The sequence below is a fragment of the Chiloscyllium punctatum genome, chromosome 19 (genome assembly GCF_047496795.1).
Source record: "Chiloscyllium punctatum isolate Juve2018m chromosome 19, sChiPun1.3, whole genome shotgun sequence".
In the NCBI taxonomy this organism is placed as follows: domain Eukaryota; kingdom Metazoa; phylum Chordata; class Chondrichthyes; order Orectolobiformes; family Hemiscylliidae; genus Chiloscyllium; species Chiloscyllium punctatum.
The window spans coordinates 92,083,393-92,227,571 of record NC_092757.1 but is presented as its reverse complement, the minus strand read 5'-3'; the positions used below and the strand labels follow the sequence as shown (position 1 = coordinate 92,227,571).

At 49.0% G+C, this 144,179-nt stretch overlaps 3 protein-coding genes across 10 annotated transcripts in view; all 3 read right to left on the bottom strand.

Moving 5' to 3' along the window:
- Positions 1-19,850, bottom strand: part of LOC140491617 (transient receptor potential cation channel subfamily V member 3-like) — a 92,634-nt gene extending 72,784 nt beyond the window's left edge. Inside the window, exons 1-2 of one of the 4 annotated variants that reach the window (XM_072590064.1) lie at positions 19,639-19,850; positions 6,568-6,708 (exon numbers count right to left, since the gene is read on the bottom strand). The gene's annotated coding sequence lies outside the window, so the exon portion shown is untranslated. Of the gene's footprint in view, positions 1-6,567; positions 6,709-6,899; positions 7,175-19,638 lie in introns of those variants that run through there. The other 3 variants (XM_072590062.1, XM_072590063.1, XM_072590067.1) reach the window with 3 other exon arrangements.
- Positions 19,851-25,215: 5,365 nt separating this feature from the next.
- On the bottom strand, positions 25,216-89,202 carry LOC140491616 (transient receptor potential cation channel subfamily V member 3-like). Of its 5 annotated transcripts, none has more exons than XM_072590060.1 (20): positions 88,940-89,202; positions 76,193-76,354; positions 71,116-71,211; positions 69,164-69,256; positions 66,568-66,645; positions 64,028-64,108; positions 62,882-62,929; positions 61,590-61,723; positions 59,892-60,071; positions 59,643-59,786; positions 55,609-55,898; positions 51,754-51,930; positions 46,079-46,279; positions 40,357-40,446; positions 38,452-38,525; positions 37,151-37,316; positions 34,665-34,731; positions 33,301-33,569; positions 28,258-28,394; positions 25,216-27,293 (listed from the first exon to the last, which is right to left on the bottom strand). In XM_072590060.1, the coding sequence occupies exons 2-20, from the start codon at positions 76,306-76,308 to the stop codon at positions 27,221-27,223; spliced, it is 2,514 nt and encodes an 837-aa protein (XP_072446161.1). In that variant the 5' UTR covers positions 76,309-76,354; positions 88,940-89,202; the 3' UTR covers positions 25,216-27,220. The 5 variants fall into 5 exon arrangements, with proteins under 5 accessions (XP_072446161.1, XP_072446158.1, XP_072446160.1 ...); XM_072590057.1 differs by lacking the exon at positions 88,940-89,202 and adding an exon at positions 80,314-80,406; XM_072590059.1 differs by lacking the exon at positions 88,940-89,202 and adding an exon at positions 80,237-80,344.
- A 9,617-nt stretch (positions 89,203-98,819) lies between these two features.
- Positions 98,820-143,516, bottom strand: LOC140491251 (transient receptor potential cation channel subfamily V member 1-like). The gene is made up of 15 exons (XM_072589215.1): positions 143,206-143,516; positions 135,808-135,977; positions 130,624-130,776; positions 128,890-129,030; positions 126,016-126,314; positions 122,669-122,845; positions 121,748-121,906; positions 117,994-118,089; positions 116,854-116,927; positions 112,884-113,049; positions 111,987-112,053; positions 104,951-105,240; positions 104,051-104,178; positions 100,518-100,636; positions 98,820-98,965 (listed from the first exon to the last, which is right to left on the bottom strand). Exons 1-15 carry the CDS (start codon positions 143,514-143,516, stop codon positions 98,820-98,822), a joined length of 2,496 nt encoding a protein of 831 aa, XP_072445316.1.
- Positions 143,517-144,179: the final 663 nt, after the last annotated feature.

Genomic DNA, 144,179 nt, shown 5'->3' with positions numbered 1-144,179 from the left:
AGATCCATCTTGCCTTTATTTACAGTGGACCCTTGATTCAGTGCCTTCTCAGAAATGTGGGATCTGTGAGAACGTGCAGCAGGTCCTGGACAATATTTCAGCCCTGGGCCATGATGTTCCTGCCGCACAGACACCTAGCAAGAGGATGTCGAACCACATCTCCACCAGCCAGTGGCACTACTGGATGTGTGGGAACATTCAAACACACGTGCTTCCTGCACTAAGGAGGGAACTGGAGTGGTACCATAGAGTCATAGCGAGGTACAGCACGGAAACAGACCCTTCAGTCCAACCCGTCCATTCCGACCAGATATCCCAACCCAATCTAGTCCCACCTGCCAGCACCCGGCCCATATCCCTCCAAACCCTTCCTATTCATAGACCCATCCAAATGCCTGCAATTGTACCAGCCTCCACCACATTCTCTGGCAGCTCATTCCATACACCTACCACCCTCTGTGTGAAAAAGTTGCCCCTTAGGTCTCTTTTATATCTTTCCCCTCTCACCCTAAACCTATGCCCTCTAGTTCTGGACTCCCTGACCCCAAGGAAAAGACTTTATCTATTTATCCTATCCATGCCCCTCATAATTTTGTAAACCTCTATAAGGTCACTCCTCAGCCTCCGATGCTCCAGGGAAAACAGCCCCAGCCTGTTCAGCCTCTCCCTGCAGCTCAGATCCTCCAACCCTGGCAACATCCTTGTAAATCTTTTCTGAACTCTTTCAGGTTTCACAACATCTTTCCAATAGGAAGGAGACCAGAATTGCACACAATATTCCAACAGTGGCCTAACCAATGTCCTGTACAGCCGCAACATGACCCCCCCCCAACTCCTGTACTCAATACTCTGACCAATAAAGGAAAGCTTGCCTAACTCCTTCTTCACTATCCTATCTACCTGCGACTCCACTTTCAAGGAGCTATGAACCTGCACTCCAAGGTCTCTTTGTTCAGCAATATTCCCTAGGACCTTACCATTAAGTGTATAAGTCCTGCTAAGATTTGCTTTCCCAAAATGCAGCACCTCACATTTATCTGAATTAAACTCCATGTGCCATTTCTCAGCCCATTGGCCCATCTGGTCCAGATCCTGTTGTAATCTGAGGTAACCTTCTTCGCTGTCCACTACACCTCCAATTTTGGTGTCATCTACAAACTTACTAACTGTATCTCTTATGCTCGTATCCAAATCATTTATGTAAATGACAAAAAGTAGTGGATCCAGCACCGATCCTTGTGGCATCACATTTGGCATTCCCGAACCTCCCGGAATCCCTGGAAATTCAAGATATTCTCAACCATTCTGTTATTGTTGAATCAGCTGACGAACGGAATGGGAGAATGAGTTGGAAAGTCAATCCCATCCAACAGTGTGAGGGAATATTTTCCCAAGAGCTTTAATCTGAATATTTTGTGTTATTTAGTGAGTATTCCGCGGATGAGGCCGATGTCAGTCAAAGTGAGCTGTAGTGAAACTGTTGGTTGTTATTAAAAACTCTTCTGGGGGGAGAAAGCGTTCCTTCTTGAGCTATTGTATGATCTGGTCCCTGCACCAAAGTGGGCTCTCCTCTGTACTAGCTGAATGAGGCAATGTATTGTATCAAATCTGTAAACATGGCTCAGGAAGGCAGCTCCCCACATTCCCTGGATAGCAAGCGATGACTACAAGTCCAAACACAGGGTAGCACGGTGGCTCAGTGGTTAGCACTGCTGCTTCACAGCGCCAGGGACTCAGGTTCGATTCCACCCTCGGGTGACTGACTGTGGAGTTTGCACATCCTCCCCGTGTCTGCGTGGGTTTCCTCCAGGTGCTCCAGTTTCTTCCCACAACCCAAGAATCTGAAGATTACGATGGATTGGCCATGGGAAATTGCCCATCGTGCTCAGGGGTGTGTAGATTAGATTACCTACAGTGCGGAAACAGGCCCTTCAACCCTACAAGTCCACAACCACCCACCCACCCAGACCCATTTCCCTCTGACTAATGTACCTAACATTAGAGGACAATTTAACATGGCCAATCCACCCTAACCTGCACACCTTTGGATTGTGGGAGGGAACTGGAGCACCCGGAGGAAACCCACACAGACAGTCACTCGAAACTGGAATCGAACCTGGGTTCCTGGTGCAGTAAGGCAGCAGTGCTAACCACTGAGCCACTGTGCCACCATGCCACATACGGTGTAGGTTAACCATGGGAAATGTAGGGTTGTAGGGATGGGTTTTGGTGGGATGCTCTTCAGAGGGTCAGTGTGGACTGAATGGGCCAAATGGCCTGCTTCCCGTCTGTAGGGATTCTATGATACCTTGAAAATGACTGAAATAAATGGTTCCAGACACGTACATTTGTAAATCTGTAAAAGTGATTCAATAAAATAATTGAAGTTAGCAATACACTCAAGTTTGGGGCCTGTTGTGGCACAGTGGTAGTGTTCCTACCTCTGACCAAGTGGGGCCCAAGTTCAAGTCCTACCTGCTCCAGATGTTTGTCATAACATCCCTGAACAGTTTGAGTCAAAGCACCTACTACAGTCTCTGCCACTGAACACAACTGACCAACAGTTTCCATCCTTGACCTGGTCCTCCCCCAGCTGGGCAAGCAGCTGCTAACTGTTCCTGGTCAAACTGTAAAATGGGGAAATACAAACTGGAAATGTAGTAAACTGTGTTGAAAGTGTTTACATCACCTACAAAGTGGTTGCATGCGAATGGAAAGATTCAGAACATTTTAACAAATAAAGTTTGGTCACACACAAACCAACTGTCAGGGACTTTCTGTTGACCTGCTCCTGAAACATATGTAGATGAATCTCGATTTCTGTTCTCACTACAAATCATGGGAAGTACTGGATGTGATGTCCATTCAATGTCAGATAGCACTCACCCTCATCCTGAAGGCTGCGCAGTCTGCAGAGTTAAAAATCGCACAACACTAGGCTCTAGGCCAACGGGTTTATTTGGAAGCACTAGCTTTCGAAGCACTGCTCCTTCATCAGGTGGTTGAAGCAGGATCATAAGACACAGAATTTATAGCAAAAAATCTCAGTGTTATGCAATTGAAATTATATATTGAACAAACCTAGATGTACTTTGGGAGGATTAACAATCTAGTTTTGCTCAATATATCATTTCAGTTGCATGACACTGTCAACATTTGCTCTAAATTCTGTCTCTTATGATCCATTCTCATTGTTACTCTCTCCATAGCTGCTGTTAAACCTGCAGCAGCACTTAGAGTCATGGAGCTATACACAGCACAGAGACAGACCTTTCCATTCAACTTGTCCAGACCAACCGAATATTCTAAACTAATCCATTCCTATTTTCCAACACTTGGCCCATATCCCTCCAAACCCTTCCTATTCATATACCCATCCAAATGCCTCTTAAATGTTGTAATTGTACCAGCCTCAACCACATCCTCTGGCAGCTCATTCCATACACCTACCACCCTCCGCATAAATAGTTGCCCCTTAGGTCTCTTTTATATCTTTTCCCTCTCACCCTAAACCTATGCCCTCTAGTTCTGGACTCCCCCATTCCAGGGAAAAGACTTTGCCTATTTATCCTATCCATGCCCCTCATAATTTTGTAAACCTCTATAAGGTCACCCCTCAGCCTCCGACACTCCAGGGAAAACAGCCCCAGCCTGTTCAGCCTCTCCCTGTAGCTCAAATCCTCCAACCCTGGCAACATCCTTGTCAATCTTTTCTGAACACTTTCAAGTTTCACAACATCTTTCCGATAGGAAGGAGACCAGAATTGCACACAATATTCCAACAGTGGCCTAACCAATGTCCTGTACAGCCGCAACATGACCTTCCAACCCCTGTACTCAATACTCTGACCAATAAAGGAAACCATACCAAACGCCGCCTTCACTATCCTATCTACCTGTGACTCCACAATGAACTATGAACCTGCACTCCAAGGTCTCTTTGTTCAGCAACACTTTCTGTTTTTATTTCTGACCCCCAGCATTGTCTGTATTTTCCCTCAGTTTGAGCAGATTAATGGATTGCTGCTGGTCTGTGCTCTCAGGCTTTTATTGGGCAAAGACTGAAGTAGGATCAGGCAAATGGGAACTCACTCATTATCCCCTCCCTACAACTCCACTGAGGATCGGGCTGGGCTGGGCTGAGCTGGGTTGGGCTGGGCTGGGCTGGCCTGGGCTGGGCTGGGCTGGGCTGGACTGGGCTGAGCTGGGCTGAATTGGACTGGGCTGGGCTGGGCTGGCCTGGGCTGGGCTGGGCTGGCCTTGGCTGGGCTGAGCTGAGCTGGGCTGGGCTGGGCTGGGCTGGCCTGGGCTGGGCTGGGCTGGGCTGGCCTGGGCTGGGCTGGGCTGGACTGAGTTGGGCTGAGCTGGACTGGGCTGAGCTGGGCTGAATTGGACTGGGCTGGGCTGGGCTGGCCTGGGCTGGGCTGGGCTGGCCTTGGCTGGGCTGAGCTGAGCTGGGCTGGGCTGAGTTGGGCTGAGCTGGACTGAGCTGGGCTGGGCTGGGCTGAGCTGAGCTGAGCTGGGCTGGGCTGAGCTGGACTGGGCTGAGCTGGGCTGAATTGGACTGGGCTGGGCTGGGCTGAGCTGAGCTGGGCTGGGCTGAGCTGGACTGGGCTGAGCTGGGCTGAGCTGGGCTGGGTTGAGCTGGGCTGGGCTGGACTGAACTGAGCTGGGCTGAATTGGACTGGGCTGGGCTGGGCTGGCCTGGGCTGGCCTGGGCTGGGCTGAGCTGAGCTGGGCTGGGCTGGGCTGGGCTGGGCTGAGCTGAGCTGGGCTGGGCTGAGTTGGGCTGAGCTGGACTGAGCTGGGCTGGGCTGAGTTGGGCTGAGCTGGACTGGGCTGGGCTGAGCTGAGCTGAGCTGGGCTGGGCTGAGCTGGACTGGGCTGAGCTGGGCTGAATTGGACTGGGCTGGGCTGGGCTGAGCTGAGCTGGGCTGGACTGAGCTGGACTGGGTTGAGCTGGACTGAGCTGAGCTGGGCTGGGCTGAGCTGGACTGGGCTGAGCTGGGCTGAGCTGAGCTGGGCTGAGCTGGGCTGGGTTGAGCTGGACTGGGCTGGACTGAACTGAGCTGGGCTGAATTGGACTGGGCTGGGCTGGGCTGAGCTGAGGTTAGCTGGGCTGTGCTGAGCTGAGCTGGGCTTGGCTGGGATGGGCTGAGCTGGTCTGGGCTGAGCTGGACTGGGCTGAGCTGGGCTGAGCTGAGCTGGGCTGGGCTGGGATGGGCTGAGCTGGTCTGGGCTGAGCTGGACTGGGCTGGACTGAGCTGAGCTGGGCTGGACTGGGCTGAGCTGGACTGGGCTGGACTGAGCTGAGCTGGGCTGGGCTGAGCTGGACTGGGCTGAGCTGGACTGGGCTGAGCCGAGCTGGGCTGAGCTGGGCTGTGCTGGACTGAGCTGTGAAATGCTGGGCTGAGCTGAGCTGAGCTGGACTGGGCTGGGCTGAGCTGGGCTGAGCTGGGCTGGGCTGGGCTGAGCTGGGCTGAGCTGAGCTGGGCTGGGCTGGACAGGGCTGAGCTGGGCTGAGCTGGGCTGGACTGGGCTGAGCTGGGCTGGACTGGGCTGAGCTGGACTGAGCTGAGCTGGGCTGGGCTGGACTGGGCTGAGCTGGGCTGAGCTGGGCTGGACTGGGCTGAGCTGGGCTGAACTGGGCTGAGCTGGGCTGGACTGGGCTGAGCTGGACTGAGCTGGGCTGGACTGAGCTGAGCTGGGCTGTGCTGGGCTGGGCTGGACTGAGCTGGGCTGGACTGAGCTGGGCTGGACTGGGCTGAGCTGGGCTGAGCTAGACTTAGCTGAGCTGTTTCTGGTTTCTGGTCTAGATTTCCAGTTGTTGCAGAGTGTTACCATTTGCCTAGCCGTCGCTCTCGTCGAGCAGATTGAGTTCTGACAAACCACAAAGTCCCGGAGGAAGCCCTGAGGGTTTGATTTAAGAAGCAGGAATTGATTTGCTCAGTTCGTCTTGTGAAATACCAAGTATTTTCACAGCCTGCCTTTCCACGCTCCATCCAGACTTCCTGTAACCGGAGGCAACGAGAGTACTTCTGTTTTCTTAAACAAGATGTGGAGGGGCCGGTGTTGGACTGGGGTGAACAAAGTTAAAAATCACACAACACCAGGTTATAGTCCAACAGGTTTAATTGGAAGCACACTAGCTTTCAGGTAATGAGTGGGGCAAGGTCATTAGGCACAGAATTTATAGCAAGAGATCACAGTATCATACAATTGAAATTATATATTGAATAAACCTGTATCATTTTAATTGCATGACACTGTGATCTTTTGCTATAAATTCTGTGTCCTATGCTCCTGCCCCAGTAGCTGCCTGATGAAGGAGTGACGCTCCGAAAGCTAGTGCTTCCAATTAAACCTGTTGGACTATAACCTGGTGCTGTGTGATTTTTAACTTGTATAATGTAGGATGTTCAGCTGCCAGTGTATAATCACAGACAGCTCCCACACACAGCACTGTGGTAGCCTGTGGGTAAACAGGGTCTTGGTTTGATGCCTTGGCTGAACAACAGTCACTTGGACAGGGTGGCACTCCCTCGGTGTACTGCAGGCAGTGTTTACCTGGGTTCTGGTCACGTCTCTGTCGGCGCTGAGGTGGGAAGGTTCAGACCACTGTGCCTTTAGTTGGGTGGAGGAATTGGACCAGACCGGGACAGCACAGATGAGAAATCTTTGTAAACTGTTCCAGTGCTAAACGGTGACCTAAGATCAAAGAAAGAGCATCTGATCAAACCAAAAGTCAACAGGAATATTTGCACAGCTCCTTTAAACAGAGTTACACAGGGGAGTGTAACAAAGTAAAAATTGGGATTAAGCCCAGGTGATGAAATAATAGAAATTGCTGGAGAAGCTCAGCAGATCTGGCAGCATCTGTGGAGAGAAATCAGAGTTACCTTTTCAGGTCCGGTGACTGTACCCCAGAACGCAATTCCTCAATTCTGAAGAAGGGTTACTGGATCCGAAACATTAACTCTGATTTCTCTCCACAGATGCTGTCAGACCTACTGAGCTTCTCCAGCAACTTCTGTTTGTGTTTTTTAGGTGTTTATGATGAAAGAAAAATGCAGTTTACCAATCGCTCAGCGAGAGTTTGAAGGGATGGGAAGTAGCAGCACACTCTGAAAGGAATGCGTTCAAGCCTTCTGGTGTTTTTAACAAATCAAATGTTTTGGGGGGGCAATTGCTGTCATTTCCTCCAAGGCGATAGCTCAGGAAATCGTAGTGAGCTCCCGAATCAAACAGCACCTTTCCTGTGGGCTGTGAACTTGTCATCGTGTGAAATTTCGCAATTTCCCATTTGTCCGAATGACAGAATGTTCCAGCAAAAGGTGGCGTTTTCAAACCTGTCAAGTTGTTGTTATTGATGACGTTTATCAGAACTTGATTCAAATGTTAACTTGTGTTAACAACAGAAAGTTGTGAGGAGACTTTACACAATCTTCCTGGGAGTAAACCGTCTGAAGATGGGCTGAAGGTAAAACGGGGGGTGAGGGTGAGGGAACGGGGTGGGGGGGGGGGGGCTGAGGGTGAGAGTGGGGGTGAGGGGTGAGTGTGCGATGAGGGCGGGGGTGGGGGGGCTGAGGGTGAGAGTGGGGGTGAGGGGTGAGTGTGGGATGAGGGCGGGGGTGGGGGGGCTGAGGGTGAGAGTGGGGGTGAGGGGTGAGTGTGGGATGAGGGCGGGGGTGGGGGGGCTGAGGGTGAGAGTGGGGGTGAGGGGTGAGTGTGCGATGAGGGCAGGGGTGGGGGGGCTAAGGGTGAGAGTGGGGGTGAGGGGTGAGTGTCAGGGTGAGGGGCGAGAGTCAGGGTGAGGGATGAGAGTGGGGGTGAGAGTGGGGGGTGAGAGTGGGGGTGAGGGTGAGGGATGAGAGTCGGGGTGAGGGATGAGAGAGGGGCTGATGGTGGAGGTGGGGGGGGCGAGGGTGGGGGGGCGTGAGGGGTGAGTGTCGGGGTCAGGGGCGAGAGTCGGGGTGAGGGATGAGAGTGGGGGTGAGATTCGGGGGTGAGAGTGGGGGTGAGGGTGAGGGGTGAGAGTCGGGGTGAGGGATGAGAGAGGGGGTGATGGTGGAGGTGGGGGGGCGAGGGTGGGGGGGTGAGGGTGGGGGTGGGGGGGGCGAGGGTGGGGGGCTGAGGGTGAGAATGGGGGGGAGGGCTGAGTGTCGGGGTGAGGGGCGAGAGTTGGGGTGAGGGATGAGAGTGGGGGTGAGAGTGGGGGTGAGGGATGAGAGTGGGGGTGAGGGTGGAGGTGGGGGGGCGAGGGTGGGGGGATGAGGGTGGGGCTGGGGGGGCGAGGGTGGGGGGGCTGTGGGTGAGAGTGGGGGTGAGGGGTGAGTGTCGGGGTGAGGGGCGAGAGTCGGGGTGAGGGATGAGAGTGGGGGTGAGAGTGGGGGTGAGGGATGAGAGTGGGGGTGAGGGTGAGGTTGAGAGTGAGAGTGGGGGTGAGGTGAGGGGGGAGAGTGGGGGGGAGAGTGGGAGGTGAGGGGGGAGAGTGGGGGGTGAGAGTGGGGGTGAGGGATGAGAGTGGGGGTGAGGATGAGGGGGAGAGTGGGGGGAGAGTGGGGGTGAGAGTGGGGGGGGAGAGTGGGGGGAGAGTGGGGGGGGAGAGTGGGGAGGGAGAGTGGGGAGGGTGAGTGGGGGTGAGAGTGGGGGTGAGAGTGGGGGGAGAGTGGGGGGGGAGAGTGGGGGGGGAGAGTGGGGGTGAGAGTGGGGGGAGAGAGTGGGGAGGGAGAGTGGGGGTGAGAGTGGGGGGAGAGTGGGGGGAGAGTGGGGGGGGAGAGTGGGGAGGGAGAGTTGGGGTGAGAGTGGGGGGAGAGTGGGGGGGAGAGTGGGGGTGAGAGTGGGGGGAGAGTGGGGGGAGAGTGGGGAGGAGAGTGGGGGGATAGTGGGGTGTGAGAGTGGGGAGGAGAGTGGGGGGTGACAGTGAGGGTGATGGTGGGGGGTGAGAGTGGGAGGGGCAGAGTGGGGGATGAGTGTGGGGTTGAGGGTGGGGGTGAGAGTGGGGGTGAGGGATGAGAGTGGGGGTGAGGATGAGGGGGAGAGTGGGGGGAGAGTGGGGGGAGAGTGGGGGAGAGTAGGGATGAGAGTGGGGCTGAGGGTGAGGGGTGAGAGTGGGGGTGAGGGGGAGAATGGGGGAAGAGTAGGGGGTGAGAGTGGGGGGAAGAGTGGGGAGTGACAGTGGGGCTGAGGGTGGGGGGTGAGAGTGGGGTGGAGAGTGGGGGGTGACAGTGAGGGTGATGGTGGGGGGTGAGAGTGGGGGGGGGCAGAGTGGGGGGTGAGTGTGGGGTTGAGGGTGGGGGTGAGAGTGGGGGGTAGAGTGGGGGATGAGGGTGAGGGGTGAGAGTGGGGGGTGAGAGTGGGGGTGAGGGTGAGGGGTGAGAGTGGGGGAGAGAGTGGTGGGGAGAGTGGGGATGAGAGTGGGGCTGAGGGTGGGGGGTGAGAGTGGGGAGGGAGAGTGGGGGTGAGAGTGAGGGGAGAGTGGGGGGAGAGTGGGGTGTGAGTGGGGGGGAGAGTGGGGGGTGAGAGTGCGGCTGAGGGTGAGGGGTGAGAGTGGGGGGTGAAATTGGGGGTGAGGGTGGGGGGTGAGAGTGGGGGGTAGAGTGGGGGGTGAGGGTGAGGGGTGAGAGTGGGAGTGAGAATGGGGATGGGAGTGGGGGTGAGAGTAGGGGGTGAGGGTTGGGGTGAGAGCGGGGGGGAGAGTGGGGGGTGAGAGTGGGGGTGAGAGTGGGGGTGAGAATGGGGTCGAGAGTGGGGGTGAGAGTGGGGGGTGAGGGTCAGGGTGAGAGTGGGGATGAGTGGGTGGGAGAGTGGGGGTGAGAATGGGGGTGAGAGTGGTGGTGAGAGTGGGGGTGAGAGTGAGGGGTGAGAGTGGACGTGAGGGTTTGGGTGAGGGTGTGAGTGAGGGTGGGGGGGTGAGAGTGAGGGGTGAGAGTGGGGGGAGAGTGGGGGGTGAGAGTGGGGGGGAGAGTGGGGGTTGAGGGTGGGGGTGAGAGTGGGGGTTGAGGGTGGGGGTGAGAGTGGGGGTGAGAGTGAGGGGTGAGAGTGGGGGGGAGAGTGGGGGTTGAGGGTGGGGGTGAGAGTGGGGGTGAGAGTGGGGGGTGAGGGTGGGGGTGAGAGTGGGGGTGAGAGTGAGGGGTGAGAGTGGGGGTGAGGGTTTGGGTGAGGGTGTAAGTGAGGGTGGGGGGGTGAGAGTGAGGGGTGAGAGTGGGGGGGGAGAGTGGGGGGTGAGAGTGGGGGGGAGAGTGGGGGTTGAGGGTGGGGGTGAGGGTGGGGGTGATTACCCAAAGGAAAGACAGTTGTCCCCATCCAATGGGTTATGAGGAACTGTAGCCAGCAGCAGCAGGCTGGGACTGAAGGGGTTAACCTGACGCGGTTCTGGGGAGTATATGAGGTTTTAACACTTACCAGACAAGTTAGGCAACTAGCATCTGTCTTTTGTCACAGTATCAGTCTTTCCAAACATAAACTTGTAAGAATAGGTCAACCCAGAATAGTTACTAATGGATTCCCTAACACAGTATGTAACAACAAACTGCATTTATGTAGCACCTAATATCATGAAGCAATGCAAGCGTCTTCACAGGAGAGGTACTTTAAGAGAGTTGTCACTGGTCCATCCAAGGAGGCTTTTAAAGGGCATTTTAAATGCAGCGAGAGAGACAGAGACAGAGAGATTATGGTTTAAGGACTGAATTATACTGCCCTTGGAGTAGAAGGTGTGGCTGCTGCTGACGGAGTGATTAAAGTCGGGAATGTGTGAGAGAGGTCAGACCTGAGGAGGGTAGAGATTTCAGAACTCGTGTACCTCAACCTGGGACTCACTCCCGACAGAATATTCTACACCTTCCACATGTGGTGGTTAACCCTGGGACCAAGCAGACAGCTAACAGGAGTAACGAGAAAGATTACAGAAAGTAAAAAGGACAGTATAACGGTGGCTGAAAGAACTTTTGTTGAGGACTTGTCTACTGAGGTGGTGTGGGCTGAGGTTAGAAACTGGAGAGGAGAGGTCACACTGCTCGGAACTTTCTCTAGGCCTCCGCAGAGTTCCAGGGATGTGGAGGAGAGGATCGGCAAATCGATTCTAGGCAGGAGTGAAAGGAACAGTGTGGTCATCGTGGGGGACTTTAACTTCCCCAACACGGACTGGAAATGCTATAACTCTAGTACGTCGGATGGATCAGGTTTTGTCCAATGTGTACAGGAGGGTTTCCTGACACAGTATGTCGAAGGGCCGACAAGAGGGGAGGCCACACTGGATCTGGTGCTCGGTAATGAACCAGGCCAGGGGTTTGATTTAGTTGTAGGCGAGCACCTTGGAGAGAGTGACCATAATTCAGTTACGGGGTAAAAACAATGACTGCAGATGCTGGAAACCAGATTCTGGATTAGTGGTGCTGGAAGAGCACAGCAGTTCAGGCAGCATCCGAGGAGCAGCTGCTGCCTGAACTGCTGTGCTCTTCCAGCACCACTAATCCAGAATCATAATTCAGTTACGTTTAGTTAGTGATGGAAAGGGATAGGTACATGCCACAGGGCAAGGGCAATTATAATGTGATTAGGCAAGACTTAGGAGGCAAAGAATGGGGTAGCAAAATGCAGGGAATGGGGGCGATCAAAATGTGGAGCTGGTTTACAGAATAGATATTGTGTGTCCTTGATAGGTATGTCCCTGTCGGGCAGGGAGGAGGGGATAAGGGAAGGGAACCGTGGTTTACGACAGAAATTGCATCTCTTAGTAAGTGGAAGAGGGAGACTTATGTGATGTTGAGGCAAGATGGTTCCGATGAGGTGATAGAGAGTTACAGATTAGCTAGGAAGGATTTAAAGAGAGAGTTAAGAAGAGCAAGGAGAGGACATGAACAGTCTTTAGCAGGTAGAATAAAGGAGAACCCTAAACCTTCTATAGGTATGTGAGGGATAAAAGGATGACTAGGGTAGGAATAGGGCCAGTCAAAGGCAGATGTGGAAAGTGGTGTGTGGACCCTGCGGAGATCGGAGAGGTGTTAAATGAATATTTTTCATCTGCCTTCACTCAGGAAAAGGAGAATATTGTAGAGAAGAAGAACAAGATACAGGATATTAGACTTGAAAGGATTGAGGTTAGTATGGAGGATGTGTTAGCAATTCTAGAGGAGTGAAAATAGATATGTCTCCTGGGCCAGATGGGATTTATCTGAGGATTCGCTGGGAAGCTAGGGAGGAGATAGTGGAGTCTGTGACTTTGATATTTGAGTCATCATTGTCTACAGGTTTAGTGCCAGAGGACTGGAGGATTGTAAATGTTGTGCCCTTGTTCAAGAACGGCAGTAGAGATGACCCAGGTAATTCTAGACCAGTGAGCCTTACTTCTGTTGTAGGAAAGGTTTTGGAAAGGATTATGAGAAGATTATCTAGCAAGCAACAATTTGACTTCAAATAGTCAACATGGTTTCGTCAAGGGCAGGTCGTGTCTCACAAACCTCATTGAGTTTTTTGAGAAGGTGACCAAGCATGTAGATGAGAGTAGGGCAGTTGACGTGGTGTACATGGACTTCAGTAAAGCCTTTGATAAGGTTCCACATGGTAGGCTGTTGAAGAAAATGCAGAGGCATGGGATTGAGGGTGATTTAGCAGTTTGGATTAGAAACTTTCTTTCTGAAAGAAGGCAGCGAGTGGTGGTTGATGGAAAATATTCAGCCTGCAGTCCGGTTAATGGTAGTGTGCCCCAAGGATCTGTTTTGGGATCACTGCTGTTTGTCATTTTTATAAATGATTTGGATGCAGGCATCGGTGGATGGATTAGTAAATTTGCAGATGACTCTAAAGTCGGTGGAGTAGTGGACATTTTGGAAGAATATTACAGGTGGCAGAGGGACTTGGATAAACTGCAGAATTGGGCTGAGAGGTGGCAAATGGAGTTCAATGCAGATAAATGTGAGGTGATTCACTTTGGGAAGAATAACAGGAAGGCAGAGTACTGGGTCAATGGAAAGATTCTTGGTAGTGTGGATGTGCAGGGGGATCTTGATGTCCATGTACATACATCCCTTAAAGTTGCCACCCAGGTTGATAGTGCTGTTAAGAAGGCATACAGTGTGTTAGGTTTTATTGGTAGAGGGATTGAGGTCCGGAGCAGTGATGTCATGCTGCAACTATACAAAACATTAGTGCGGCCGCACTTGAAATATTGTATACAGTTCTGGTCACCCCATTACAGGAAGGATGTGGAAGCATTGGAAAAGGTGCAGAGGAGATTTACCAGGATGTTGCCTGGTCTAGAGGGAAGGTCTTATGAGGAAAGGCTGAGAGACTTGTTCTCATTGGAAAGATGAAGGCTAAGGGGGGAATTTGATAGAAACATACAAGATGATCAGAGGATTAGACAGGGTAGACAGAGAGTCTTTTTCCTAGGATGATGACGTCAGCTTGTATGAGGGGGCATAACTACAAATTGAGGGGTGATAGATTTAAGACAGATGTCAGAGGCAGGGTCTTTACGCAGAGAGTGGTAAGGGTGTGGAATACCCTACCTGCTGATGTAGTTAACTCAGCCACATTAAGGAGACTTCAACAATCCTTGGATAAGCACATGGATGGTAAAGGGATAGTGTAGGGGGATGGGCTTAGATTAGCTCACAGCTTGGTGTAACACCGAGGGCCGAAGGGCCTGTTCCGCGCTGTACTGTCCTATGTTCTAAAGGCTCATCAGTCACACACACACTGCATGCACACGCTCTCTCTCGCACACACACACACATTCTCTCTCTCTCTCTATGTTCCTGGCACTCCATGGTGTTGTTGCTGTCCCGCAGTGAGAGTGGTGCAGAGTCTGAATATCCTGCAGCACTCCTTTACTGTGCAGATGGTCACCCACTGACTGCCCTGAGCTCTAACCAGCTCCTGAACCAAACAATTGAAGGAATTTCCATCCAAACAGCAGTCTCAACCAACCATCCCCCGTCAAGGTTTATGTTCACTGCTAAAGGAAAAACAACTACATTTGAGAAATAAATTTATTATTAAAATTCACCTTCATTCCCCACACGCTTTTCCAAGTTTTACATTCTGTAGAACATTGAACTGAATTCTATGTATTTGCAAAATCCACCTGTATATATAAAATTAATTAAACAATCTGAGAGCTGAGACAATCTCTGCTGACAGTTCTTCCCAAGTTCAAATGTGTGGCTGCCACTAGGCAGCAAGTTGTTTGGCCTTGCTTTGGGGGAGCAGGCTGTTGGACCTTACAATAACCTGGGTCAAATATACAATAACCTGAGACAAATATACAATAACCTGGGTCAAATATACAATAACCGGTATCAAATATACATTAACCTGAAACAAATATACAATAACCTGGTCAAATATACAATAACCTGAGACAAATATACAATAACCTGAGTCAAGTATACAATAACCTGTATCAAATACACAATAACCTGAGACAAATATACAATAACCTGAGACAAATGTACAATAACCTGGGTCAAATATACAATAACCTGGGTTAAATATACAATAACCTGAGACAAATGTACAATAACCTGGGTCAAATATACAATAACCTGAGACAAATATACAATAACCTGAGACAAATATACAATAACCTGGGTTAAATATACAATAACCTGAGACAAATGTACAATAACCTGGGTCAAATATACAATAACCTGAGACAAATGTACAATAACCTGTATCAAATACACAATAACCTGAGACAAAGTACTTTCTCCCCACCCCCACCCTCCTCTAGCTTATCTCTCCACCCTTCAGGCTCACTGCCTTTATTCCTGATGAAGGGCTTTTGCCCGAAACGTCGATTTCGAAGCTACTTGGATGCTGCCTGAACTGCTGTGCTCTTCCAGCACCACTAATCCAGAATCTGGTTTCCAGCATCTGCAGTCATTGTTTTTACCTCAAATATACAATAACCTGTATCAAATATACAATAACCTGAGACAAATATACAATAACCTGGGTCAAATATACAATAACCTGGGTTAAATATACAATAACCTGAGTCAAATATACAATAACCTGGGTCAAACATACAATTACCTGGGTCAAATATACAATAACCTGAGACAAATATACAATAACCTGGGTCAAATATACAATAACCTGGGTTAAATATACAGTAACCTGAAACAAATATACAATAACCTGGGTCATATATACAATAACCTGGGTTAAATATACAATAACCTGAGACAAATATACAATAATCTGGGTCAAATATACAATAACCTGGGTCAAATATACAGTAACCTGCATCAAATATACAATAACCTGGGTCAAATATACAATAACCTAGGTTAAATATACAATAATCTGGGTCAAATATACAATAACCTGGGTTAAATATACAGTAACCTGAAACAAATATACAATAACCTGGGACAAATATACAATAACCTTGATCAAATATACAATAACCTGAGACAAATATACAATAACCTGGGTCAAATATACAATAACCTGGATCAAATATACAATAACCTGAGACAAATATACAATAATCTGGGTCAAATATACAGTAACCTGAAACAAATATACAATAACCTGGGGCATATATACAATAACCTGGGTTAAATATACAATAACCTGAGACAAATATACAATAATCTGGGTCAAATATACAATAACCTGAGTCAAATATACAATAACCTGGGTTAAATATACAATAACCTGAGACAAATATACAATAACCTGGGTCAAATATACAATAACCTGGGTTAAATATACAGTTACCTGAAATAAATATACAATAACCTGGGTCATATATACAATAACCTGGGTTAAATATACAATAACCTGAGACAAATATACAATAATCTGGGTCAAATATACAATAACCTGAGACAAATATACAATAACCTGGGTCAAATATACAATAACCTGAGACAAATATACAATAATCTGGGTCAAATATACAATAACCTGGGTCAAATATTCAATAACCTGAGTTAAATATACAGTAACCTGAAACATGTATACAATAACCTGGGTCATATATACAATAACCTGGGTTAAATATACAATAACCTGAGACAAATATACAATAATCTGGGTCAAATATACAATAACCTGAGACAACTATACAATAACCTGCATCAAATATACAATAACCTGGGGTAAATATACAATAACCTGAGACAAATATACAATAACCTGGGTCAAATATACAATAACCTGGGTTAAATATACAGTAACCTGAAACAAATATACAATAACCTGGGTCATATATACAATAACCTGGGTTAGATATACAATAACCTGAAACAAATATACAATAATCTGGGTCAAATATACAATAACCTGGGTCAAACATACAATAACCTGAATCAAATATACAATAACCTGAGACAAATATACAATAATCTGGGTCAAATATACAATAACCTGGGTCAAATATACAGTAACCTGCATCAAATATACAATAACCTGGGTCAAATATACAATAACCTGGGTTAAATATACAATAACCTGAGACAAATATACAATAACCTGGGTTAAATATACAGTAACCTGAAACAAATATACAATAACCTGGGTCAAATATACAATAACCTTGATCAAATATACAATAACCTGAGACCAATATACAATAACCTGGTCAAATATACAATAACCTGGATCAAATATACAATAACCTGAGACAAATATACAATAATCTGGGTCAAATATACAATAACCTGGGTCAAATATACAATAACCTGGGTTAAATATACAGTAACCTGAAACAAATATACAATAACCTGGGTCATATATACAATAACCTGGGTTAAATATACAATAACCTGAGACAAATATACAATAATCTGGGTCAAATATACAATAACCTGAGACAAATATACAATAACCTGGGTCAAATATACAATAACCTGGGTTAAATATACAATAACCTGAGACAAATATACAATAACCTGGGTCAAATATACAATAACCTGGGTCAAATATACAATAACCTGAGACAAATATACAATAACCAGGGTCAAATATACAATAACCTGGGTTAAATATACAATAACCTGAGACAAATATACAATAATCTGGGTCAAATATACAATAACCTGGGTCAAATATTCAATAACCTGAGTTAAATATACAGTAACCTGAAACAAATATACAATAACCTGGGTCATATATACAATAATCTGGGTCAAATATACAATAACCTGAGACAAGTATACAATAATCTGGGTCAAATATACAATAACCTGAGACAAATATACAATAATCTGGGTCAAATATACAATAACCTGGGTTAAATATACAATAACCTGAGACAAATATACAATAACCTGGGTCAAATATACAATAACCTGGGTTAAATATACAGTAACCTGAAACAAATATACAATAACCTGGGTCATATATACAATAACCTGGGTTAAATATTCAATAACCTGAGACAAATATACAATAATCTGGGTCAAATATACAATAACCTGGGTCAAATATACAATAATCTGGGTCAAATATACAATAACCTGGGTTAAATATACAGTAACCTGAAACAAATATACAATAATCTGGGTCAAATATACAATAACCTGCTAGGAGAAAGTGAGGACTGCAGATGCTGGAGATCAGAGCTGAAAATGTGTTTCTGGAAAAGCGCAGCAGGTCAGGCAGCATCCAAGGAGCAGGAGAATCGACGTTTCTGAAGAAGCGCTTATGCCAGAAACGTCGATTCTCCTGCTCCTTGGATGCTGCCTGACCTGCTGCGCTTTTCCAGAAACACATTTTCAGATACAATAACCTGGGTCAAATATACAATAATCTGGGTCAAAGTTGAACTTCACCAGATTCATTTCAAATCATTATTCTTCACTCAGTAAACATCTTCAGTTTAATATCTTTGAAAGTGGATTGGAGCAATCAAAACCTCTATTGCCCAGAATCACTACAGCGTGGAAATGGGACATTAAGTCCACCCCAGTCCTCTGAGGAAATATCACACCCAGACCCAGCACCTACATTTCCCATGGCCAATCCACCCTAACCTACACATCCCTGGGCACCACGGGGACAATTTTGTATGGGCAATCCACCCTGACCTGCACATCCCTGGGCACCATGGGCAATTTCCAATGGCCAATCCACTCAAACCTGCACATCCCTGGGCACCATGGGCAATTTCCCATGGCCAATCCACCCTGAGCTGCACATCCCTGGGCAGCATGGGCAATTTCCCATGGCCAATCCACCCTGAGCTGCACATCCCTGGGCACCATGGGCAATTTCCCATGGCCAATCCACCCTGAGCTGCACATCCCTGGGCAGCATGGGCAATTTCCCATGGCCAATCCACCCTGAGCTGCACATCCCTGGGCAGCATGGGCAATTTCCCATGGCCAATCCACCCTGAGCTGCACATCCCTGGGCACCATGGGCAATTTCCTTTGGCCAATCTACCCTGAGCTGCACATCCCCGGGCACCATGGGCAATATCCCATGGCCAATCTACCCTACCCTACACATCTTTAGATTGTGGGAGGAAACCAGAGCACCCGAGGAAACCCACCCATACACGGGGAGAATGCGCAAGCTCCACACAGACAGTCATAGAGTAATCCAGCATGGAGACAGTCTGTTCGGCCCGAACTGACCATAGTGCCCACTCAGCTAGTTACAATTGTCTGCAATTTGTCCATATCCCTCTGTGCCCTTCCCACCCATGTACTTATCCAAGTGGTTTTTAAATATTGCTATTGTATCTGCTTCAACCACTTTCTCTGGCAGCCCATTCCCTACATGCACCCCACTCTCAGTGTGAAGAGTTATTCTGATGAATTGGTTGTTCAGTTTCTTGTGGAAGGTTACACTGAAGCCGGGACAGTCTCTGCTCACCTATTACACCACATTCTGAGGACCACTTCCTGATATCACTGAGAGACATTCTCGATCTTATGTTTTATCTTTACCAGAGGCCCCAGTTGTGAAACCAAGTTTAACAGCAAAATCCCGAGCAGAAGATATTTATCTGATGGTGAATCCAGAGTGAAACCACAGTGCTGCAAATTCTCGCACCTGAACTGCTGACACAGTGAGTGAGAGGACCCTACAATGCTTTGTGTCCTATCCACCTCACTGACAGCACAGCTGTGTACCTGCTGCATTTCCAAAGACAAATGCTTCTGTATTGCAGAATTACATCCAAACTCCAGCACAGAGACACCTCTTATCATACCAACGGAAGGGGCTGGAGACACTCAGCTGCAGGCTCACACTGGGTGTGAAATGTTAGCTCTGTCTCTCTGTCTTTCTCTGTCTCTCTCTGTCTCTGTCTCTCTCACTGTCTGTCTCTCTGTCTCTCTCTCTCTTTCTGTCTCTCTGTCTCTCTCTGTCTGTCTCTCTGTCTCCGTCTCTCTGTCTCTCTCTCTCTCTTTCTGTCTGTCTGTCTCTCTCTCTGTCTGTCTCTCTGTCTCTGTCTCTCTCTGTTTCTCTTTCTCTCTCTCTGTCACGCTCTCTCCACAGATGCTGCCAAACCTGCTGAGTTTCTCTGGTTTTATTTCAGATCTGCAGCATCAGCAGTATTTTGCCTTTAGTTGCTCTCTGCTTGTGTTAATGTTCCCTCCGACCAACCGACCTAACCAGCTCATCCCAGTCAGTTTCCCCTCCAGCCCCTCGGATCTATACCGAGCCTACCTTCAGCTCTCTCTGCTCCAGCGGGTGGGTGTGGGCATTCCACATTCTCAATGCAGCATGAAATTCCTTCTAATCCCTTACTTTGATCTGTCCGTGACTCTGTCACTTCACCTGAACTCACGCAAAGTTTAAAATGCTTTATTCTAAACCTTTGTGAATCTCTTTGTGATTTTGTTTACCAGATTCATTCAGATCTCTTTGAGGAGCAGGAGACGATGTTTTGAGCATTCTTCAGGAATGTGGGGGGAAGCCCAAGGGGGCTGAGAGATAAATGGGGTGGGGGGTGGTGCTGGGGGGGAAGGTAGCTGAGAGTGTGATTGGTGGATGAAGGTGATAGGTCGGAGAGAAGGGTGGAGTGGATAGGTGGGAAGGAAGATGGACAGGTAGGATAGTTCAAGAGGGCGGTGTCGAGTTGGAGGGTTGGATCTTGGGAGGGAGGGGAGACGAGGAAACTGATGAAATCCACATTGATCCTGTGTGGGTGCCTGGCCTGCTGTGCTTTTCCAGCACCACACTCTTCGACTCCATCATCTGCAGGCCTCACTCTTTCCCCATTCAGATCTCTTCTCCAGTGAAGACAGCTGCGGTCTGTTCTGGTAGTTACATCCTGGCACTGCTGGACCTCAGCGCGTCATGACATCATAATGTGGCGATGATCATTTTGGAATCTAGTCTCACCCAAGGTTCAATAGAAATGTAACATTTCCTCCCAGTCTGGAACTCAATCTCCTCTCTACGTTTCTCAACTTTATCTTTACGCAACTGGATTCCCAGATTCTTTGTCCCTCTACACCTTTTGAAGACAGTGGTCTGTGTCAATCAACTGAGATTCTGGGAAATAATTCATGAATCATTGCCTTGGAATTGTGTTTCTTTGACTTTGGGACAATGACGAGCTTCTGAAACATCACGGCTGATCTCATCCTGTGATAGTGATCAGATTGTAAAGTATTTCCAAAACAGAAGCAGGTCATTCAGCTCAACTAGTCCATGTCAGGGAGTGTGCAAACCTTCAAATCCTCCTCTGGTTTCACTGAATCAAATAAACATTTTGTTGAAACTTTTTATCTCCTCTTCGTCCAGACAATTCGCCATCAATACGAAAGTAAACAGAAATGAACATTTGTATTTAGTGAGAGGAGAGCGTCGTTTGGTTGGCAAGTGGACTGATTGGCAGAGGCATTTCCGTGGTTAATGCACCAGTTTAAGGATGACTGACAGTTAACTGCCAAACTCTGGGGAGGCTGTCTCTGGTCAAGACACTGCCCTGAAAAATGAACCAGGGAACAGCTGTGACCTACTTTGTTTCATTGAATTGGGTATAGTATAGTGGATACGTTCTCTCTGTCTATAAAGGACTGAACATTGTACACAAACCTCCTGGTGACATGTACCACACTGTGAGTCTGATTGACAAGCTGAAATTGGCTGCCAGTGTTACCGTTTGCAAACTCAGGATTATATGGTAAATGTTGTCCCATTGCAGAATCACATCTAATATTGGAGACTGTTGTGAGTTCTGTGGCTGGCTATAGTCAGTACCTTATACTTTGTGAACATCTAAAGGGAATAATGTTTAATACAATCCGCCAACATTATGGGTGGCTCAGTGGTTAGCACTGCTGCCTCACAGCACCAGGGACCCAGGTTCAATTCCACCCTTGGGCGATTCTCTGTGTGGAGTTTGCACATTCTCCCCGTGTCTGCGTGGGTTTCCTCCGGGTGCTCCGGTTTCCTCCTACAATCCAGGTTAGGGTGGATTGGCCATGGGAAATTGCCCATAGTGCCCAGGAATGTGCAGACTAGGTGTGGTTAGCCATGGGAAGTGCAGGATGAGAGGGTGTGGGGGTAGAATGGATAGAATGCTCTTTGGAGGGTTGGTTTGGACTTGACGGGCTGAACGGCCCACTCCTACACTGTAGCGATCCTATTAAGCCTATACATCTGGCATACAGCAGCATTGAAATGTAACAAACACATTACTCTCTCACATGATAGGCTTGTCACCAGCACTGTTAGCCCACTCGAGTTCCTACTGTCTACTGGCAATAGGAGACAACTGGCCTCATTTATTATTCAAGGTTTGCAACTGACAGAACATGAATGAACTGAGAGTTAAAAAAAACCCTTTACCTGAAAGCCAAGAAGAGACAGTTGAAACTGTGTGAACAGGACAATCCTGAGCTGCTGGGTGATATATACAACAGGGATCAGCCTCACAGCTCATACGCAGCCTCCCAACACACTCTGTGATGTCCTATAACCATCTGCCCTACATGGCCTGCTTAACGGTTCAGCAAATTGCTAAAGCCAGTTTTGGTAAGTTTTCCAGATAATTGCTGTAGGATTCCCTTACACTTGCAAAGATCACTTGTGTATCGATAGCAATGAGGTGCCTGTGTGGTTGTTTAACATTGTTAACTCATTCATCCCCATGCCACTAACCTGCCCCACAGCACAGTGAGCCAGTTCTGTCACCAGCACGTGACTCAGTACTCACTGAAATTGATTCATTCAGTAACCAGTGCAGTTGAGTTTCTGGATGTAAGTTTGCTCGCTGAGCTGGAGTCTCAGTGAGAAGCCAATATCCAGAACCCCAACCTGAGCTACAAATCCTCTCAAAACTCGCAAGCAGTTGAGTTTCATTTTAATGACATTATGTACGCCTAAATGGATGGTGCTTCCATGGGATCCCCAACAGACCCAACATTAGCAAACATTTCCATTGGATTCCATGAGAAATAAGTCTTTGTTCCATTGACAAGTAACCTCCTGGGCCTTGCAAAATTCTGATTGGTAGATGAAAGATTTACTAACGTTGAATTCACAGCTGCCTGTTAGAATTTCCTTCCATTTCTTAATGGGCTCCATCCTTTACTTGACTTCATCTTTGAAATGAACCAGCTAAGCCCTCATCAATGTCCCCCTCCTCTGGAAGGGTAAGACGTCTCAGATGTTGGAGCACCAGTTGAAGCTCACTGCCTTACACTACTGCTGTGCAGCAGCAACACCAGAGCAGTTCACCACCAACAGGAGGCTGTCGTCAACTCACATAGACACTCTGAGGAGGAAGTGGTATCTGAGTTTCAGTGCCAGTGTGATGCCAGGTACATAGCATATTGCTCTAAAAGACAGTGACATCATTGCAGCAAGGAAGGTACTCCTCATACCCAACCAGGTCACATCTGTTAGACCCCAACATGACTTGTTGTGAAATACCAAAGGACATTTTCTTCTGTAGCTTTGCCCTGCCCAGGTAGTTTTATAGTTATTTAGGCATTAAGCGTTCTTTTTATTCATTCACAGGATGACGATGTCAGTGACTAGGCCCAGCATTTATTGCCCATCCCTAATGACCCTGAGGGCAGTTAAGATTCAACCACATTGCTGTGGGTGTGGACTCAAATACAGGCCAGACCAGGTGAGGATGGCAGTTTACTTTCCTAAAGGACATGAGTGGGTTTTTCCAACAATTGACAACGAATCCATGGTCATCATGTGACTCTTAATTTCAGATTTTTATTGAATTCAAATTCCACCCTGTGCTGTGTGGCGGGGATTTGAACCTGGGTCCCCAGGACACTATCTGGGGCTCTTTATTAACAATTCAGTGATAACTGAGCCTCCCCTTCTGAATTCCTCCCTCCCCCTCCCCTCCTGTACACATTCCCTCTGCAGTCAGATTCCCATTTACCCCACTCTCTGGGATAAGATATTTCTCCTGAATTCCCGACTGGGAAATGTGTGATGGTCTCCAGTCCAAGGTCCTGGCTCTGCGCCTGACCACTGGTGGAACCAGTTCTGTCAGTGCCCTTCAGTAAGTTACAAAGCCCACCTCAGGTCACCACTCAACCTCGACGCTGTTGAAGAAAACACGCCCGCACATTCTTGACATTGATTTCACCCTCGGCCCTATATTCTCTTTCCAACATCTTTGCCAGTGCTTCTGTTTCCTTTTCTGAATATTATTCACAGATGAACCCTAGATTTGATTCCTTGTTCTTTGCGGGATTTTTTTATTGGTGAAGCCAAAGTTAATAAGGCCGAGAGCATAGTCTGCTAAAATTCCTGCCGAGTGAGAAAGTTAGACGCCCCCTCCCCCCACCCCCCCCCCCCCCCCCACCCCCACTGTAATCCCCTGCCCATCCCTCTGCCATCCCAGTACACCATTGCCCCTATCACAATCCCAACACCAATCTCCATCGCGGGGTCGGGGGATGTTTCATTGATCTTTCTGTAGTACCCTCTTCAAAGAGAGCAATCCACCCATCCCAACTCCCTGCATCACACTGAGACTCAGGGATTCCCAGGAGAGTGATTTTGCTTCGTGGTCCCTGGAGCAAGAGTCAAACCCTCTTTCGGATGTGGAGGTGAAATGGGACCCAGAGACAAATGCCGCACTGTCAGAGGGTCACAGCCGAGCGAGTGCCGCACCTGTCGGAGGGTCAGTACTGAGGGAGTGCTGCACTGTCGGAGGGTCAGTGCTGAGGGAGCGCCGCACTGTCGGAGGGTCAGTGCTGAGGGAGTGCCGCACTGTCGGAGGGTCAGTGCTGAGGGAGCGCCGCACTGTCGGAGGGTCAGTGCTGAGGGAGTGCCGCACTGTCAGAGGGTCAGTGCTGAGGGAGTGCCGCACTGTCGGAGGGTCAGCGCTGAGGGAGTGCCTCACTGTCAGAGGGTCAGTGCTGAGGGAGTGCTGCACTGTCAGAGGGTCAGTGCTGAGGGAGCGCTGCACTGTCAGAGGGTCAGGGCTGAGGGAATGCCGCACTGTCGGAGGGTCAGCGCTGAGGGAGCGCTGCACTGTCGGATCTGCTGTTCTTTGAATGAAGGATTCAGTTGTGAATAAGTTTGCCGTCTCTGGTGAACATATCCTTCTTCAATGTAGAAGAGCAACTCCTGAATAAAAACGGGAAATTAGATTACTTACAGTGTGGAAACAGGCCCTTTGGCCCAACAAGTCCACACCACCCTGCTGAAGCGCAACCCACCCATACCCCTTACCTAACACTATGGGCAATTTAGCATAGCCAGTTCACCTGACCTGCACATCTTTGGACTGTGGGAGGAAACCGGAGCACCCGGAGGGAACCCACACAGACACAGGGAGAACGTGCAAACTCCACACAGACAGTTGCCTGATGCGGGAATTGAACCCGGGTCTCAGGCGCTGTGAGGCAGCAGTGCTAACCACTGTGCCACCGTGCCGCCCACCAATGTTGGAGTCATTTTCACCTGATTGAGTAAACCGCTCCAAATCAATCCTATCCTCAATGTTATATTGTTAACCGGGTCCGAGTACCTGATTGGTGGTGGGTGGTGGTGGGACAGGGAGAGGGGGGTCAGGAGGTGGGAGGAGAGGTGCCACTAAATGGGGAGAGGATTGGGAGAGAATGATATTTGGGGGAATGAGGTGGGAAATACCCACCGCAGTGAGGACAGAAATGACTGGAGAATAGGTGAAGAGGGTGGAGTGGTTTCCCCATGAAACACCTCCCCTCGGAACTGAGAATAATGGCTTAGAATTAAATGCTATTATTGCTAATTATTCTTTTAAAAAATCATCGTAATACAAAACTCAAAACATACAAATTGATGGATCTTCCAGTTTAATAACAGACTGAGAGAGTGGGCGCAAACACCTTTGCAAAAGATCTTGTAATATTCAAACAAAGAGAATTGACAGCATATTAAATAAGTATTCTAATTCACAATTAGATTCTGTTAAATTACAAAAAAACCCACATCAGATGGAAAACACCAAGACATGAAATGTGTCTTTGAAAGGAACAGCAGATAGCAAATAGCTGCTTCCAGCCTTTCAGTCGATTGAACTATTAATTCGCAAGATATCAGTGTCACTGACTGGGTCCAGTATTTATTGTCCGTCCCTAGTTGCCCCTTGAGAAGGTGGAGGTGAGCTGCCTTCTTGAACCGCTGCAGTCCATGTGCTGTAGGTTGACCCACAATGTCCCTTAGGGAGGGAATTCCAGGATTCTGACCCAGTGACATTGAAGGAATGGGAACATAATTCCAAGTCAGGATGGGGAGGGGCTCGGAGGGGAACTTGTAGGGGGTGGTGTTCCCATGTATTTGCTGCCCCTTGTCCTTCCAGAGGGAAGTGGTCGTGGGTTTGGAAGGTGCTGTCTGAGGAGCCTTGGATCTTTGTCTGGATGCTCCACACAGCTGCTCACAAGTGTCGGTGGTGGAGGGAGTGGGTGTTGAAGACGGATTGGTGCTGATCACACTGTTTATGTTCTCCTGGATGGTGTCAAGCTTCTTGAATGCTCTTGGAGCTGCCCCCATCCAGACAAGTGGGGAATATTCCATAACACACCTGACCTATGCCTTGTAGATGTTGGACAGGCTTTGTACTGAGGGAGCACCGCACTGTGGGAGGGTTAGTGCTGAGGGAGCATCGCACTGTCGGAGGGTCAGTGCTGAGGGAGTGGGCACTGTCAGAGGGTCAGTGCTGAGGGAGTGCCGCACTGTCGGAGGGTCAGTGCCGAGGGAGTGCCGCACTGTCGGAGGGTCAGTGCTGAGGGAGTGCCGCATTGTCAGAGGGTCAGTGCTGAGGGAGTGCCGCACTGTCAGAGGGTCAGTGCTGAGGGAGTGCCGCACTGTCAGAGGGTCAGTGCTGAGGGAATGCCGCACTGTCAGAGGGTCAGTGCTGAGGGAGTGCCGCACTGTCAGAGGGTCAGTGCTGAGCGAGCGCCGTACTGTTAGAGGATCAGTGCTGAGGGTGTGCCGCAGTGTCGGAGGGTCAGTGCTGAGGGAGTGCTGCACTGTCGGAGGGTCAGTGCTGAGGGAGAGCCACACTGTCAGAGGGTCAGTGCTGAGCGAGCGCCGTACTGTTAGAGGATCAGTGCTGAGGGTGTGCCGCAGTGTCGGACGGTCAGTGCTGAGGGAGTGCTGCACTGTCAGAGGGTCAGTGCTGAGGGAGTGCCGCACTGTCGGAGGGTCAGTGCTGAGGGAGAGCCACACTGTCAGAGGGTCAGTGCTGAGGGAGTGCCGCACTGTCGGAGGGTCAGTGCTGAGGGTGTGCCGCACTGTCGGAGGGTCAGTGCTGAGGGTGTGCCGCACTGTCAGAGGGTCAATGCTGAGGGAGTGCTGCACTGTCAGAGGGTCAATGCTGAGGGAGTGCCGCACTGTCAGAGGGTCAGTGCTGAGGGAGTGCCGCACTGTCGGAGGGTCAGTACTGAGGGAGTGCTGCACTGTCAGAGGGTCAGTGCTGAGGGAGTGCCGCACTGTCAGGGTCAATGCTGAGGGAGTGCTGCACTGTCAGAGGGTCAGTGCTGAGGGAGTGCAAATTAGTTTGCCCTCTCTGGTGAATACAAAAGATGCCAGTTTCCTCCCTTGAAGACAAGCAGATAGTTAGCGGGGCAATGGATCTGCTGGTGATTATTAATTCCTTGCGCAATGTGTCCAAGAAGCTGATTACTACCTGCTTGATACTGTGGGTAGACAGCAAGGGCTTCACGCCCGAAACACTGTGCTCTCTGTAAAACAGCGTTGTGTGAAAGCCACGATAGAAATGCAAGTCTATTAGCTTTCCTGTGTCACTGCTGGCAGTGAGTGTCCCTGTGTGTCACTCCTCTTCCTGCGATTCCGTCACCGTGCCGATGAGAGTGTCCCATTCGTTCCAGTTGACCTCGTTTAACCTGGGGAGAAGGTGACAATGTCAGTGGGCTGGACTCCGGCAGTGTTGCTCGGAGGTGCTCAGTCATGACTGGGCCTTGGGCCCCTTGCTCAGGTTACAGTGCCCCGTGTCCCAGGGGCTCTTCGACTGTGGAAGTCATCTTAGCCATTCAGGGAGGGTTGCCCTTCGGTCCCTCTGTCACCTGCTGTTATTCAGCTCGCTGCTTGCCATCACCTTGTGGATGTCACCCCTTTCACACTGACCACCCACGCCCCCACGGTGAAATTTGGTGTAGGTTTGCCCTGAGATACAACTCGAGGGCACAGCTTTTTTCAAAGTGTGGATGGAGCATTGAGCAGGAGAAGAGAGAGCTCAACCGTGCTCACTGACATGAAAACTAACCCCAAACACCTCGAAGGGAGGGCCCCAGGTGGTAGTGTCCCACCAGCCCCCATTACTACCTTAGGGCTGTGGGACCCTCATCTCATTCAGTGACCCCCTCCCTCCATTGGGGGTCATGGCCCACAGTTTGGGATCCCATGGCTCACTTCGTCAACTCTCATGCATCCATCCCTCACCCCCACACTCCCCCCCCTCCAAAACAGGAACCCATCCTGATCCCGGTGTGAACAGGCTGGAATGACAGAGCAGGGACACTGACAGATCGGAATCTTTCCCAGACCAGGGCATGAAACTCTCTGAGCCCACCCCCTCCTGACCTTCCCCTGGAGTTGGGAGTGGTGGATGGTGAGGGTCACTGAGCATGGTGACCTTGGTCTGAATATTCAGTAACGGGCTGTAGTTCATGTGCCGATTGGACCAAACTCCAGGCCATCAGGGTACTACAAGCAGAAGAAGGCCACTCAGCCCATCAAGTCGACCCCACCAGTCAGTGAGCTCATCGCCAACACAGCTTGGATTGAAAGCAAAATTCCCCCACCAACGATGCTATGTTATTTCCAAAACTTCTTGGACACAGCAATTACCTGAGACACCACCGTTTGTCCTCCTTCCCTTCAGGTGTGAGTCCAACAGTAATCTCCGTAAAGCTGTGGCCATTCTTACATCTGGTCCGTAGCCATTTCGGCAGCGACCTCTCAAAGTGCAGAGTGGTCTCAGCTCTCTGGAGGAGTTAGAACAAGTTACATTGAGCCTAAAACACAGAAATAGACTATTCAGCCCAACTGGTGATTACGTAGGTGTGACCTGAGCTCCTCCCACTCCATGTGCCCTCACCATATCCACACATCCTCCTATTCTCGTCCCCATCATTCCCTTCCCTAACTTCCTAACACTAATCTCAGCTCTTCCATCTGGCATTGAGTACCACATTCCCACCGCTCCCTTGGGAAAGAGCTTTCTCCTGAATTCCCTACTGGATTTACCTTCTGACTGTCTAATAACAATCTCGCACAAGTGGACACAGTTCCTCTCTTTGACTCTACCAAACCCCTTCTTTATTTGAAAGATCCCTTTCGGTTCGCCCAGAGGAAAGGGGCTGTGGTCTCTCCAGCCTTTTCTCATCTTTTCACGGGTCCCAGATGCTGCTGGCTGGGCTAGTATTGGCCATCCGTAATAGCCCTTGTGATGAGCCCCTGCATTCTGTCTGGTGTAGGTGTCCTTCGGGAGGGAGGGAGTCCCAGGATTTTGACCCAGTGACACGAGGAATAAGGTGATCCATTTCCAAGTCTGGGTGGTGGGTGGCCTGGAGGGGAACATGCTGTTGAAAGAGCTTTAGTGAATTTCTGCAGTGCGTCTTGTAGATAGTGTACACCACTGCTACTGAGCGTTGGTGCTGGAGGGAGGGGATGTTTATGGATGTGTTGCCAATCAAGCAGGGGCTGCTTTGCCCTGGATGGTGTCGAGCTTCCTGAATGTTGTTGGAGCTGCCCCCATCCAGGGCAAGTGGGGAATATTCCATCACACTCCTGACTTGTGCCTTGTAGATGGTGGGAGTCTGGTGGGGAGTTACTGCAGTAGTCCTAGTCTCTGACCAGATGTGTTCATGTGATGAGTCCAGTTGAGTATGTAGTCAATGGTAACCCCCATCAATGTTGATGTCTCAGGGGATTCAGTGATGGTAACACCATTGAATATTGAGGGACAGTAGATTCTCCTTTGTTGGTGATGGTCATTGCCTGGCATTTGTGTGGCGTGAATATTACTTGCCGGTTGTCAGCCCAAGCCTGGATATTGTCCAGATTTTGAACATGGGCTGCTTCAGTATCTGAGGAGTGGTGAATGGTGCTGAACATTATGTAATCATCGTTGAACATCCCCACTTCTGACCTTGTGATAGAGGGAAGGTCATTGATGAAGCAGCTGAAGGTGGTTGGGTCTAGGACAGTACCGTGAGGAACTCCTGCAGAGATGTCCTGGAGCTGAGATAACTGACCACCAACAAGCACAGACTCCAGCCAGCAGCGAGTTTACCCCTGGAACCCCCCTGATGATATAAGGCCAATGTTTATTGCCCACCTCTTTTTACCCTTGGGAAACATGCTGGATCGCAACCATCTTGTGATAAAGGGTGACTGGACTCAAAACGTTAACTCTGCTTTCTCTCCACAGATGCTGCCAGACGTGCTGAGTTTCTCCAGCAATTTCCATTTTTGTTTGTTGCAGGTAGATCACCAGGGTCAGCAGTTTTTTGTTTTATTTTCTGAAGGTTAGTTAGACATGTGTCACAAATGCTGGCCTCGTCAGTTGTATTCACATTACTACTGGAGTGCTGCGTCCCGCGCTGGTCGCTCAGTTATAGGAAGGATATTGTGAAGCTGGAGAGGGTTCCAAAGGAGTTTCCCAGGATGTTGCCAGGTATGGGAGGTTTGAGTTAGTTCACTGGAGCATAGGAGGTTAAGAGGCAACGTGACAGAATTTTATATAATAACGAGGGGTATTGAGTTAGTGGTGGTTATCTTTTAGGTAAAATCAATGACTGCAGATGCTGGAAACCAGATTCTGGATTAGTGGTGCTGGAGGAGCACAGCAGGTCAGGCAGCATCCGAGGAGCAGGAAAATCAACGTTTCGGGCAAAAGCCCTTCATCAGGTGGTTATCTTTTCCCTAGGGATGAGGAATTTCAAGACTAGGGGGCACCTTTTTAAGGAGACGGGAGACAGATTTTAAAAAGACATAAGAGGCAATTTATTTTACACAGAGGGTGATTCGCATGTGGAATGTACTTCCTGCGGAAGTGGTGGGTGTGGGAATAATTACAACGTTTAAATAACATTTGGATAAGTTCATGGGTAGGAAAGGTTTGGGTGGATATGGGCCAGGAGCAGGCAGGTGGGACTAGTTTAGTTTGGGGTTATGTTTGACATGGACTGGTTGGAGTGAAGGGTCTGTTTCCGTGCTGTATGACTCGTGAACAAATATCCTCTCTGTTCTGCTATTAATCTTGACCTTCCTTTACACCTTCCTCAATTCATCTAGATCCCTTTTTTTAAAATAGAGACCAGAAATACAGTGTTCCAAATGTGGTTGAACAGCTTCAATGCAAGTGGGAACAAGTGTTTCTGCTTTTTAATCCTTTTTGACAGGAAGTAGACCCAGTTTTTGCTAACTTGAAGGGACTTGTTAAATGATGCTGTTGTTACAGTGAGGCGGGTAGCTGCAATCCTGAACTGGGTTTGCTGTTTCTGGTTGGAAGATTTCCCCCTGTAACAGCCCCACTTTCCCACCATCACTGTCAAAGTTAACCAAAAACACATATTGTCTTCCAAATGCCCTCAAAGCATTTTCTCCTCAGGTTCTTTCAAGATTCATCCTTAATCCTGGGGAATTCCAGGGCGCTCCATAAGGGTCGGCGATCCAGCTGATCATCCGGGACAGAGGACCATCAATCAGCCTGTGTCTATCACAGGCAGGGAGTGACCTTGGGATGTACTGTCATTCACTGCTCATGTTTACTGCTGGCTGTGTTTGTGGCCAATACCATTCAGGGTAGATATACACACACGCACATACAGCACATGCACATGCACCACACACACATACACATACTCACACACAGACACACATACACACACACATGCACACAAACACACGCACACACATACACACACATGCACATACACACACACACACACATACACACGTGCACACACAGACACACGCACGCACACGGACACACACGCACATACACACAGAAATACACACACACATACAAACACAGATACACATGGAGACACATGGACACAGAGACACACACACAAACACATACACACATACTCATTTGCAAAATCCCTGGATGTATTATGGAGCAACTCTGCAGGATATGGACTGGAAAGTAGTGATTGATCACGCAGACAAATGCATGCCAGTAACTTGGAGCTGATTGCTGTCTCAATGCTTGCACATAACTTGATTAGAAATGGGAGGTGTCAAAGGGTCCATTGCACAAATTCCAAGGTAACACACAATGAGTTGAAATCTGCTGCTTTTGAGAGAGTTAAATCTTGTTGCTGGACAGCTCACTCCCCCTGTGCAGGCTTGTTCACCTGGAGGCTGCTTGTCTCCTCAGATACAGACACCACGGGCCATAGACCGTGAGAACCCATGAAATCACACACACGCACACTCACACACACACACACTCACACATAAACACACACTCACACATACACACACACACACTCACACACATACACACACACACACACTCACACACACACACTCACACACACACACAGACACTCACACACACACACACAGACACTCACACACACTCACACACACTCACACACACACACACAAACACACAGACACTCACACACACACACAGACACTCACACACACTCACACACACTCACACACACACTCACACACACACACACACACACACACTCACACACACACTCACACACACACACACAGACACACACACACACACAGACACTCACACACACTCACACACACTCACACACACACGCACACAGACACTCACACACACTCACACACACACACACAGACACTCACACACACTCACACACACACACACTCACACACTCACACACACTCACACACACACAGACACACACACACACACAGACACTCACACACACTCACACACACACACACACACTCACACACACTCACACACACACACAGACACTCACACACACTCACACACAGACACTCACACACACACACACACTCTCACACACACTCTCACACACTCACACACACTCACACACACACTCACACTCACACACACACACACACACACACACACACTCACACACACACACATTGGCTCTGAAAGGACCAGCTGGAATACATTGGGAACAAACATGCCATTTGCTGCTGACTAACAATGGGTTCCTGCAGATGTTTCTCAATCCTGAAGAGAGCTGTTCTAACCTCATAATGAGTCTATTGTGGAGATGCTGGTACCAGACTGGGTTGGACAAAGTCAGGAATCACACGACGCCAGGTTATAGTCCAACAGGTTGACCTGAAATCACAAGCTTTTGGAGCACTGCCCCTTCATTGGGTGAAGTCAACTGATGAGAGTTCAGCACTCATAAAGGTTGTGCTTTCAAGTAAACCTGTTGGACTATAATGTGGTGTCATGTGACTTCTGGCCTGAGTCTTTTGAGAGAGAGAGAATACAGAGAATTTTGAATGTGGTTGGCAATCAAAGGGGCACAGATTGATGAACCCTGTCAGAGGAACCCTAGAGGAGATCAGGGCTTCATTTCTCTTACACTGTTGTTGTTAAATGTGCTGCTTGAAAGGACTGTGGCAGTAGATTCAACAGGACCTTTCAAAAGGGAGCTGGAATAATGCATCAAAATGCTAGTACAGGGACAATGGGCCAAGTGGCCTCTTTCCATACTCTATCATAGGATTCAAAACAATTGCTAAACTCAGAAAAGGCAGCTGATACTTGCTGGCCTTTTACAGAGCGGGGTGAATCTTAGCCACATCTATTGAATCCTGCTTTGGAGAGGGTAACCCTTTCCTCTCTGGCTCAGGGTAGCCTGTGAGGCAGATATGAAGAGGCTAGAACTCTGGACTGACCTGCAGTTTCCAGATCTTCTCACTGTCGCTGGAAATCTTTGTCACGGTCTCTCCCATCAGAGCGATCAGCATGTTCAGGAGAAGGACAAAGGTCAGGATGACATACAGTACCAGGAGCATGTGGAAGAAGATGGGAAACCTGGAGTGTTTCTGGATTCCCAGGTCTCCCAAGCCAATAGTGAGCTTAAAGAGCTCCAGGATAGCGGAACTGAATCCATTGTACAGACAGTCGCTGTCTGTGGGACATTCCTCAATCAAGGAGGCCAGAGCTGTGGGTAAAAGCATTAACATCTCATGGATTGTAAGAAACAGGAGGAAAAGAGAATAAGAACAATTATATTTCTGTAAAGAATTGAACAAAGTGCCTTTTAAAACCGCAGGTTACCCCAAAGCTCTTCATGTGAACCATGTTTGATGTGTCCTCATTGTTGTGGATGTAGGAAAATGCAACAGCCAATCATGCACAGGGAGATCCCACAAACAAAAACTGTTACCATGACCCATTAACCCATTTTGTGATGGTGATTGAGGACAGAGGGAGAACTGGCCTGTTCTTCTCCAGATATTGGCTACATGGCCTTTTACAACAGCCCCAATAGGACAGACAGGGTCTTGGTTTAATAACTCAGCTGAAGGATGACACTGTGACAGTACAGTGCTCCCTCAGTGCTGCACTGCGGGATGGGATAGGCAGCGGACATTCTGGGCTCAAGTCTCTCAAGTGGAAATTGAACTGAGGGCTTGTGCCTCTTGATGAAAGTTGCTACCCTCTGGGCGACAGGAGAGTGGGCATTATACCCTCCATACTGGTGTTTCTCTTCAAAATGCCTAAAACTATTAGATTGGTAAGGCCTGGATGGCAGGGCAGATACACCTTAAACCGGTGACAATTTTACTAATATTTATTCATGGAATGTGGGCGTGACTGGTTGTGCCAATATTTATTGCCCGTCCCTAATTGCCCAGAGGGCAGTTTACATTTAACCACATTGCTGTGGGTCTGGAGTCACGTGTAGGCCAGACCAGGTAAGATTGGCAGATGTCCTTCCCCTGAGGAAATACCAAGGCTCAAACCTGCCAGCGCATCATGACTGAGCATTTTCACCCTCCCTACGCCCTGTTTCCCCACTCCACCCCCTCCCCCAGCCACCCACCCCAAATTCCCACAGCTGGGAAAAGCAAACCGAGGGGCCTCTGGAATCCTGGAGTGATAAGGGGATGTGGATTAATCTGGGGACAAACCCCTCACTGAGTTCTCCAGCCTCAGGGTGGACACAATGCAGGGAACTGGTCTCACAAACTGTGCACTCTCCATCGAGACAGCGACTGGGCAAGAACAGAAATATTTCCCCATCCAGCCTTACCTGCTGCAAATCCCACAATGAAAACTGCGTAGACCAGGAGGAATCGCAGGATATCCTGCAGAATAATCTGTCGAAAGATATTGAGAAAGATTACTCTTGAACACTGATGGTGGTACAGTTAATATATACCTTTCAGGCACACCACCATCACAGCCAGCAGGAGGCGGTGTGGTACAGTCCCCTCACAGGCGGTTGTCATGTCAATGTTACACTTTTAGAAGCTGCATGTTCCTGAGTGAGGGATGGTGAGGATGGTGGCTCCAATGTGCTTCCAGGCTTGAAGGGAATTTCTTACTCTGTCCCCATTTGTTGCTATCCAGAATCGGAGGCCGAACCTCTCCTGGAACCTCTGGCTCAGAGATTGGATGGCCACCCTTTGGCATCATCAGACTTCAGGGGTGCCTAGATGTATCCGGTGAGAATCTCATTCAGCCCAATTGTTCCTTGGCATGTTCTTGGAGCGACCTTCGCAACCTTATTGAGCTTCAAAATGAACTTGCTGCTAAATGTGTACACAGCAAGATTCCACAGACCAAAGCTAAGGACTTTCATTGCCATAGCACCTTCCATGGACTGAAAGGCACCCAGGGCTTTGTCCTGCCAATGACGTACGTTTTGAAGTGTGTTTCTTGCTGAACTGTAGGAAATGTACGAGCCAATTTGTTCACAGCTCCCTCCCACCAACGGCAATGGCCAGACCATTCAGCCCTTTAGTGGTGCTGGTGGAGGAAGGAAGGCTGACCCAAACGCTGGGGAGATCTCCCTGATCATCATGGATTAGTGCCTGGAGATCTACTACATCTGCCAGATCCATTGGAACACAATGTGTGACCCATAAAATCCAACCCCAATTCTGTGGGACATGGGAAAACGAGCAGGCCATTCAGCCCCTCAAGTCTATTCTGCTGACCAATGATGTCATCGGTCATCCATGACCTACCTCCAGCAATGCACTTGGTCGGACGTCTATTTATCTCTTAATAATATCTTTGACTCCCAAACATTCTATTGGTTTTGGATATAGATTATATCATTAATAGAGCCCCAGCATCCACTAACAGATTCACAAAATTCAACTGACCTTGTTTGGACAAGTGCCTCCCAACTTCCCTCCAAGGTCAGAGGTCACACGACACCAGGTTAGAGTCCAACAGGGTTATTTGAAATCACAAGCTTTCAGAGCGCTGCCCCTTTGTCAGGTATAGTGAGGGAGTAGTGCTCCAAGAGCTTGTGATTTCAATTAACCCTGTTGAACTCTAACCTGGTGCCATGTGACGTCTGACTTTGTCCATCCCAGTCCAACGCTGGCACCTCCACATCATTCCTCCAAGCTGGCCTGGGTCTGATTTGCAGGTCATATCCCCTTTGAGCACCCCAGCGAAAAATGTTTCTCTGTCTGTGTCTTGTCATTGACCTTCAACGTTCCAAAAGCCACACCAAATATAATTCTGGGATGAGGAATACTGAGGAAATCAAGGGATATGGAGAGAAAGTGGACGTGGATGGTGGATGCCCGAAACGTCGGCTCTCCTGCTCCTCGGATGCTGCCTGACCTGCTGTGCTTTTCCAGCACCACAATCCCGACTCTGATCTCCAGCATCTGCAGTCCTCACTTTCTCCATGGATAGAGGATGTGTAACTATTTAACAGCAGAGATTCTCACTCTTACTACTCCTGTCATAAAGGGTAGAGGAGGTAATGTTTTGTTCATCTGTTTGTGAACAACATATCACAAAAACAAATGGACTGACTGACTGACTCAATGAAACGTGGTACAGAGTTAGGATATGGCCATGGAGGGACAGATTCATTTATGGTACCCATCTGGATCTGGATCCTGGAATTCTTCAAAAGATCCATTAACATTGGGAAATAGGACACACTGTTGTTTTGGATATTATGGGGGATTTGGTTTGACTTTGAGCAGTTGTGATTGCCTGAGAACGTTATGGGACTGCGACAGTTACCATGGTGATTTGTCACTGCTATCAAAATGTGTGAACAGAGTTTTCAGAGCAGGTTGGTTGATGAGGATTGGTCGGAAACTTCCTCAGTGAGATAGAAGCTGTGAATAAAAATATTTCTTTATTTCAGTTTTGTAGTTATGGAACATCAAGCAGGCAGGGAAAACCTCAGGGAGAACTATGTAATTGCAGTAGAGTATTGGTGGAGTTATGTATTGAGCAAGGTCCCTATTCAATTGTTTGTGTTACCCCTTGGATCATGCTTTAGTATTCTGCAATCTGCACTGAATATAAGGATAGTTTATGTAATCTTACCTCAAAGTATAATCTATTGTATCTGCACTGCAGTCTCTCCAGTATGTTCTTTTGAGGTTGCAGTGCCCCGAACTGTGCACTGAACTCAAGATGTGGTCTAACCAGGGCCCTGTACAAACTGTTACACTGTCCCCCTCCCCTGTACAGGATGAATCCCCACTCACATGACCCTATCACATGACCCTATCACAGGACTGGGAGCATTACCTTTTTTATCATCACACAGTAAATGCCAGTTAGTTTGAAACCTCGTGTGTAATACAGGACATTGAACCAGCCCAGGGCCAGTGCGATTACAAGCAGTATTCTGGAACCTTCCACTTCTGCCCAGCACAAGGAGTTGAAGATGATCACCAGGATGGCCTGGAGGAAACTGATGAGAAAAAGCAACTTGTGAGTGTTTCTGACCCACTTCCCATGAATGAATAAAAAAAAGACAACTTGGACACAACGCACTCATGACCTTGTGACTCTCTCTCTCTCTCTCTCTCTGCCCAAGCAGGAAAGGTGCCAATCTAACAGAGTATGGTCTGACCCTGAAACAGTCGGTAAAGTTCCCTGAGGGGAGGTGCACATTTTTACCTGGTGAGTTTGGGTGATCTCGGACGTGCTGCCTGAGGGGATGACAATTAGGTTCAAGAAGAACTTTCAAAAAGGAACTGAATAAATACTTCAAGTGGGAACACCCTCGGGTGACTGTCTGTGTGGAGTTTGCACATTCTCCCCGTGTCTGCGTGGGTTTCCTCTGGGTGCTCCGATTTCCTCCCACAGGCCAAAGATGTGCAGGTCAGGGTGGATTGGCCATGGGGAGTGCAGGGTTACAGGGATGGGGTAAGGGGCTGGGTTTGGGTAGAATGCTCTTCAGAGGGTCAGTGTGGACTTGATGGGCTGAACGGCCTGCTTCCACACTGTAGTGGGGGGGGGGGGTTATGATTCTATGATTTACCAGACTATGACGGAAGGGTGGGGAATGCTAGGATTAATTGTCTTGACAACTCATCTGGTTCACTAAGGTCCTTTAGGGAAGGAAATCTGCCCAGCCTTACCTGGTCTGGCCTACACGTGACTCCAGGCCCACAGTGAACTGCCCTCTGAAATACCCCAAGGTGCCACACAGTTCAAGAGCAATTAAGGATAGGTAATGAACACTGACCTTGCCAGCGTTACCCACACTCCACTGCAAAATCACTTGTTTTAAAGATGGGCTCGCTGTTCCAAAGAGCCAGTACAATAAGATGGGCTGAATGGTCCCTCCCGCTCTGTCATGTATTGCCCTTTGCTAAGCTAATGATGAGCTGTCTATCCTCTTTGCTTAAATGTTCCCCATTTCCCTCCCGTACACTCATGGGGTAATAGTCCCACGCCTGCCCATTATATAATCCTCAGTGACCCTCTCCCCTCCCCTCCCTCAACAGGAGTCTGTCCCACACTCAGTCCGAGTCACACTCAGCCTCAGGGTCACCCTGACATTCACACACCCGACGAAGCTAACTGACAAGAAAACTTACTACAGCACGTGAAAGAATCCATCCACCAGCACAGAGTGCAGATTGGAGCGCCTCAGATACACCATCTGTGATGCCTGAAAGAAACAGAGAGTGGGCTGTTTCTCACCACTCACTAGGGATCACCCTGTTTCTGATAGCTGTCCCTAACCCCGTGCTGTCCCAGTCCTGGGAGGGTTTGATGTAGAGGAAGCTTTACTCTGTCCCTAACCCCGTGCTGTTCCAGAACTGGGAGGGTTTGATGTAGAGGTAGCTTTACTCTGTATCTAACCCCGTGCTGTCCCTGTCCAGGGAGGGTTTGATGGGGGACAGTGTAGAGGGAGCTTTACTCTGTATCTAACCCTGTGCTGTCCCTGTCCAGGGAGGGTTTGATGGGGGACAGTGTAGAGGGAGCTTTACTCTGTATCTATGCCCAGTCCTGGGAGTGTTTGATGGGGGACAGTGTAGAGGGAGCTTTACTCTGTATCTATGCCCAGTCCTGGTTGTGTTTGATGGGGGACAGTGTAGAGGGAGCTTTACTCTGTATCTATGCCCAGTCCTGGGAGTGTTTGATGGGGGACAGTGTAGAGGGAGCTTTACTCTGTATCTATGCCCAGTCCTGGTTGTGTTTGATGGGGGACAGTGTAGAGGGAGCTTTACTCTGTATCTATGCCCAGTCCTGGGAGTGTTTGATGGGGGTGTCAGTGTGGAGGCTGGGAATACAGCCGCTATGTGACTGTATTCTACAGTGAAGGCTAGATCTCAGTTCCAGTTGATACTGTCAGCTACACTCTGAAAGCAGTGGCTTTGATCTTTCACAGTGTAGCAGTCAGAACTAATGAAAGTTTATAATATGTTTCAGAATTAACACTGTAGTAATAGAGGTCATTTCGCCCCTGATGGCTGGGCCAGCATTTTGTAAGAGCTCCCTTCCCTTTAGCTTGACGTATTTTCCCGTTCCTGAGAATGGTGCAGTGACCTTTGGAACATAAGTGCATCTGCTGGACTTTCCATCAGAATAGTCAGTCTCAGTGCGTCAAAAACCCTCCTTGGTGTTTCCTTCAGCACATTATCCGATGGACATTGACCTGCCGAGCTGTCCAGGTAGCTCTTACTCTGTATCTAACCCCGTGCTGTCCCTGTCCTGGGAGTGTTTGATGGGGTGAACAGTGTAGAGGGAGCTTTACTCTGTATCTAACCCCGTGCTGTCCCTGTCCTGGGAGTGTTTGATGGGGACAGTGTAGAGGGAGCTTTACTCTGTATCTAACCCCGTGCTGTCCCTGTCCTGGGAGTGTTTGATGGGGACAGTGTAGAGGGAGCTTTACTCTGTATCTAACCCCGTGCTGTCCCTGTCCTGGGAGTGTTTGATGGGGACAGTGTAGAGGGAGCTTTACTCTGTATCTCACCCCATGCTGTCCCTGTGCTGGGAGTGTTTGATGGGGACAGTGTAGAGGGAACTTTACTCTGTATCTCACCCCATGCTGTCCCTGTCCTGTGAATTTTAAAAAGCATTGTGACTAAGGGAGGGAGGGAGGGAGAGGGAGAGGACAGAGAGGGTCTTGGAAGGAATTCCCGAGTTTGGGATTGATCCAGTGAAGGGACAGATGCAAAAGCTGAAGCAAATAAGTTCAACGGTGTTCATGAGGAATGGGTAGATCAGAGAGATTTCAAGAAGCACAAAATGAATAAAGGGTGCAGTAGTTTCTAACACAGACCTACAAACCTAGAGGGGGGGACCCTGCGTGTTATTAGTGTAGAAGGTGAATTATGGATAGTGAACGAGGATTGAGTCTGCTTCAGCTACGGTCCCCTAGGATTGAGAATTTCTGAATTGACCTTGAGTAAAAAAGCCCGGAGTTGGAGGGAATGCTGTGAACTGCTCTCTGTTACACGTTAAAAGCGAAGCATACACATTACCAACAAACCCACCTCTTTAACAGAGAGATACACAGCCATTAAAAATAGATAAATCTGTGCCTGGAAGAGCTTGGGTAGATAACTCAACGCAGATATTGGGATCTGTGCAAAAACAAAAGACAGAATAATTAACTAACATCGTTACAAGAAGCAAAGACTATCTCAACAAGGTGGCTCCATACCATATTGATAGTGGATGGTATTGTATTGCTGTTAGTGGGACCTTGCTGTGCACACATTTGCTGCATCGCTCGAACATTAACACTCTTTCAAAAACCTAATCCAATCCGCTGTCAAACAGAGAGGGTGGGCTTTTACCAACTGGGGTTTGGGGTACAAGACTCAAAGGCAGCAATGACCCACACACCATTCAGACTGAATTATTATAGCACCAACCCCATCCCCTGCACAGACCCCTCACCCCCCCCATCCCCCACACAGACCCCTCACCCTCTCATCCCCCACATAGCCCCCTCACCCCCATCCCCCACACAGACCCCTCACCCCTATCCCCCACACAGACCCCTCACCCCCATCCTCCACACAGACCCCTTACCCCCCTATCCCCCACACAGACCCCTTACCCCCCCATCCCGCACACAGACCCCTCACCCCCATCCCTCACACAGATCCCTCACCCCCCATCCCCCACACAGACCCCTCAAACCCATCCCCCACACAGACCCCTCACCCCCCATCCCCCACACAGTCCCCTCACCCACCCAATCCCCCACACAGACCCCTGACCCCCACATCCCCCACACAGACCCCTCACCCCCCATCCCCCCCACACACTCCTCACCCCACATCCCCCACACAGACCCTCACCCCCCATCCCCCACACAGACCTCTCAGCTCCCACCCCCCACACAGACACCTCAACCCCCAGCCCCCAGATAGACCCCTCACCCCCCATCCCCCACACATACCCCTTACGCCCCCATCCCCCACACCGATCCCTCACCCCCCCTCCCCCACACAGACCCCTCACCCCCATCCCCCACACAGGCCCCTCACCCTCCAACCCCCATATAGACCCTGACCCCCCATTCCCCCATACAGACCCCTGATCCCCCCCATCCCCCACACAGGCCCCTCACCCTCCAACCCCCATATAGACCCTGACCCCCCATTCCCCCATACAGACCCCTGACCCCCCCATCCCCCACACAGACCCTGACCCCCTACCCTCACACAGACCCCTGACCCCCCATTCCCCCATACAGACCCCTGACCCCCCCATCCCTCACACAGACCCCTGATCCCCCATCCCCCATACAGACCACTCTCCCTCCCCACCCCCCCACCCCCACAGGGTCCATTCCCCTCTAGCACAGGGCTCCCAGCACAGAACCCTAACCTAGATACTCCTTGCACACACAGACCTCCCCCCACCCACACACATCCCCACACTGACACACACTCCCCCCACCCTCCCAGATCGGCCCCCTCATCCCGATCCTGCACTGTCAGTTCTCATGAGGAGGTGAGGGCATTTCTCACCTTCGGAATGGGGTTTGGGAATCACTGGTGGGGAAGGATGAGTACGTGGTGTTGGGACGTGCACAAGACAATAATTTTTATTACGGCTTTAGTACGCCACAACCCTGTTGATTCATTACGTCATTCGTTCAGGGTAGGAGCTGTAACTATAATCCATTTCTACCTGTCACTGAGAGGTTGGAAAGGAATCAATCTTCACAAAACATTGTTGTGAGTCTGGAGATGTGAGGTGACCAGACTGGGTGAGGACGGCCGATTCCTGAACCAGAGTGTGTTTTATTCAGCAGTTTAATAGTCACAAACTTTTTTATTCTGAATTTCATTTAGTTACTACTTATAGTCAAAGACAGTAATCTAGTGAGTCAAAACACTGTCATTTTGGAAGTGAATTATTATCAATGATAATTATGACAATATGGTTACTAAATCTGTGAATATCTCCATGATGCTGTAATCCTGATTGTTTTTGTGATTGTCCAGGCCGAGTTCACCACTCTCTGTAACCATCTCTGATCTTGAATGGTACAGTTGCCATACCAGGTAGTGATACATCCAGAAGAATACTCTTGATGGCGCATCTATAAAAGTTGTCAAGGGTATTCGCTGTCATGCCAAATGTCCTCAGCTGCTTGAGGAAGAAGGGACATTGTTGGGCCTTTGTAGCCAGTGCGTCCACATGAAGAGCATGATGACCATATCTGTTCACCTCATATGACCCTCATGATTTTATAAACCTCTGAGGTCACTCCTCAATGCTGCAGTGACCACTCCCAGGACCTTGTGAATCCTGGTTAGATCACACTGAGAACAGCAGTCACTTCTGGTCACTTTATTATTGAAAGGTTCTCGGGGCAGTGCAGAGGGCATGGGTAACAATGGTGAGGGCATGTTGGGGCAGAGGCTGACACCTGGGGTCTCCTCTCTCTCCTGGTGGGTGGGCTGTTGGTGGGGAACTGAGTAAATGGTAAAAACAATGACCGCAGATGCTGGAAACCAAATACTGGATTAGTGGTGCTGGAAGAGCACAGCAGTTCAGGCAGCATCCAACGAGCAGCGAAATCAACGTTTTGGGGAAAAGCAAGGGCTTTTGCCCGAAACGTCGATTTTGCTGCTCGTTGGATGCTGCCTGAACTGCTGTGCTCTTCCAGCACCACTAATCCAGTAACTGAGTAAATGGTGCCAGGCTTGGATGGAATGAACTCAAAGCGAATGTTTTCTCTGGTGGGGGAAGAACACAGCTATAGACTGTCAATATAAAGTCATCAACAAGGAGTTCAGTTGAAAATTCAGAAGAAGCCTCCTGACTCAGAGTGGTGCAAATGTGAAACTTACTCCCACAACTTAAGACCATGAGACATCGGAGCAAAAGTAGACCATCCAGCCCATTCGCAGCTACTCCACCATTCAATGGCATCATAGATCATCCTCAACTTGACTTTCCTGTCTTTTCTGCATAACCCTTGATTCCCTGAATCTGTCGATCCCAGCCTTGGATACATTTGATGTGAAGGTGCCAGTGTTGGACTGAGGTGGACAAGGTCAGAAGTTACATGACACCAGGTTATAGTCCAGCAGGTTTATTTGAAATCACAAGCTTTTGGAACACTGCCCCTTTGTCAGGTCCCTGCAAACACTTGTTATTCAGCCTGACGACACTCTACTCATACTATTTGTACTTGGAACATCCCTTTGTACTCCCTTGAACATCTTGACACCAAGAACAGCTACGTGAGAATCCTACTCACTGACTACAGTTCAGCCTTCAACACTATTATCCCCAGACTCTGATAAATAACTTAGTGATCTCAGACTCTCTGCAACTAGATCCTCAGTTTCCTGACCCACAGGCCACAATCAGTGAAGATTGGGAACAATATTTCATCTTCACTAACACTCAACACTGGAGCCCCCCAGGGGTGCGTCCTCAAGCCCCTAACTGTACTTGCTGTATACCCATGACTGTGTCGCCAAATACCAGACAAATGCCATTTACCAGTTCGCTGATGACACCTCCATAGTCGGTCGAATCTCAGATGGTGATGAAACAGACTACAGATGGCAGGTGGACGACCTGGAAAAATGGTGCACTGAGAACAACCTAGCTCTCAATACCGGCAAAACCAAGGAACTCGGTATTGACTTTCAGCAGGACTTACTCATGCCCCCCTACACATTAACAGCACAGAGGTGGAATGAGTGGACAGTGTCAAGCTCCTGGGAGTGGTCAACCACAACAAGCTTTCTTGGACTCCTCATGTGGACGCACTGGTTACAAAGGCCCAACAATGTCCCTTCTTCCTCAGGCAGCTGAGGGAATTTGGTATGACGGCGAATACCCTTGACAACAACTTTTATAGGTGCACCATCGAGAGCATTCTATCTGGATGTATCACTACCTGGTATGGCAACTGTACCATTCAAGATCAGAGATGGTTACAGAGAGTGGTGAACTCGGCTCGGACAATCACGAAGGCCAACCTCCCACCTATAGAATCCATCTACCAGGACCAGTTTGGAAGGAAAGGCCGCCAGCGTTCTCAAAGATCCATCCCACCCTGGCAATGTTTTTCTACAACCTCTGCCATCTGGGAGAAGGTACAGAAGCCTGAACACTCACCAGCCGGTTTCATAACAGTTTCTATCCGACTGTGCCTCGGTACACATGACAATAAGTTCAATTCAATTCAACTTACCTGTTGACGCTCTTAATTACCTGGAATTACATTGCCATTATCTCTCTGCCTCTACATTCTGTGCCTGTGCACCTCCCTCCACTTCACCTGATGAAGGAGCAGCGCTCCAAAAGCTTGTGATTTCAAATAAACCTGTTGGACTATAACCTGGTGTTGTGTGACTTTTGACTTTGGATATCCTTAAGAACCCAGCCTCGACAGCCCTCCGTGGTCAAGGATTCGATAGAGTCACTCCCCTCTGAGGGAAGAAACACCTCCTCAAGTCTGTCTTGTGGAGGCCCTTCACTCTAAGATAATGCCATCTGGTCCCAGACTCTCCCACAAGGGGAAATAACCACTCCACACCTACCCTTAAAATTATGACCCCTTGTACCAGTCAATCCTGCCCTGGGGAAAAGTCTCTAGCTATTGACTCCATCTATTCCTCTCATTACCTCGATCAGGTCTCCTTCTCTCCAGAGAGAAAAGTCCGAGCTTATTCAACCTTTCTTCATAAGGCAAGCCCTCCAGTCCAGGCAGTATCCTGGTAAACCTTCTTTATACCCTCTCCAAAGCCTCTGTATCTTTCCTATAGTAGGGCGACCAGAACTGGACACAATATTCCAAGTATGGTCTCACCAGGGACTTGTAGAGCCACAGCAAAACCTCGCGGCTCTTAAACTCAATCCCTCTATTAATGAAAGCCAAAACACCATACACTTTCTTAACAACCCTATCCACTTGGGTGGCAACTTTGAGGGATCTATGTACTTGGACACCCAGATCCCTCTGTTCCTCCACACTGCCAAGAATCCTGTCTTTAATCCTATTTTCAGCATTCGAGTTCGACCTTCCAAAGTGCATCATTTTGCATTTATCCAGGTTGAACTCCATCTACCATTTCTCAGCCCAGCTCTGCATCCTGTCTATGTCACGCTGCAGCCTGAAACAGCCCTCTATACTATCAACGACAACTCCAACCTTTGAGTCATCTGCAAATTTACTAACCCACCCCTCGACATCCTCATCCAAGTCATTTATAAAAACTACAAACAGCAGAGGCCCAAGAACATAGTCCCTGTGGGACCCCACTCGACACTGTCCTCCAGGCAGAGTACTTTCCATCTACAACCACACTCTGCCTTCTGTCAGCCAGCCAATTCTGGATCCAGATAGCCAAATCTCCCTGTATCCCATACCTCCTAACTTTATGAATGAGCCTTCCATGGGGAACCCTATCAAATGCCTTGCTTCCACCCTGGGAACAGCAGAGTGAACCCTCTCTGGACTACCCCCAATATTTATTTTCTTAGGTAAGGGGTCAAAACGGTTCACAACATTCTGATGTAGTCAGACTGGAGCACCTTGTGCAGCTTTAGTGAGACTTGAGCAAGTGGTTAAAGCAAGCAGGATAGATGCATCTCAGGGGAAACAAGACAACAGCATGAGGGAGAAGGGAACAACATCCCACAATTATAGATTTAGGACCGAAAGAAAGGGTTACAGTGAAGCATAAGCACCAGTATGAACTGGTTGGGCCGAATGGCCTATTTCCATACCAAGAATCCAATGTGATGGGAGCACTGCTCTTGGTCAAGGGAATTGTTTCTCCCTTGTCTGTTCGAGGCTACGATGGTCAATGTGATGATGTAGGTCAGGTAGAATATGAAACTGCCGATGAACAGGTACACCCCGAAATCCTCCCACTTCTTCTGCAGCAGCTCATTCATGGGTTCCACACTCAGCATCTCATGACGGTTCTGAAATCAGGAGATCTCCTTCATTCATGGGCTCGCATTCCTGCTCACTAGACATCCCATTACCCACTAAATCCTTCCTCCCCTCCCAGCTCGCTGAGTGGAGTCAATCTGCCGACAGCCCTTAGACTGTCGCTCGTGATCGAATCCACACAACAGGCGATCCAACAACATGAGGCATCACAACCCCAACCAGTGAACAATAACCAAAGACTATCTCAAGGTGCAGGCCTTAACTGCGAGGAGGGAGGAGGGGAACGGGATAGGAGAGAAGAGGGAGGGGAGGGGAGAGATTGGACTGTGGAGGGGAGGAGGAGGAGGGCAGGCATGCTGGGGGAAACAGTGTGTGTGGGGGTGTATGTGGGGATGTGTGTGGGTGTGTGTGTGGGGGGGTGTTTGGGGGTGTGGGGGTGGGATGTGGGCGTGTGGGTGTGTGTGTGGGGTGGGGGTGTGTGTGGGTGTAGGTGGGTGTGTGTAGGGGTGTGAGTGTGGGGTGGGGTTGTGTGTGGGTGTGTGTGGGTGTGGGGTGGGGATGTGTGTGGGTGTCTATGTGGGTGTGTGTAGGGGTATGGGTGTGGGGTGGAGGTGTGTGTGGGTGTGTGGGTGTGTGTGGGAGTGTGTGGATGTGTGTGTGGGGGTGTGTGTGTGTGCATGGGGGTGTGTGTGGGTGTGTGTGGGTGTGCATGTGGGTGTATGTGTGTGTGGGGGTGTGTGTGGGTTTGTGTGCGTAGGGGTGTGTGTGGATAGGCGTATGTGTGGGTGTGTGTGTGTGCGTGGGGTGTGTGTGGGTGTGTGTATGTGGGCCTGTGTGTGTATGTGGGGTGGGGTGGGGTGTATGTGGGTTGTGTGGGTGTGGGTGTGGGTTTGGGTAGATGTGTGTGGGTGTGCGTGTGTGGGTGTGTGTGTGGGTGTGGGGTGAGGGTGTTGTGTGGGTGTGTGTGTGTGTGTGTGGAGGTGTCTGTAGGGGTGTGGGTGTGTGGTGGGGGTGTGTGTGGGTGTGGGTGTGGGTGTGTGGGTGTGTGTGTGAGTGTGGGATGGGTGTGTGGGGGTGTGTGTGGGTGTGTGTGTGGGGGTGTGGGATGGGGGTGTGTGGGAGTGTGGGTGTGGGATGAGAGGCGTGTGGGAGTGTGAGAGTGTGTGTGTGGGTGTGGGATGGGGGTGTGTGTGTGTGTGTGGGTGTGTGGAGGTGTGGGTGTGGGATGGGGGTGTGGGGGTGTGTGGAGGTGTGGGTGTGGGATGGGGGTGTGGGGGTGTGTGTGGGTGTGTGTGGGGGGGTGTGGGATGGGGGTGTGTGGGAGTGTGGGTGTGGGATGTGAGGCGTATGGGAGTGTGAGAGTGTGTGTGGGTGTGGGATGTGGGTGTGTGTGTGTGTGGGATTGGTGTGTGGGGGTGTGGGTTTGGGATGGGGGTGTGTATGGGAGTGTGTATGGGGGTGTGGGTGTGGGATGGGGGTGTGTGGGGTTGTGGGATGTGGGTGTGTGTGTGTGTGGGATGGGTGTGTGGGGGTGTGGGTTTGGGATGGGGGGGTGTATGGGAGTGTGTATGGGGGTGTGGGTGTGGGATGGGGGTGTGTGGGGTTGTGGGATGTGGGTGTGTGTGTGTGTGGGATGGGTGTGTGGGGGTGTGGGTGTGGGATGGGGGTGTGGGGGAGTGTGGATGTGTGTGTGGGCGTGTGTGGAGGTGTGGGATTTGGGTGTGTGTGTGGGGGTGTGTGTGGGTGTGCGTTTGGGGGTGGGTGGGGGTGTTTGGTTGTGCAGGGGTGTGGGTGTGTGTGGGGGGATGTGGGTGTGTGTGGGGGTGTGTGGTGTGTGTGGGTGTGGGTGTGGGATGAGAGGTGTGTGGGTGTGTGGGGGCGGTGTCTGTAGGGGTGTGGGTGTGGGGTGGTGGTGTGTGTGGGTGTGTGTGGGTGTGGGTGTGGATGTGTGTGTGGGGGTGTGGGGGTGGGATGTGGGGGTGTGTGGGGGAGTGTGTGTGGGGTTGTGTGTGGGGGTGTGGGTGGGGTGTGTGTGGGTGTGTGTGGGTGTGTGTGGAGGTGTGGGTGTGGGATGTGGGTGTGTGTGTGGGGGCGTGCGTGGGGGTGTGTGTGGGGGTGTTTGTAGGGGTGTGGGTGTGGGGTGGGTGTGGTTGTGGGTGTGTGTGTGGGGGTGTGTTGGGATGTGGGTGTGGGGTGGGGGTGTGTGTGTTGGTGTGCGTGTCTGGGTGGGGGCGTGGGTGTGTATGTGGGGGTGTGTGTGGAGGTGCGGGAGTGGGATGAGGGTGTGTGGGGTGTGGGATGTGGATATGTGTGTGGGGGGTGTGTGTGGGGTGTGTGGGGGTGTGTGGGATGTGGGTGCGTGTGTATATGGGAGCTTGTGTGGGGTTGTGTGGGGGGGTGTGGGTGGGGCATGTTTGTGGAGGTGGGGATGTGGGTGTGTGTGGGGGTCTGAAGGGGTATGGGTGGGGGGGTGTGTGTGGGGGTGGGGGTGTGGGTGTGTGTGGGGGTTTGTGTGGGAGTGTGTGTGGAGGTGTGGGTGTGGGGTGAGGGTGTGTGGGGCTGTGGGATGTGGGTGTGTGTGTGATTGGTGGTGTGTGTGAGGGTGTGTGTGGGGGTGTGGGTGAGGGTGTGTGTTTGGGGGTATGTGTGGGGGTGTGTGTGGGATGGGTGTGTGTGGGTGTGTGTGGGGGTGTGTGTGGGGGTGTGGGTGTGGGATGGGGGTGTGGAATGGGGGTGTGAGATGTGGGTGTGTGTGGGTGTGTGTGTGGGATGTGGGTGGGTGTGTGTGGTGTGTGTGTGTGTTGCGGGGGTGTCTGTAGGGGTATGGGTGTGGGGTGGGGGTTTGTGTGGGTGTGGGTGTGTGTGTGGGGGTGTGTGTGGGTGTGTTTGTGGGGGTGTGTGTGTGGTTGTGTGTGTGGGGGGGTGTGGGTGTGGGTGTGGGTGTGTGTGTGTGATGGTTGTATGTGGGTGTGTGTGGGGGTGTGGGTGTGGGATGGGGGTGTGTGTGGGGGTGGGTTTGCGTGTGGGTGTGTGTGTGTGTTGGGGTGTGTATGCGGGTGTGTGTGGGGGTGTGGGTGTGGGATGGGGTGTGTGTGGGGGTGTGTGTGAGGGGTGTGTGGGGGTGTGTATGCAGGTGTGTGTGGGGGTGTGGGTGTGGGGTGGGGTGTGTGTGGGGGTGTGTGTGAGGGGTGTGTGGGGGTGTGTATGCAGGTGTGTGTGGGGGTGTGGGTGTGGGATGGGGGTGTGTGTGAGTGGTGTGTGTGTGTGGGTGTGGGTGTGTGTGGGGGTTGTATGCGGGTGTGTGTGGGGGTGTGGGTGTGGGATGGGGGTGTGTGTGGGGGTGTGTGTGAGGGGTGTGCGGGGCTGTGTGTGAGGGTGTGTGTGTGTGGGTGTGTGCGTGTGTGTGAGGGGGTGTGGGTGTGGGATGGGGGTGTGTGTGGGGGTGTGTGTGAGGGTGTGTGTGTGTGTGGGGGTGTGTATGCGGGTGTGTGTGGGGGTGTGGGTGTGTTTGTGGGGGTGTGTGTGTGGTTGTGTGTGTGGGGGTGTGTGTGGGGGTGTGTGTGTGGGTGTGGGTGTGTGTGTGGGTGTGGGTGTGTGTGTGTGTGGGGGTGTGTATGTGGGTGTGTGTGGGGGTGTGGGTGTGGGATGGGGGGTATGTGTGGGTGGTGTGTGTGTGTGTGTGTGTGGGTGTGTGTGTGGGTGTGTGTGTGGGTGTGGGTGTGTGTGTGGGGGTGTTGTATGCGGGTGTGTGTGGGGGTGTGAGTGTGGGATGGGGGTGTGTGTGAGGGGTGTGTGGGGGTGTGTGTGAGGGTGGGTGTGTGTGTGGGTGTGGGTGTGCGTGTGTGTGGGGGTGTGTGCGTGTGTGTGTGGGGGTGTGGGTGTGGGATGGGGGTGTGTGTGAGGGGTGTGTGGGGGTGTGTGTGAGGGTGTGGGTGTGCGTGTGTGTGGGTGGGGGTGTGTGTGAGGGGTGTGTGGGGGTGTGTGTGAGGGTGGGTGTGTGTGTGGGTGTGGGTGTGTGTGTGTGTGGGGGTGTGTATGCGGGTGTGTGTGGGGGTGTGGGTGTGGGATGGGGGTATGTGTGGGTGGTGTGTGTGTGTGTGTGGGTGTGTGTGTGGGTGTCGATAGGGGTGTGGGTGTGGTGAGGGTGTGTGTGTGTGGGGGGGGTGTGGGTGTGGTGTGGGTGTGTGTGTGTGGGGGGGTGTGTGGGTGTGGTGTGGGTGTGTGTGTGTGGGGGGGTGTGTGGGTGTGGTGTGGGTGTGTGTGTGTGTGGGGGGGTGTGTGGGTGTGGTGTGGGTGTGTGTGTGGGGGGGGTGTGTGTGGGTGTCGATAGGGGTGTGGGTGTGGTGAGGGTGTGTGTGTGTGGGGGGGGTGTGGGTGTGGTGTGGGTGTGTGTGTGTGGGGGGGTGTGTGGGTGTGGTGTGGGTGTGTGTGTGTGGTGTGGGTGTGTGTGTGGGGGGGGTGTGGGTGTGGTGTGGGTGTGTGTGTGTGGGGGGTGTGTGGGTGTGGTGTGGGTGTGTGTGTGTGGGGGGGTGTGTGGGTGTGGTGTGGGTGTGTGTGTGTGGGGGGGGGTGTGGGTGTGGTGTGGGTGTGTGTGTGTGGGGGGGTGTGTGGGGGGGTGTGTGGGTGTGGTGTGGGTGTGTGTGTGTGTGGGGGGGTGTGTGGGTGTGGTGTGGGTGTGTGTGTGGGGGGGTGTGTGTGGGTGTCGATAGGGGTGTGGGTGTGGTGAGGGTGTGTGTTTGTGGGGGGTGTGTGGGTGTGGTGTGGGTGTGTGTGTGTGGTGTGGGTGTGTGTGTGGGGGGGGTGTGGGTGTGGTGTGGGTGTGTGTGTGTGGGGGGTGTGTGGGTGTGGTGTGGGTGTGTGTGTGTGGGGGGGTGTGTGGGTGTGGTGTGGGTGTGTGTGTGTGGGGGGGGGTGTGGGTGTGGTGTGGGTGTGTGTGTGTGGGGGGGTGTGTGGGGGGGTGTGTGGGTGTGGTGTGGGTGTGTGTGTGTGTGGGGGGGTGTGTGGGTGTGGTGTGGGTGTGTGTGTGGGGGGGTGTGTGTGGGTGTCGATAGGGGTGTGGGTGTGGTGAGGGTGTGTGTTTGTGGGGGGGGGTGTGGGTGTGGTGAGGGTGTGTGTGTGTGGGGGGGTGTGTGGGGGTATGTGTGGAGGTGTCTATAGGGGTGTGGGTGTGGTGTGGGTGTGTGTGTGTGGGGGGGTGTGTGGGGGTATGTGTGGGGGGGGGTTTGTGTGGGGGTGTGGGTGGGGGGAGTGAGAAGGTCAGGGATGGATGGAGGGTTGGAAGCTGAATGGATTGATAAGGAAAGGGGGAAGGGATGGGTAGGAGCTGACTGAGAGGGTTGTGGGGGCTGGATTGAAGGGAGTGAGCTGGTGAGAGGTGGAGTGAGGACCGAGGAAGAGTTGGACGGGTAAGGGATGGGTCATGGAAGGGAGAGAAGCCTCAGGGAGGGGGGCAGTGATGATCTATTGCTGTAATTGCCAATGGGCTGAGGGAGAAAGGCATTACCCTGTTCCTGCTGCTATACACCACGGTCTGTAGCACAGAGTTCTCCTCAATCGTATCGACTCCAGACAGGTCATATAAGGAACAAGAGACCGGTCCATATTCCCACTCCGTGAACTTTCTGGAAAGGTGCTTGTACTTCTTCTGTTTTATTTCCCTTCCCAGGATATGTTTAAATATCTGGAAAAAAGGGAGAAAAGTCTATTATCCAGGGAGGGGCTTGTAAATATCTAAAAGAACATTCTCGTACTTGAGCAAGGCCTGCCTCCATTTCTGACCATCAGGACCATAAAATACATTTGGCCATTCAGCCCATCAACTCTGTTCTGCTGTTCAATTAGTCAATAATTCAACTCCACCTCCCGGCCTTTTCCCCATTATCCTTGATTCCCTTCCTGATTAAAACCTGTGTCTCAGCCTGGAGTATATTTAAAAACCCAGCCTCAACAGCACTCTGTACTAAAGAATTCCACAGACTCACTCCTTTCTGAAAATCGCAGAATCATACAGCACAGAAACTGACCCTTCGCTCCAACAGTGTTCCCAAGCTGAACCCGTCCATTCTCCCTGTTCCTGGCTCAACATCAGGAGGTGGCCTGTAATTACACAGGGCCCTTTGACATTCAGTTTGAGCAACTGGGTTCAATTCTGGGAAGGTAGTGTGGGTCTGGAGAGGTGCAGTGCAGCCGAATACCATGGGGCTAGGGGTTCGGAAGGGGCAGGGTATGTATACTGGACTTAACTCTCTTGGCTGGGGGAACGTGACTGCGGTACTGGAGATTGCTAGATAGTGATTACACCAAATGTTGTAACCATATCTGCATCTACCATTTCCTCTGGCAGCCCATTCCACACACTGACCACCCACTGTGTAAAAAAGTTTAAACCTTTCTCCTCTCACCTTAACAATATTCCCCCTTGTTTTGAACTCCCCCAACCCAGGGAAAAAGAAACCTTTGGTATTGACCTTAACAATGCCCCTCCTGACTTTATAAACCTCTGTAAGGTCACCCCTCAATGTCCTACACTCCAATGAATAAAGTCCCAGTCTTTCTAGTTTCTCAATTTATCTCAAACCCTCCATTCCTGACAATATCCTGGTAGAGCTTCTCTTTTAATAATATCCTTGCGATAACAGAGAGAAGAAATTCCTTCTCACCTCTGACTTACATGGGCGGTCCGTTATTTTGAGAGCATGCCCTCTGGTCCCAGACTCTCCCACAAGGGGGACACAAGCTCTCCATGCCCACCCTGTCAATCCCCCTGAGGATCCTATCTGCTTCAATAAGGTCACCTTTGGTTCTTCGAAATGTCAATGAGTAACAGGCTCGGTTTCCTCACCCTCTCCTCATCAGGCAGTCCCAGATTCGAGCCGAGTGAACAAGGTTAATTATCTGAAGGATATCATCACCCCGTCCAAGCAGATGAGGAACAGGAAAAGGCCATTCAGCCTCTTCAGCCCATTCTATCACTCAATCAGATCACAGAATCATCGATTCCCTCCAGTGTGGAAGCTAGCCCATTCGGGCCATCAAGTTCTCACCAAGCCTCCGAAGAACATCCCACCCAGACCCAACCCCCTACCCTATCCCTGTAACCCTGCATTTCTCATGGCTAACCCACCTAGCCTGTATATCCCTGGACACTATGGACAATTCCCCAGGGCCAATCCATCCTGACCTGCACATCTTTGGACTGTGGGAGGAAACCGGAGCACCCGGAGGAAACCCACACAGACACGGGGGGAGAATGTGTAAACTCCTCACAGTCTTAAGGCTGGATCATTATGGATTTCCATCTCAGTTTCATTTACCCTCGATCCTGTGGTATCCTTACCCGACAAAATCCAATTGGTTTATGTCTTGCATCTCCAAATGAATAGCATGCCCCCTTCCCCAGTCTTTCAAGGTTGCTATATCCAGATTACTACTCTGCTGAGGCAGCAGTCTGGAAATCAATCAATCTATCCCTGGAATCATCATAAATCTGATGAGGAACTACACAAGGTCCCATGTTGACCTGACTGATGAATTCAAACTAAAAGAAAATACTCACCAGCTTTCTGTAGTTAACACTAAAACTGTTCCTTATTGTCGTTGAAACCAGAATTGCTGGAAAACTTCAGCAGGTCTGGCGCAAGCTGTGCAGAGAGAAACCGAGGCAATGTCTCAGGTCCTGTTAGCTCTGATTTCTCTCCACAGATGCTGCCAGACTTGCTGAGCTTCTCTGGTTATTTACAACAAACAAAATGCAAAGATCAATACAGCATGGGAACAGGCCTTTGGCCCTCCAAGCCTGCACTGATACATTTTGCCCTTCCACACTGAAACTGTCTTCACTTACAGGATCCGTATCCCTCCATTCCCTTCCTATTCCTGTGTCCATCCAGGTGTTTCTTGAATGCTGCTATTGTGTCTGCTTCCACCCCCTCCTCTGGCAGCACGTTCCATGGACTCACCACCCTTTGTGTGAAAAACTTGCCTCGCTCATCTCTTTTAAATGTCATCCCCCCAATCCCCCCCATCACCTTGAACCTGTGTCCCCTAGTAACTAATCCCTCCATACTTTCCAACTCCTTCTGTGCCAATCACAATCTTATAAACTTCCATTAAATCATTCCAATGCAAACAAACCCAGTCTATCCAAACTTTCTTCATCGCTAAAATCCCCCCAGACCAGGCAACATCCTGGTAAAACGTTTTCTGTTTTTCTGATTGTTTCAGATTTCCAGCATCTGCAGTTTTTAGTTTTTTTTGATTAGCTCCTTATTGCAAAGAGATTGACTGCTAACATGACAGTCTGTAAGTTAAACTCTACCTCTCTTACATTCCCCTCTCTCACTGATAGGCAATATACAGAGACATGGATTAAGAGTGGGGAAGAGAATCAAACTGAGGGAAACACAGTTCAATGGCACCAGCCGAGACCACAGGAACTGACGCGTCTTTTCACTAGTTTCATCTCAACCCTTTTCACCCTTTGCTGTTGACACGAAACAGTTTTCACACTGATGCCATCTTTCATTCACTGGATGAGAATTTGGTCTTCCACTGATTTTTAAGGGATTTGCAGAGAAATTAATTCGTGAGACATAGGCATTGCTGGCTGAGTCAGCATTTATTAGCCATTCCTAATGGCTCTGGAGAAGCTGTCTTCTTGAACCACGACAGTCCATTTGGTGTAATCACTATCTAACAATCTCCAGTACCGCAGTCACATTCCCCCAGCCAAGAGAGTTAAGTCCAGTATACATACCCTGCCCCTTCCGAACCCCTAGCCCCATGGTATTCGGCTGCACTGCACCTCTCCAGACCCACACTACCTTCCCTTAGATGCTGTGCCCAGAATTGAACCCAGTTGCTCAAACTGAATGTCAAAGGGCCCTGTGTAATTACAGGCCACCTCCTGATGTTGTTTGCAGGATGCAAGCACCAACTGCATCTTCTGGAGCACCTCATAAGCAACATTGACCACTTCAAACAAAAATCTCCCATCTGTTCAAAACTCAGAGCCCCGGTATTTATAACTTCAGGCCCAGTACCTATAATCAGGATAATCTGAGATTAAATCCCTGAGGAGCTGAGGACTCTTCATTCATTTTGAGAATACTTAAAAATCATTAACTGGTCGTCATGCAAAATGCAATTAATTCTCATACAGACTCAAGATAGGAACTGATTGCCCTGTAGGGAACAAATCTCCACTCCCAGTCTGTCCATGTGTGTCTCCAGTGCCACAGTAACTCAGCTGTTAGCTCCTCTCTGAATGGATTCTCTATTGGACCAACTCCTCCTCCCCAAGGCTAACCCAGTCAGATCTCTGCCTTGACCAATCAGAGCCCGCTGATTGGGAACCTACCCCTATCTTGCCGGTCTGAGCAGCCAGGTGCAGGGGTGTCAGACCCTGGAGGTTGGTGATCTTCTCCAGGTTCTTGCTGGGCGATATGTCCGTGCTCCTCATCAGGATAAAGTCATACATCTCTGTCACAAAGCTCCGAGCTTCCACCGTGTCGTAGGCGATGGTTACCAGGGCGTGTAGCACCGTGTTCCCTGCCCGGTCCTGTGCCCGGGGGTCTGCGCCATGCTCAATCAGGAAGGTCACAATGTCCAGTTGGTTGGTACAAGCAGCCAGACTGAGGGGGAAGCCCCCTGGGTCCCGTATGGACAGGGGGAGGGGGGAAAAAAACAACACCATCTTGTAAGTCACTGTGCCTGGTAGACATAATAATCTCTGCACCCCAGTTCCCTCCCCACCCCTCCTGCTCCTTTCCAATGGCCATGACTCCCATTACCAACCCCACCCTCCCCCACAGCCCACCCACAATGACAGATAACCACTCTTCTCAACTCACATCATCATGGGAAATGTTCCAACTATTTAACTGCAGAGAGCATCACTATCCTATCCTGATCATTTTATAATTTACCCGCCAGATGTGGCTATCACTGGCTGGGCCCAGTATTTATTGCCCGTCCCTAGTTGCCCCTTGAGAAGGTGGGGGTGAGCTGCCTTCTTGAACCGCTGCAGTCCCTGTGCTGTGGGTTGACCCACAATGTCCCTTAGGGAGGGAATCCCAGGATTCTGACCCAGTGACAGTGAAGGATGGGAAGTGGCTTGGAGAGGAACATGATATTTTCCACATCACACGTGTCTTCCAATACCAGCCAGGAGTTGGGATATGAAACACTCATTAATATACGATTGGCCAAGTCTTCGCCAAGAGCAGAGACCAGTAAAACACCTCAATGCTTCACTAGTCCGTCACTGACATGGAACCCTGGCTTTCTACTGCAACAGGGAATGGAGCACAGCTAGTTCCGGGTTACACAGCAAGGTATTCAAAAAGGGAGGGAGACTCACAGCACAAAACTATAGACAGTTGTTTAATACCTGTCATAGGGAAAATGTGAGAAGCTCTTATTAAAGATGAAATCATGTCTCACAAACTTGATTGAGTTTTTTTGAAGAAGTAACAAAGAGGATTGATGAGGGCAGAGCAGTAGATGTGATCTATATGGACTTCAGTAAGGCGTTCAACAAGGTTCCCCATGGGAGACTGGTTAGCAAGGTTAGATCTCATGGAATACAGGGAGAACTAGCCATTTGGATACAGAACTGGCTCAAAGGTAGAAGACAGAGGGTGGTGGTGGAGGGTTGTTTTTCAGACTGGAGGCCTGTGACCAGTGGAGTGCCACAAGGATCGGTGCTGGGTCCTCTACTTTTTGTCATTTACATAAATGATTTGGATGCGAGCATAAGAGGTACAGTTAGTAAGTTTGCAGATGACACCAAAATTGGAGGTGTAGTGGACAGCGAAGAGGGTTACCTCAGATTACAACAGGATCTGGACCAGATGGGCCAAGGGGCGGAGAAGTGGTGAGCTGTACATCTCTATAACTCTATGACATGAGGACACTTGGATAAATTCACAATAGTCAGGCAGAGTCAACATGGTTTGAAGTAATGTTTAGAATTCTTTGAAAAAGTACTATGTACTGTAGTTAAAGGGGAACCAGTGGATATTATGCATTTAGATTTTCAAAAAGCATTTGCTAAAGTGCCATATTACAGTAACATCATGGATAATACATTCACATGGACAGAGGATGGGCTAAGCCAAGAGAAACTGAGAATGGGTCAGCTTCTGGCTGGCAAGATGTAACAAGTGGTGTTCCTCAAAGATCAATGCTGCGACCTCAACTCTTTACAATTTATAGAAAGGATTTGGATGACGGGGTGGACAGAATTGTTACCAAATTTACTGATGACACAAGGCCAGGTTGGGAAGTGAGTTGTGAATGGGGACAGGAGGATGCTGAAGAGGGATTTGGTTAACTTCCATTAAGATCTGGAAATTGGGGGGTAAAACGAAGAAAAGAAATTGTCTGTTTTGGCGGAGAGAATGTAAAGGGAGCTGAGCACCTAAATGGTGAGAGATTGCAGGGCTCTGAGATACAGGGAGGGCCTGGGTGTCCCAGTGCATGAATCATCAAAACACAAACAAACAGGAAAATGAGTGGAATGTTTTAATTTATTGCAACTGGAAGTGAACACAAGAAGAGGGAGATTATGCTCCAGTTATACAGGGCACTGGCAAGACCATATCTGGAGTATTGTGCACAGAATATTGTTTAAGGAGGGATTGTAAATGCTATTGGAGGTAATTCAGAGAAGGGGTTACCAGACTAATCCCTGCCCTGAGTGGATCATTTGATGAGGAATACTGGTCAGACTGGGCTTGTTCTGCTGGAGTTTATATGAGTCAGCCGTGACCTGACTGAATCTTCTTCGATCCTGAGGGGTCTTCACCAGGTGGATATGGAGTGGATTCGGGATAAGTGGTGCTGGAAGAGCACAGCAGTTCAGGCAGCATCCAAGGAGCAGCCAAATCCATGTTTTGGGCAAAAGCCCTTCATCAGGAATACAAAGCAGATCTCACTGATGAAACATGGCTCTGGGCCACCAATGAGACCTCCTTCCCATGGTGCACCGTGACTCTGGGTAACTCCCTTCCTCAAAAGGCAATGGAGGCAGAGTCTTTGAATCTTAAGGTAGAGGGCAATAGTTTGTTGATTAGATAGAGGGTGAAAGGTCATCAGGGTGTGAGCGGGAATAATCTGATCAGGTTTAATGTTTTTGAGTGATAGTGGGATGGAGTGACTTAGTCCTGTTCCCAATCCGGGTGTCTGTGTGATTTAAACATGCCAGCTGGGAGGCTCCACCCTTTCCCGGTCCCTGAACTATCACCTGCACAAACATACCATAGATTATCACAGAATCTGTGTCCATAATCTGGCTTTTCTCCACCATTCTCTCCCACTGCCACTTCACTAACTTGTTTATTTGTCGAATCCTCGACTGTGTCCCTGTGTCTCATTGGTTCAGTGTGTGACAGTCAGTGAGTGTGTGACAGTCAGTGAGTGTGTGTCAGGCAGTGTGTGTATCAGTCAGTGAGTGTGCGTCAGTCAGACTGTGTGTGTGAGTCAGTGAGTGTGTGTCAATCAATGTGTGTCAGTCAGACAGTGTGGATCAGTCAGTGTGTGTCATTCAGTAAGTGCGCGTCAGTCAGGCAGTGTGTGTCAATCAGTGATTGCATGTCAGTCAGTGAGTGTATGTCAGCCAGTAAGTGTGCATCAGTCAGGCACTGTGTGTCAGTCAGTGAGTGTGCATCAGTCAGACTGTGTGTATCCGTCAGTGAGTGTGTGTCAGGCAGTGTGTGTCAGTCAGTGAGTGTGAGTCACGCAGTGTGTCAGTCAGTGAGTGTGTGTCAGGCACTGTGTGTCAGTCAGTGAGTGTGCATCAGTCAGACTGTGTGCATGAGTCAGTGAGTGTATGTCAATCAATGTGTGTCAGTCAGACAGTGTGGATCAGTCAGTGTGTGTCAGTCAATGAGTGTGCATCAGTCAGTCAGTTTGTGCCAGTGATGGAGTGTGTGTCAGTCAGACAGTGTGTGTCAGTGAGTGAGTATACCTCAGTCAGGCAGTGTCCATCAGTCAGACTGTGCGTGTCCGTCAGTGAGTGTGTGTCAGTCAGGCAGTGTATGTCAGTCAGACAGTGTTTGTCAATCAGACAGTGTGTCTCAGTGAGTGAGTGTCAGTCAGACAGTGTATGTCAGTCGAGAGTGTGTCAGTGAGTGTGTGTTAGTCAGGCAGTTTTGTCAGTCAGTGAGTGTGTGTCAGTCAGATAGTGTGTGTCTGTCAGTGTATGTCAGTCAAGCAGTGTGTGTCAGACAGTATATGTCAGTCAGAGAGTGTGTCAGTCAGTGAATCTGTTGGTGAGACAGTGTGCATCAGTGAGTGAGTGTGTGTCAGTCAGATTGAGTGTGTCAGTCAGTGAATGTGTGGTATCTTCCTTATCCTTGCTGTATTTAAGATTTCACTATTTGAACTCACCAAAATAGAAGGAACATTTTTTGTGTTTCTTGTTGCGAAAGAAGCTTCCTTTGGCCATGACATCAACAGCGGCACCGTTTCTGACCAACAGCTTGACCAGGTCACACCTCCTGCGCTCCACTGCAATGTGCAGACTTGTCTGTCCTGGAGACAGAGACACATCACAGTTCACTTTTCACCTGAGGTGGGGAGTGTGGCCAATATTTTACATGGAAAGCCAATACTGGGAAATCTAGCCTCATTTCCTACCTCTGTAAATCTTGTCAGTGTAGGCTGCATTGATAAAGGCTTCCAGGTCTCCAGTCTTCCTTGAGAAGGAGATTAGCTTCTTGACAATCTCCACAGTCTTGCAGTCTTGGGCTGCATCCTCTGCTTTGTTTGTTATTTTTAGTAAAGCTTTCATCAGGCAGGTCTGACCGGTGTTTGGATCTGTGTGTGAGTGATGTGAGAAAGTCCAGAGTGAGGGAAACTCCAGGTTGGAGGGGGTTCCTGCTAATCTCCTCCCTCCCAGGATCTGCTGAACTCTCAGACCTGACCAGGTCACTATGGACATTGATGTAGCAGACCCTTTGAACCCTCTGCATCTCACTCTTCCCAAATAAAACCCCACATCTCTCCGTTATTTTCTTAAATTCAGTCTCTGCATTCCACCATTTCTCAAAGTTGAGGGAATGATCGTAAAGTTGCATTTAATATCCCACACGGCCCCAGGCCAATCCCAATAGGAAGCATCCAGACTTCCAAACCCGATCTCAGTCTCTGCCTTCCCAACATCTCATTGCGAAGCTGATGGTTTTGGGGGCCTGATATATCTTTAATCCATTTGCCAAAAAAACAAGAAAGGTTTTTCTTTTCAGATACCAGTCTGATCCAATAGGCAGGGTTACAGGAGGAGGCAGGAAAATGATATGAAATGAATTGCTCCTTCAGAGTCCTCACAGACATGATGGGCTGAATGGCCTTATCCTGTGATAAAGTGTCTAACTCCAGCAACCCGTTCTCCTGTGCTAACTGTATTCCTATCCATCCATTCTCTGTGAGATCTGTTAGACAATACTGACCCGCCCTGGTATCTCTCCATCTGGACATTTTGTAACTTTGCCTAATTGTTGAATCTTTCAGCATAGTCAAAGGAGAGTGTAGGGAAATGGTTCTGAAGGGGTTAATGTTCATTTCCTATTGGATCCACCCATTCTATTGATATCACACATCCATTCCCCACCATTCTGTGGTTTGAGAGCTTTGGCCCAGCCTTTGGAGGGAGCAGAGAGATCTGTCCCCGCTCCATCAGAGTCCGAGTCTTTCTGCCTGACCCAATGTGGTTGTATATCTCACTCTCACAGAATAAACCACCTCATTATCCTCTTCTGAGGGACTCTGCAGTGGTGTATCCTCTACCACGTTTTAAAAATTCATCCTCAGGACATGGATGTCACTGACTAGGCCAGTATTTATTGTCCACACCTAATTGCCCAGAGGGCATCTAAGGCTCAACTATATTGCAGCAGGTGAAGACTCATATGTAGGCCAGACCAGGTAAGGATGGTAGATTCCTTCCCTGAAGGACATCAGTGAACCAGATGGTATTTTCCAACATGGGTTCATGGTCATCATTAGACTCTTATTTCCACATTTTTATTGGATTCACATTCCATCATCTGCCATGGCCGGATTCGAAAGCAGGTCCCCAGAATATTAACGAGGTTTCTGGATTAACAACCCAGAGATAATATCACTAGCCCATACCCTCCCCTATCACTCGATAGGCTCAAGATAAAGCAAAGACAAAAGCGGATTAATGGTAGCAAGCTCCCTCAGACAAGTCAAGCAGGTCTCAAAATAATCAGGGTGGAGGGTTCGAGGGATTTCTGAGGGACAGAGTTGAGGGTGCTTCATAAAAAATGACTTCCTCTCTCTCACTCTCTCTGGCTCTCTCTCAATCTTTACCTTTTAATATTTGATGAGAGAGATAGCCATTAGATTCCTTGACCTTTCCAAGTAAGGTATCTATGGTGTCCAGATCTCCTTCAAAGATGGCGTTGAAGAGCTGAATCTGACACGCTTTGTAATCGAGCTGATGCCTTGACAGAATGAAGGGGACAAATTCAGTTTCCCAACAATATCTAAGAACATCCGCTGTTTCCCAACTGATCCCAATCCCATCACCACTTTAACCCAGAGGCCCCAAGGACTGTTGACTGAAGCGTTTAGTTATGGAATGTTGGTGGGTGGTCCATCTCTTGCTCAAGGTGCCAGTTGTAACTGGTTAGTGATGGTTAGTGATGGTTGGTGATGATTGGTGATGGTTAATGATGGCTGGTGATGGTCAGTGATGGTTGGTGATGATTAGTAATGGTTAATGACGGTTGGTGATGGTTGGCAATGGTTAATGATGGATGGCGATGGTTGGTGATGGTGCCAGTCTAGTAACTCAGAGTTTGTGTTGAGATTGGAACCTGAATTCACCAAAATACCCAATAACTACAAGAACAGCCAATCTTCTCATAACCCCATTAAGTTATTCAGGTATGAGTGTCTAGTCTGACTACATGTGTCTCTTGTCCTCACTATGGAACAGATTCTTAATGAGGACTAATCATGAAACTGGTGCGAGTGTCGAGGGAGGGACAATTCATACAGTTATACAGCACAGTGGAGACCCATCAGCCCATCAGTCTATGCTGATAGAGTCAGACAGTCATAGAATCCTAAAGCATGGAGACAGGCCCTTTGGCCCTAACTGGTCCATGCCAACCAAAATGTCCATCCACGCTAACCCGGATATGTCCAGGTTTGTCGTATGTGTGGTAACTGCTAATGTACAGGAGCTTTCCTTGCCCATGTTTAACCTGAAGTCCTGAGGTTTCATGGGATCCACAGTCAATGTCCCCTCCCTCCTGTATACCAGTGTGCTACCATCTCTGCCAGTGATGTGTGCTTTCTGAGTCTGTGAGTATGTTGCAATTCCACCCCGCTGTCCAGACCAATATTAATCCAAGCCAATCTTTTATCTCATTGTCTTGTTGGGATCTTGCTATGTATGAACTGAAGGCCAAATTTCCCTATATCACTGTTCTTTGAAAATGCTTCAATGACGGAAAAGCACTTTGGGATGCTAAGTCCTGGGGCTGTGAAAGGTGCTACAGAAATTCAGGTTCTTTCAGTCAGTCTCTCCTAGCCTTCCCAGATGGCCTGGGGGTGGGGGGGGGGTGGGGGTGGGGAAGGAGATGGGTTCTCACCTGGGTTCATCGTTGCACCCGACTGGAGCTCCATCTTTGTTGTTCACTCTAGCCACACAAAACAATAAAGGAGAGTTTGAGTCTTCTCACACAGACTGGAACACGGATTACAGATCAGGTCCGAGCAAGCCACCTCCTCCTCACCAGGGATCAGCTCCCAGCACAAAGACCAGAGACCACAGTCAGTGGTTCAGATGGAGGTGGAGAGTGACAAAGGGGGCAGGCACTGGGACAAACTGCAGTGAAAGCAGTTCAAGCTGAGAAACGTACAACCATCGATTTAGGATGCAAGGAACTGAGCCAGAACCGCATAGCGCCAGGACGACTAATCCAATTCCCCAAAATGAAGAAACCTATAATGTGTGTATAACTATAAGGTGGAAGCCATTCAGGATTGGTGAGTTGGAGATGCCGGTGTTGGACTAGGGTGGACAAAGTTAAAAATCACACAGCACCAGGTTATGTTCCAACAGGTTTATTTGGAAGCACTAGCTTTCGGAGCGATGTTCCTTCATCAGGTGGTTGTCTCAAATTCAGGATTGAGATGAGGAAGAATTTCGTCACTCAGAGAGTTGGGAACCTGTGGAATTCTCTCCCACAGGAAGCTGTTGGTGCCAGTTTATTAGATATACTCAAGAGGGAGCTGGACGTGGCCTATATGGCTAAAGGAATCAAGGGGTATGGAGAGAAACTGGGAATAGGATCCTGAGATTATGTGATCAGCCATGATCAGATTGAATGATGGAGCAGGCTCGAAGGGCCAAATGGCCTACTCCTGCTCCTACTCTCTGTGTGTCTATAGTTGACGATGCTACCCCTTTAAGCCAGTTGGTCAGGTGACCCAGAGGGGTCCAGTCTTAAACTGGTTGTGGTGGTGGGAGCATCATCAATAAGGGGTTACTTTTCAGATTTACCATTTGTCTCCCTGGGATATCATTCATGGTTCCGAAGGAAGCACCAACATAAAATCAACAACTAGAACAGCAAAACACATAGCTGCATCAAGGGCTCTTGCAGTCCAAGGGTAGTGTCCCTATCTCTAAGCCAGAGCATCTGAGTTCAAGCCCTGAGAGGTGTCTGAAGCAGTTGATTGAATGAACGATGAGTACCAGCCTGTGGGATGTAGATGTCAAATAACACAAGTACCTGGCACTTTGACTTTCATCAACATGACAGCCGAGCAGGGCGTAATTATCTTTCACTGCCGTTTCACAAGGTTTACACAAGCTGTGAAATCAAATACAACAAAAACAGAACATCACAGGGGGCTGCTGGATGGGACGTCGAGACTCCCATCATCTTACAGGAGTAGGGACAGAGATCGTGGGTATATTGGCAGTCATCCTCCAGGAATCGTTAGATTCTGGAAAAGTCCCAGACAATTGAAAATCTACTGATACAAAACCCTTATCTAAAAAGGGATGGAGAGAAAAAACATAATTAGGACAATTAGCTGAACATCTGTAAATAAGGAGGCTTTATATAAAGGATATAGCAGAGTGTTTAGAAGTACATAATCTGAGTAAGCAGAGTGGCTTCATGAAGGGGAAATCATCCTGACAAATTTACTTTCAGGGGTTCTTTGAGGGAGTAACAAACAGGACAGATAAGGGGGAAACAGTAGATGTAATATATTTGAGTTTTCAGAAGGTATTTGATAAGGTATTACCTATTAGGCTAATTATAAAGTTAAGAGCCCATGATATGGGGGGTGGGGGGGAGGGGGGGTAGTTATATATACATGGAGGGGATTGACAAAGTAAGAGAAGAAAGCAAGTTGGGATAGGAGGGGAATTTTGGAATCACAGCCTGTAATTCAGGGATCAGTGCTGGGCCCACAATTATAGCTTCCACATACTGATGACCTGGATGGGGACGGTTAAAGCATTACAGCGAAGTTTGCAGACGACTCTAAAATAAACAGAAAGACAAGAGGTGAAGATGATACAAAGAGTCTGCAGAAGGATATAAACAGATCAAGCAAGTGGTGGATGGAATATAATGTGGTGAAATGTGAAATTATGCACTTTGGCAGGAAGAGTCGAGGAGCTGACTATTACTTAAATGGGAAGAGGCTGCAGAAAGTTACAGAACTGAACGACTTGGGGATCTTTGTCTCTGCATCACAAGAAAATAGTATCCAGGTTCAGTGGGTAATAGGGAAGGCAAATGGAATGTTAGCCTTTATTTCAAAGGGAATAGAGGAGGCCTTGTTAAATCAATTCAAGACATTTGCTGAGCCACTGCTGGAATACTGTGAACAGTTTGGGTCCTTTATCTAAGGAAATCGTACTGGCATTGGGGGCAGTTCACAGAAAGTTGACGAGCTGATATTAGGTACGGAGGGACTGTTCTATGAGGGCAGGTTGTATAGGTTGAGCACATAGTTAGACTCATAGAGTCATAGAGATGTACAGCACAGAAACAGACCCTATGGTCTAACTCTCCATGCCAACCAGATATCCTAAAGTAACCTAGTCCCATTGCCAGCACATGGCCCATATCCCTCCAAACCCTTCCTATTCATATACCCATCCAAATTCCTCTTAAATGTTACAATTGTACCAGCCTCCACCACATCCTCTGGCAGCTCATTCCATACACATACCACCCTCTGTGTGAAAAAGTTGCCCCTTAGGTCCCTTTATATCTTTCCCCTCTCACCCTAAACCTCTAGTTCTGGACTCCCTGACCCCAAGGAAAGACTTTGTCTATTTATCCTATCCATGCCCCACATGATTTTATAAACCTCTATAAGGTCACCCCTCAGCCTCCGACGCTCCAGGGAAAACAGCCCCAGCCTGTTCAGCCTCTCCCTGTAGCTCAGATCCTCCAACCCTGGCAACATCCTTGTAAATCTTTTCTGAACCCTTCCAAGTTTCACAATATCTTTCCAATAGGAAGGAGACCAGAATTGCATGCAATATTCCAACAGTGGCCTAATCAATGTCCTGTACAGCCGCAACATGACCTCCCAACTCCTGTACTCAATACTCTGACCAATAAAGGAAAGCATACCAAACCCCTCCTTCACTATCCTATAGACCTGTGATTCCACTTGTTGGAGTTTAGAAGAATGAGAGGTGACATACACATCCTCAGGAGGACTCCCAGGGGAGATGCAAAACGTTTGTCTTCCTGTGGGAGAGTCCAGGAGCACAGGGCATCCCCTCAAAATAAGGGATCATACATTTAAGACAGAGATGAGGAGGAATTTCTTCTCTCAGAATGGAGTGAATCTGGGGAATTCTTTACCACAGAGGGCTGGGTTGGTAAGTATATTCAAACCTGACGTACAGACTTCAGTCAGGAAGGGGATGGAGGGTTACAGAGAAAAGGCAGCAAAGTGGGGTAAGGGAGATTTGACAGACAGACTGAAGGATTGTTAATGGATAATGAACACACTGATTGACACTTCAGGAATGTAACTGGAGAGTTAATGAAAGATTGCAATTAGAGGCACCAAGTGAATATTAATAATCAGATTGTTGTCATTAACAAGTTATCAAATTGGTTTTCCATTTTACAAAAGCGCAACAGCTTACCTCCAGTTAATCCCCAGGCACCACTGTAATGTACAGCGAGTCAGAAACTCGACTCTATGCTGTTGCTGGATGTGTAAGGTCAATATTGCTTCACAATGAGATACATGCTACACCTGACTATGAAGAAATCAAAGTGCATACCTGTTCAGTTTACCAATATCCATCTGATAGCTGAAGCATCCATCAATGATATCCTCGCCTTTAAAACGCTCACAACTGCTGTGCAGAATAAATACTCTAAATATCAAATCATTCTCTCACTATGTTACAGACAAATAGAGCATTCTACAACAGCCTGATACACAGCAGTATATCAGTTAGATTGCACTGTCTCTGATTTGCTGCACAGATTTATCATTGGGGATGGGTTTACGAATGACCGGGTAGGTAGGGAGAGAAAGCAACCCATTGGCTGCCCCTTACATAGTTAAACAGCATCTACACACTGCAATCAAGTTGAATCATAGATCATAGAATCCCTACAGTGTGGAAACAGGCCCTTCAGCCCAACTAATCTATACTGATCCTCCGTAGACCCATTCCCCCTACCCTACACTTACCCCTGACTCATGCACCTAACCTGCACATCCCTGAACATTCTGGGCAATTCCCCAAGGCCAATCCACCCTGACCCACACACCTTTGGACTGTGGGAGGAAACCGGAGCACCAGGAGGAAACCCACACAGACACGGGCAGAATGTGCAAACTCCACACAGTCAGTCACCTGAGGCTGGAATCGAACCTAGATCCCTCGTGCTGTGAGGCAGGGACAGCAGGGAGAAGTGACTGAATGGCCCACACCTGCCAGCTCCTATTGGTGTTTGCCTTGTGATGGGGCCAATCCCAGGGAGCCCGTTGAGCGAGTTGTACCATTTATACTTGTTTCAATCAAGCTGTTTGCACACTCTACCACCACAGCCCCAGGTGGGACTGGTCCAGAGGGAGGGACAGTACCCCACTGTACCACAGCACCCTCTGGCCTCTGGTGTCGCTGTGAGTCAGTTGGTACACCAGCTCCAATTCCCAGCAGGGGCTCAACCACTCAAAGCTGACCCTCACTGGACAGAGCTGAGGAGGTGCCTCACTGCCGTAGGGTCAGTGCTGAGGGAGTGGGCACTGTCAGAGGGTCAGTGCTGAGGGAGTGGGCACTGTCAGAGGGTCAGTGCTGAGGGAGTGGGCACTGTCGGAGGGTCAGTGCTGAGGGAGTGGGCACTGTCGGAGGGTCAGTGCTGAGGGAGTGGGCACTGTCAGAGGGTCAGTGCTGAGGGAGTGGGCACTGTCGGAGGGTCAGTACTGAGGGAGTGGGCACTGTCGGAGGGTCAGTACTGAGGGAGTGGGCACTGTCAGAGGGTCAGTGCTGAGGGAGTGGGCACTGCCGTAGGGTCAGTGCTGAGGGAGTGGGCACTGTCAGAGGGTCAGTGCTGAGGGAGTGGGCACTGCCGTAGGGTCAGTGCTGAGGGAGTGGGCACTGTCACAGGGTCAGTGCTGAGGGTGTGGGCACTGTCAGAGGGTCAGTGCTGAGGGAGTGGGCACTGTCGGAGGGTCAGTGCTGAGGGAGTGGGCACTGTCAGAGGGTCAGTGCTGAGGGAGTGGGCACTGTCGGAGGGTCAGTGCTGAGGGAGTGGGCACTGTCAGAGGGTCAGTGCTGAGGGTGTGGGCACTGTCGGAGGGTCAGTGCTGAGGGAGTGGGCACTGTCGGAGGGTCAGTGCTGAGGGAGTGCCACACTGTCGGAGGGTCAGTGCTGAGGGAGTGGGCATTGTCAGAGGGTCAGTGCTGAGGGAGTGCTGCACTGTCACAGAGTCAGTTCTGAGGGAGTGGGCACTGTCACAGGGTCAGTGCTGAGGGAGTGAGCACTGTCGGAGGGTCAGTGCTGAGGGAGTGCCGCACTGTCGGGGGGTCAGTGCTGAGGGAGTGCTGCACTGTCACAGGGTCAGTGCTGAGGGAGTGGGCACTGTCGGGGGGTCAGTGCTGAGGGAGTGCTGCACTGTCACAGGGTCAATGCTGAGGGAGTGGGCACTGTCACAGGGTCAGTGCTGAGGGAGTGGGCACTGTCGGAGGGTCAGTGCCGAGGGAGTGCTGCACTGTCACAGGGTCAGTGCTGAGGGAGCGCCGCACTGTCACAGGGTCAGTGCTAAGGGAGTGCTGCACTGTCACAGGGTCAGTGCTGAGGGAGTGGGCACTGTCGGATTGTCAGTGCTGAGGGAGTGGGCACTGTCGGATTGTCAGTGCTGAGGGAGTGGGCACTGTCGGAGGGTCAGTGCTGAGGGAGTGGGCACTGTCGGAGGCTCAGTGCTGAGGGAGTGGGCACTGTTGGAGGGTCAGTGCTGAGGGAGTGGGCACTGTCGGAAGGTCAGTGCTGAGGGAGTGGGCACTGTCGGAGGGTCAGTGCTGAGGGAGTGGGCACTGTCGGAGGGTCAGTGCTGAGGGAGTGCTGCACTATCAGAGGGTTAGTGCTGAGGGAGCGCCGCACTGTCGGGGGGTCAGTGCTGAGGGAGCGCCGCACTGTCGGGGGGTCAGTGCTGAGGAAGTGCCATAAAGAGTCCAGTGGTTGTAATAGATGCTATATAAATGTAAGCCTTTTTTTTTACAGCGTTTTAAAACTTTGGCATCATTATTTCACAATTTTATTTATTGTTGGGTTTTGCTGGTTTTGGTGCATCTATGTTGTCTCTCAATTACAAAGAGCCAGCACTGACCGGCTGATGGCAGACAAACTAATAATTGAAGGTAATACCTGATGATGTTATTTTTATCCATTTGAAATGGGAAGCACTCACAAAGGCTTTCCTCTGTGATCGATTCAACCCCTTCAGGATAATCCTCTAACCTGGAAAATCAAATCAAACCCAACATCGGGGCATCAGACAAACCCCTCTTACACAGAACAGAGTCCCAGTCTGAAAGAGACAGACCCAATGATAGACAGACAGATGGACAGGACAGACAGACGGATAGACAGACGGACAGACAGACAGACAGACAGACAGACGGACAGACAGATGGACGGGCGACAGACGGATGGACAGACTGATGGACGGACAGACAGACAGACGGACAAGACAGACAGACAGACAGACAGACAGACAGACAAGAAAGACGGACAGACAGACAGATGGACAAGACAGCCAGACAGACGGACAGACAGACAGATGGACAAGACAGACAGACAGACAGACAGACAAGACAGACGGACAGACTGACAGATGGACAGGACAGACAGACAAGCATGGTTGAGTATACCATGGTTTGGGGGGGTGGAGAGAGGGGGTTTAACAAGGGGCTTATGGAAGGGAAGAGAGATGAGGGAATATTCTAGAAAATGGCACCTGGCGGCTGGGATGAGGTTGTAGAGGGGTGATGGGCCAATGAGTGGGGATGCAAGGGGAGAGAATGTGGGGGACATGGGGTGATGTGGGGGAGGGGAGGGTGATGTGGGGGAGGGGGATGATTTGAGGGAGGGGGTGATGAGAGGGAGGGGGGTGATGTGGGGGAGGGGAGGGTGATGTGGGGGAGGGGGTGATGTGAGGGACAGGGATGCGGGGGAGGGGGATGATGTGGTGGAGGGGGATGCGGAGGAGGGGGTTATGTGGGGGAGGGGGATGATGTGAGGGAGGGGGTTTGGGAATGGGGTGCTGTGGGGGGTGGAGTGATGTGAGTGTGGGGGTGATGTGGGGGAGGAGGGTGATGAAAGGGAGTGTGGTGATGTGGGGAGTGGGTGATGTGGGGGAGGGGGATAAGGTGATGGAGAGGGTGATGTGGGGGAGGGTGTGATGTGGGGGAGGGTGTGATGTGGGGAGGGTGTGATGTGGGGAGGTGGTGATGTGGGGAGGTGGTGATGTGGGGGAGGGTGTGATGTGGGGAGGGGGTGATGTGGGGAGGGGGTGATGTGGGGAGGTGGTGATGTGGGGGAGGGTGTGATGTGGGGGAGGGTGTGATGTGGGGAGGGGGTGATGTGGGGAGGGGGTGATGTGAGGGAGGGGGTGATGTGAGGGAGGGGGTGATGTGGGGAGGTGGTGATGTGGGGAGGGGGTGATGTGGGGAGGGGGTGATGTGGGGAGGTGGTGATGTGGGGAGGGGGTGATGTGGGGAGGTGGTGATGTGGGGAGGGGGTGATGTGAGGGAGGTGGTGATGTGGGGGAGGGTGTGATGTGAGGGAGGGGGTGATGTGGGGAGGGGATGATGTGAGGGAGGGGGTGATGTGGGGAGGGGATGATGTGAGGGAGGAGATGATGTAGGGGAGGGGGTGATGTGGGGGCTGGGTGGGTGAGAGCGAGATCCAGGCATGGGGTCAATGGTGAACATAGCCCAGTGCCCTGCCTGCCCCACCATTGGGTCACTGTGGGTCGTGAGGCACAGAATCTGTCAGTGGGGGAGGGGGGGGGGGGGTGGGGGGAGGGGGGGGAGACTGCTCAGGGCCCACTCACTGTGAGCCTCAGACAGGGCCAGGACCGAAGACCCAGAGGCACCAAGAGAGCTTTCCTGGAGACTAGTACGTCTCTGTACCCACCTACACAGGCAGCAGTGAGTGCGCCAACCCCCCCCCCCCACCCACACACTGACTGCTCCAGCTGTGGGAGGGGGGAGCGAGGCAATACTGAGGGGCAAAGGGAGGTAATGGGGGGTCGGGGGTGGGGGGGGGCGTGAGAAGATAAACTGAGGGGGGGAGGACTGGGGCAAGGCAAATACCTGAGAGGGCGGGGCACATGCATCCAAATCGGAGAAGCTTCAAAGTTGTCGCTTGATGTGAGAGTCTCATCGAAACGTTCAGGAGAATCAGGCGAACTGTTCCAGAGCAAATGTAAGAAATCAAACAGAGAGAACACAGTCAGACGGTGAGGTGGGGGGAGAGGAGAGATGATATCGTGGATGGACAGAGGGTGAGTGAGTGAGAGGGTGAGTGAGTGAGAGAGGGGGTGAGTAAGTGAGAGGGTGAGTGAGTGAGTGAGGGGGTGAGTGAGTGAGTGAGGGGGTGAGTGAGTGAGAGGGTGAGTGAGTGAGGGGGTGAGTGAGTGAGTGAGGGGGTGAGTGAGTGAGGGGGTGAGTGAGTGAGTGAGGGGGTGAGTGAGTGAGAGGGTGAGTGAGTGAGAGGGTGAGTGAGTGAGTGAGGGGGTGAGTGAGTGAGGGGGTGAGTGAGTGAGTGAGTGAGGGGGTGAGTGAGTGAGAGGGTGAGTGAGTGAGGGGGTGAGTGAGTGAGTGAGGGGGTGAGTGAATGGGTGAGTGAGTGAGGGGGTGAGTGAGTGAGAGGGTGAGTGAGTGAGAGGGTGAGTGAGGGGGTGAGTGAGTGAGGGGGTGAGTGAGTGAGAGGGTGAGTGAGTGAGGGGGTGAGTGAGTGAGTGAGGGGGTGAGTGAGTGGGTGAGTGAGTGAGGGGGTGAGTGAGTGAGGGGGTGAGTGAGTGAGTGAGGGGGTGAGTGAGTGAGTGAGGGGGTGAGTGAGTGGGTGAGTGAGTGAGGGGGTGAGTGAGTGAGGGGGTGAGTGAGTGAGTGAGGGGGTGAGTGAGTGAGTGAGGGGGTGAGTGAGTGGGTGAGTGAGTGAGAGGGTGAGGGGCCCAGGTAGTAAATGTATGAATTGGGAAGGGGGTGGGTGCGGGATGATGCTGGTGGAGTGGCTGAGACTGAACCCTTTCCCCTCCTACCTCCCAGTGTCACCATGGAGCCGGCTGGGACAGGAGGAAATCACTGGCTGAATGGCCAGCCAGTGAAGTCCATCTCAGTGGGTTTGGCCTGAGGGATGAACTGAGAGTTCTGTCAGTTCAAAACAACGGCCCCTCCTTGATTTCCCCACAGCTCCCCACCCTGACAACCTCCAAAGTACAGGAGGGAATGTGAAGTCAGGCCACTTTCGGTGGGCGGGCGGGGGAACACGAGGGTGTGTGGGGTGGGATTGTGAATGTGGCTGACAGATGGAGAGCTGGAAGCTGGTCGTGTTGGTCCGTGATGGGACAGAGATCTCGGATCAGCCTTCGAGAAGGTGTGCAGAGGCCTGGTCCTGATCATCACACTGTCTGACTGATGAAGGCTGTGAGCAAGCAGCTGAACATAGAGCAGGCTCGAGGCTGGGCCTGAAGATCCTGGTGTGGGTTTGTGAGCCTGGCTCCTGGATTTGGAGTCTGTGTGGACTTGGGGACGCTGTAACATTAACCAGGAGCAGACCCAGCCTTGCCTCCCCCACCCCCAGCAATAGCATCGGAACACAGGGGGCAATGATTTCCACCATTCGACACTAACAAGACAATCATTAAACAATAATGTTGTCACAATCACAGTGAAAGAGGCCATCCATATCCAGTAGAAACTGTCGCCAAGATTTCACAGTTCCTCACAACGCCACTCACTGACAGATATATTCTCCAGGACACACTTCAACTTTCTATTTGTAACTTCTAACAAGGAGATTCTTCCCAAGCACTACTTCCTCACAGCTCTCTGTTCCATCTTGAAAGTTCTTTATGTCCACCCCCCACCCCAGAGAAGAAGGGTCCCAGTACTTGAAGGTTTTTGTGAAACAGGCCGTTCCACACGTGGAATACTCTGACATCAAACCAGTTTGATCACATCCCTGTCAGATGGAACCGAGGGGCTAACACTCATCTCACACTCACGAACACGAGAGACTGGAACTCATAATTCAGCCTGACACTCACCATGCACTACTGAGGTCGTGCCGCACTGTCAGAGGGTCAGTGCTGAGGGAGTGCCCCACTAATGGAGGGTCAGTGCTGAGGGAGTGCCGTACTGTCGGAGGGTCAGTGCTGAGGGAGCACCGCACTATCAGAGGGTCAGTGCTGAGGGAGTGCTGCACTGTCGGAGGGTCAGTGCTGAGGGAGTGCTGCACTGTAGGAGGGTCAGTGCTGAGGGAGTGCTGCACTGTCAGAGGGTCAGTGCTGAGGGAGCGCCGCACTGTCGGAGGGTCAGTGCTGAGGGAGTGCTGCACTGTCAGAGGGTCAGTGCTGAGGGAGTGCCCCACTAATGGAGGGTCAGTGCTGAGGGAGTGCCGTACTGTCGGAGGGTCAGTGCTGAGGGAGCACCGCACTATCAGAGGGTCAGTGCTGAGGGAGTGCTGCACTGTCGGAGGGTCAGTGCTGAGGGAGTGCTGCACTGTAGGAGGGTCAGTGCTGAGGGAGTGCTGCACTGTCAGAGGGTCAGTGCTGAGGGAGCGCCGCACTGTCGGAGGGTCAGTGCTGAGGGAGTGCTGCACTGTCGGAGGGTCAGTGCTGAGGGAGTGCCGCACTGTCAGAGGGTCAGTGCTGAGGGAGCACCGCACTGTCAGAGGGTCAGTGCTGAGGGAGTGCTGCACTGTTGGAGAGTCAGTGCTGAGGCTGCATGGCATTGTTGGAATATATACATACTGAAGTCTAAAATTAACCTGCTTTCTAACACATTTCAATTTCTGAAGAAGAGTCTTCCCAGACTCTGGGCTGTGTCTGCACAGCTGCTGCTGGACCTGCTGAGTTTCTCCAGCACTCTCTGTTTCTATATTTACAGTTTGCAGTGTTCTGCCTTTATTCGAGTGTAGGTTTGTGAGACAACGAGGACTCACCAGCTGCCTACAGCAGTCAGACACAATACCCGAGGGCGTGCTGTAACCATAACCGATCTGCTTCGGTGAAGGAACTTGGTGTCACCGAGTGAGAGGAGCAGGTTTACTGGACTCCCTGCGAGGGAGGGCCGTTCTGATGCTGGCTGACCCAGGGCTTCCTGTAGTGACCACTCAGAGGTTGGCATTGCCGTGGCAGTGTCTGGGTGGAGAGGAACTGTCCCCAGCCAGCCTCGATGTGGCGAGTGGACCTTCCTTTCTGACACGTGTTCCCACATTCCCTGTTGGCTCACAGTCCTATTGTTGACTCAGAGGTCAGTGACATGAAGGGGAGAGAGAGAGAGCGACCTTCACAATAATGGGGGCTGGGGGAGGGGGTGAGCTGGGGGAGGGGAGGCCGAGGGGACACTGCCTCAGACCACATGCTGTGCCGTGGTGTTGCTGTATCGTTCTAGGGAGAGCTGAAGGAAGGAGACTGACTGCTGGATTATTTCGTCCCCCGACATCCTCTGCACAATGTCTGGAGTGTTACCGCTCCGAATGATTGTCCCTCTGCACTCTGCCGAGTTGTCGTTGCTCCCTGCTCCGTCACCCATCTGCTCAGAGACATGGATGCTCACTTTGTAACGTCACATGTCGGTGGGACAGGTCACTCTGTGATGTCACTGTCAGGCTTCCTTCTGGGCTGTACCATCTCTTTGTCCCACCTCCTGCTGGAATGTACCATCTGGGTCTCTTGCACCATGTTTGAGTACAGCATGTGGATCTCCAACAGCCTGCTCAGCTCTGCGGCCTGGCTTGTGTTCGATCTGTTGGACAATGTGGTGTGTTTGTGGATCCTGCACACCACGTGGAGGCTTATTGTGTGGGTGTCATACATTATCCTGGACACTAACCTGTGGTTCCTTTACAGCTTGTCAGACCAGACCAACTGGTTCCTCTACGTGCTCTATGAGTATTTCAGGTGGCTCTCGCATGTTCTGTCCAGCTTCTCTCTGTGGTCAGCCTATTTTAAATCCAGGAGTGGTCTGTGGCTGGCATATGCCTGGACAGATTATATCAGGTGGCAGGTGTATGTGATCAGAGATTACTCCCTCTTGTTCAGCTACAGCGTTCTGAACTGCACCCTGTATGTGTCTTACTGCATGCTGGACCTGGCGATCGGCCTATCCCAGAGCTTGCTGGGTCATGCCAAGTGGATATCTTACATCCTGCCCATCCATACCACCTGGTGGTGTATGGCAGACCTACGGTACATCATTTGGTTCCTGTACATTGTGAAGGACAGCAGCATTAACCTCTGGTACCTCTTCGAAGAGCGTGTGCTTTATCTCTCGTACCTTCTGGCTGAATACTATAGTTGGCAGATCTACATTTTGAAGGATTACTTGCTGTGGTTGATGTACATTGTACCGGACTCCACTGCCAGGTTCTGGTATTGCCTGGAGAGGTTTGGTACATGGCTCCTGTACATTGTATTCGATTTAAACATATGGTTCGGCTATGTGCTATTTGAGTATCTACTCTGGTTCACTTACCTCCTCACTGACTTCGCTATTGAGCAATCCTCTTTTCTCCTTAAATATGCGATGTATCTTTTGTATATTCTGTTGGATTGTGTCACATATCAGTCACAGTTTCTGATACACTACATCATGTGGCTGTCCTTTATTGTACTGGACTGTGTTAAATGGTTGTCTTGGATTATACTGCAGATGTGCTGAGATTTTGAACAACAGTTTGATTTCAGATGATATTTTCCCAATAAAAATGTGAAAATCCCAATCTCTGGACTCCTAGCTTTGACTGCGGAAAATCTAATTTCACAGATTTTCTGCATGTGTTGTAGCTTAAGTAACCTGCTCCAAGAAATCCTGACACCAAGAATCAGCCCTTAGCGTTAAAATATTGCTGATGTGAGACCGTTCTGTGGGTGATAAGGTTGCTGCCTTTCCTTTATTGGCTACACTTGGAAAAGTACTCCCCTCAAGCACTCCAGAACGGTCTTTGAAGTCGCTACAGAAGTGTACTTTAGTAGAGGGTTCTAAGGTGAAAGGATCAGTCAATATGATTCATTTTTAGGAGCTTCGTGTCAAAGGAAAGGGGGTCAGAGAGAGAAAGCTGGGGAGCGGGAAGGGGACATTCCCGAGTTTCACACTTTGTCGTTGAAAGCACTCAGAGTGGCCACCTCCATCCCCATTCCGAGTTGACACAAATCAGTCCTCTTACCTATCTGGCTTCTCAGACTCAGCTTCATAGGAATTCCTGATCATGTTCGCATGGATATCGTCAGGGAGTTCCCAGAAATCCTCTGTCATGCTGGTGTCACCCATCTCGCGGCTCATTCTCGACGGGGATGTGTATCAGTTCAGTCGCTCTGTCCCTCAGAACCTGCAGCGGGGGGAAAGCATTGGTCAGGAATTTCAAACGCCCAACCCAAGACACAGACCCTGACAGGGACAGGATTAATCACCTCCAAAGTGCACTGATACTCCAGATGGGTCATCGCAGAAACTAAAATTTACTTAAAGCCTCCAATTTACCTTCCTCTCAAACTCAGGTGGCTAGAAAACACAGGCCAGGGCTCTACACTTCAAATTTCAAATCTAATACTGCTCTTGCCTTTTGTGCACCTCTTTGCAGCTGTAACTCTATATTCCTCACTCTGCCCTATCATCCTGTGACCTTTGTACTGTGTGATCTGTCTGTACTGCACAACAAAACAAAACTTTTCACTGTACCTATGTACACAGAGTCATAGGGTGACAGAACGGAAACACACCCTACAGTCCAACAGTTCATACCCAACATAATCCCAAACTGAACTAGTCCCACCTTCCTGTGCTGGTCCCATCCAAACATTTCTTATTCATGAGCTTATCTGAAAGCTTTTTAAATGTTGTAATTGCACCCACATCCACCACTTCCTCTGGAAGTTCATTCCACACATGAACCACTCTCTCTGTCTAAAATTATTATTTTATTGATTCACAGGATGTGGGTACTACTGGTGAGGCCCACGATTCAGTGTCCATCCCTAATTGCCCAGAGGGCAGTTAAGAGTCAATATTGCTGTAGCTGTGGACAAAATCCAGCAGATTTCCTTCCCTGAAGGACATCAGTGAATCTGATGGATCTTTTTCAATAATTGCTTCATGACCCTCATTAGACGATTAATTTATACTTATTGAATTTGTGGCGGGATTCGAACCCAGGACCCCAAGACATTAGCTGGGTCTTTAGCTCAGCAGTGCAGCACCAACGCCACTAGACCGTCACCTCTCTTTATAGGACAGTGCTGAGTGAGAATCACCGGCTAACATCCAATTGTTTGTATATCTCGAAAGAGAGGGAGGGAGAGACCGAGACAGAGAGAGAGAGACAAAGGGAGACTGAGACAGAGAGAGAGGGAGGGAGAGACCGAGACAGAGAGAGAGGGAGGGAGAGACCGAGACACAGAGAGAGGGAGGGAGAGACCGAGACACAGAGAGAGAGGGAGGGAGAGACCGAGACACAGAGAGAGGGAGGGAGAGACCGAGACAGAGAGAGAGGGAGGGAGAGGGAGGGAGACAGACAGAGAGAGAGGGAGGGAGAGACCGAGACACAGAGAGAGGGAGGGAGACAGAGACAGAGAGAGAGGGAGGGAGAGACCGAGACACAGAGAGAGAAGGAGGGAGACAGAGACTGAGAGAGAGCGCGAGAGAGGGAGGGAGACACAGAGACGGAGAGAGAGGGAGGGAGAGACCGAGACAGAGAGAGAGACAAAGGGAGACAGAGACCGAGAGAGAGCGAGAGAGGGAGGGAGACAGACAGAGAGTGAGATAGATAGACAGAGAGAGAGAGAGACAGATAGAGAGACAGAGAGACAGAGACAGAGAGACCGAGACAGAGAGAGAGACAAAGGGAGACAGAGACTGAGAGAGCGAGGGAGGGAGACAGACAGAGAGTGAGACAGATAGACAGACAGATAGAGAGACAGAGAGACAGAGACAGAGAGACCGAGACAGAGAGAGAGACAAAGGGAGACAGAGACTGAGAGAGAGAGCGAGAGAGGGAGACAGACAGACAGAGAGTGAGACAGATAGACAGAGAGAGAGAGAGACAGATAGAGAGACAGAGAGACAGAGACAGAGAGAGAGACAAAGGGAGACAGAGACTGAGAGAGAGAGCGAGAGAGGGAGGGAGACAGACAGAGAGTGAGACAGATAGACAGAGAGAGAGAGAGACAGATAGAGAGACAGAGAGACAGAGACAGAGAGACCGAGACAGAGAGAGAGACAAAGGGAGACAGAGACTGAGAGAGAGAGCGAGAGAGGGAGGGAGACAGACAGAGAGTGAGACAGATAGACAGAGAGAGAGAGAGACAGATAGAGAGACAGAGAGACAGAGACAGAGAGACCGAGACAGAGAGAGAGACAAAGGGAGACAGAGACTGAGAGAGAGCGCGAGAGAGGGAGGGAGACAGACAGAGAGTGAGACAGATAGACAGAGAGAGAGAGAGACAGATAGAGAGAGAGAGACAGAGAGACAGAGACAGAGAGAGCAAGAGAGGGAGGGAGACAGACAGAGAGAGAGAGACAGATAGACAGAGAGAGAGAGAGACAGATAAACAGAGAGAGAGAGAGAGGGAGACAGAGACAGACAGAGAGAGGGAGGGAGACAGACAGAGAGTGAGACAGATAGAGAGAGAGAGAGACAGATAGACAGAGAGAGAGAGACAGAGAGACAGAGACAGAGGGAGCGAGGGAGGGAGACAGACAGAGAGTGAGACAGATAGACAGAGAGAGAAAGACAGATAGACAGAGAGAGAGAGACAGAGAGAGCAAGAGAGGGAGGGAGACAGAGAGAGAGAGAGAGAGAGAACGAGAGACAGACAGACAGAACAAGAGAAAGACTGAGACAGAAACAGAGACAGACAGAGAGAAACTACCTGTGCAGAGTGTGATACTCTGCTGTTGTATAGTTTATCCACCTGCCCTGGGCGTAGATGTGTAGTCAGACTGGTCACTCCAGACCCACACAACTGGCCCTGACCAATAAACCACTCAGTAGGCTGTCTCTGTGTCTGAGTGAGACAGTCCTGGACACAGAGCCATGCACACAGCCAATGGCTGCAGCTATCCTCTTCCTTTGCTTCAACAAGGCACCATTGTAAACACAACTCACAATGAGTCCCAGCAATTAGTTTCAAACCTGTAACATTTCCTCAGGAAGCTTCCTCGGTTTAAAGCCTTTTGTATCCATTTCCAGTTTTGGTCCACAATCCCGTAGTTACGAGATAGTGAAGGTGTGGCCTGATCACCATCTCACTACAGCTTGCTGCTTTGTCCTACTGTACAGGGCTGAGGGTGTGGCCATCCTTCCCGATGAGGAGAGGGGTTCAGTGTGCTGCTAGACTACGTGGGGCATTGCAGCCAAGTCAACACCCGCCTTGGGGTAGTAACACATTGAACTAGGGTTCCAATGCTAACCCTGGAAGCCCACCTTGTTTACAGCTTCAGCCTTCAATATATCATTCACCATTCACACAATGACCATGAGCCCTCTCCATCAGCTGTAACAGTCTATTGTGGGGGTCTTCCCCATTCCCCAGTCACAGTGGAATGAGACTCAATCAGATTGTCACGTTCAAACTCATCGTTTCATTCCAGGCAATCAATCTCCAACCGCACTGCAGGAATTCACCCAAGATCCTCAGACAGCACCTTCCAATCCCACAGCCCCTCCCATTGAGAAGGACAAGGGTAGCAGATACATGGGAACATCGCCCCCTACAAGTTCCCCTCTGAGCCCCTCACCATCCCGACTTGGAAATATATCCCCATTCCTTCACTGTCACTGGGTCAGAATCCTGGAATTCTCTCCCCAAGGACATTGTGGGTCAACCCACAGCACATGGACTGCAGCGGTTCCAGAAGGCAGCTCACCCCCACCTTCTCAAGGGGGCAACTAGGGACGGGCAATAAATACTGGGCCCAGCGAGTGACATCCACATCCCGCGAATGAATAAAACAAAATGTGGCTGACAGATAAAAGCACACAAGGTGGTGATCTTCCAGTTACACCTCACACACCATCCCCATCGCCATGACTTGTTTAATACATAAAACCCAACCAGCATCTCTCTCTTGAATCTAGTTAAGGATGGTGCAACTGGAACACTCTGAGGGAGAGAATTCTAAAGATTCATAACCCTCAGAATGGAGACATTTCTCCTCATCTCAATCCCAACTGATTCACCTCTTCCCCTGACGTTGTGATCCAGTGATCTACCTTCCCAGGATAAGCAGCTGACGGCTTCCATCTGTCCTGCTCTGGGCTAGTAATTCCCCAGGTTTTAGTGAGTTCACCTCTTGTTCCTTGAAGCTCCGGGAACAGCAGGTTCCATCCACTTGGTTCCTTGTTGGATTCTCTCATCTGGTGCTGAATGAGCTGCTGTCACCTCCCACCCAGAAAATGGGGAAATAGAAACTGGAAACGCAATCAACTGTGAAGAAACTGAGCACCAATGAACAAGCTCTTAAAGAAGCACACACTCACCAGTGGAAAGATCCAGAACATTCTGTCCAAAGATCTTTGTGACAGGCTATTAAGGTGGATTAAGATTTTCTGTCAGTGATTTCAGATAAATAAATAAAGAACGTTCATACAGTCACACAGTGCGGAAACAGACCCCTCCACCCAACCAGTCCATGTCAACCATGTTCCCAAAGTCATCTAGTCCCACCTGCCTGCTCCTGGCCCTCCAATTCTTTCCTATTCATGTCTTGATCCAAATGTCTTTTAAGTTTTGTAACCGTACCCATATCCATCACTATTAGAAGGATGTGGTTACACTGGAGAGGGGGCAGAGCAGATTTACCAGGATGTTGCCTGGGATGAAAGAGTGATGAAGAGAGACTGAATAGGAGGACAGGAACTGAGTGGGCTAGGAGATCAGATCAGCTATGATCCCAGGGAATGGTGGAGGAGATTCAAAGGGCTGAATGGCCTACATCAGCTCTTTCTTCTCGGGTCTTTTGGCCTGAAGTTTTAGACGGGCAAAGAATTCTCCTGCTTCTTGCCACCTGCCACTCCACCTTGGCTGATTTTTCAGTGTACCTCCACACTGAAGTATTACTTTGAGGAAGCATTCAGTGTCATTCTGCAGAGAGGATTTCAGAGTCCAACTCCAAGAGTGGTCTGGGAGCAGCACCATAATGAACCCAGCCGGCTGAGTCCTGAAGGACAGAGCTGCTGGACTTGAATCAGTGGCAAAAGTTAAGGCATGAACAGGGAATATAAGTGACACTCAGGATACTATATAGCGTATTGTGTGGCACTGCCACTGTGCCAACTAACACAAATGCACATCAGAGGCAGCAAAACTCAGCCTCCAAGAGGTACTTTGGATCATCTCTGCAGCAGGACAGTATTCAATCATATCGTGAAACTTGGAAGGGTTCAGAAAAGATTTACAAGGATGTTGCCAGGGTTGGAGGATCTGAGCTACAGGGAGAGGCTGAATAGGCTGGGGCTGTTTTCCCCGGAGCGTTGGAGGCTGAGGGGCGATCTAGATTGGAGAAAGGCCAATTTTGACGGTATTAGGCAAGAACTTTCAAAAGCTGATTGGAGGCAGATGTTCGCAGGTAAAGGGACGGCTGGAAAATGGGAAGCCTTCAGAAATGAGATAACAAGAATCCAGAGAAAGTATATTCCTGTCAGGGTGAAAGGGAAGGCTGGTAGGTATAGGGAATGCTGGATGACTAAAGAAATTGATGGTTTGGTTAAGAAAAAGAAGGAAGCATATGTCAGGTATAGACAGGATAGATCGAGTGAATCCTTAGAAGAGTATAAAGAAAGTAGGAGTATACTTAAGAGGGGAATCAGGAGGGCAAAAAGGGAACATGAGATAGCTTTGGCAAATAGAATTAAGGAGAATCCAAAGGGGTTTTACAAATACATTAAGGACAAAAGGGTAACTAGGGAGAGAATAGGGCCCCTCAAAGATCAGCAAGGCGGCCTTTGTGTGGAACCACAGAAAGTGGGAGAGATACAAAATGAATATTTTGCATCAGTATTTACTGTGGAAAAGGATATGGAAGATATAGACTGTAGGGAAATAGATGGTGACATCTTGCAAAATGTCCAGATTACAGAGGAGGAAGTGCTGGATGTCTTGAAACAGTCAAAGGTGGATAAATCCCCAGGACCTGATCAGGTGTACCTGAGAACTCTGTGGGAAGCTAGAGAAGTGATTGCTGGGCCCCTTGCTAAGATATTTGTATTATCGATAGTCACAGGTGAGGTGCCAGAAGACTGGAAGTTGGCAAACGTGGTGCCACTTTTTAAGAAGGGTGGTAAAGACAAGCAAGAGAACTATAGACCAGTGAGCCTGACCTCGGTGGTGGGCAAGTTGTTGGAGAGAATCCTGAGGGACAGGATGTGCATGTATTTGGAAAGACAAGGACTGATTAGGGATAGTCAGCATGGCTTTGTGCGTGGGAAATCATGTCTCACAAACTTGATTGAGTTTTTTGAAGAAGTAACAAAGAAGATTGATGAGGGCAGAGCAGTCGATGTGATCTATATGGACTTCAGTAAGGCATTCGACAAGGTTCCCCATGGGAGACTGATTAGCAAGGTTAGATCTCATGGAATACAGGGAGAACTAGCCATTTGGATACAGAACTGGCTCAAAGGTAGAAGACAGAGGATGGTGGTGGAGGGTTGTTTTTCAGACTGGAGGCCTGTGACCAGTGGAGTGCCACAAGGATCGGTGCTGGGCCCTCTACTTTTTGTCATTTATATAAATGATTTGGATGTGAGCATAAGAGGTATAGTTAGTAAGTTTGCAGATGACACCAAAACTGGAGGTGTAGTGGACAGCAAAGAGGGTTACCTCAGATTACAACAGGATCTGGACCAGATGGGCCAATGGGCGGAGAAGTGGCAGATGGAGTTTAATTCAGATAAATGCGAGGTGCTGCATTTTGGGAAAGCAAATCTTAGCAGGACTTCTACACTTAATGGTAAGGTCTTGGGGAGTGTTGCTAAACAAAGGGACCTTGGAGTGCAGGTTCATAGCTCCTTGAAAGTGGAGTCGCAGGTAGATAGGATAGTGAAGAAGGCATTTGGTATGCTTTCCTTTATTGGTCAGAGTATTGAGTACAGGAGTTGGGAGGTCATGTTGCAGCTGTACAGGATATTGGTTAGGCCACTGTTGGAATATCGCCTGCAATTCTGGTCTCCTTCCTATCGGAAAGATACTGTGAAACTTGAAAAGGTTCAGAAAAGACTTACAAGGATGTTGCCAGGGTTGGAGGATTTGAGCTACAGGGAGAGGCTGAACAGGGTGGGGCTGTTTTCCCTGGAGCGTTGGAGGCTGAGGGATGACCTTATAGAGGTTTACAAAATTATGAGGGGCATGGATAGGATAAATAGACAGTCTTTTCCCTGGGGTCGGGGAGTCCAGAACTAGAGGGCATAGGTTTAGGATGAGAGGGGAAAGATATAAAAGAGACCTAAGGGGCAACTTTTTCACACAGAAGGTGGTAAGTGTATGGAATGAGCTGCCAGAGGATGTGGTGGAGGCTGGTACAATTACAACACTTAAGAGGCATTTGGATGGGTATATGAATAGGAAGGGTTTGGAGGGATATGGGCCAGGTGCTGGCAGGTGGGACTAGATTGGGTTGGGATATCTGGTCAGCATGGACGGGTTGGACCGAAGGGTCTGTTGGGTCTGTTTCCGTGCTGTACATCTCTATGACTCTGACTTCCTCAGGCGGTTCATTCTTGTCTCTGTGTAAAAAAGTTGCTCCTCATGTCCTTTTTAAATCTTCTCCTCTCACGTTAAAAATATGTCCCTGAGTCTTCCCATTTGAGGGAAAAGACACCTAACATTCACCTTACCTATACCCCTCAGGGTTTTATAAACCTCTATATGGTCACTCCTCAACCACCAACGCTTCCAGGGAATAAAATTCCATCCTCTTCCTTATTACTCAAACCCTCACATCCCGGCAACATCTTGGTAAACAGTTTCTGACTTTCTCGCCAACCTAATAGTGGCCCAAGTGTTTTGTGATCTGCAGTCATTGTTGAGAAATGGAGGAGAGGAACTCCCTCTTGAACTGCACTGATGCTCTCCCTACACCACAGACAGGACAGCGTTTGGGACAGGGCTCAAGGCGATTTGCTCCAGCACTATTCGGGCAAGGCACGAAAAGCTGGCCCAACCAGAGAGAGCCACATCCCAGCTGTTAGCACACAGCAAGATCCCACAATCCCCAACATCCTATGGCCTGGATAATCTAGCTGTCTTACTTAGATTCGTTGAGTGAGCAAATGATGATCCAGCTGCCAGGCAGACGATCTTGGTGAATAAAAGCATGAGACTTATTCTTCCAAACCCCCAACGGGATCCTGGTTTACTGACTCGTCTGAAAGACAGTCCCTCCAACATCACACCTGGCAGCACTGGCAGGATCAGCAGTTACTGCCCAGCCCTGACTGCATTCCGATTGGGAGACTGATGGCTGAATTCAATATCATCACCGTGGATCTGGAGTCACATGTCAGCCAGACGGGGTAAGGATGGCAGATTTCCTTGCCTAAAGGCAATGAGTGAACTAGATGTGTTTTTACAACAATCAAAAATTAGATTAGATTACAAGTCCACACCGCATCCGCCGAAGCTCAACCCACCCATTCCCCTACATCTACCCCTTACCTAACACTACGGGCAATTTAGCATGGCCAATTCACCTGACCTGCACATCTTTGGACTGTGGGAGGTAAACCGGAGCACCCGGAGGAAACCCACACAGACCCGGGGAGAATGTGCAAACTCCACACAGTCAGTCGCCTGAGGTGAGAATTGAACCCGGGTCTCTCGCGCTGTGAGGCAGCAGTGCTAACCACTGTGCCACCGTGCCGCCCATCAATAATGGTTACCTGGATGCTTTTCAGTCTAGACATTTAGCATAGAGTACTATTCCCTCAGCACTGACCCTCCGACAGTGTATCACTCCTTCAGCACTGACCCTCCGACAGCGCAGCACTCCCTCAGCACTGACCCTCCGACAGTGTATCACTCCCTCAGCCCTGACCCTCCGACAGTGCGGCACTCCCTCAGCACTGACCCTCCGACAGTGCAGCGCTGTCTCAGTTATGGATTGTCAGCTTTGATCAAGTTCTCATGTCTCCACAGTGATCTACATGAACCCAGACCATGGTGACCCAACATTCTGTGTGTGGAGTAGGGGCTCGTGTGTTGGCAGTGTCTCAGGTAAGAGACAGAGACTGTGAGTAATAAAAGGAGAATGTGTGAAGGAGATGGTAGGGCATGGGGAGAGATGCGAGTTGGGCGAGTGTGCTCGAGAAGGGCTGGGAAATGGTGAAGGCGTTTGGGATTGGAGAGAGACCATGGTTCAGATGAGGTGTGTAATGGGGGAATGGCGGAGTGAGAGGGAAGTGAAACAACTCTTTCGTCCTGGTGTAAGACCAAAGCATTCAGGAAGTGAAACGCTTTGTTAAAAGCCAACAGTGCATTGGATAAAATGTTCAATACCAGATCGCGATATTGTAATTTAATGTGCTTGCATCAAATGTATTTATTTATGCTAATTTAATAATATTCTCATTGTCATCCCAGAAAGAAAAAGCACAGTGACAACACAGCCACACAGGCACCTCTCATCGCTGGAAAACAACTCATTCATTTCCCAAAACGTTCCATCTGTATCAGCTTCATGTCTCTCCAAGTCATTTTTGCCCCAGATTTCTCTGTCACTCTGTTTTGCTCGATGAAAAGTATTAACCAATGAGCTGTTAGAACTGGACAAGGAATCAAGCAATATCATTTACCCAAACTGCCAGCAAACCAACATGGTGTCCCCATCCAAGACCCAGCTTAAGACAAAACAAGAGTAAGAGAGAGGTCAAGTGTTTGGAGTGAGGCTCCCTCTTTCTCAGTGACTCAATAAAATGTGGTGTCTCTGCAGCTGTTCACATTGTTTCCTGTTCACAGTTACCACATCCAGGGTTCCTGCTAAAGGAGCACACGTCCTCTGATTCATTGCAACAGTTAACGGAGCTTAACAAACGTGACCCAATGTCCCCCAGTACTAACACCCTCAGGGACAAACACTCCTTCAGCACTGACCCTCTGACAATACAGCACCCACTCAGCACTGACCCTCCGACAGTGCGGCACTCCCTCAGCACTGACCCTCTGACAGTGTGGCACTCCCTCAGCACTGACCCTCTGACAGTGCAGCACTCCCTCAGCACTGACCCTCTGACAGTGTGGCACTCCTTCAGCACTGACCCTCCGACAGTGTGGCACTCCTTCAGCACTGACCCTCCGACAGTGCAGCACTCCCTCAGCACTTACCCTCTGACAGTGCAGCACTCCCTCAGCACTGACCCTCCGACAGTGTGGCACTCCTTCAGCACTGACCCTCCGACAGTGCGGCACTCCCTTAGCACTGACCCTCTGACAGTGCGGCACTCCCTCAGCACTGACCCTCCGACAGTGCAGCACTCCTTCAGCACTGACCCTCTGACAGTGCGGCACTCCCTTAGCACTGACCCTCTGACAGTGCGGCTCTCCCTCAGCACTGACCCTCTGACAGTGCGGCACTCCCTCAACACTGACCCTCCGACAGTGCGGCACACCCTCAGCACTGGCCCTCCGATAGTGTGGCACTCCCTCAGCACTGACCCTCCGACAGTGTGGCACTCCCTTAGCACTGGCCCTCCGACAGTGCGGCACACCCTCAGCACTGACCCTCCGACAGTGCAGCACTCCTTCAGCACTGACCCTCCGACAGTGTGGCACTCCCTCAGCACTGACCCTCCGACAGTGTGGTACTCCCTTAGCACTGACCCTCTGACAGTGCAGCACTCCCTCAGCACTGACCCCCTGACAGTGTGGCACTCCCTCAGCACTGACCCTCTGACAGTGCTGCACTCCCTCAGCACTAACCCCCTGACAGTGTGGCACTCCCTCAGCACTGACCCTCCGACAGTGCGGCACTCCCTCAGCACTGACCCCCTGACAGTGCGGCACTCCTTCAGCACTGACCCCCTGACAGTGTGGCACTCCCTCAGCACTGACCCTCTGACAGTGCAGCACTCCCTCAGCACTGACCCTCCAACAGTGCGGAACTCCTTCAGCACTGACCCTCTGACAATGCAGCACTCACTCAGCACTGACCCTCTGACAGTGCGGCACATCCTCAGCACTGACCCTCCAACAGTGCGGCGTTCCCTCAACACTGACCCTCCGACAGTGCGGCACATCCTCAGCACTGACCCTCCAACAGTGCGGCGCTCCCTCATCACTGACCCTCTAACAGTGCGGCACTCTCTCAGCACTGACCCTCCGACAGTGCGGCAGTCCGTTAGCACTGACTATCTGACAGTGCAGCACTCCCTCAGCACTGACCCTGTGACAGTGTGGCACTGACCCCTGACAGTGCGGCACTCCCTCAGCACTGACCCTCTGACAGTGCGGCACTCCCTCAGCACTGACCCTCCAACAGTGCGGCACTCTCTCAGCACTGACCCTCCGACAGTGCGGCAGTCCGTTAGCACTGACTATCTGACAGTGCAGCACTCCCTCAGCACTGACCCTCCAACATTGCGGCACTCCCTCAGCTTTGAACCCTGACAGTGCAGCGCTCCCTCAGCACTGACCCCTGACAGTGCAGCGCTCCCTCAGCACTGACCCTTTGACAGTGCGGCGCTCCCTCAGCACTGACCCTCTGACAATGCGGCACTCCCTCAGCACTGACCCTCTGACAGTGCGGCACTCCCTCAGTACTGACCCTCTGACAGTGCGGTACTCCCTCAGCACTGACCCTCTGACAGTGCGGCGCTCCCTCAGCACTGACCCTCAGACAGTGCAGCACTCCCTCAGCACTGACCCTCAGACAGTGCGGCACTCCCTCTGCACTCACCCTCTGACAGTGCGGAACTCCCTCAGTATTTACCCTCCGACAGTGCGGCGCTCCTTCAGCACTGACCCCCCGACAGTGCAGCGCTCCCTCAGCACTGACCCTCTGACAGTGCGGCACTCCCTCAGCACTGATCCTCCGACAGTGCAGCACTCCCTCAGCACTGACCCTCTGACAGTGCGGCACTCCCTCAGCACTGACCCTCTGACAGTGTGGCACTCCCTCAGCACTGACCCTGACAGTGTGGCACTCCCTCAGCACTGACCCTCTGACAGTGTGGCACTCCCTCAGCACTGAACCTCCGACAATGTGGCACTCCCTCAGCACTAACCATCCGACAGTGCGGCACTCCCTCAGCACTGACCCTCTGACAGTGCGGCACTCCCTCAGCACTGACCCTCCGACAGTGCGGCACTCCCTCAGGACTGACCCTGACAGTGTGGCACTCCCTCAGCACTGAACCTCCGACAATGTGGCACTCCCTCAGCACTGACCCTCCGAGAGTGGGGCGCTCCCTCAGCATTGACCCTCCGACAGTGCGGCACTCCCTCAGCACTGACCCTGTGACAGTGCGGCACTCCCTCAGCACTGACCCTCCGACAGTGTGGCACTCCCTCAGCACTGACCCTCCGACAGTGTGGCGTTCCCTCAGCATTGACCTTCCGACAGTGTGGCACTCCCTCAGCACTGACCCTCCGACAGTGCGGCACTCCCTCTGCACTGTTCCTCCGACAGTGCGGCACTCCCTCTGCACTGACCCTCCGACAGTGCGGCACTCCCTCAGCACTGACCCCTGACAGTGTGGCGCTCCATTTGGGGAATGTTATTGAGTGGTAAAAGCCAGCCACAACTGACAAACACATTATCATTGACACTGATTTCTTTTTAATTAAGCAATCAGTGATTTTGGAAATAGAGACAGAGACTGCATGTTAATACTGCAGCATCATTTACTGGGTTGGTCCTTGTACTAAAAGAGTTCATGCAGGCACCATCCGGAGTAAGACAGAATTGACAGTGATTCTCTCACCAGAAATCCTTGTAAGTGCCACTGCCCTCACGTTTGGTATCGTTTCATCCACATCGATCACTGGTGTAGAAGTCAGGTCACCAATTCACCAGACTTTAATGCTATCGCCTTCACAAAAGTCATGCAACAGATTTGTAAACTTCTCATATAGTTACTGCTGTCTCTGTTTTTGTATTGGAAGAGACAGCAGAGGGAACACCCAGTTTTGGTGTCTGATTTCTCACCTGATGTGGTTTTTTAAAAATAAACTCTAGTTTTTCACAGCTTTTAGGTGTTCATATACTCTCACAGGGCTGTTTGATTAGAGGCAGTCAGAGTGTAAAAATACTATTTGGAAACTTCTTGTTTTCCCCGTGATGTGGAAATAGTCAAGTGCCTTTCCTGTCAGTATCATGTGTTCAGTCCGATGGTGTTTCTAAACCAGACGGGGTGGGGATCATTACACAATACATCACTGAGTGCTACCCCATCACCAGACACCTGTCGGGTCAGTCTGTTACCTTTCTGAGGCTATTAGCTGACTCACTATGCACAAACACACATACACGCAACACCCATACACACACACCGATCCATACACCCACCCAAACACACACACACGAATTCACACACGTACAAACACACACTCTCAAACACACACACACACTCGCACACACACAGGGATGTTGGACCTGATGAAATCCATTCCCTATTTCACGATGATGTGCCCTCAGTGTACTACGTCTCACCACAACCCAGATATGGCCTGTTTAAAATTAAGAAGTGGCCAATCGAATCTCTAATCAGTGAGTGACAAGTTACTGATTTCAATACAGACTTGTGTGACCTTCAAACTGGGTTAGTAGTGAGAGAGTGAGCTGGAAAGTCGTGTGTGTGAATGTCTTTTCATTGTTACAACTACTTCACTTCCTCAGCCACTGAATAGCGGGTGATGTTTATGAAGGGTCTTTGCTTGGTCACTGTGTCATGTCACATGGTGTTAACACGGCCTGTCTTGCCTCACCTGGTGCTGCACTGGGCAATATTACAGTCTGAGTTTGCAACAACAGAAGTGACAGGTGCCACTACGTCCTGAGGTTCTACCTGTCCCCGGTGTTGCGGAGGATGGGCCTGGCCTCGCTGCCGCGGAACACTCCGAGTAGTTGGACCGTTCCGTATCACCTGTCCTTCATGGAGAAGTTTATGAAGAAAAACACCTTTGACCACAAGTCCATCAGGAAGTGGTCAGCACGTAGTGTCCTTGAGACCCTTCAGGAGAGGGTGGATCCTATCGAGCGGTTCCCTGAGCAGACTGTCAAAGCCATTTGGCAGAATGCCTCATCGCCAGAACTTTCCAACAAGCACCAAGACATGGCTTGGCTGGTGGTGAGAAGGGCTCTGCCTGTGAGATCCTTTATGCACGCCCGGACTCTCAGCCGCACCGCACGCTGCCCTCGAAGCGGCTGCGGGGGGGGACGAGACTGTCACGCACCTCCTTCTGGAATGTGCCTACGCAGAAGAAGTCTGGAGAGGAATGCAGTGGTGTTTGTCGAGGTTCGTCCCGAGCAGTGCCGTGACGCGGGACTCCGTGCTCTACGGTCTGTTCCCCGGGACGCATAATGAGACAAACACCAACTGTGCCTGGAGGATCATCAACTCGGTGAAGGATGCTCTCTGGACGGTCCGGAACCTGTTGATCTTCCAGCTGAAGGAGTTGACCCCGACTGAGTGTTGCAGAGTGGCACATTCCAAGGTCCAGGACTACGTGTTGAGGGACGCGCTGAAGCTTGGGGCAGCTGCTGCCAAGGCGCGGTGGGGAAAGACCACAGTGTAATATCTGCCTGCCTAAGAGGAACAGGGGGCCGACGCAGTCATTTGGGCTCTGCTGATGCCTCAGCTAAATATATGGACATATGATTAATAAACATACAGATTTGTATATAAAAATGATCAATTCTGATCTCTGTATGTAAATGTTTACGTATGTATGGCATGACCAACTGTACAGACCATCAAATTATTTTATGACTAAAGTATATTTTTGAAATAAAAAAAACAACAGAAGTGACAGAGAAGCAAGATTGTTCTGAAGCCTTCAGGAATTAAATATGCATCTCCCAGCAAACCACTGCAAACAAGAGCTGGGAGAAAAACCTGTTCAGGCATTAAAATATAACATGTGTGTTTTCCTTCTGTTTTTGTTAAATATAAAATATTAGAGACAGAATGAACAGGCAATTTGATTGACCATCCAATCAGATATTGAGAGTCTGTTCACTTTGTAATTTTTAATCCATTAATTCACAGGATGTGGATAGCCCAGCATTTATTGTCCATCTCTAACTGCCCCTTGAGAAGGTGACAGTAAGCTGCCTTCTTGAACTGCTGCAGTCTTTGGGGTGAATGGACACCCACAGTGCTGCGAGGGAGAGACTTACAGGATTTTGACCCAGTGACACTAAAGGTGCGGTGATATATTCCCAAGTCAGGATGGTGAGGGGAACTTGCAAGGGCTGGTGTTTCCATGTATTTGCTGCCCTTGCCCTTCTAGATGGAAGTGGTCGTGGGTTTGGAAGGTGCTGCTGAATTGGAAAATTCCAATTGGCTGGGAAAGCAGGGTGTCATGAGGCTACAATGGTAGATGCATACAGAGGTGATGGGAAGAAGGAGGTCATGTGATGAAATCTCCAGAGTTGGTAACCTGAGCTTGGTATTACCCTGAAAGGATGTAGAAAGGGGGAACCATAGTAACCAGATACAGTCACAAATATGCAGTAAGGATTGAAAGGGGTGGATTATGTCAATTAGCTCCTGGTAAAGAGTTTGACTCTTAAAACACATGAAATCTAAAATACAAAATTGGTAAAGCAATTTACCAAGTGCAATTTCAATCTCTTTATTTAAGGAAAGATGTAAATACATCAGAGACCCTTTGTTTGGTTGCTCCTTGGATTAGGGGGATTACGGTATCCTAACAGGGGGCTAACTGACCGGTTCTTGTTAATTTCTGTTTAAAAGCCATGATGTGGAGAAGCCGGTGTGGGACTAGGGTGGATAAAGTTAAAAATCACACAACACTGGGTTAGAGTCCAACAGGTTTATTTGGAAGCACTAGCTTTCAGAGCGTCGTTCCCTCATCAGGTAGCTATAGAGTAGGATCATAAGACACAGAATTTATAGCAAAAGATCACAGTGTGATCAAAGTTTGTGAGAAGATTTGTAGCTCGGGTGCTCGTTGTTGTGGTTCTGTTCGCCGAGCTGGGAATTTGTGTTGCAGACGTTTCGTCCCCTGTCTAGGTGACATCCTCAGTGCTTGGGAGTCTCCTGTGAAGCGCTTCTGTGATGTTTCCTCCGGCATTTATAGTGATTTGAATCTGCCGCTTCCGATTGTCAGTTCCGGGGATTTCCATTTTTGGCGAATTTCCCCCGCAATTTCATCAACAGATGCCTAAGGGAAAGACAACGCAACCCAAAGGACTAGCCACACTACTATACATCAGGAGCATTTCCGAACTGACAGCCAGACTACTGCGACCACTAGGACTCATAACAGCACACAAACCAACAGCCACTCTCAGATAACAACTCACCAGAACGAAGGACCCGATACCCAGCATGAGCAAAACCAATGTAGTGTACAAAATCCCATGCAAGGACCGCACAAAACACTACATTGGACAAACAGGAAGACAGCTAATGATCCGCATCCATGAACACCAACGAGCCACGAAACAACACGACCAGCTATCCTTAGTAGCCACACACGCAGATGACAAGCAACATGAATTCGACTGGGACAACACTACTATTACAGGACAAGCCAAACAGAGAACAGCCAGGGAATTCCTAGAGGAATGGCATTCATCCACAGATTCAATCAATAAGCACATCGACCTGGACCCAATATACCGACCACTGCAGCGGACAGCTGGAACTGACAACCGGAAGCGGCAGATTCAAACCACTATAAATGCCGGAGGAAAGATCACAGAAGCGTTTCACAGGAGGCTCCCAAGCACTGAGGGTGTCACCTAGACAGGGGACGAAATGTCTGCAACACAAATTCCCAGCTCGGCGAACAGAACCACAACAATCACAGTGTGATGCAACTGAGATGATATATTGAACAAACCTGGATTGCTGTTAAGTCTTTTAGAATGGGTTGCAGGTTTCGGTTTATTAACATGTAAATCCCTGAACTTCTTTTAAGTCACATTCTCAAGATAATTTAAGGTTTCATAAACAAAGGTGACATCTCAGCTCAGACAATGCATTAGAGGTTTGAGGTTAGAGTCTGTCTGTATTCCATACTTGAGTCAGACTGGTTTTATTTCCAAAGTAGGAATTTATAAAATGGATTGACTGCCTGCAGGTTGTGTGTTTTTTGAGTAAAAATAGAATGTATCTGCAAATACAAATCTGCAAATGCAAATTCACCCCATAGACTTGTATATGTGTGTGTGCGTGAATGTGAGAGAGAGAGAGTGAGTGTGCACATGTGAGTGTGTGTGAGAATGTGTGAAAGAGTGTGTGTTTGTGTGTGTGTATGCTTGGTAGAGTGTGTGTGATGGGCCTAAGCCTGTGAGAGGTTGCGTGCTTGGGAGTGAGTGTGGGGGTTGTATATGTGCGTGTCTGAGAGAGGTTCTGCGTGAGTGTGTGTGTGTGTGTGTGTAACGTACAATGGGGTCACCTGTAGTGTGACATGAACCCAAGGTCCCATTTGAGGCCATCCCCATGGATACCGAACTTGGCTATCAGCCTCTGCTCGGCCACTTTGCGTCATTGTGGAGAAGCTTAAAAGACGTTCAGTTATTTACATATCAATGAACCGAAACCTGCAACCCATTCTAAAAGCTGAAAGATTTAACAGCAATCCAGGCTTGTTCAATACGTCGTTTCAGTTGCATGACACTGAATATCTTTGCTGTAAATTCTGTGTCTTATGATCCTGCTCCACAACCACCTGCTTAAGGAGCAGTGCTCCAAAAGCTAGTGCTTCCAAATAAATCTGTTGGACTATAACCTGGTACTGTATTTGTTTGTTTAAAAGAGTAGAGGGTGAGGGGAGACTTTGATTGAAGTGTACGATGCTGAATGGTCTTAACAAGGAAATGGAAAACATATTTCCTCTTATAGGTCAGTTCAGAACGAGGAGATACTATCTTACAAGCAGGGGGACCCCTTTCCCACTGGAGGGGAGGATTATTTTTCTCTGAGTGGTTTGTGTAATGTTGAAACCCAGCCTTCAAAGGCAGTGGAAGTGGGTCCTTGACTCTTTGTAATGCAGAACTAAATAGATTGTTGGCCAGTTAATGGGAACGTGGAATGTGGAATAGCAGCCATCTTGGAATTGGATGGTGGAGAAGACGTGGGCTGAATGGCCTGCGTGTACTTCTGTTCTTTATGTTGGTGTAGTGGTTATGTAATTAGATCAGTGATCAAGAGGGTCGGACTAACAACCTGGAGACATGGATTGAAATCTCACTGCGGCAGCTGGGGGAACGTAAATTCAATTAGAGGGGAGGCAATGGGCTGGACAGTTAATCCAGAGACCTGAATAATGTTCTGGAGACCCCGGTTCAAGTCCTGCCAATGGTAGATGGTAGAATTGAAGTTAATAAAAATATCTGGATGACTGTGACCAGGTTGAAGAGGAAAATCCCATCTGATTCAATGGGAGAAGGAAACTGCTGTCCTTACCTCCTCTGATCTACATGTGACTTCAGACCCTTTCAACTGCCCTTTGGGCAACTAGGGATGGGCAAGAAATGTTAGCCTGGACAGTGTAGCCCACACCTTGTGAAGGAATAAATTAAAACTGAAGCATGTTTGGAACAAAGCAGCTAAGTTTTGGGAATGGTAACTGTGTGCTCAGAGGCTGACTGTGAAAACTGAACGGATCATGTCTTCTTTCCCGAAGGAATTCCATCATCCTTACCCAGTCTGACACTGACATTGTGATCATCAAGCAGGTCACTCACTTTTACTCGAGATGGCAGCTCACCCCCAACCTTGTGAGGGTAAACCTTACATTTTTATAACGCCGTTCACACCCTCAGAACATTTCAAAGTGCTTCCCAGTAAATGACACATTTTAGTGAAGGACAGCCCTTTTTGCGAAATAGGGAATTTGGCAGCGAGTTTGGCATTGCAACATCCCACAAATGGCCACACAATTAGGTACAGTAATCTGTAGCTTTAATAATGGGTTCCTGGTTCCCACTTCCTTTCTATCGCCAGTGAGGGGAAGTGGGCAGCAGCGTTCTTGAGAATAAAACAAGAATGACTGAGACAGGACTTGGGTCTCCATGTACTCCATGTACTCAGCCCTCCAGGAAACTGTGCTCCACTGTCACTGCCTGACTTTTCCAATCCCATCCTGCCTGACAACAGATAATGCCACAATCCAAAAGAAGTTAGTTTGGCATTTGTACTGCAATTGTTGTTACTCTGGTACCTTAGTGTCTTGTTGAACTATACACCCAACACCAGGGTGTGTCTGGGAGTCACTGGTTATCTGATAACTCCCAATCCTGACTGTCAGAGTTGCTGAGTCTGACTGTATTCCTGGATAAAAATCACACAACACCAGGTTATAGTCCAACAGGTTTAATTGGAAGCACACTAGCTTTTGGAGCGGCCCTCCTTCATCAGGTGATAGTGGAGGGCTCAGTCCTAACACAGAATTTATAGCAAAAATTTACAGTGTGATGTAACTGAAATTATACATTGAAGAATTGATTGTCTGTTTAGCCTTTCATCTGTTAGAATACAGTGATAGTTTCACTTCTTTCATGTGTAAATCACAAAACCCTTTTTTTTAAAGTTGCCTTCTCCGGTTAGCTGTTAACAATGGCGATAGCTAGACAATATGTTGAAGGTGTTAGCCCCCTGTGTTCTCTGTCTATGACCTGATGTTTAGATTGATTCTAATCTAAAAAGTGAGATAATGGAGTTTTACATAAATTCATGCAGTTTTTGAGCTCAGGGTTCTACATGAATGCATGCAGTTTTTGAGCAAAGTACAATGTAACTCTACAAGTACAAATTCACCCCACAAAATATATGTGTGCATGTGGGTCTTTGTCTGTCTATGTGTGTGTCTGTCTGGGGTGGGGGTTGTGAGTGTGAGAAAGTGTGTGTGTGTGTGTAGTGAGTGCAGAGTGTCTTAAGTCTGTGAGGAGGTACGTGTGTGAGTGTGAGAGTGTGTGTGTCTATAAGGATGAGTGTGGGTGTCTGTGTGCGCATCTGTGTGTATCTGTGTCCGTGTGTATGTGAGAGTGTGTGTGTGTAGGAATATCTGTGTGTGTGTAGTGCAATGGTGATCACCTGTAATGTGACATAAACCCAAGGTCCCAGTTGAGGCCCTCCCTATCGGTACCGAACTTAGCTATCAGCCTCTGCTTTGCCACGTTCCTCTGCTGCCTGTCCCGAAGTCCACCTTGGAGGATGGTCACCTGAAGGTCCGAGGCTGAATGTCCTGGACCACTGAAGTGTTCCCCAACTGGGAGGGAACCCTCCTGTCTGTTGATTGTTGTGTGGTGCGGTCACATTACAGGTGATCACCATTGCACTACACACACACACAGATATTCCTACACACACACACTCTCACATACACACGGACACAGATACACACAGGCACCCACATAGACACCCACACACACCCTTATAGACTCGCACACTCCCACACTGACACATGCACCCCCTCACAGACTTAAGACACTCTGCACTCACTACACACACACACACTTTCTCACACTCACAACCCCCACCCCAGACAGACACACACACAGACAGACAAAGACCCACATGCACACATATATTTTGTGGGGTGAATTTGTACTTGCAGAGTTACATTGTACTTTGCTCAAAAACCACATACATTCATGTCGAACTCTGAGCTCAAAAACTGCATGAATTTATGTAAAACTCTGTTATCTCACTTTTTAGATTAGAATCAATATAAGCATCGTGGCATAGACAGAGAACACAGGGGGCTAACACCTTCAACATATTGTCTAGCTATCACCATTGTTAACAGCTCACCCGAGAATGCAACTTTAAAAAAAAGGGTTTTGTGATTTACACATGAAAGAAGTGAAACTATCACTGTATTCTAACAGACAATCAATTCTTCAATGTATAATTTCAGTTACATCACACTGCAAATTTTTGCTATAAATTCTGTGTTAGGATTGAGCCCTCCACTATCACCTGATGAAGGAGCGTTGCTCCAAAAGCTAGTGTGCTTCCAATTAAACCTGTTGGACTATAACCTGGTGTTGTGTGATTTTTAACTTTGTTCACCCCAGTCCAACACCAGCATCTCCACATCACGGATTCCTGGAGGTTGCATTACCTGCAACATTCCACCTCATTTCAGCCCTCCTGACCTCCCCCCAACACCTCTCTCATTGGTTGCCTGACATGTCCATCTTCACCAGGCCCAAGGCTGCAGCCAATCAAAATGTAGATAGACTCTTTTTTTCCTGATTGGCTGACTCCTGCCAGTTAATTTATTCTTTCATGAGAAGAGGTGTTGTCTGTCCAGAACTGTCTGTGAGCTGAGTGAGAGGCTTGCTCTGCCACTTCAGAGGACAGTTAAGAGCTTCTTTATTCATCACAGGATGAGGGCATCGCTGGTTAGGGCAGCATTTATTGCCCATCTAGAGGGCAGTTAAGAGTCAGTTAAGGGCAGGGTGTGGAGTTACATGGAGACAGACCAGGTAAGGATGGCAGTTTCCTTCCCCAAAGGACATTAGTGAACCCAATGGGCTTTTCCTGACAAACATTTCCTGATTCTTGGTCATCATTCAACTCTGAATTCCAGACTTTTTTTATTGAATTCAAACTTCACTATCTGCCGTGGTGGGATTTGAACACAATTGCCCGGAACATTGTCTGGGCCTGAGGATTAACAGTCCAGTGATAATACCACTAGGTCATCGCCTTCCCTGTTTTTGCCACCCTGAACCACATTGTTATGGGTCAGAAGTCAAGTGTTGGCCAAACTATGTGAGAGTAGAAAGTGGGGACTGTAGATGCTGGAGATCAGAGCTGAAAATGTATTGCTGGAAAAGTGCAGCAGGTCAGGCAGCATCCAAGGAACAGGAGAATCGACGTTTCGGGCATAAGCCCTTCTTCAGGAATCCTGAAGAAGGGCTTATGCCGGAAACGTCGATTCTCCTGTTCCTTGGATGCTGCCTGACCTGCTGCGCTTTTCCAGCAACACATTTTCAGCTCCAAACTATGTGAGAGTAAAGAACATTAATAAACGAGATAAGTTTTTACAACAACATGTTGTACCAGCTGCTATTACTGAGACGAGATTTATATTCCAGATCCTTATGAATGGAATTTAAAATTCCTTCAGCTTCCAGTGGGATTTGAACCCAGGTCTACTGTGCATTATCCAGGATCTCTTGTTGCCTGGTCCAGCTTTGCCTCATCACTTCCCAATTTTCCAAAATCATGAAGTATATTTCCCATCTGACCTATTTAACAACCAATAAACAGAAGTCTTCAATGAAATGTAACTAAAATAAACATCTTTTTAATGCTCCCAATCTGGTGACCTGAAGATTCATCTTCCATTCCTGAAAAGTCCAGGGCAATTCTGAAGGGTAATCAATCCTGGAGGGAATGATGTGGAGATGCCGGTGTTGAACTTGGGTGGACAAAGTTAAAAATCACACAACACGAGGTTATAGTCCAATTGGAAGCACTAGCTTTCCGAGCGACACTCCTTCATCAGGTGGTTGTCTGGAACGTTGGAGGACAATGAAGGTTTGGCAGTAAGACAATGTCCTGTGCGGTGCTCCCCCCACTCCCCTCCACCCCACCACCTCCTCCACATACACACACACACACAGACACACACACACACTGAGCGCTGAGATTAAACAGCTTTTGCAGTTGTGCCATGTGACTGTCCAGGAGGCTGCCTTGCTGGGCCAGTGATTATTGCACCCAGTCGCACGTCCTCTTCCTGTTTCTCAGGTTTAATCTCCTTCAGTAGGGGTAGCATTGTTCGCCAGCTCCTCTCTGTTACAAGACAAGAAATAGGAATGGTTCAACTGGGAGGAAGTGGGCTGAGCAGTACAGGTTACCCAATGTATAAGACCACAGGTACCTGGAAGTGGGATGCAGGATAAAAACATGGGGTCAAAAGGTTTGGGTGATAGGGCAGGCTCTAGCAGGGGGAGAGGAGACTCATGTTGAGCAGAAATATGTACAGTCAGTTCTGCAGTAACACAGTACTTCCATTCTCATACATTCCTGTGTAATAAGAAAATCAGGTAATAGCAGCACCATTTAAACTAATGGAATCCGAATCACGTTAAAACCAATATGCGCTTTAAATGTTTGTGCTTTAGAAACGGTGCCCTGAATTCGTCAATTGTGTTACAGCGAATTCACATGAAGGAAACCTGCATTAGAGCAGAGCGAACAGTATGTAAATGTCAGGCTGAATGGCCTGTTTCATTATGTGTTGCTGGAAAAGCACAGCAGGTCAGGCAGCATCCGACGACCAGGAAAATCGATGTTTCGGGATTCCTGATGAAGGGCTCCGGCCCAAAACGTCGATTCTCCTGTTCCTTGGATGCTGCCTGACCTGCTGTGCTTTTCCAGCAACACATTTTCAGCTCTGATCTCCAGCATCTTCAGTCCTCACTGTCTCCTGGCCTGTTTCATTGCTGATCATTTTGTGTAATTCTGTACAATGCTCCACAGGAATGGGTGATGGGAGTGTATCTGGCTGTCCCTCTGATTCACTGGGTAAGGTTAACATTGCCCCTCACTGACTCTCCATCAGAAACCCTCTCTCTGATATCTGACCCTCTCTTTTAATCAGCCTGGGATGCAAGCATTGTCGGCAAGTACAGCATTTAACACCCGTCACTTAATTGTTTGTGAGCAAGAGATGCTGCGCTGCCGAGATCAGAGTCCCTGGGGATATCATTTCACAGGACAGTCCACCACATTGCTGTGGGCTTGGAGTCATATCTAGGCCAGACCAAGTAAGGACAGCAGATTGTCCTCCTGAGGAGCATTAGTGAACCAGATGGGTCATCGGATCAATGATCTACAAGATCAAAACAATGGCGCTGTCCCTTCCCTCTGCCACAGTTATACCAAAGCCCCTTCCCTGTGCTACAGTTACACCATCAAACTCCCTTCCCTCTGCTATAGTTACACCATCAAAGCCCCTTCCCTGTGCTACAGTTACACCATCAATGCCTCTGTCTGCGTTTGTAATGAATGCAGAATCCAAGATGGTAACCTGCCACTTATGCACATCCCAATATCTGGTTGTGTGAGCTGGATAAGCACATTACGGAGAGGCGGTTTGGAGAAATGGTCACAGGGTGAGATGAAGAGAGAATGGCAGGAGGTGTATGAGGAGCAGAAACACTGTCATTATCCTCTTGGCAGCTGAGCTACAAATTCGGTGTCATTCTATTTAAATACTGGGGCAGGGGAAACCAAAGCTTTAACTAATGAGGGGCAGGAGTGGTGGGAATATTGATCCATTATGCTATCAGTGCAGTTGGGAACCTATGGTATTCTGAGATGAAATAGCAGCATTGCTTACCCTGGAGAGCTCTCCTCCTTCTGCTCCCCGTCATCCGTCTGGTGATTTCAGAGTTTCCTGGCTCTTCGTTGATGAGGCCAACGTTTGTATTCCATTTTGTCCAATTAACTTCATCGACTCTGTGCAGGATGGCATAGGATAGTGGCATGTCATTGCTGCAATTCCACCTTCTTCCCTCCCTCCCTCCCTCCCTCCCCAGCACCGCAATGAACTGTAAACAGTGCAGATCGGTGTCACTTGTCCTCAACATATAGGCAGCTCTAAATATAATGAAATTGTAATTACGTACAGCTGGAGATTATTTGTTATAAGGGTCAAAGGATGGTTTATGAATGGATATTAATTCCAGGAAGCCTGATTTACAGCTTTATTGCATTGTTTAAAAACTGCCTTTGATAGAACTTTGTTGGTTTGTTTCTTTTTAAGTTCACTTCTGGGATGTGGGTGTCACTGGCTGGGCCCAGTATTTATTACCCCGTCCCTAGTTGCCCCTTGAGAAGATGGGGGCGAGCTGCCTTCTTGAACCGCTGCAGTCCATGTGCTGTGAGTTGACCCACAATGTGCTTAGGGAGGGAATTCCAGGATTTGGACCCAGTGACAGTGAAGGAACAGTGATATATTTCCAAGTCAGGATGGGGAGGGGCTTGGAGGGGAACTTGCAGGGCCTGGTGTTCCCATGTATCTGATGCCTTTGTCCTTCTAGATGGAAGCGGTCATGGGTTTAGAAGGTGCTGTCTGAGGATCTTTGGTGAATTTCTGCAGTGCATCTTGTAGATGGTACACACTGCTGCTACTGAGCGTCGGTGGGGGAGGGAGTGGGTGTTTGTGGATGTGGGGCCAATCAAGCGGCTGCTTTGTCCTGGATGGTGTCGAGCTTCCTGAGTGTTGTTGGGGCTGCCCCCATCCAGGGCAAGTGGGGAATATTCCATCACAGTGAAAGGGTGATGGAGTAAAGCTGGAAATTGGAGTTGAGTTACAGATCAATCTTGATTTACCTAAATTTCAGAATAGATTCAGGCTCCTTTAAGAAAGAAGAATTTGCATGGACATAGTGCTTTTCATGATCTCAGGATGTCCCAAAAAGCTTTACCACTCACTCATACATTTGAAGTGTAGTCACTGCTAAAGTAGGGAAGGGAGCAGCCGATTTGTTCACAGCAAGCTCCTACATATAGCACGATGTGGGTGAGCAGAGAACACATTACTTTGTTAATATTGACAAAGGGGTTTATCTGGCCCAGCTCAGCAGGGAGAACACATCTGCTTCTCTTTGAAATAGTGCTCTGTAATCCTTTACAAACTCTCAAAGGGCAAATCAGGCCTCAGCTTAACATCTCACGTAAAAGAAGGCCCTTCTGAAACCAAAAAAGAGAAAATGCTGGAAAATCTCATCAAGTCTGGCAGCATCTGTAAGGAGAGAAAAGAGCTGACGTTTCGAGTCTAACTGACCCATTGACAAGCTGTCAGACTTGCTGAGATTTTCCAGCATTTTCTCTTTTTTGGTTTCGGATTCCAGCATCCGCAGTAATTTGTTTTCATCCACTTCAGACATCGCCTCCCTCTCGGACTGACTCCAGGATTTGCCTGGTTACATCATGAACAAACATCTGACTCAGAAGGGAGGTCTGAACAAATGTGCCACTGGCAACCCAGGAACGTGTTTCTGACTGAATTGTAAGGGACACTGAGGAGCAGATTTCTCAGGTTTGAGGTTAGTTTTGCAGTCGTGGGCCAGAATTTGGATCTCCCCAGCCAGACAACATGATTCATTAAGGGAATATTTTACACAGCGAGTTCAGATATGATAAATGGCAGGTGGAGTTCAATCTTGATAAATGTGAGATATTGCATTTTGGTCCAACAAACAAGGGTAGGGCTTATACAATTAATGGTAGAACCCTGTGTAATGTTGTAGAACAGAAGGAACTAGGGCTCCAGGTCCAAAATTCTTTGAAGTTTGTGTCACATATATAAAACATAGAACATTACAGCACAGTACAGGCCCTTCGGCCCTCGATGTTGCGCCGACCTGTCATACCAATCTGAAGGCCATCTAACCTACACTATTCCATGTACGTCCATATGCTTGTCCAATGACAACTTAGATGTACTTAAACTTGGCGAATCTACAACCGTTGCAGGCAAAGCATTCCATAACCTTACTACTCTCTGAGTAAAGAAACTACCTCTGACATCTGTCTTATACCTATCTCCCCTCACTTTAAAGTTGTGTCCCCTTGTGCTCGCCGTCCCCATACTTGGAAAAAGGGCTCTCCCTGTCCACCCTATCTAACCCTCTGATTATCTTGAATGTCTCTATTAAGTCACCTCTCAACCTTCTTCTCTCTAACGAGAAGGGCCTCAAGGCCCTCAGCCTTTCCTCGTAAGACCTTCCTTCCATACCAGGCAACATCCTAGTAAATCTCCTCTGCACCCTTTTCAAAGCTTCCACATCCTTCGTATAATGCGGTGACCAGAACTGTACACAATACTCCAAGTGTGGCCGCACCAGAGTTTTGTACAGCTGCAGCATAACCTCCTGGTTCCAGAACTCAATCCATCTATTAATATAGACAGGGTGGTTAATAAGGCATCTAGTTGGCTTGCCTTCATTGTTCAGACCTTTGAGTATAAGAGTTGGGACGTCATGTTGAGGTTGTGTAGGAGTCAAGGAGTGTGGTGATGGAAAAGCACAGCCAGTCAGACAGCTTCAGGATGAAGGGCTTATGCCTGAAATGTTGACTCTCCTGCTCCTTGGATGCTGTCTGACTTGCTGTGCTTTTCTAGCACCACACTCTTCAACTCTGATCGTCAGCATCTGCAGTCCTCACTTTCTCCTGAGGTTGTATAAGACACTGGTGAGGCCTACTCTGGAGTACTGTGTCCAGTTCTGGTGACCCAGGTGTAGGAAGGATATTATCAAGCTAGAGAGGGTTCAGGAGAGATTTTCCAGGATGTTACCGGGTATGGAAGGTTTGAGTTATAAAGAAAGGCTGGCTATGATGGGACTTTTCTCACTATAGTGTAGGAGGTTGAGGGGCGACCTTATAAAAGTTTATAAAATAATGAGGGGGATAGCTAAGAGTTAATGGTAGTTATCTTTTCCCTAAGATAGGGGAATTCAAAACAAAGGGGTACATTTGTAAGGTGAGAGGAGACAGAGAATTATAAAAGGAGAGGGGCAAATTTCTGACACAGAGGGTAGTTTATGTGGGCAATGAACTTCCTGAGGAAGTAGTGGATGTGGATTTAAAAGACATTTGGATAAGTACATGAATAGGAAAGGTTTGGAGGGATATAGGCCAGGAGCAGGCAGGTGGGACTAGATTAGTTTGGATTGGTTGGACCAAAGGGTCTGTTTCCATGCTGGATGACTGTGTGAATTAACCTGTAACAATTGTAGCCAGTTTGGAGCATGGATGACATTAAACTCTTGTTCCAGATGGTGAGGTGCTTCTTCACTGAACACCATTTGGAGCGTGCCACGTGATAGCGATTGCTGTGGTGTGTGTCACAGCTTCATCGTAGCCTACCTGAAACACCACCTCAGGTCTTCCCTTCCATCAGACAGCAGACCCACAGTCACAGGCTCCCCTGAACGGAACCTAGCTCTCAGAAACCTCGGCAGACTCTTCTCCAAATCTAAAATGGTAATCGCTCGCTGGAAAAAATGTTAGACATGAAATTGCAGAAACAGAGAAATGCAATGCATATTATTTTTTTAAAAACGAGTTAAATATTGGTCTAAACTTGCAACTGCACCAGTGGAGTCATAATGATTTTGGAGAAATGGAAAAGACAAATTAGAACCATCTCTTTGTGACTTGAATTGAGGCTCCAACTTTGTATCTAACCCTGTTCTGTCCCTCTGCTGGGAGTGTTTGATGGGGGGCAGTGTAGAGGGGGCTTTACTCTGTATCTAACCCCGTGCTGTCCCTGTCCTGAGAGTGTTTGATGGGGACAGTGTAGAGGGAGCTTTACTCTGTATCTAACCCCGTGCTGTCCCTGTCCTGAGAGTGTTTGATGGGGACAGCGTAGAGGTAGCTGTATCTAGCCCCATGCTATCCCTGTCCTGAGAGTGTTTGATGGGGACAGTGTAGAGAGAGCTTTACTCTGTATCTAACCCTGTTCTGTCCCTCTGCTGGGGGTGTTTGATGGGGACAGTGTAGAGGGAGCTTTACTCTGTATCTAACCCCATGCTATCCCTGTCCTGAGAGTGTTTGATAGGGGGACAGCATTAAGGTAGCTGTATCTAACCCCGGGCTGTCCCTGTCCTGGGAGGGTTTGATGGGGGACAGTGTAGAGGCAGCTTTACTCTGTATCTAACCCCGTGCTGTCCTTATCCTGGGGAATGTTTGATGGCAGTAGTATAGAGGGAGCGTTAATCAGTTTGTTTTAGAATGGGAGGAATTTGCAAGAATGTACCTAGTTACCTGCAGATTCCAGACACTTTTACTGTCCTTGGAGATTTTTTCCACTGTCTTGCTCATCAGTGCAATTAACATATTGAGAAGGAGGATGTAAGTCAGGATGACGTAAGATATCAGCAGGAAGATGAAAACCTCTTTGAATCTGTAGTTCTCGGTGAATTCGAGGTCTCCCATCCCGATGGTGAACCGGAAAAGCTCCAAGAAGGTTGTCTTAAAATTCTTGTACGTGGTTTCCTTGTGACACCCTGGTTTGGTGTTATTGTAAACCCGGTCTTCAATAAGCACCACCAGAGCTGGATGGAGAAAGTCAGAGGGTTGAGGACATTCCCATGTTAGAGGCAACTCTGAGAAGATCCATTTCTTATTTCTTGGATGAGGGGCTTCTCTTAACAGGAAAAGATAAGAGGGTCTACATTCATTATAACAAGGAAAGGTGACTTTATTGAAACAGATATGTTTCAGAGGGGCTTTGACAGGGTAGATATTGAGGATGATTCCCCTTAGAAACGGATCTGAAATGAAGAGACTTTGTTTAAAGATAAGGTGGAGATAAGAACGACATTAATCTCTCACAATCGCAAATCTTTCTTATCCCAACACTGCAGTGGTGACGGGCTCATCGAGCTTACTCTAGGAGGCATAAGACATTGTTTGATCAACAAGGTGTATGGAGACAGTCAGAAAAGTGGATCTGAGGCCCCAAATAAATCAGCCCTGATTTACTGAATAGAGGAGGTAGTTCAAAAGGCTGAATGGCCTTCTCTGCTCATAGATTTACTGTTATCATCTAACATTGTCTCCGCTATGAGGAGAGATTAAGGGGTTTAGAGGAAGTGAGAGGAGATATAATCGAGGTATGCAAGATGCCAAAGGGGATTGACAAAGTCGATGTAGAGAGGATATTTCCGCATGTGGGGTAATCTAGAATGAGAGGTCGTGGTTTTAGGCGAAAGGGGAGGTCAGATTTAAAACTGAGGTAAGGAGGGATTTCTTCTCCCAAACGGTCATGAATCTATGGAATTCACAATCACAGAGAGTGGTGGGTGTTGGGACAGTGGATAAATTTGAGAAGGAGATAGACAGATGTTTAATTAGCAAAGGGGTTGTAGAGAGTGGACAGTAAAGTGGAGTTGGGGCCGAGATGAGATCAGTATTGATTGTCTTAAATGGTGGAGCAGGCTTGAGGGGCTGAATGGCCTCCTCCTGTTTGTAGTTCTCATGTTCTCCTATTGAATCCTCTGCCACTAAATGCCACCAACCGATATATCCATTATTGCAATGGCCAAATCACCACAGTCAATCAGAAGGTTAATAGACTTTATGTTCTGATTGGACAATTCTTAACTTTGGGACAAGTGGCTCTTTTCCCAAATCTCCAATCAGTAAACAAATGGACACAATTAAAAGGAAAATCCCTACCCTGGCGTTGTTCAGGGAGAGATGGGTGCCACAGGGAGTGGAGTACATTGTTTTCCCCCTCCAACTCTATTTTGATTTGATCCCTACCCTCCCCTTCACTGTTTTGATCACACAGCATTGCCCTGTGGTTTGAAGGGCAGTGCTTGTCACTGGCCACTCGGGTGTCATTCCTATCTTCCTGGTGGTGGAAATTGAATAAAGATTCGTGCACTTTGTGTCTTTTCACTGTGTCTCACACCTGCACACACACACCATGGGTGCTGGGGAGAAAATAAGCACTACCGCAGTTAGGCGGTAGTGTGGGGGTTAAATTAAAAAAAAAAAAAAAAAAAAAAAAAGAAAAAAAAAGAAAAAAAAAAGAAAGAAAAAAAAAAAGGAAAATCCCTACCCTGGCGTTGTTCAGGGAGAGATGGGTGCCACAGGGAGTGGAGTACATTGTTTTCCCCCTCCAACTCTATTTTGATTTGATCCCTACCCTCCCCTTCACTGTTTTGATCACACAGCATTGCCCTGTGGTTTGAAGGGCAGTGCTTGTCACTGGCCACTCGGGTGTCTTTCCTATCTTCCTGGTGGTGGAAATTGAATAAAGATTCGTGCACTTTGTGTCTTTTCACTGTGTCTCACACCTGCACACACACACCATGGGTGCTGGGGAATAAAAATAAGCACTACCGCACTTAGGCGGTAGTGTGGGGGTTAAAAATAAAAAAAATAAAAAAATAAGCAGGAGTGCCTAAAGATTCGTGCACTTTGTGAAAAAAAAAAAATAAAAAAAAAAAAATAAAAGGAAAATCCCTACCCTGGCGTTGTTCAGGGAGAGATGGGTGCCACAGGGAGTGGAGTACATTGTTTTCCCCCTCCAACTCTATTTTGATTTAGTCCCTACCCTCCCCTTCACTGTTTTGCTCACACAGCATTGCCCTGTGGTTTGAAGGGCAGTGCTTGTCACTGGCCACTCGGGTGTTTTTCATATCTTCCTGGTGGTGGAAATTGAATAAAGATTCGTGCACTTTGTGTCTTTTCACTGTGTCTCACACCTGCACACACACACACTATGGGTGCTGGGGAATAAAAATAAGCACTACCGCACTTAGGCGGTAGTGTGGGGGTTAAATAAAAAAGAAGAGAAAAAAAAAAGAAAAAAAAAAAAAGAAAAAAAAAAAGGAAAATCCCTACCCTGGCGTTGTTCAGGGAGAGATGGGTGCCACAGGGAGTGGAGTACATTGTTTTCCCCCTCCAACTCTATTTTGATTTAGTCCCTCCCCTTCCCTTCACTGTTTTGATCACACAGCATTGCCCTGTGGTTTGAAGGGCAGTGCTTGTCACTGGCCACTCGGGTGTTATTCATATCTTCCTGGTGGTGGAAAAAAAAAAGGAAAATCCCGGACACGCCTTGGCGTGCCCATTTGCCACTGGGCGGTGGGGATCCCCAGTGGAGGGCTCTCTACGCGGGAGTCCTCCCCCTTTCTCTCGGGGATCTGGGGTGGAGGGTGCTGCACGCAGCGGTCCCCTGCAACCGCAGATTGTGGTGGTTCACGGACTCCCAGCCCAACTGCTTGTTCTGTGGCGCTGTGGAGTCCGTGGACCATGTATATATTGGGTGTGGGCGTTTGCACTCCCTTTTTGATTTTCTGAAGAACCTTCTCCTCTGTTTCTGGCTGCACTTCACTCCCACGCTCCTGATCTTCGGGTACCCGGTACGGAGGAGGGAGGGCAGGTCCGAGGACCTCCTCGTGGGTCTGCTCCTGGGCCTGGCCAAACTGGTCATCAACAGGTCCAGGCAGCGGGCCGTGGAGGGGGTCGTTAGGGCCAACTGCCTGCCCCTCTTCCGGGGTTACGTTAGAGCCCGGGTGTCCTTGGAGAAGGAGCACGCGGTGTCCACCGACACCCTGGAGTCGTTCAGGGAGAGGTGGGCGCCGCAGGGAGTGGAGTGCATGATTTCTCCCTCCAACTCTATTTTGATTTAGTCCCTACCTTCCCCTTCACTGTTTTGATCACACAGCATTGGCCTGTGGTTTGAAGGGCAGTGCTTGTCACTTGGGTGTTTTTCCTATCTTCCTGGTGGTGGAAATTGAATAAAGATCTGTGCACTTTGTGTCTTTCACTGTGTCTCACATCTACACGCACACACCATGGGTGCTGGGGAAAAAAATAAGGCGGTAGTGTGGGGGTTAAAAAAAGAAAAAAAAAAGAGGAAAAAAAAGAGAAAAAAAAGAAGAAAAAAAAAGGAAAATCCCACTTGATTTGCTTGAATTCCCCGGTGTCTTTTTATCCCCAGAGTCTGATTTTCGAATATTGGAGTCTCCAGAACAGACCTGAAGGGTTGGTCACCCCAGCTCCTCTATGTAGAGATGTTCAGATTACCACATTAACCTGTCCAACAGCAAATAGGATCCTCAGCTTTAGAACATAGAACATAGAAGAATACAGCGCAGTACAGGCCCTTCGGCCCTCGATGTTGCGCCGATCCAAGCCCACCTAACCTACACTAACCCACTATCCTCCATATGTCTATCCAATGCCCGCTTAAATACCCATAAAGAGGGAGAGTCCACCACTGCTACTGGCAGGGCATTCCATGAACTTACGACTCGCTGAGTGAAGAACCTACCCCGAACATCAGTCCTATATCTACCCCCCCTTAATTTAAAGCTATGCCCCCTTGTAATAGCTGACTCCATACGTGGAAAAAGGTTCTCATGGTCAACCCTATCTAACCCCCTAATCATCTTGTACACCTCTATCAAGTCACCCCTAAACCTTCTTTTCTCCAATGAAAACAACCCTAAGTGCCTCAGCCTTTCCTCATAGGATCTTCCTACCATACCAGGCAACATCCTGGTAAACTTCCTCTGCACCCGTTCCAGTGCCTCCACATCCTTCCGATAGTATGGCGACCAAAACTGCACACAATATTCCAGATGCGGTCGCACCAGAGTCTTATACAACTGCAACATGACCTCAGGACTCCGGAACTCAATTCCTCTACCAATAAAAGCCAGTACACCATATGCCTTCTTCACTGCACTATTTACCTGGGTGGCAACTTTCAGAGATCTGTGTACATGGACACCAAGATCCCTCTGCTCATCCACACTACCAAGTATCCGACCATTAGCCCAGTACCCCATCTTTTTGTTACTCTTACCAAAGTGAATGACTTCACACTTAGCTACATTGAACTCCATTTGCCACCTTTCTGCCCAGCTCTGCAGCTTCTCTATATCCCTCTGTAACCTGCCACATCCTTCCTCACTGTCTACAACTCCTCCGACTTTCATATCATCCGCAAACTTGCTCACCCAACCTTCTAACCCTTCCTCCAGGTCATTTATAAAAATGACAAACAGCAATGGTCCCAAAACAGATCCTTGCGGAAGACCGCTAGTGACGGCACTCCAAGATGAACCTTTGCCATCAACTACTACCCTCTGTCTTCTTCCAGCCAGCCAATTCCTAATCCAAACCTCCAACTCACCCTCAATGCCATATCTCTGTATTTTCTGCAGTAGCCTACCATGGGGGACCTTATCAAACGCCTTACTAAAATCCATATATACCACATCTACCGCTTTCCCCTCATCTACCTCCTTAGTCACCTTCTCAAAGAATTCAATAAGGTTTGTGAGGCACGACCTGCCCTTCACAAAACCATGCTGACTATCCTTGATCACATTATTCTTATCCAGATGTGCATAAATCCTATCCCTTACAATTCTCTCTAAGACTTTGCCCACAACAGAAGTGAGACTCACTGGCCTATAGTTACTAGGATTATCCCTACTCCCCTTCTTGAACAAGGGAACCACGTTTGCTAGCCTCCAGTCCTCTGGCACTACTCCTGTAGACAAAGAGGACACAAAAATCAAGGCCAATGGCTCTGCAATCTCCTCCCTTGCTTCCCAGAGAATCCTAGGATAAATGCCATCAGGCCCAGGGGACTTATCTATTTTCACCCTTGCCAGAATTTCCAACACCTCTTCTCTACATATCTCAAAGCCATCCATTCTACTTATTCGTGCCTCAGTATTCATATCGACAACAATGTCCTGTTCCTGAGTGAATACTGACGAAAAGTATTCATTCAGTGCCTCCCCAATCTCTTCAGCCTCCACACGCAACTTCCCATTACTATCCTTGATTGGACCTATTCCTACCCTAGTCATTCTTTTATTCCTAACATACCTATAGAAAGCCTTAGGGTTTTCCCTAATCCTACCAACTAAGGACCTTTCATGTCCCCTCCTTGCTGCTCTTAGCTCTCTCTTCAGGTCCTTCCGGGCTACCTTATAACTCTCAATCGCCCCTATTGAACCTTCATGCCTCATCTTTACAAAGGCCGCCCTCTTCCATTTAACAAGGGATTCCAATTCCTTATTAAACCACGGCTCCCTCACACGACCCTTTCCTCCCTGCCTGATAGGTACGTACTTATCAAGGACACTCAATAGTTGCTCCTTGAACAAGTTCCACATATCAATTACGCTCTTGCCTTGGAATCTACTTTTCCAATCCACACATCCTAAGTCATGCCTCACCGCATCATAATTTCCCTGCCCCCAGCTATAACTCTTGCCCTGTAGTACACACTTATCCCTCACTTATCCTCCAAAGTGCTCACCTACCTCTAGTTCTAATACCTGGCCTGGTTCGTTACCCAGAACCAAATCCAGTATGGTCTCACCTCTTGTTGGCTTATCTACATATTGTGTCAGGAAACTCTCCTGCACACATTGGACAAACACTGACCCATCTAATGAACTCGAGCTGTAGCTTTCCCAATCAATATCAGGAAAGTTAAAGTCTCCCATAACAATCACCCTATTACTGTCACTCTTCTCCTGAATCATCTTCGCAATCCTTTCTTCAACGATTCTAGGACTATTAGGAGGCCTGTAAAAGACTCCTAACAGGGTGACCTCACCTCTCCTATTCCTAACCTCAACTCAAACTACCTCAGATGGCAAATCTTCGTCCATCTTCCTTTCCACCGCTGTAATACTATCTTTGACAAGTAAAGCCACACCCCCCCCTCTTTTACCCCCACCTCTGACCCTACTAAAACATTTAAACCCTGGAACCTGCAACAGCCAATCCTGTCCCTGATCTAGCCATGTCTCCGTAATAGCCACAACATCGAAGTCCCAGGTACCAACCCAACATCGAAGTCCCAGGTACTAATAAAGAAACACAGAGATCACTGGGTAGATCTCAGCTGGAGTTTCGTCAAATTCTGGGCAAGCTTTGTGGCTGGATATCAAGATCTTGCAGATTTCCCAGGATGGGACCAGGCCCATGGAGGTTCAGTAAATGTGAAATGACTGCGGAAACTAGGATTGTTTTCCATGGAGCAGAAAATAATATGAGAGAGTTAAGAGGTTTAAGAAATAATAAAGGATTTGAGTATTATAAGTAAGGGGCCAGTTCGTTCCAGTGACTGGAGGGTCGGTAGCTGGTGCTATTGAAGGTCCAGGCAGTGGTAGGGGACATGGGGCACTGGCAACGTGGGAGCACTGAATGTGCCTTACCACCCTGGCACTGTGCCTTACTACCCTCCACATTGAACACTTAGTCACTTCCTTCAATAGAAAGAGGGAGAACGAAATGCAGTAAAACTCACCAGCTCCAAATCCGAAGAGGAAGACCACATACACAAGCAGAAAACTCATAATATCTGTCAGGAAAATCTGTAGCAAGCACATAGAACACAGATTAGTCAGCGATTGCAAACAATATTCAAAATGTTTGCTTATGTCCCAGTTCAGGAACATACAAGAGATGTGAATACACTCACATCTTGCACAACTTTTGTAACCCATACTGACACATACAGCATGGCAGTAAACACATGTACACACAAACACGTACACACAAACAAGTGTTCACACATGTGTACATTCACACGTACACACATATATTCATAAGTGTTCACACATATGTGCACACATACAAACGTTCACACACATAAACATAAATGTTAACATGTACACACAGTGTTCACCCACATGTACATAATGTGACAAACTCTGAATAAAAACAGCAGGTGGAGTGCTTGATACAGCTTTGCAAAGATCATTTTGCAGTTGTTCAGAGGAAGACAAGAGCCACAGAATGGACATTGGGTTGGGGACTTCATTCTCCATCAGACATGTCTCAGTAGCACTTGCACTGTCTGAGTATGTTGGACCTGTCTGCTCCAGATAGCAATCGATCAACATGAGTAAACACCTTCTGCCAATCCTGGCCCCCTTGTACATCCCCACGTTTAAGTATTCCATCTTTGGTCACCATTCATTCAGCTTCTTGGACCTGAGCTTTGAAATTCCCTCCCTAAAACTCTGTGTCCCCTCCTTTAAAAAAGAGATTGCTTTAAAAACCCAGTTCTTTGATCAAGTTTTTAGATACCTGTCCTAATGACTCCTAATCTGTCTCAGATTATAGTTTGATAACATGCCTGGGAAGGACTTGGTGAGAAAGGTTGTCTAAATGTAACTTGTTGTTGCAATATCACACTTACTTTCTGCATCATGACACTGTAGATGCCCATTCGCTGGAATCCGCGGGTGTAATAGAGCAGATTGATCCAGCCAATCGCCAGCCCGATCACCATAAATCCGACATATTCTTCCCGTCCAACTACATACAGAACAGAAGAGGCCAGGAGCAGCACTGCCTGGAGAAAACTGGAACATGAAAGAAACACTCTTTCTGAAAACAGTGCGTTGGATCAGTGAGTGTTTAATGCTGTGATTGTATGGCTTCCCTCAGACAGTAAGGTGGTGAAAAGTGACACCCCTCAGCTGGGAGTGCTATTCACCCATGGGTGGCATCGTGGAAACAGGAGGCAGGGAATGGGTCATGGTTACCGTGGGGCATAGGATCAAGAGACAGGAAGAAGCCCTGCCCATCCCCCCACATCAACAGGAAACTTTGAGCTTCTTCTGATCTCCCTTTGGTCACACATTATCCCTTTCCTCATGTCAATTCCCAGCCCATTCCACCACGCTGTTCTCCTATTTCCACAAAGATACTGGGGTCTATATCTTCAATATTTGTTTTATTCATTCAGAGGATGTGGGCTTTACTGGCTTGGCCAGCATTTATTACCCATCCCTAATGGCCCTGGTGGGTTAACCACATTGCTCTTGGGTCTGGAGCTACATGTTGGCCAGACCAGGTAAGGTTGGCAGTTTCCTTCCATAAAGGACATTACTGAACCAGGTGGGTCTTTCCTAACAATCGGCAGTGGCTTTGTGGTCATCATCAGACTCTTAGTTCCAGAACTGTTGAATTCAAACTCCACCATCTTCCATGGCAGGATTCAAACCCAGGTCCCCAGGACATTACCTGAGTCTCCTACCTGTCCATCTTCCTTCCCACCTATCCCCTCCACCCTCCTCTCCGACCTACCACCATCTTTCCCTACCTTCATCCACCTATCGCATTCCCAGCTACCTTTCCCCCAGAACCACCCCCCCCCCTCCCATTTATCTCTCAGCCCCCCTTGGGCCACCCTCCTAGTCCTGATGAAGGGCTTATGCCCGAAACGTTGATTCACCTGCTCCTCGAATGCTGCCTGACCTGCTGTGCTTTTCCAGCAACACACTCTTTGTCTCTGGAGGAACAGTCTGGTGACAACACCACAAGGCCATTCTATCCCCATTTTATTCACCAGAATGATACCAGGATACAGTTTGTGAAAATTATGAGGACAGAGTGCAGATAATGGATTAGGATTCAAAAAATGAACCAAGGAATAGCAGATGCTGGAAATCAGAAACACCGGGTTCTGAAGAAGGGTCTCTGGACCCGAAACATCAACTCTGCTTTCTCTTCACAGATGCTGCCGATCTGTTTGATAATATTCACCTGTGTCTTGAATATTAAGGAGTGATTGGAAATTGTGATGATAGAGTCATAGAGTCATACAGCATGGAAACAGGACCTATGGTCCAACTCATCCATGACAACCAGGGATGCTAACCTAATCTAGTCCCATTTGCCAGTACTTGGCCCATATCCCTTCTTATTCATATACCCACCCAGGTGCCTTTTAAATGCTGTAATTGTACCAGCCTCCACCACTTCCTCTGGCAGCTCATTCCATTCACACACCACACCTGGCGTGAAAAAAGTCCACTCCATCCCTTTTATATCTTCCCCTTCTCACCTTAAACCTATGCCCTCTAGGTTTGGACACCCCCATCCTGGGGAAATGAACTTAGCTATTCACTCTCCCCATGCCCCTCATGATTTTATAAACCTCTAAGAGATTTACCCCTCAGCCTTTGATGCTCCAGGGAAAAGAGCCCCACCCTATCCAGCCTATCCCTATCGCTCAAATCCTCCAACCCTGGCAACAGCCTTGTAAATCTTTTCTGAACCCTTTAAAGTTTCACAACATCTTTCCTATCGGAAGGAGACCAGAATTGAACACAGCATTCTAAAAGTGACCTAACCAATGTCCTCTACAGCTGCAGCATGACCTCCCAACGTCTATACTCAATACAGTGACCAATGAAGGCACGTGTACCAAAACCTTCTTCACTATCCTACCTACCTGTGATTTTGCTTTCAAGAAGCTATGAACCTGTACTCCAAGGTCTCTTTGTTCAGCAACACTCCCCAAGGCCTTACCATTAAGTGTATAACTTCTGCCCTGATGTTCCTTACCAAAATGCAACATCTCACATTTATTTAAATTAAACTGCATCTGCCACTCCTCAGCCCATCCGTCCATCTGATCAAGATCCTGTTGTAACCTGAGATAACCTCCTTCACCGTCCACTACACCTCCAATTTTGGTGTCATCTGCAAACTTACCAATTATACCTCCCTCATTCTCATTCAAATGGTTTATATAAACGCCAAAAAGCAGTGGACCCAGCACCGATCCTTGCAGCACTCTGCTGGTCACAGGCCCCCAGTCTGAAAAGCAACTCTCTGCTACCACTCTCTGTCTCCTACCCCAAGCCAATTTTGTATCCAGTTGGCTGAAGGTTAAAGGGTTCAATGGAGATGAATTGGGAGGAGCAACTTCCTCTTGTTTATTGATGGTGGTGGTTGGGGAGGGGAGTGTGAGCTCAGGACAAGGGCTGGAACATTCCAGTCCAAGCCGGACCATTCCGGGCTGCTGTCAGGAATCACTTCCTCACACACAGGGGAGTGGAAATCTGGAATACTTTCTCTTAAAATGTTGCTCAGCCTGAGCTGTACTGAAAACTTATAGTAATAGGTTTATGGCCAGATTATTAAGAGATAAGGAACGAAAGAGGGTACAAGGAGTGAAGGGAACAGGATAGAATAAACACTGCTCTTTTATCAATGCAGTGGATGTGGGGATCACATCAGCATCAGCATTTATTGCTGTCCCCAGTCGCCCTAGTTGATGGTGGTGAGCTGCTTTCTTGAACCACTGGAATCATTGTGCTTCACACCGTGCCCCTACAGAGGGAATCCCAGGGTTTCTGACCCAGCAATGATGATGTTATGGTGAGATCTTTCTGAGTGAAGGCCATGAGTATTGTGTTCAATTCTGGTCTCCCTCCTATCGGAAAGATGTTGTGAAACTTGAAAGGGTTTGAAAAGATTTACAAGGGTGTTGCCAGGGTTGGAGGATTTGAGCTACAGGGAGAGGCTGAACAGGCTGGGGCTGTTTTCCCTGGAGCATCGGAGGCTGAGGGGTGACCTTATAGCGGTTTATAAAATCATGAGGGGTATGGATAGGGTGGGTAGACAAAGTCTTTTCCCTGGAATGGGGGAGTCGAGAACTAGAGGGTATAGGTTTAGGGTGAGAGGGGCAAGATATAAAAGGGACCTAAGGGGCAACTTTTTCACAAGAGGGTGATGCATGTATGGAATGAGCTGCCAGAGGATGTGGTGGAGGCTGGTACAATTACAGCATTTAAAAGGCATCTGGATGGGTATATGAATAGGAAGGGTTTGGAGGGACATGGGCCAAGTGCTGGCAAATGGGATTAGATTAGTTTGGGTTATCTGGTCAGCATGGACGACTCAGACTGAAGGATATATTTCCATGCTGTACATCTCTATGACTCTATGTTCTTATTTAACATATGGGAGGGGTTGAATGGCCTACATTGTTCCTATGTCCCTTTATCTATCCAACATCTTCCTCCTTCCCACTAGCCTCCAGGTCATTCCCACAGGTAGGTCTTCCAAGAAAGTGAGGATAAGAAATGAAGATAGGCTTGGTCCCAATCTGATATCTTTATGGACACCCTGCCCGTTCCCCCACTCTCCCTTCCCACTCTCCCTTCCCGTACAGTAGCCCCCTCTTCACTCTCAAAGTTTAACGTGGGATTATACTTCTATCATTGCATTTCAGTTCTGATTAGAGCTGATCAAATCCATTCCTGAGATTGTGAAGTGAATTTGTCAGACAGAAGTTTGTGATTCATTGCCAGAGACCGAGCACAGCAAGAGACACAATTCACAACTGGGAAATTAAACACTGTGGGCCTTACAATAAAATATCACAGTAACCATCAATCGTGATTGACTTTGGAGTCCTCTTCCTTCGCAGAAAGACTTCTTCGACCTGAAGAGGGAGTAAAACATTTATCAATTTTAAAAAGAAAGATTTGCATTCATATAGCACCTGTCATCTCATCAGGACAATCACTGTTGAAATGTAACATTGGGAAACATGGAAGTTAATTTTGTGTATGAACAGCTGTCACAAATAATAGACCAAGACAATGTTTAAAGAATATTGTTTAATCTGTTTTCCCAAGTATCATTTTATATTTGGGTGGTTGAATTGGATAAATGCACCAGGCACAGCACTGATATCTCCTTGGCATTTGTGAATTATACATTTCCTGGTCTATTCAAGGTAATTATAGTCACATAATGAGAAGTTAACTATTTTCTTTATTTAACCATGAGACCTGGGCATCACTGTATCTGTCAGCCAGCATTTATTGCACTACCCTTAATTGCCCTGGAGATGGCGTAGTGAGGTGCCTTTTTGAATGTACCAGTCTATGTGGTGGAGGGACACCCAGTGCTGATAGGAAGAAAATTCCACAATTTGACCAAAGGACAGTAAAAGATTCCAGATCAGGATGGTGCATGGGTTAGAGGGGTCTTGCAGGCAGTGATGCTCCTTCTAGATGGTAGAGGTTACAGGTTTGGAAGGGGCTGTTCGATGAGGCTGTGTATGTAGTTCATCTTGTACAAGGTACACTTTGCTGCTACTGTGCACCAGTGAGGGAGGGAAATAATATTTAACATGGTGGAAGATCAAATGGGGTTACTTTGTCCTGGTTAAGTCTCTTGCATCGCATTGAAGCTGTATTCATTCAGGTGAATGGGGAATATTCCATCACACTCCTGAGTTGTGCCTTGTAGATAGTGCCCAGTGTTTGTGGAGGCATAAGGTGAGTTCCTGTAGATTTCCCAGACTCTAACCAGCTCTTGTAGTCACAGTATTAATGCAGCTAGTACAGTGATACTTCAACGGTGACCTCCACAATGTTGACAGTGGGGATTCAGTGATGGGAATTTGAGTGGATGTGATTTCAGATTTACCCATGTACTTTACAAATGCTTGAGACAGAGCCAGGAAAGTTGAAAATAAAGTGAACTTGCACAAAACTCACCCCTTGAAAGAAAAGGTAGAGTGCTCCGAAGATTGTGATAACTTGTCCAGTGACCCGTAAGTAGCTTTCAGTTGTGGCCTCAACTTTGAATGGGGGCTGTTTTAAGGATAAAGAAAAGCAACATTTTACTGAAGAGAAGCTGTGAGTGGGGCAGAACAGGTTTCACCTAAATCTACGGCATTGGCCAGACTGAGAACACATTTCTGCATTTGTAAGAAGAGCAAACTAAATTAAACAAAGTTTAGACATAATTCGGAGATGTCGGTGTTGGACTGGTGTGTATGAAGTTAAAAGTCACACAACACCAGGTTATAGTCCAACAGGTTTATTTGGAAGCACCAGCATTCAGAGCATTGCCAAAGGTGGCACAACCACCTAATGAAGAAGCAGCGCTCCGAAAGCTAGTGTGCTTCCAATTAAACCTGTTGGGCTATAACCTGGTATTGTGTGATTTTTAGCAATAGTTAGAGGTTACCTAAATCTAGGAGATAAGGATGGAGAGTTGCCTTGGTGGGGATGAGGGACAGTACGAGAAAGATGCCACTCTTGAATGGTCTACAGAACCCTGAAAAAAAACCATAATGTGGGAGAAACAGTATCAGGAGGAACATTGGGTCATTGTTTAAAGGAAAGGCAATAAGCAATGGGTAACTTTAATCTCAGAGTGGCAATAGCCACCTGGATGAAAAGTTCAAAGAATATTTTTGAGATAGTTTCTTAGTGCAGCATTTTTTGGAACCAATCAGAGAACAGGGTATAGGAGCAAATTACTACAAGTGTTGCAATCTGAACTGAAAACAAACAATGCTGGAGATCCCAGCAGATCAGGCAGCATCCATGGAGAGAGCTGAAGGCATTCCCACTGTGATCTCCACAGAACAGGTTACATCTAACTTGTGTAACCTGATAGGATGAGTTAATGACCTCAGAGTAAAGGTAACAATGACCCTAATATGATTGAATTTTATGTCCTGTTTGAAATGTGTGAAGGAAGGGTCTAAGCCGATGCAAGGGTAACTGTGGAGCAGGGAAGCTGAGCTGACTGAAGTGTATCAATAGTGTATCACTTGATCAATAGTGAGCCAATGGCAGATATTCACTGGGATATTTCAGGGTACTCAGAATAATTATATGCTTACTATAAAGGAAAATTCCAAGCAGAAAATCCACCATCTGTTTCAAACTAAAAATGGTCACAAAAGCATCAAATCTGAGGTAAAAGCATACCACTGCATAAAAAATGAGAGACTGGTCAGATGATTGATTACAATATGAAGAACAGGAGAGAATGACTAAAAAGATTAAATAATGAGAAGAAGCTCATTCAACATATAAAAACAATGTTACAGGTACTGTATCTGCAAAGACAGTCAGAAACTTTTTCCCCGGGTACAACAGAGTGTTACAAGGGGACATAAATTTAAGGTGAAGGGTGGAAGGTATAGGGGAGATGTCAGGGGTGGGTTCTTTACCCAGAGAGTGGTGGGGGCATGGAATGCGCTGCCCGTGGGAGTGGTAGAGTCAGAATCATTGGCGACCTTTAAGCGGCATTTGGATAGGTACATGGATGGGTGCTTAATCTAGGTTAGAAGTTCGGCACAACATTGTGGGCCGAAGGGCCTGTTCTGTGCTGTATTGTTCTATGTTCTATGTTCTTTGTTCTATGAACAAGGTCAATAAAATGAGTTTTGGTTCTCTAGAGGGTGAGAAAGAGGAGATAACTGCAGATAGTTAGGAAACGTCAATTATTTAGTGCTCCCTCAGCACTGACCCTCCAACAGTGCCCACTCCCTCAGCGCTGATCCTCTGTGCAGCACTCCCTCAGCACTGACCCTCCGACAGTGCGGCGCTCCCTCAACACTGACCCTCCAACAGTGCGGCACTCCCACAGCACTGACCCTCTGACAGTGCGGTGCTCCCTCAGCACTGACCCTCCGACAGTGCCTGCTCCCTCAGCACTGACCCTCTGACAGTGCGGCGCTCCCTCAGCGCTGACCCTCCGACAGTGCAACACTCCCTCAGCACTGACCCTCTGACAGTGCGGTGCTCCCTCAGCACTGACCCTCTGACAGTGCGGCGCTCCCTCAGCACTGACCCTCTGACAGTGCGGCGCTCCCTCAGCACTGACCCTCTGACAGTGCGGCGCTCCCTCAGCACTGACCCTCCAATAGTGCAGCACTCCCTCAGCACTGACCCTCTGACTGTGTGGCACTCCCTCAGCACTGACCCTCTGACAGTGCGGCACTCCACCAGCACAGACCCTCCGACAGTGCGGCACTCCTTCAGCACTGACCCCCCAACAGTGTGGCATTCCCTCAGCACTGACCCTCTGACAGTGCGGTGCTCCCTCAGCACGGACCCTTCAACAGTGCGGCACTCCCTCAGCACTGACCCTCCGACAGTGCGGCACTGCCTCAGCACTGATCCTCCGACAGTGCAGTACTCCCTCAGTACTGACCCTCCGACAGTGAGGCACTCCCTCAGTACTGACAGTGCGGCACTCCTTCAGCACAGACCCTCTGACAGTGCATTGATCCCTCAGCACAGACCCTCTGACAGTGCATTGATCCCTCAGCATTGACCCTCTGACAGTGCGGCACCCCCTCAGCACTGACCCTCCGACAGTGCGGCACTCCCTCAGCACTGACTCTCCGACAGTGCGGCACTCCCTCAGCCCTGACCCTCCAACAGTGCGGCACTCCCTCAGCCCTGACCCTCCAACAGTGCTGCTCAATCAGTACTGATCCTCCGACAGTGCGGCACTCCCTCAGCACTGACCCTCCGACAGTGCGGTACTCCCTCAGCACTGACCCTCCGACAGTGCGGCATTCCCTCAGCACTGACCCTCTGACAGTGCGGCACTCCCCCAGTACTGACCCTCCGACAGTGCAGCATTCCCTCAGTACTGTCCCTCCGACAATGCGGCACTGCCTCAGCACTGATCCTCCGACAGTGCAGTACTCCCTCAGTACTGACCCTCCGACAGTGAGGCACTCCCTCAGTACTGACAGTGCGGCACTCTTTCAGCACAGACCCTCTGACAGTGCATTGATCCCTCAGCATTGACCCTCTGACAGTGCGGCACCCCCTCAGCACTGACCCTCCGACAGTGCGGCACTCCCTCAGCACTGACTCTCCAACAGTGCGGCACTCCCTCAGCCTTGACCCTCCAACAGTGCGGCACTCCCTCAGCCCTGACCCTCCAACAGCACGGTGCTCCCTCAGCACTGACTCTCCGACAGTACGGCACTCCCTCAGCCCTGACCCTCCAACAGTGCTGCTCAATCAGCACTGACCCTCCGACAGTGCGGCACTCCCTCAGCACTGACCCTCCGACAGTGCGGCACTCCCTCAGCCCTGACCCTCCAACAGTGCTGCTCAATCAGCACTGACTCTCCAACAGTGCTGCTCAATCAGCACTGATCCTCCGACAGTGCGGCACTCCCTCAGCCCTGACTCTCCAACAGTGCTGCTCAATCAGCACTGACTCTCCAACAGTGCTGCTCAATCAGCACTGACCCTCCGACAGTGCGGCACTCCCTCAGCACTGACAGGATTCACTGACAGTGAAACATTCCTTCACCATGCCTCTGTGAATTTGCATTGTTCCCTCATTGCTGCATTGGGAATGTCAAACTGCATTTTGTGTTCAGGTCTCTGTGGAATTCCTCAGATCAATGACTGTCTCGCCCACAGACCCGAATGACAACTCTCAATTGCAGACACTCAACCAATTCACAGATCGTCCGTCCACCTTTTGCTCCTCAATCCTATTGTAGGCTGTAGTGGTGAAGATGATCATGTAGGAGAGGTAAATGGAGAACTTGATGTAAAAGATGAAGCTGGCAAAGTTGTTCCACTTCTCCTGCAGCAGGTGCTTCAGCGGCTCTAAGTTTAGCATCTCGTGTCGGTTCTGAGAAAATAGACACAAATCAGTTAGAACAGCTCTTTGATTGGGGACAGTGTAGAGGAAGCTTTACTCTGTATCTGTGCCCAGTCCTGGGAGTGTTTGATGGGGGACAGTGTAGAGGGAGCTTTACTCTGTATCTATGCCCAGTCCTGGGAGTGTTTGATGGAGGTTAGTGTAGAGGGAGCTTTACTCTGTATCTATGCCCAGTCCTGGGAGTGTTTGATGGGGGACAGTGTAGAGGGAGCTTTACTCTGTATCTATGCCCAGTCCTGGTTGTGTTTGATGGGGGACAGTGTAGAGGGAGCTTTACTCTGTATCTATGCCCAGTCCTGGGAGTGTTTGATGGGGGTGTCAGTGTGGAGGCTGGGAATACAGCCGCTATGTGACTGTATTCTACAGTGAAGGCTAGATCTCAGTTCCAGTTGATACTGTCAGCTACACTCTGAAAGCAGTGGCTTTGATCTTTCACAGTGTAGCAGTCAGAACTAATGAAAGTTTATAATATGTTTCAGAATTAACACTGTAGTAATAGAGGTCATTTCGCCCCTGATGGCTGGGCCAGCATTTTGTAAGAGCTCCCTTCCCTTTAGCTTGACGTATTTTCCCGTTCCTGAGAATGGTGCAGTGACCTTTGGAACATAAGTGCATCTGCTGGACTTTCCATCAGAATAGTCAGTCTCAGTGCGTCAAAAACCCTCCTTGGTGTTTCCTTCAGCACATTATCCGATGGACATTGACCTGCCGAGCTGTCCAGGTAGCTCATACCGGAGTCTCACTGCCATAGATGATAATCTCCAACACCGACTTTGCTTCATATGTATCGAGAGCCGAGAGGTCATACAGAGACGAGTGCACTGGACCGTATGCCCATTCTGTGAATTTCCTGGACAAGAATCGACATTCCTCATCGTGGATCTCCCTGCCAATGATGTGTTTCAACACCTGACAAGAAGAAAGCATTGAAAGGAGGGCTCAGCAAAGGAAGGAGGTGTTTACCAAACATAATACCTCTCAACGTTGGTCAGTCGGGTGTCAGCACGAACCAAAGGTTCATTACGAAAGGAGTGTCGCACTGTTGGTGGTCAGTGCTGAGGGAGTCCCAAACTGTCACAGGGTCAGTGCTGAGGGAGTACCGCACTGTTGGGTGGTCAGTGCTGAGGGAGTGCTGCATTGTCAGAGGGTCAATGCTGAGGGAGTGCCGCACTGTTGGAGGGTCAGTGCTTGAGGGAGTGTTGCACTGTTCAGGGGGTCAGTGCTGAGGGAGTGCTACACTGTCAGAGGGTCAGTGCTGAGGGAGTGCCGCACTGTCAGAAGGTCAGTGCTGAGGGAGTGCCACACTGTCAGAGGGTCAGTGCTGAGGGAGCACTGCATGTTGGAGGGTCAGTGCTGAGGAAGTGCCACACTGTCGGAGGGTCAGTGCTTGAGGGAGTGCTGCACTATCAGAGGGTCAGTGCTCAGGGAGCACTGCACTGTCGGAGGGTCAGTGCTGAGGGAGTGTCGCACTGTCGGAGGGTCAGTGCTGAGGGAGAGCCACACTGTTGGAGGGTCAGTGCTGAGGGAGCGCCACACTGTCGGAGGGTCAGTGTTGAGGGAGTTCTGCACTGTCAGAGTGTCATTGCTGAGGGAGCGCCGCACTGTTGGAGGGTCAGTGCTGAGGGAGTGCTGCACTGTCAGAGGGTCAGTATTGAGGCAGTTCTGCACTGTCGGAGGGTCAGTTCTGAGGGAGTGCCGCACTGTCGGAGGGTCAGTGCTGGGGGAGTGCTGCACTCTCGGAGGGTCAGTGCTGAGGGAGCGCCGCACTGTCGGAGGGTCAGTGCTGAGGGAGCGCCACACTGTCGGAGGGTCAGTGCTGAGGGAGTGCCGCACTGTTGGAGGGTCAGTGCCGAGGGAGAGTCGCACTGTCGGAGGGTCAGTGCTGAGGAAGTGACACATTTCCGGAGGGTCAGTGCTTGAGGGAGTGCTGCACTGTCGGAGGGTCAGTGCTGGGGGAGAGCCGCACTGCCAGAAGGTCAGTGCTGAGGGAGTGCTGCACTCTTGGAGGGTCAGTTCTGAGGGAGCGCCGCACTGTCAGAGGGTCAGTGCTGAGGGAGCGCCACACTGTCGGAGGGTCAGTGCTGAGGGAGTGCCGCACTGTTGGAGGGTCAATGCTGAGGGAGAGTCGCACTGTCGGAGGGTCAGTGCTGAGGAAGTGACACATTTCCGGAGGGTCAGTGCTTGAGGGAGTGCTGCACTGTCGGAGGGTCAGTGCTGTGGGAATGCTGCACTGTCGGAGGGTCAGTGCTGAGGGAGTGCTACACTGTCAGAGGATCAGTGCTGAGGGAGTGCCACACTGTCAGAGGATCAGTGCTGAGGGAGTGCCGCACTGTCGGAGGGTCAGTGCTGAGAGAGTGCCGCACTGTCGGAGGGTCAGTGCTGAGGGAGCGCTGCATGTTGGAGGGTCAGTGCTGAGAGAGTGCCACACTGTCAGAGGGTCAGTGCTGAGTAAGTGCCGCACTGTCAGAGGGTCAGTGCTGAGGGAGTGCCGTGCTGTCGGAGGGTCAGTGCTGAGGGAGTGCCGCACTGTCAGAGGGTCAGTGCTGAGGGAGCGCCGCACTGTCAGAGGGTCAGTGCTGAGGGAGTGCCGCACTGTTGGAGGGTCAGTGCTGAGGGAGTGCCGCACTGTTGGAGGGTCAGTGCTGAGGGAGTTCCACACTGTCAGAGGGTCAGTGCTGAGGGTGTGCCGCACTGTCGGAGGGTCAGTGCTGAGGGAGTGCCGCACTGTCAGAGGGTCATTGCTGAGGGAGTGTTGCACTGTCATAGGATCAGTGATTAGGGACTGCCACACTGTCGGTAGGTCAGTGCTGTGGGAGTGCCACGCTGTCAGAGGGTCTGTGCTGAGGGAGTGTCGCACTGTCGGAGGGTCAGTGCTGAGGAAGTGTCGCACTGTCGGAGGGTCAGTGATGAGGGAGCACTGCACTGTCAGAGGGTCAGTGTTGAGAGAGTGCCGCACTGTCAGAGGGTCAGTACTGAGGGAGAGCCACACTGTTGGAGGGTCAGTGCTGAGGGAGTGCCACACTGTCAGAGGGTCAGTGCTGAGGGAGCGCCGCACTGTCGGAGGGTCAGTGCTGAGGGAGAGCCACATTGTTGGAGGGTCAGTGCTGAGGGAGTGCCACACTGTCAGAGGATCAGTGCTGAGGGAGTGTCGCACTGTCGGAGGGTCAGTGCTGAGGAAGTGTCGCACTGTCGGAGGGTCAGTGATGAGGGAGCACTGCACTGTCAGAGGGTCAGTGCTGAGAGAGTGTCGCACTGTCAGAGGGTCAGTACTGAGGGAGTGTCGCACTGTCGGAGGGTCAGTGCTGAGGGAGTGCCGCCCTGTCAGAGGGTCAGTACTGAGGGTGTGCCACACTGTCGGAGGTTCAGTACTGAGGGAGTGTCGCACTGTCGGAGGGTCAGTGCTGAGGGAGTGCCACACTGTCAGAGGTTCAGTGCTAAAGGGGCTCTTTTATTTCTTTATCTCTCTGTCACAGGTTTCCTGTAAACTCCCTCTCGGTGGCCTAGCCTTTCAGTTCTCTGGCCGAAGGCAGGCCCACCCCACACTTCCGCTGGGTGGCGAAGGAGGGAGTGCAGCAGGAAAAGGATCACACCCCTTGCTGCTGGCACATTCTGATCCATCCCCGATGTCCAGCCAACTGAACCACCCGACCCTGAAGGCTGTGTCCACACTGGTCAGGGACAGCAGAAACCCTGCTCCATTCCTATCGAATAGCTATCTGGGAATCTCTCCCAGTGTTCCTGCCTTCCAAAGGATTTGAAAATTGATGCCCAACCTGTTTGGCCTCATTATGAAGGCCCCTTCCTTGGCATCAGGTCGTGGAGCAGGACTGGAAGCTGAAACCTCGGGCCCAGAGACAGGGCCATTGCACCCTCCTCCCCCGAACTGAACACCTGGAAGTTGTGGGCAGCCCTCACTGTCCATGACTGACACAGCGCTGAGGGGGGGCCGTTACTGGGAGAAGCTGCTCACTATGTCATGCAACAAGAAGTCACTTCATTGCGTTAAATGATAGGAACTATTTCCCCAGCCTCATTGCGCCCCCATCCTTCCTGACTTGGAGCAGTCAGCGCTCCCTCACCTCGAGTTTGCCCGCCTTTGCAGCCAGTTTCAAGGGGGTTAGACCTTTCTTGTTCTTCATGCTTTCCAGGTTCAGCTCTGGGTTGATCTTCACCCCCATCCTCAGCAGGTAATCATACATGTGGATGATAAATTTGGTGTTCTCCTTGGTGTTGTCGGAGATGGACACCAATGCGTGGAGCACGTTGTTCCCCATGGAGTCGGTGGCTGAGATGTCTGCTGGACTGTACGGGTTTTCCAACAGGTAGGTCACCACGTCCAGCTGGTTTGTACAGGCGGCCAGTGAGAGAGGCAGCTCCCCTGTCAACAGAAGAGATCAAGTCTCAGCAACTACAATGTACATTTGTCTGGCATTCTCTATGTGGTAAACCGCTCCAAGACCCTTCACGGGACTACAATCAGAGACAAAGGCACTTGAGGAGATATTAGGGCAGACAAGGAGCCTGGTGAAGGAAGGGAGAGAGAAATCTAGGGTGGGAATTCCAGAGCTTATGGCCCAGACAGCTGAAGGCATTGGAGAAGGTTACAGACATTGGGACTGGAGAAGGGTACAGACATTGGGTGTGGAGAAGGGTACAGACATTGGGTGTGGAGAAGGTTACAGACATTGGGTCTGGAGAAGGGTACAGACATTGGGACTGAAGAAGATTACAGATATTGGGTCTGGAGAAGGTTACAGACGTTGTGTCTGGAGAAGGTGACAGACATTGGGTGTGGAGAAGGTTACAGACATTGGGTCTGGAGAAGGTTACAGACATTGGGTGTGGAGAAGGTTACAGACATTGGGTCTGGAAAAGGTTACAGACATTGTGTCTGGAGAAGGTTACAGACGTTGGGACTGGAGAAGGTTACAGACATTGGGACTGGAGAAGGTTACAGACATTGGGAGTGGAGAAGGTTACAGACATTGGGTCTGGAGAAGGTTACAGACATTGGGACTGGAGAAGTTACAGACATTGGGACTGGAGAAGGTTACAGACATTGGGTTTGGAGAAGGTTACAGACGTTGGGTCTGGAGAAGGTTACAAACATTGGGTCTGGAAAAGGTTACAGACATTGAGACTGGAGAAGGTTACAGACATTGGGTCTGGAGAAGGGTACAGACATTGGGTCTGGAGAAGGTTACAGACATTGGGTCTGGAGAAGGTTACAGACATTGGGAATGGCCAAACTGTGGAAGGATTTGAAAACAAGTATGAGAATTCTAAACCTGAGGCATTACTGCTAACTGATTCTGATGAGAGAATGCAAGAGTTTCAGAAAAACCAAGGGGACTTAGTGCAGGTCAGGATGGGAACTGAGCTTTGTTCAAAGTCAACTTTCCATAGAGAGGAAAATGGGCAGGTCAAGCTGTCATTAGAATAAGACCACTTTATTAGAGCACTTGAAACACTACAGCATACATGGTTACACACCACATGGTGGGAATTGGGTTTACAATAGATGGATGTTAGATGACCAGCATAGACACAATATGCTGAAGGGCCTCTTTTTGTGCCATGAATGCTCTTTTCAGGTAATACTCAAGTCAAAAGGGGGGAGGGAGGGATACAGCGACAAAGAGACAGAGACTGGGACAGAGAATGTTCCCATGAAAACACTGATAGGAACGTATAAGATTCAGCCCTGGAAGCTAGTTTAACTAGAACGCAGCTGATCTGTAGCTTAACTCCATCTATCTCCTAATAGTCAGGAACATTTGTGGTGATGTGATGGGGTCCCTATCTCTGGACCAGGAGGGCAGAGTTCAAGTCCCCACTTGCTCCAGAGGAGGGTCACAGCTCCCCTGAACAGGATGATTAAAACTATCTGCCACTAGTCACATTCAAATAAGTACATGTCCATTATCCCTACTCTGACTTCTCATCTGCTAACTGATTCTCCATCAGCTTTTGAAAGTGTTCACGATGTTCTGATCTTTGGTTCAAAGTGGACAATATCGATCTTCTACCTTTTAATCTCTGAATATTGCAGCACAAAATGAAGGCGTTCAGCCCATTGAGTCTGCACTGGCCCTTAGAGTGATCCAATGAAGGCGTTCAGCCCATTGAGTCTGCACTGGCCCTTAGACTGATCCAGTTTGTTCCATTCCCCAGCTGTTCCCAATATCCCTGTGTCATGATTGGAATGAGGTTGGTCGGAGATTGGATCTCATGGTGTATCAGATCCCTGATGGGGTCTGTTAACCTGGGTCAATCAGGGAGTCCTGGCTGACAGATATAAACAGGAGTCTTTGAGAGTCTCCTCACTCTCGGGACTGGCTGTGAGTCCATGTATGGTGCACATGTAAATAAAGGGTAACTGGCCTCTGTGCAGTTATTTCACCCTACAATTGTTCTCCTTCAAATGCAATGATCCAGTCTGACTTTGATTGTTGAGGGAACACTTTCACTGTATGACTTCAGCTCCTGACTTCATCTCAGCTTAGTTCCCCAAAACAGCAAGCCTCCATCAAGAGATACATTTTGAGATGTGAAGGAATTTCTTCTCCCAGAGGATAGTGAATGCCTGGAATTCTCTATCCCAGAGAGTTGTGAAGGTTAGATGATGGAGAGTATTTAAAGAGGGGGGTAGATCTCTGCCATTATCAGGGATTGAGGACCATGAGGAGCTGGGATGGAAGAGAAGTTAAGGCCTGGATAATTTGGTCTTGATCTTATTGAATGTTGGGATGGACCTGATGGGCCAAATGGCCTACTCCTGCTTCTATTCCTTCTGTTCTGTCCCTGGGAGATTTGGCCCCCTCTGGTTAAGCAGTTTTATGAAACTCCTTGCCAGTCATCATGTGCCTGCCTGTGTGGATTTTTCCCCCGTTACAGTTTGATTGGTTTTTGTTTTGCTTCACATTCCCAATTGCTCACTCTGTCTTTCTTACCAAAGTAAAAGCCAGTTTGGCCTTCTTTTTGCTTGAAGAAGATACCGTTGGCCTTGGCGTGGACATCAGCACCATTACGGACCAGGAGAGCCACAAAGTGCATACACCGGCGTTCAATGGCAATGTGCAGCGCTGTCTGACCTGGGGTAGGATTCAGGACAAATTATTCACTGAATAGACTGATAGTAAGATGTTGAATTTGGCAGCAAAAGGAGGAGGAACAGGCAGTAAAAAGGCAAGATTACTCGGAAATGGACGTATTGGTCACATGGTCATCCACTTTGCAGTAAGGAGATGAGTTGGACCAGTGCGTCTCATTTACCAGTTTTACTGTCTTTTCCACCAGGGTTACAAGGGCTTCATTATAAATGTGTAGTTTACAACAAACACTGATCTCCACCTTTATCTCTTGTCTAGAAGCTAAACCCCCAACTGGGGAAGAATGCAGCTCATTTTAAAAAAAATTGAATCACCGAGTCACCCAAAATCACATAACTAATATTGCCCACTGGGGACACTATGATCATTACTAAAAACGACAAACCTAAATACCAGAGAGTGGAAAGCAAGAGGGGGAGGTAATGAAGACCAGCCCATGAGGTACCCCACCTATCCTGGAAGGCTCCGGGTTTACCAATGGATAATGCATGCTCCCTCTCCAAGCACTGACAGTGCCCAAAGACCAGGAAAGGAGAACTAAAAGATTCCAGCTTATTTTTTTAAAATTAAATAAACAAACTCTTAAACAGATATGCAAGGATCATCACTTGCTCACTATCAACTCTGGAGCTGTTCTGGTTATCTTTGTGCACTTGTGGTGAAGTGGTACTGTTCCTATCTCTGAGCCAAGAGACTCCGGTTGAAGTCCTACCTGCTCCAGAGCTCTATAATAACATTTCTGAACAGGTTGATTAGAAAATATTCTCATTAGCAAACCCATTTCGAACAGTGATGTTCATCACTTGCTGACAAGGAGCAGCACAAAGATAGTGAAAGAGTTGCTCTAAACTTGTCAGTGTTTGTGGAGGGGAAAATTGACGTTCCCTGAAGGCACTGGCTCCAGGGAATATCAAAACCCCACCAGGATCTCCACTGATTCCCTGTAAATACTAACCCCACCTCCAGCCACTATCCCGAAATCCCTATAAATATTAACACGAACTCTAGTCACTATCCCACAATCCCTGTAAATACTAACCCCACCTCCAGCCATTATCCCGAAATCCCTGTAAATATTAACACCAACTCTAGTCACTATCCCACAATCCCTGTAAATATTAACACCAACTCCAGCCATTATCCCGAAATCCCTGTAAATATTAACACCAACTCTAGTCACTATCCCACAATCCCTGTAAATATTAACACCAACTCCAGCCATTATCCCGAAATCCCTGTAAATATTAACTCCAAGTCCTTCTCCAGAAATCCCCGTGAGTATTTCTGCCTGTTCCTCAACATGGATTCCTTTTAAAAATTAACACTGACACTCTCTCCCCGTGAATTGTTGCATGAAATAACACCCGACCCCCCCCTGGAATCGATGTGTGTAATAACATCAACCATTTCCCCCACCCCACCAGGGAATCCCAGGGTCTGTTCAAAGGTTTTGAAGGTCATTTCCATCAGGGCAGCCTTCAGGCTTCTCTTTACTCCAGCTCCAGCCTGTCCAGTTCGCTGGGAAGATACATCTGTTTTCTGGAGACATTACTTATCACCGTGAGGACTTTATACCCTTGTAGTAGCTGTCACTGTAGGCCGCATTGACAAACTGGGTCAGGTTGTCAGTTTTCTCTGCGATTTCCAGCAGCACTGGGATCGTGTCATTCCTGTGGTTGTTCAGGTTTAACAGTGCCTTCAGCAAAGCAGTTTTCCCTGTCTCTGGGTCTGCAACAGATAAGACAGCAGATTGTAACATGGTCTGGCAGAGAAAAAAAGGTCATTCAGCCCATCAAACCTTTCTATTTAGATTCCATGCTGGAACTCATCCTTTCCTGATTTAAAATTGGAACAGGGGGACACCGGTCAACAGCTTGAGGTTGCTTCCCCATCAAAGAACACGTGAGACAGACAAGGGAGTCCAGGGTTAAGGGGGAAGGTGGGGGGAGTTGAGTGGGCGGGGGTTGGGGGAGCTGGTGATTGAGGCGACAGTTAGTTCAGCTTGATCTTATTGACTGTCAGAGTAACTGGAAGGGTCTACTCCTGCTCCTGAAGCCTATGGTGCCATGGAAAAAGCTATCTGAAGGCATACGTGCATGAATCATTGGAATTTGCAGGGTAGGTTTGGAAAGTGGTCAATAAAGCAACTGAAATCCTGGGCTTTACACATGGGGCATAGAGTGCAGTTACAAGGGAACTATGTTAAACATTTCAAAGCTCTGATTCAGCTCCCCAATTGGAATATGGACACTACGCTTCAGGAAGGACGCAAAGGCATTAGGGAGAGTGCAGAAACGATTGTGCATCAGTGACGTGGACAGATTGGAGAAGCTGAGGCTGTTGCCCTTTGGAAAATGTTGATTAGAGATTCCATTGAGGTGTCCAGAATCAGCATGGGAGGTGGGAGGGCTGCGAAGCTGGGCTGAAATGGAGGGTTTGACCAAGTGTCACAGAGATGTCTCCTTCTCTGAATTGGAAGCTTCCCCCTTCATGTTGGGGTTTTCAGCACAATGATGAAAGGGGTTTTAATCAAAAAGACATTGAATTCTCTTAGTGTCTGGTTGGGGTGGGTGGGCCAAGAAGGAGATGAAAGATTGCTCCTAAACTCGAAAAGACTTTGCTCGGACAGTAACAATACCACACAGAGTAGCTGAGGCAAATAGAGGAAGCTGGATAAACACATGAGACAGAAAGGAATAGAAGAGAGTCTGTTCTGCCATTCAATATAATCATGGCTGATCGTCCTTGTTCCCAAATTTTCCCCGTACCCTTTGATTCCTTTAGCTGGAAGAATTATATCTTAACTCCTTATTGAAGACATTCAATGTTTTGCCCTCAACCACATTTTGTGGGAGAGAATTCCACAGGCTCCCCACTCTCTGGATGAAGACATTTCTCCTCATCTCGATCCTGAATGGTTTACCCTCACATCCTTAAACTGGGATCCTTGGTTCTGGATATCAGAGACACCCTTCCTGCATGTATTTTGCCTAATCCTGTTCCAATTGCACAGGTTTCTCTAAGTTCTGCCCTCATTCTTTCAAATTCCAGTGAAGATAGTGCTAACCATTTCAATTTCTGCTCACATGGTCAGTCCTGACACCCCAGGAGTCAGTCTGGTAAACATTTGTTCCCCTCCCAGGTGGTATATATTGGTGAGGTTCAGTCAATTGACCGGGCAGAAGGTTAATGTGGATCAGGAACCAGTTGGCTGTTCCTGTCCTGGAAGTTCCATGTAATTTTGAAAGGGACTCAGACTCAGGATTGGCTTTGCAGAATCCAGGCCATCAAGACTAGAGGGTATAGGTTTAAGGTGAGAGGGGAAAGATTTAAAAGGGACTTGAGGGGTAACTTTTTCACACAGAGGGTTGTGCATACATGGAATGAACTGCCAGAAGGGTACAGTGCCAGTCCCCCTGAGTGTGGAGACATTGCTTCAGCTCCTCCCTACACTCTACTGTGTGTTGCCATGGCATGTCCGACAGTTCCCTTCCTCAGCGCCTTCCCCTGCTGACCTATGGGAACAGCCAGCTGATATTGATTCCTCTTTCACAACTCACCACTCTCCCAGCAGTGAGGCTCGAACCCACAAATATCTGACTCAGAGACACGAGAACTTCCCACTGAGCCACAGCTGTTATGGGGGATGTTGAAATGTTAAGGGCTAATACATTCCCAGGGGACAGCACTATTTACCTGCCATGATGTACCTCTTTTCTGACTCTCGCATCCACAACAACTGGATTGAAACATATCGACTCGTTAGTATTTTCTGTTTGAAACAGTAGTATGTATGGACCTTTACACATCTTCTCATTTCTTAGCTTTGCAGTGTTAAAGTTTCACTTTTAGTACAAATTTTCTCAATCACATAATCACAGACCATAAGATTATAAAACAGAGGAGCAGAAATTAAGCCGTTCAGCCCATCGAGTCTGCTCTGCTATTCAATCATGGCTGATAGGTTTCTCAACCCCATTCTCCCGCTTTCTGTCTGTAACCCCTGATCCCCTTGATAATCAAGAACCTATCTACCTCAGTCTTAAATATACTCCATGGTCCGGCTTCCTCAGCCTTCTGTGGCAATGAGTTCCATAGATTCACCACTCTCTTTATCTCCGTTGTAGAATGCCTTCCCTTTACTCTAAGGCTGTGCCCTTGGGTCCTAGTCTCTCCTACCGATGGAAACATCTTCCCAACATCCACTCTGTCCAGGCCATTCAGTATTCTAAATCCTTCTAAATTCCATCAAATATAAGCCCAGAGTCCTAAGATGTTCCTGATATGTTAAGCTTTTCATTCCTGGAACCATTCTAATGAGCCTCCACTGAACACACTCCAAGGCCAATACATCCTTCCTGAGATATGGGGCCCAAAACTGCACAATACTCCAAATACGGTCTGACCAGAGCCTTAGAGACTCGGAAGTACACCCCTGCTTTTATATTCAAGTCCTCTCAAAATAAATGCCATCATTGCCTTTGCCTTCCTAACTACTGACTCAACCTGCAAGTTTACCTTGAGAGAATCCTGGACTACAACTCCCAAGTCTTTTTGCACTTCAGACTTGTGAATTTTATCCCCATTCAGAAAATACTCCATGCCTCCAACCTTCCAACCAAAGTGCGTTACCTTATACTTTCCCATGTTGTACTCTGCCCTTATTTGCCCACTCTCCTAACCTGTCCAAATCTTTCTGCAGCCTCCCCGCCTCCTCAATGCTATCTATTCCTTTACCTATCTTTGTATCATCTGCAAACTTAGCCAGAATACTCTCAATTCCTTCATCTAGATAGTTAATGTATAAAGTGAAAAGTTGTGATCTGGAAACTGAGCCTTGTGGAACACCACTTGTCACCAGCTGCCATCCTGAGAAGGACCCTTTTATCCCCACTCTGCTTTCTGCCAGACAGCCAAGCTTCTACCCATGTTAGCACCTTGCCTCTGACACCATGGGCCCTTATCTTACTCAGCAGCCTCCTCTGCGGCACCTTGTCAAGGGCCTTCTTGAAGTCCAGGCAGGTAACGTCATTTGCTCTCATTTCATCTAACCTGCTTGTTACTTCCTCAAAGAATTCTAGCAGATTTGTCAGGCATGACCTCCCCTTGATGAAACCATGCTGACTTTGCCCTATTTTACCATAAACTTCCACGTATTCAGAAATCTCATCCTTCACAATGGATTCCAGGATCTTACCATGACTGAGATTAGGTTAATCGGTCTGTAATTTTCTGTCTTCTGCTTTACTCCCTTTTTAAACAAGGGTGTCACATTAACAAGATTCCAGTCTTCTGGGACCCTCCCTGATTCTAGCAATTCCTGAAATATCACCACTAACGCCTCGACTATCTCTTCAGCTATCCCCCTTAGAACTCTGGGGTGTAGTCCATCTGGTCCAGGTCATTTATCCACTTTCAGTTTTTCTAGCACCTTCTCTTTGGTGATGGCCGCCATATTCAGCTCTGCCCCCTCACTGTATTGAACATTTTGGATATTATTAAGTTTTATTATTAAGTTCCTCAGCCATTTCCTTGTTCCCCACTAATATTTTGTGGCACCATTTTCCAGTGGCCCAATATCCACTTTTGCCTCTCTTGTGCACTTCATATATCTAAAGAAACTCTTCCTTTATATTACTGGTGAGCTCACCCACATATTTAACCTTCTCCCTCCTTACTTCCTCTTTTGTTGCCCTTTGTTGGTCTTTGTAAGCTTCTCAATCCTCTGGTTTCCCACTGCCCTTCGCGACATTATCTGCTTTCTCTTTTGCTTTTACACTATCCCTGGCTTCCCCAGTCAGCCACTATTGCCTCATCCTCCTTGTACCATGCTTCTTTTTCCTCAGGATGCCTCTCTCCTGTGTCTCCTGAATTACTCCCAGAAACTCCTGCCAATAATACCTGAATGCTGAAGCCAAACTGAGGATGGCAATTTGAGAGGGTGAAGGTTAAATATGATCTTGAGATGTGTGGAAAGGACAGGAATAATTACCTCCCATTCCCTGCCAGTGAGTTATTCTGAAAGGTTTGTCCACACTGACTAAGAGGAGGATGGAAACTGGCTCAGCGCAGAGTCCTGATCTTTTCTCCAAGCCCCACTGGTGGCTCTTAGAGCTCTGATTCAGTGTGGTGCCTCACATCGGTGTAAATATAGTATTGTATGTGTAAGAGAGGTCTCTGGTCTTTTGGATAGAGTCAAAATCAAATGTTTGTTTGTCCCCTTGACATGCTACAATATAGAAATGAACTGCATCTATGACAATGCATATATAGGAAGATTCTTTTTGTGAACAAAGTATATTTTTGAAATAAAAAAAACTCTTAGTGCAACATCGAGGGGGTGCTGCACTGTTGGAGGTGTCACTTTTTGATGAGATGTTAATTTGAGCCCTCAACACAGGGGCTTATAAAAGATCCTTTGCCCACTGTTTCAAAGAAGGGGAGGAGGACCTCTGCAATGTCCTGAAACCAATATTTAATCCCACAACTAACATCCATAAGGAATAAATTACCCAGATGTTATCAGATTGCAGGTTATGGGATCTTGCGCACAGATGGCAGCTGCAGTTCTGAAATTACAACAGGGACTAGTTCAAAATGTACTTCCTTGACTGAAATATATGGGACATCCTGAGGTTTGAAAGGCACTATAGAGAAGCCCTTCAAGCCTTCTTTAGTCCGTGTTTACACGGATGAGGTTCTGGACAGATAGCTGATACCCATGAGGGAGACATCAGGAGGAGAACGAAGAAACCATACCTCTGAGTTTCCAGTCAGTGAGATGTTCATTGTTCTTGATCAGATACTCCAATAAGCCATCTAACTCACTGGCCTTGCCTCCAGACACCGCCTTAAACAGCCATTGCCACTCATAGGCTTTGAAGGCCAGGTTTCCCTCACTGCTTCTGGCTGAACCTAAGGACTGCATCCTGTGTACAAGAAAAACTCTTTAAAGCAACAGTAGAAATCAGTCAGATGACAAAATAAATTGCTTATACTCACTGACCAACTTTGGCTCCTTGTTCATCAACCTCTCCAAATTAAAATACCAATCTGTCCCTGGCATTACTGCTCACTATCTCTGGCATTGTTGCTCACTATCCCTGGCATTATTGCTCACTATCCCTGGCATTATTGCTCACTATCTCTGGCATTGTTGCTCACTATCCCTGGCATTAATGCTCACTATCCCTGGCATTACTGCTCACTATCCCTGGCATTACCGCTCACTATCCCTGGCATTGTTGCTCACTATCCCTGGCATTATTGCTCACTATCCCTGGCATTACTGCTCACTATCCCTGGCATTGTTGCTCACTATCCCTGGCATTATTGCTCACTATCCCTGGCATTACTGATCACTATCCCTGGCATTACCGCTCACTATCTCTGGCATTACCGCTCACTATCCCTGGCATTACCGCTCACTATCCCTGGCATTACTGCTCACTATCCCTGGCATTATTGCTCACTATCCCTGGCATTACCGCTCACTATCCCTGGCATTACCGCTCACTATCCCTGGTATTACTGCTCACTATCCCTGGCATTATTGCTCACTATCCCTGGCATTACTGCTCACTATCCCTGGTATTACTGCTCACTATCCCTGGCATTATTGCTCACTATCCCTGGCATTGCTGCTCTCTATCCCTGGCATTGCTGCTCTCTATCCCTGGCATTGCTGCTCACTATCCCTGGCATTACCGCTCACTATCCCTGGCATTGCTGCTCTCTATCCCTGGCATTGCTGCTCTCTATCCCTGGCATTGCTGCTCACTATCCCTGGCATTACCGCTCACTATCCCTGGCATTGCTGCTCTCTATCCCTGGCATTATTGCTCACTATCCCTGGCATTACCGCTCACTATCTCTGGCATTATTGCTCACTATCCCTGGCATTACTGTTCACTATCCCTGGCATTACTGCTCTCTATCCCTGGCATTGCTGATCTCTATCCCTGGCATTGCTGCTCACTATCCCTGGCATTACTGCTCACTATCCCTGGCATTACCGCTCACTATCCCTGGCATTGCTGCTCACTATCCCTGGCATTACTGCTCACTATCCCTGGCATTACCGCTCTCTATCCCTGGCATTGCTGCTCACTATCCCTGGCATTACTGCTCACTATCCCTGGCATTACCGCTCACTATCCCTGGCATTGCTGCTCACTATCTCTGGCATTATTGCTCACTATCCCTGGCATTATTGCTCACTATCCCTGGCATTACTGTTCACTATCCCTGGCATTACTGCTCACTATCCCTGGAATTGCTGCTCTCTTTCCCTGGCATTACTGCTCACTATCCCTGGCATTACTGCTCACTATCCCTGGCATTACCGCTCACTATCCCTGGCATTACTGCTCACTATCCCTGGCATTGTTGCTCACTATCCCTGGCATTACCGCTCACTATCCCTGGCATTACCGCTCACTATCCCTGGTATTACTGCTCACTATCCCTGGCATTATTGCTCACTATCCCTGGCATTACTGCTCACTATCCCTGGTATTACTGCTCACTATCCCTGGCATTATTGCTCACTATCCCTGGCATTGCTGCTCTCTATCCCTGGCATTGCTGCTCTCGATCCCTGGCATTGCTGCTCTGTATCCCTGGCATTACCGCTCACTATCCCTGGCATTGCTGCTCTCTATCCCTGGCATTGCTGCTCTCTATCCCTGGCATTGCTGCTCACTATCCCTGGCATTACCGCTCACTATCCCTGGCATTACCGCTCTCTATCCCTGGCATTGCTGCTCTCTATCCCTGGCATTGCTGCTCACTATCCCTGGCATTACCGCTCACTATCCCTGGCATTACCGCTCACTATCCCTGGCATTGCTGCTCTCTATCCCTGGCATTACTGCTCTCTATCCCTGGCATTGCTGCTCTCTATCCCTGGCATTGCTGCTCACTATCCCTGGCATTACCGCTCACTATCCCTGGCATTACTGCTCACTATCCCTGGCATTACCGCTCACTATCCCTGGCATTACCGCTCACTATCCCTGGCATTACTGCTCACTATCCCTGGCATTATTGCTCACTATCCCTGGCATTACTGCTCACTATCCCTGGCATTATTGCTCTCTATCCTTGGCATTACTGCTCACTATCCCTGGCATTACTGCTCACTATCCCTGGCATTACCGCTCACTATCCCTGGCATTACTGCTCACTATCTCTGGCATTACTGCTCACTATCCCTGGCATTGCTGCTCTCTATCCCTGGCATTACTGCTTACTATCCCTGGCATTACTGCTCACTATCCCTGGCATTGCTGCTCTCTTTCCCTGGCATTACTGCTCACTATCCCTGGCATTGCTGCTCACTATCCCTGGCATTACTGCTCACTATCCCTGGCATTATTGCTCACTATCCCTGGCATTGCTGCTCTCTATCCCTGGCATTGCTGCTCACTATCCCTGTCATTACCACTCACTATCCCTGGCATTACCGCTCACTATCCCTGGCATTGCTGCTCTCTATCCCTGGCATTGCTGCTCACTATCCCTGGCATTACCGCTCACTATCCCTGGCATTACCGCTCACTATCAATGGCATTGCTGCTCTCTATCCCTGGCATTGCTGCTCACTATCCCTGGCATTATTGCTCACTATCCCTGGCATTACCGTTCACTATCCCTGGCATTGCTGCTCACTATCTCTGGCATTACCGCTCACTATCCCTGGCATTACTGCTCACTATCTCTGGCATTACCGCTCACTATCTCTGGCATTACCGCTCACTATCCCTGGCATTACCGCTCACTATCCCTGGCATTGCTGCTCACTGTCTCTGGCATTGCTGCTCACTATCTCTGGCATTACTGCTCACTATCCCTGGCATTATTGCTCACTATCTCTGGCATTACTGCTCACTATCCCTGGCATTATTGCTCACTATCCCTGGCATTACCGCTCACTATCCCTGGCATTGCTGCTCTCTATCCCTGGCATTACCGCTCACTATCCCTGGCATTACCGCTCACTATCCCTGGCATTATTGCTCACTATCCCTGGCATTACTGCTCACTATCCCTGGCATTACTGCTCCCTATCCCTGGCATTACCGCTCACTATCCCTGGCATTACTGCCCACTATCCCTGGCATTGCTGCTCACTATCTCTGGCATTACCGCTCACTATCCCTGGCATTACCGCTCACTATCCCTGGCATTGCTGCTCACTATCTCTGGCATTACCACTCACTATCCCTGGCATTACCGCTCACTATCTCTGGCATTACTGCTCACTATCTCTGGCATTACCGCTCACTATCCCTGGCATTATTGCTCACTATCCCTGGCATTACCGCTCACTATCTCTGGCATTACCGCTCACTATCCCTGGCATTACCGCTCACTATCCCTGGCATTACTGCTCACTATCCCTGGCATTGCTGCTCACTATCCCTGGCATTACTGCTCACTATCTCTGGCATTACCGCTCACTAGCCCTGGCATTACTGCTCACTATCCCTGGCATTACCGCTCACTATCCCTGGCATTACCGCTCACTATCCCTGGCATTGCTGCTCACTATCCCTGGCATTACCGCTCACTATCTCTGGCATTACCGCTCACTATCTCTGGCATTACCGCTCACTATCCCTGGCATTATCGCTCACTATCCCTGGCATTACTGCTCACTATCCCTGGCATTACTGCTCACTATCTCTGGCATTACCGCTCACTATCCCTGGCATTACTGCTCACTATCCCTGGCATTACCGCTCACTATCCCTGGCATTACCGCTCACTATCCCTGGCATTGCTGCTCACTATCCCTGGCATTACTGCTCACTATCCCTGGCATTACTGCTCACTATCCCTGGCATTGCTGCTCACTATCCCTGGCATTACTGGTCACTATCCCTGGCATTACTGCTCACTATCTCTGGCATTGCTGCTCACTATCCCTGGCATTACTGCTCACTATCCCTGGCATTACTGCTCACTATCCCTGGCATTACTGCTCACTATCTCTGGCATTACCGCTCACTATCTCTGGCATTACTGGTCACTATCCCTGGCATTACTGCTCACTATCTCTGGCATTGCTGCTCACTATCCCTGGCATTACTGCTCACTATCCCTGGCATTACTGCTCACTATCCCTGGCATTACCGCTCACTATCTCTGGCATTACTGGTCACTATCCCTGGCATTACCGCTCACTATCCCTGGCATTACCGCTCACTATCTCTGGCATTACTGGTCACTATCCCTGGCATTACCGCTCACTATCCCTGGCATTACTGGTCACTATCCCTGGCATTACCGCTCACTATCCCTGGCATTACTGGTCACTATCCCTGGCATTACCGCTCACTATCTCTGGCATTACTGCTCACTATCTCTGGAATTACTGCTCACTATCCCTGGCATTACCGCTCACTATCCCTGGCATTGCTGCTCACTATCCCTGGCATTACTGCTCACTATCCCTGGCATTACCGCTCATTATCTCTGGCATTACTGCTCACTATCCCTGGCATTACCGCTCACTATCTCTGGCATTGCTGCTCACTATCCCTGGCATTACTGCTCACTATCCATGGCATTACCGCTCACTATCCCTGGCATTACCGCTCACTATCTCTGGCATTACCGCTCACTATCCCTGGCATTGCTGCTCACTATCCCTGGCATTACTGCTCACTATCCCTGGCATTACCGCTCACTATCTCTGGCATTACTGGTCACTATCCCTGGCATTACCGCTCACTATCTCTGGCATTACTGCTCACTATCCCTGGCATTACCGCTCACTATCTCTGGCATTACCGCTCACTATCTCTGGCATTACCGCTCACTATCCCTGGCATTGCTGCTCACTATCCCTGGCATTACTGCTCACTATCCCTGGCATTACCGCTCACTATCCCTGGCATTACCGCTCACTATCTCTGGAATTACTGCTCACTATCCCTGGCATTACTGCTCACTATCCCTGGCATTACCGCTCACTATCTCTGGCATTACCGCTCACTATCTCTGGCATTACTGCTCACTATCTCTGGCATTACTGCTCACTATCTCTGGCATTGCTGCTCACTATCCCTGGCATTACTGCTCACTATCCCTGGCATTGCTGCTCACTATCTCTGGCATTACTGTTCACTATCCCTGGCATTACCGCTCACTATCTCTGGCATTACTGGTCACTATCCCTGGCATTACTGCTCACTATCCCTGGCATTACCGCTCACTATCCCTGGCATTACCGCTCACTATCCCTGGCATTGCTGCTCTCTATCCCTGGCATTGCTGCTCACTATCCCTGGCATTACCGCTCACTATCCCTGGCATTACCGCTCACTATCCCTGGCATTGCTGCTCACTATCTCTGGCATTGCTGCTCACTATCCCTGGCATTATTGCTCACTATCCCTGGCATTACTGCTCACTATCCCTGGCATTACCGCTCACTATCCCTGGCATTGCTGCTCTCTCTCCCTGGCATTACCGCTCACTATCCCTGGCATTGCTGCTCACTATCTCTGGCATTACTGGTCACTATCCCTGGCATTACCGCTCACTATCCCTGGCATTACCGCTCACTATCCCTGGCATTGCTGCTCTGTATCCCTGGCATTGCTGCTCACTATCCCTAGCATTACCGCTCACTATCCCTGGCATTACTGCTCACTATCTCTGGCATTACTGCTCACTATCCCTGGCATTACCGCTCACTATCCCTGGCATTACCGCTCACTATCCCTGGCATTGCTGCTCACTATCCCTGGCATTGCTGCTCACTATCCCTGGCATTACCGCTCACTATCCCTGGCATTACCGCTCTCTATCTCTGGCATTACCGCTCACTATCCCTGGCATTACCGCTCACTATCCCTGGCATTGCTGCTCACTATCCCTGGCATTACTGCTCACTATCCCTGGCATTACTGCTCACTATCTCTGGCATTACTGCTCACTATCCCTGGCATTACCGCTCACTATCCCTGGCATTACCGCTCACTATCCCTGGCATTGCTGCTCACTATCCCTGGCATTGCTGCTCACTATCCCTGGCATTACCGCTCACTATCCCTGGCATTACCGCTCTCTATCTCTGGCATTACCGCTCACTATCCCTGGCATTACCGCTCACTATCTCTGGCATTGCTGCTCACTATCCCTGGCATTACCGCTCACTATCCCTGGCATTGCTGCTCACTATCCCTGGCATTACTGCTCACTATCCCTGGCATTACCGCTCACTATCTCTGGCATTACTGCTCACTATCCCTGGCATTACCGCTCACTATCCATGGCATTACCGCTCACTATCCCTGCGACCCCCAACAGCACCACGACCCTCGAAGATTTACCAACCACCAAGTGATCGGCTGCCAGGTAGCTGAGCAGCTTGGGACTTTTAATGTTTGGGTCAGAAACCATCAGACCCCTGATGGGAATGAGCTGGTTTGGTTTTGCGGTGAAAAGCATCTCAGACCTGAAGGTAGCTGGTTTATTTCCTCTCCTCAGTTGCTCTAAGCTATGACTTTTAATTAATAAGTCAAAAAGTGTGGTGCTGAAAAAGCACAGCAGGTCAGGCAGCAACCGAGGAGTAGGAGCCGACGTTTCGGGCATAAGCCCTTCATCAGGAACTTCCTGATGTAGAGTTCATGCTGAAAATGTCGACTGTCCTGCTCTTCTGACACTGCCTGACCGGCTGTGCTTTTCCAGCACAACACCTTTTGACTCTTGTTTTCCTTGGAGCAGAGGAGACTGAGGGGGGACATGATTGAGATGTCCCAAGTTATGAGGGAATAGACAGGACGGACAAAAAAGGACATTGCCCATTGGTGAAGGGATCAATGACTGGGGGAGGGGGGTGTGGGTGTGTAGGTTTAAGGTAAGGGGCAGGAGGTTTAGAGGAAGCCCATTTTCACCCTTAAGGTGGTGGGAACCTGGAACTGATTGCCTGTAAGGGTGGAAGAGGAAAAGCCCATTATAACATTGAAAATTTACTTCGATGCGCTCGTGATACCAATGCATACAAGGCTACAGGCCAAGTGTTGGAAAATCGAATTAGCATAGTGAGGTGATGGGTTTTGACTGGGACAGTCTCAATGGGCCCAAGGGCCTTTTTTTCTGTGCACTAGGCCTCTATGACATTATATTGAGCTGCCCACTCACTTCACATTCTCCTGGGCTGACACTGTACTCGATTTCGGTGATGTTTGATAGCCTTTTGGGAAAAAGGAATCCATCGGTGCCTTAGCCTTTGAGGAATCAGTTTCGCGGAAGTGGTAACGTTGCTGTGTCCTTTTTAAAAGGTTGGATGGCGATATCGAAGGGCCCTTTGACAGCTCTTGGGAATACCCAGCAGCTGGAAAGGAACTTTCCAGCTCCTCATCCTCGGTGAACACATCATCGGTGTCTGGATTCAAACCCGTTTCGTCAGTGACCTCAGACTGGTCAGCTTCATCACTCTGCAACCGCTTCATTTCAACAGAGGCACAGAGACACCCAACCAGGACGGGGTTCAGAGACAGGCTAATGACAAACTTCAGACACACTGAAAAATAAAACAAAAAGGTGCAGTAAAAAAAAATACATTCCATTTCCAATTACATCCATAACACAACGTGCGTTACAGATTATATTGAGAATACTATACTCAACAACACAGCATATTAGTCAATTTATACCGGAACTTTCCATCAAAGTTCTTCCTTATTACAGCTCAATGCAGTTCTTCGGGATGATGGTCTAGATCGAGGACTTAACACAAATGCAAGCTATGCCGTTGCTATTTTCTGCATTTCAGTTCACATGGTGAAAAGTATTTGAACTTTTCTATCGATGCATCGTGTTCTAATATTCCTGGGGGCCTTGCAAGCCACTTGACCTGACTCTTGGTTGAGGGGGTCAATCTCTCAAAGGCTACAGAGCCTTCATCACTGCTTTTAAACCGCTTTATGAAGTGAATAGTAATTGAAATAATATATTAACAAGTTTAGAAACAGAACTTAGAATTCTCAAGGTATTATGCACCTTTATCATTCTATTTCCCAGGGCAGAAATGACTAACACGAGGGGTCATAGTTTTAAGCTGGTTGGAGGAATGTATAGAGGGGATGTCAGAGGTGGGTTCTTTACCCAGAGAG

What these genes read in the sequence shown, in the direction of transcription:
- LOC140491251 (XM_072589215.1), bottom strand. Translation starts at nt 143,516, where the DNA reads ATGAAGCGGTTGCAGAGTGATGAAGCTGACCAGTCTGAGGTCACTGAC. An exon ending in CCAAACTGGCTTTTACTTTG is followed by an intron (nt 126,315 to 128,889) that starts GTAAGAAAGACA and finishes TTCTGTTGACAG; the next exon opens with GGGAGCTGCCTCTCTCACTG. An exon ending in TCTACCTTTTCTTTCAAGGG is followed by an intron (nt 116,928 to 117,993) that starts GTGAGTTTTGTG and finishes CTCCCTCTTCAG; the next exon opens with GTCGAAGAAGTCTTTCTGCG.
- LOC140491616 (XM_072590060.1), bottom strand. Translation starts at nt 76,308, where the DNA reads ATGAGCCGCGAGATGGGTGACACCAGCATGACAGAGGATTTCTGGGAA. An exon ending in GATGAAAGTCAAAGTGCCAG is followed by an intron (nt 62,930 to 64,027) that starts GTACTTGTGTTA and finishes TTGTGTGGCTAG; the next exon opens with AGTGAACAACAAAGATGGAG. An exon ending in GGGTGCAACGATGAACCCAG is followed by an intron (nt 61,724 to 62,881) that starts GTGAGAACCCAT and finishes CATTCTGTCAAG; the next exon opens with GCATCAGCTCGATTACAAAG.